This window comes from Pyrus communis, chromosome 5 (assembly GCF_041283825.1).
Source record: "Pyrus communis isolate YQ-2024b chromosome 5, ASM4128382v1, whole genome shotgun sequence".
NCBI lineage: Eukaryota > Viridiplantae > Streptophyta > Magnoliopsida > Rosales > Rosaceae > Pyrus > Pyrus communis.
This window is the reverse complement of record NC_142569.1, coordinates 3,436,270-3,545,000: the sequence shown is the minus strand read 5'-3', so window position 1 is coordinate 3,545,000 and position 108,731 is coordinate 3,436,270. Positions and strand designations below refer to the sequence as shown.

The 108,731-nt window shown below is 37.6% G+C and overlaps 18 protein-coding genes and 2 pseudogenes across 22 annotated transcripts in view; 8 read left to right on the top strand and 12 right to left on the bottom strand.

The window, feature by feature from the left end:
- The window catches only part of LOC137726401 (cyclic nucleotide-gated ion channel 1-like), a 7,610-nt pseudogene extending 6,759 nt beyond the window's left edge, over positions 1–851 (top strand). The window contains exon 7 of the transcript XR_015962283.1: positions 157–851. The product of XR_015962283.1 is annotated as a cyclic nucleotide-gated ion channel 1-like (transcript). The remainder of the gene's footprint in view (positions 1–156) is intronic.
- Positions 852–4,704: 3,853 nt separating this feature from the next.
- Positions 4,705–8,156, bottom strand: LOC137724819 (low-temperature-induced cysteine proteinase). Its single transcript, XM_068463501.2, has 6 exons — positions 7,997–8,156; positions 7,246–7,852; positions 6,119–6,351; positions 5,889–6,026; positions 5,265–5,789; positions 4,705–5,090 (listed from the first exon to the last, which is right to left on the bottom strand). Exons 2-6 carry the CDS (start codon positions 7,751–7,753, stop codon positions 4,950–4,952), a joined length of 1,545 nt encoding a protein of 514 aa, XP_068319602.2. The 5' UTR covers positions 7,754–7,852; positions 7,997–8,156; the 3' UTR covers positions 4,705–4,949.
- Positions 8,157–10,114: 1,958 nt separating this feature from the next.
- LOC137722287 (abscisic acid receptor PYL12-like) lies at positions 10,115–10,878 on the bottom strand. The gene has a single exon (XM_068461257.2). It carries the CDS (start codon positions 10,767–10,769, stop codon positions 10,209–10,211), a length of 561 nt encoding a protein of 186 aa, XP_068317358.2. The 5' UTR covers positions 10,770–10,878; the 3' UTR covers positions 10,115–10,208.
- A 1,744-nt stretch (positions 10,879–12,622) lies between these two features.
- LOC137726238 (peroxisomal targeting signal type 2 receptor) lies at positions 12,623–14,550 on the bottom strand. The gene is made up of 2 exons (XM_068465129.2): positions 13,463–14,550; positions 12,623–13,309 (listed from the first exon to the last, which is right to left on the bottom strand). Exon 1 carries the CDS (start codon positions 14,439–14,441, stop codon positions 13,467–13,469), a length of 975 nt encoding a protein of 324 aa, XP_068321230.1. The 5' UTR covers positions 14,442–14,550; the 3' UTR covers positions 12,623–13,309; positions 13,463–13,466.
- A 10,248-nt stretch (positions 14,551–24,798) lies between these two features.
- LOC137726656 (uncharacterized) lies at positions 24,799–25,770 on the top strand. Its single transcript, XM_068465595.2, has one exon. The coding sequence runs from the start codon at positions 25,030–25,032 to the stop codon at positions 25,546–25,548; it is 519 nt and encodes a 172-aa protein (XP_068321696.2). The 5' UTR covers positions 24,799–25,029; the 3' UTR covers positions 25,549–25,770.
- Positions 25,771–28,230: 2,460 nt separating this feature from the next.
- On the bottom strand, positions 28,231–28,398 carry LOC148696571 (SEED MATURATION PROTEIN 1-like). The gene has a single exon (XM_088693241.1). It carries the CDS (start codon positions 28,396–28,398, stop codon positions 28,231–28,233), a length of 168 nt encoding a protein of 55 aa, XP_088549367.1.
- Positions 28,399–33,280: 4,882 nt separating this feature from the next.
- Positions 33,281–37,611, top strand: LOC148696569 (glycolipid transfer protein 1-like). Its single transcript, XM_088693229.1, has 9 exons — positions 33,281–33,673; positions 34,158–34,282; positions 34,397–34,520; positions 34,990–35,121; positions 35,337–35,532; positions 35,738–35,793; positions 36,057–36,452; positions 37,046–37,177; positions 37,357–37,611. Exons 2-7 carry the CDS (start codon positions 34,161–34,163, stop codon positions 36,204–36,206), a joined length of 780 nt encoding a protein of 259 aa, XP_088549355.1. The 5' UTR covers positions 33,281–33,673; positions 34,158–34,160; the 3' UTR covers positions 36,207–36,452; positions 37,046–37,177; positions 37,357–37,611.
- On the top strand, positions 36,306–37,413 carry LOC148696570 (glycolipid transfer protein 1 pseudogene; annotated as a pseudogene).
- An 814-nt stretch (positions 37,612–38,425) lies between the features above and the next one.
- On the top strand, positions 38,426–41,382 carry LOC137725835 (trihelix transcription factor ENAP1-like). Its single transcript, XM_088693801.1, has 2 exons — positions 38,426–39,477; positions 41,045–41,382. The coding sequence occupies exons 1-2, from the start codon at positions 38,562–38,564 to the stop codon at positions 41,056–41,058; spliced, it is 930 nt and encodes a 309-aa protein (XP_088549927.1). The 5' UTR covers positions 38,426–38,561; the 3' UTR covers positions 41,059–41,382.
- A 2,560-nt stretch (positions 41,383–43,942) lies between these two features.
- LOC137725836 (protein LIGHT-DEPENDENT SHORT HYPOCOTYLS 10) lies at positions 43,943–47,381 on the bottom strand. 2 transcript variants are annotated; one of them, XM_068464638.2, is made up of 2 exons: positions 46,567–47,381; positions 43,943–44,213 (listed from the first exon to the last, which is right to left on the bottom strand). In XM_068464638.2, the coding sequence occupies exon 1, from the start codon at positions 47,364–47,366 to the stop codon at positions 46,605–46,607; it is 762 nt and encodes a 253-aa protein (XP_068320739.2). In that variant the 5' UTR covers positions 47,367–47,381; the 3' UTR covers positions 43,943–44,213; positions 46,567–46,604. The 2 variants fall into 2 exon arrangements, with proteins under 2 accessions (XP_068320739.2, XP_068320740.2); XM_068464639.2 differs by having other exon boundaries at positions 43,943–44,201.
- An 11,519-nt stretch (positions 47,382–58,900) lies between these two features.
- LOC137725457 (protein SCAR3) lies at positions 58,901–66,762 on the top strand. Its single transcript, XM_068464144.2, has 9 exons — positions 58,901–59,567; positions 60,342–60,505; positions 61,130–61,253; positions 61,394–61,523; positions 62,015–62,082; positions 62,225–65,546; positions 65,664–65,759; positions 66,065–66,172; positions 66,274–66,762. The coding sequence occupies exons 1-9, from the start codon at positions 59,413–59,415 to the stop codon at positions 66,322–66,324; spliced, it is 4,218 nt and encodes a 1,405-aa protein (XP_068320245.2). The 5' UTR covers positions 58,901–59,412; the 3' UTR covers positions 66,325–66,762.
- Positions 66,763–70,123: 3,361 nt separating this feature from the next.
- LOC137722997 (dof zinc finger protein DOF1.5) lies at positions 70,124–70,827 on the top strand. Its single transcript, XM_068462148.2, has one exon. The coding sequence runs from the start codon at positions 70,200–70,202 to the stop codon at positions 70,689–70,691; it is 492 nt and encodes a 163-aa protein (XP_068318249.1). The 5' UTR covers positions 70,124–70,199; the 3' UTR covers positions 70,692–70,827.
- A 1,643-nt stretch (positions 70,828–72,470) lies between these two features.
- LOC137726235 (dihydroorotate dehydrogenase (quinone), mitochondrial-like) lies at positions 72,471–77,458 on the bottom strand. 2 transcript variants are annotated; one of them, XM_088693800.1, is made up of 13 exons: positions 77,302–77,458; positions 77,044–77,181; positions 76,713–76,795; positions 75,541–75,864; positions 75,095–75,347; positions 74,375–74,455; positions 74,180–74,287; positions 74,069–74,098; positions 73,657–73,794; positions 73,120–73,157; positions 72,892–72,991; positions 72,716–72,802; positions 72,471–72,605 (listed from the first exon to the last, which is right to left on the bottom strand). In XM_088693800.1, the coding sequence occupies exons 2-12, from the start codon at positions 77,176–77,178 to the stop codon at positions 72,728–72,730; spliced, it is 1,365 nt and encodes a 454-aa protein (XP_088549926.1). In that variant the 5' UTR covers positions 77,179–77,181; positions 77,302–77,458; the 3' UTR covers positions 72,471–72,605; positions 72,716–72,727. The 2 variants fall into 2 exon arrangements, with proteins under 2 accessions (XP_088549926.1, XP_068321228.2); XM_068465127.2 differs by having other exon boundaries at positions 72,471–72,802.
- A 2,186-nt stretch (positions 77,459–79,644) lies between these two features.
- Positions 79,645–80,625, bottom strand: LOC137726989 (olee1-like protein). The gene is made up of 2 exons (XM_068465941.2): positions 80,415–80,625; positions 79,645–80,253 (listed from the first exon to the last, which is right to left on the bottom strand). Exons 1-2 carry the CDS (start codon positions 80,569–80,571, stop codon positions 79,892–79,894), a joined length of 519 nt encoding a protein of 172 aa, XP_068322042.1. The 5' UTR covers positions 80,572–80,625; the 3' UTR covers positions 79,645–79,891.
- A 660-nt stretch (positions 80,626–81,285) lies between these two features.
- On the bottom strand, positions 81,286–84,222 carry LOC137726988 (14-3-3-like protein D). 2 transcript variants are annotated; one of them, XM_068465940.2, is made up of 7 exons: positions 84,039–84,222; positions 83,369–83,675; positions 83,196–83,283; positions 82,386–82,495; positions 82,125–82,273; positions 81,651–81,706; positions 81,286–81,531 (listed from the first exon to the last, which is right to left on the bottom strand). In XM_068465940.2, exons 1-7 carry the CDS (start codon positions 84,109–84,111, stop codon positions 81,529–81,531), a joined length of 786 nt encoding a protein of 261 aa, XP_068322041.1. In that variant the 5' UTR covers positions 84,112–84,222; the 3' UTR covers positions 81,286–81,528. The 2 variants fall into 2 exon arrangements, with proteins under 2 accessions (XP_068322041.1, XP_068322040.1); XM_068465939.2 differs by lacking the exon at positions 81,286–81,531 and having other exon boundaries at positions 81,645–81,706.
- Positions 84,223–85,307: 1,085 nt separating this feature from the next.
- Positions 85,308–89,377, bottom strand: LOC137726987 (uncharacterized). Its single transcript, XM_068465938.2, has 11 exons — positions 88,913–89,377; positions 88,623–88,764; positions 88,122–88,189; positions 87,788–87,858; positions 87,440–87,682; positions 86,982–87,145; positions 86,845–86,900; positions 86,687–86,739; positions 85,957–86,125; positions 85,783–85,880; positions 85,308–85,696 (listed from the first exon to the last, which is right to left on the bottom strand). The coding sequence occupies exons 1-11, from the start codon at positions 89,061–89,063 to the stop codon at positions 85,589–85,591; spliced, it is 1,323 nt and encodes a 440-aa protein (XP_068322039.2). The 5' UTR covers positions 89,064–89,377; the 3' UTR covers positions 85,308–85,588.
- Positions 89,378–93,596: 4,219 nt separating this feature from the next.
- Positions 93,597–95,493, bottom strand: LOC137722951 (heavy metal-associated isoprenylated plant protein 29-like). The gene is made up of 3 exons (XM_068462088.2): positions 95,368–95,493; positions 94,824–94,899; positions 93,597–94,480 (listed from the first exon to the last, which is right to left on the bottom strand). The coding sequence occupies exons 1-3, from the start codon at positions 95,491–95,493 to the stop codon at positions 94,056–94,058; spliced, it is 627 nt and encodes a 208-aa protein (XP_068318189.2). The 3' UTR covers positions 93,597–94,055.
- Positions 95,494–97,314: 1,821 nt separating this feature from the next.
- Positions 97,315–97,972, bottom strand: LOC137722930 (uncharacterized protein At5g01610-like; the record flags this gene model as incomplete). The annotated part of the gene is made up of 1 exon (XM_068462061.2): positions 97,315–97,972. A coding segment is annotated over one exon (480 nt), but the record flags the coding sequence as incomplete, so codon positions are not given.
- Positions 97,973–98,403: 431 nt separating this feature from the next.
- Positions 98,404–98,811, top strand: LOC137722913 (uncharacterized protein At5g01610-like). Its single transcript, XM_068462036.2, has one exon. It carries the CDS (start codon positions 98,404–98,406, stop codon positions 98,809–98,811), a length of 408 nt encoding a protein of 135 aa, XP_068318137.1.
- An 878-nt stretch (positions 98,812–99,689) lies between these two features.
- LOC137726224 (POLLEN-EXPRESSED TRANSCRIPTION FACTOR 2) lies at positions 99,690–101,627 on the bottom strand. Its single transcript, XM_068465116.2, has one exon. The coding sequence runs from the start codon at positions 101,513–101,515 to the stop codon at positions 99,890–99,892; it is 1,626 nt and encodes a 541-aa protein (XP_068321217.2). The 5' UTR covers positions 101,516–101,627; the 3' UTR covers positions 99,690–99,889.
- Positions 101,628–108,731: the final 7,104 nt, after the last annotated feature.

Below are 108,731 nucleotides of genomic sequence, written 5' to 3'. Positions count from 1 at the left end.
GGAAGCATCACTTTAGTAACCTCGTGTCGTTAACTAGTACTCTACTAATACCCTTCAATGTTTTCAAGGGGTACCGTACAAATTCCCTTGTGTTCCTTAGTAGCTATTTTGTCGTATTTATTCGCTTCATTTTTTTCTTAATATATCTTACTGTAGGTGCCAATGTTTCAAACCCTGGATGAAAAATTGCTGAAAGAAATTTGTCGAAGCCTTGAGCCAGTGATGTTTACTGAGGATACCTACATTGTTAAAGAGGGGAAACCGCTTGATAAGATGTTATTCATCACGCAAGGCTTTGTATGGAGCTACGGATCTAGTAATAATTATAACACTAATAATACTGAAAGCATTCGTTGTCTTAAGAAAGGTGATTTCTACGGAGAACTTCTAAACTGGGTATCGAAAGTTAGCTACTTCACTGCCTTACCGATCTCGACCAGGTCTGTCAAGTCCCACACAAATGTTGAAGCCTTTGTTCTAAGGGCTTACGACTTGAAAACTATAGTCTCCAAAAACTGGTTGCATTTTTTCAAGTTCACTCCGCCCTCTCAGAAGCAGCATCTTGCAGCTTCTTCGCTTCAAAAAAGTTGGCTTCGCCATCTTGAAAAGAAGGCACGGGCTGTGCATCTTGCCCAGCTGAGAGAAATGGGGAATAAAAAGATAACGGATGAAGTACCTCTTCTAGGTCAGTTCAAGTAGTTCGATCAATACTTGTGTACTTAAATTGATGCAAATTATTTCAGCACATATGGTGTGTCATATTATCTACTTATATTTGTAACTAAGCAGAATTCACGTTCAGAAATCTGTTCAGAACTCTAGAATATTCCTTACTAATTTAAGAAGGGAGAGGATTAACTAAATCATTTGTTTCCATCCGACGGAAGACAAGGTCCATATAAGTAACAAATTAGAATTTCAAGAGCACACAATATTCATCCTCTCACAGGTTCGTTGTGTTATTTTCTGCCGAGCATTAGCAAAAAGGTTCTTGTGGGGTTGGTTTGGGAGGTGTATGCCGAAGGTTTTTGAAAAATATTTCGGTAGTAGCTGCCGAACTTGCCAGACAATTCGCGGATACGAACCTGTAAGAGGATGAAGTTGGTGTTATTTTTTAGGGGTTGGAGAGAGTGAATGAGTGTAGAAAGAAGAGAGTTTCGTATGAGGATGGACGGGAAGAATTATTTTGTGTTTTTTTGGGTAAACAATTTTCAGTTTCTGAAAAGAGAGATGTTAGTGGCAAGTGTCTTGTAGCTCATTTTGTCACGTCCCGATCTCGACATACATTCATGATCAAGACGTGACATCATTAAATATCCATATCTTTAACATACCCCGCCCCCGGGATATGTACAAAGCATAATTCAATATTCGAATTGCGTTGTAATTTTCGTGTATTTTATGGTTGCATCTAACCTCCTCGTTAGACTACTGCATACGTACCCTCAACAGGGATCAAGTCATTCGTAGTTCGTCAATTCACTACACTTGAATATTCATCACATAAATTGGTATATCTCAACAATATACTACAATGCATATCATGCAATATTTCAAAGAACAAACGACGAAGCACAATCATATTCTTTAGCCATATTGATCAACAAATCTACTCATAGTGCCCACAATCACAATCAACATAATTCCACATTCACATCATCAATAAAACACAATACACCAAAATGCAGGGCTAGTGGAACACAGTTCGGCCGAAACCTACAACTTTGAAGCTGACTCGAATCCAAGGAACCAACAAGTCAAATGATGCGATTTCGAATCACTCAACGAAATCCATCAACATCAGGTTTCGGACCATTCAACGGAACCAAAACACCAAGTAAGAGGAATTTCGGACCATCACTCAACGGAATCCAAACCAGGATACGATTCTGGACCATCACTCAACGGAATCGCGTAGTGGAGTATGAGGGATTATGGACCATCACTCAACGGAACCCAAACCAGGATACGATTTCGGACCATCACTCAATGGAATCGTGGAGTAGAGTATAAGAGATTCCAGACCATCACTCAACAGAATCCAAACTAGGATATGATTCCGGACCATCACTCAACGAAATCATGGAGTAGAGTAAGAAGGATTTCGGACCATCACTCAACGAAATCCAAACCAAGATACGATTCTGGACCACCACTCAACGGAATCACGGGGTGGAGTAGGAAGGATTCCGGACCATCACTCAACGGAATCCAAACTAGGATACAATTCTGGACCATCACTCAACGGAATTGTGGAGTACAACGCATAACAACCAATCAATGAAACAACACATGAATCAAGTTACTCAAGTTATAAAGGCTCAACGAAACAAGAAATGAAATAATGAAACGAGGGGTGAAACATGTTTTGAAGCAACAAGCAATAAACCCCATAACAATGGGTTAACGGTTCACCACTAGCCCTCACCTTTCATCACATCAAGCCAATCATACAAAACAAACCATATTTCCAATATGCACGTCAAATCCCACTTCATAAAACTACATCGATGGCTAAATATAAAAATTAATAATTTATAGGAAACATAATTATAAAACCATTTCATATTCACATATATTAAAGTCACTCACATTTCATCTTATCATACCATCTATACAAATCAACCACCTTTCAAATATGCACGTCAAATCACATATCACGATCATCATCAGTACACAAGCCAAATCATATTTAATAAACATAGGTCTATGGCTAAATATATATCTATATATATATATATATATATATATATATATATATATATATATAATCACATTTCTATAGAAATCACATTATAAAACCAAGTCATATTCACAGATGATACCAACATAAGAAATCAAGGTGATAACCATATCACATATGTTCAAGTCACTCTTTAACCAATGCAGGCCCACTAGACTTCACTTAAGTCTCTCGTAGTACTAATTTTAGTATTCAGAACGTTTCGAGACATGTTGACCAAAAGTCAACACTCGGTCAAAGGTAGGGTCCACAATTCTACATAATTCGACCTAGAAAATCCGCATATTGGATTTCGGATCTGTAACTTTTTAAAGTCCACATTATGCTTCTAAAACAACCTACTAAAATTTCATCGTGATCCAACGGTCAGATCTCCGCTAATTACAAATTCAAGTGACGGCCAACGTTTGATTTTACAAACTTAGAAATTCAATTCAGGAAGATCCATATGTCGGATCCCTAATCCGTAAGTTTCTATGGTCCTCAAATATTATGTATTATAAGGTATTAAATTTTGGTAACGATCCAACAGTCGAATCATCGATTCATATTTTAATCAAGTAATGTATCAAAGTGAAATTAGGTTCAAACGATCAATCCACGTCATACGAATATCAAATACAAAATCAGGACATCTAATTGAAATTAGAAAGGCATTGTCGGCCCACTGGCCACCCGTCGCCGCGTGTGGCGGTTTCCGACAAACGGAAACCCAATTTTTCAACTAACTCCAAAAATTACCAAATTTCATAGAAATGTAGATCTTGATGAGTAGAGCTTTCATACATGTGGCCAAGTCCAATCTGGCCGGGGAAAGCCCCAAATTCACTCAAACCAACCGGAAACCCTAAGATGGGTGCTCTTCGATTCAACTTCCTCGATGTTCCAACGCCCCTACAACTGATTGGGTCTTGTTCCTGGGTCCAAGGGGAGTTGATTAAGGGTGGTGGTAGGTGGTTTAACTTACCGGAACAGCGGAATCGCTGTCGAGCACCTCCGGTACTCATGTGAAGTTCTACACGAAATTGGACCTTAAACATTTCAAAATGGAAGATAGGAAGTTACTGAGAGTTTTGCAGGTGTTTGATGGTGGTGATTCAACGAGAAAAATGGCGGAATCGCGGGAATTAAGCCGGGTGGAAACTGGGTTACATGAGTCACGGGAATGGAGGGGAGAATTCCCTTCCATCCATTTGTCTGATTGGATCCAATTTTAAGTCATACCTCGTAGGGCCAAATTCCCACAAAGTGGGAGTTTATTTAATTTAACATCTAAAGTTTTGTAAAATGACTTCAGAGGTTCGTAACTATACCGTTACAATCCAGATTCGCAAATAGTTTTCGCCTATGCGATGATGCTTTCAAGATCTATTCAAAAATAAAAATCATGACCTCGAATGGTCTACAGATTTTAGATAATTAATTTCCAAAATTCAAGCTTCGTAACTAGTTTGATTAAATCTAAATTCAAATAAATTAATATAATTTCTTGAAAAACAATATAAAATCTCAATAATACAAATACGTAAATTATCCTATCTTTTGTAAGGAAAAAAAAGATGTCATTAACATTTCAAAAATGTCTGTATTACGAGGTCTATTGTAACATGCACTTTCATCCTAATTTGACCCCAAAAAAAAGCAAGTACAAATAAAAAATAAAAAAAGCAACAAAAAAACAAAAGAAAATAGTCAAATTATTTTCGTGTTTTTAATTTTGTTTAAAATAAAAACTAAAACGGTTAATTTGAAAACCAGTCAACAAAGAATGGTCATGTTTCCAGAGTGAGAACATAGGAGGGCAAAGCCTGTCTGCCGCTGAGTTCTTTTCAGCCGTACTCTGTTTTTCATTGAAGTGTTTTCGACCTAATTTAAAGAAGATATAGTCCAAAGCCAGGACAACAACTTTGTTCAATCTGCCTTCAACCTTGTTCTACAAGATTGGGGGAGAAAAAAACACATTTCAAACATTAACTGTAATCAATCAATTTATTGTGTCCATTGCATCAAGCAGAGAAAAATCACTTTCCTCCTAAATGTTTACGTTTCTGGTTTTCCTTACAGCATATGTTCCACGGAATCAATGTTCATCAGAGAACATACTCAGAAAAACAGGATGAACAAATTCCTGTTTAACATAAATATAAATAGCAGTAGTAACAGCAAACTTCAAACTTCACAGAAACAATAACTTCTCTTCCCGCTCTTAGCGCATTGCAGCGAACCGGTTCATCTTCCACTGCAGAGGTTGGTATGTCTTCTCTGTTTGCTCCTTTTTAGTCCATGGGAACTTGTGATGGGCCATTTTTCTCTTCTTTGCAGATACTCCCAAGTAATCTCCGTGACTCTGCGTATAGAAAATACGAGAGACATCAGTCACTTATTGTTTCTTTTTTAATACGCTTCACAACTTGCTACATTAGTTAAGTAGTAGTTTGCAACTTCTTACGACTACTATAATGTTGGTTTTCAGTGTCGAACGAGGAGTTATTGAAATAAAAGATGAGGAGAATTTCTGTACCTTGAGACAGAGGCCCTCAGAGACATCACAAATGGGGTAATCACTCGGGCAGCAGTATTCAGTTCCAGTGCAGCAAACCGCATTCTGATAGTCGCAGCAACCATAGATGAAGCAGAAGCCATAAAATTCATAGAGGCAACAGCATGTTTGATCAGATGGACAATAGGAGAAGTCCCCACAATCACTTGGTGAAGGAGATGGTGGTGGTGGTGGCGGTGATGGTGGTGGAGGTGGTGGTGATGGTGGTGGCGGTGGTGACGGCGGCGTAGGAGGTGGTGGTGGAGAGGCCGGGGAAGGTGCAGATGACTCTTTGGTAGGATATGAAGCCATGGCGTTGATTGCACAAACCCCATATGGTAAACTAGTGTTCCTTCTAATGTAAATGTATCCGTCTACCCCCCAACTAGTCCCCCATGAATTCTTTACAATCCAGTAATCTTCATCACCTTCAGAACCATACCCCACTATAAGAACTGCATGGTCAATGTCGTTTGGATCAGAGGAGCACTCACCGTCGTAGATACCCTGAGTGGATGGTGAATCACATTACATTTTTATCTATTGTGTCTTGCTAACGTTTCAGACATCCAAGCAACAAGTAAAGCAAACACAAATTCAACTTACTCCGGTGTAAAGTTGGAAATCCCAAGCAGAACCGTCCATACCAACACTAACGGGCTGCTGAACAGCAGCACATAAAAGATCAGCGTCTGTTTCTCCCACATCTTCATATCCGTCAATGGAGACGGCTTTGGTTTCCTCCTGTGTAAGGCAGCACACAAATTAGAACAAATGAAGAGTGGATAAAATTTGTTCCAGACAGAAGCATTATAAGCTATAGTGAGGAACCAGACCTTGGTGATGCTGCATGTACCATCCACACCGCTGTATGGGTAATCAGTTTCCGTATCAATACCACCATTGCTAATAACCCATTCAAAAGCGTAGTCCATGTAGCCTCCCTCACATCCTTCGTTACTGCTGTCACAATCCACAAGCTCTTGCTCTGAAAGGCTAATGAGGTCTCCAGTGACTATTGCGTTGACTCCTTCAATAGCTCCAGTGCTAGAGAATGCCCAACAACTTCCTGTGAACACAAAAACCAGAAGTGTATAAGAGATCGATAAAACTTAGCATGAATGTCAATTTAGGCAGGGTGCGACGTTTACAATTTGGCAGCACCGCGGATGATATGTCATTTCATATGAACACTATAAACGTTCTTTTCCAAAGTTGAAGAAGAGAAAAAGATTATATATTATCATTTCCCCAAGAAACTTGTTTATTCAGTAAAACAGCAGAAGCCAGCTCTGCAAGACATTTGCAAACTTATATCCCAACTCCTAAGGAGTGAAAGTTATCTTATTATATTTTATTACCATGTATTACTACAACCAAACTCCTTTTTAACCATCTAAAGCGTCTTTAGTATTTTGACCATGTGACTTTTGATAGCATCATTGATAGTAGAAACTGTGAGAAACCAAAAAGTCAATGAATGATGACCACTAAAGATGGCCTTCTTTAGAAACATTGTTCATCAATTCAACTGGTTGAATCCAAGATCTCCCCTTTTAACCAATTATGTTATCATGAACTTTAAGTGTGAAGCCTCTTTAGAATTAAAGATGTATGTCAACAAGCTTATAGTTAGTAAACTATGCATATATGTGCAATCAAAAGCCAGATAGAAGAACCAATGCTCATCTAGTGCATCTATCCTAAAATGATATCTGATCCCTTTTTCACAACTAATTTACGGGAAGGAGATTCGAACTTGAGTGTAAAGGATGACAGTATGACACTGCGCTGACCAACGCACCTAACCCAGATATCGCACTACTAGTCCAACCCACATCTGCAATATCTGACCTCTAAAAGTCCAAACTTTTACCACAAAATATTCAGAACTATTCATATAAACTTGTAAATAATCGAAATGCACTCAGTACCTAATGAAATAAATGAATTCGAAACATACCACAACTGCCTTGGTCCTTGACAGCAGTCACAACTCCCTTCTTCCTCCAATCGAAAGAAGAAGGAGCATCACATGACTTCACTGGTTTGCCCCCCATTTTCTTCACCAGGTTAAGATTCTCCCTTTTGAGAAGGGGCATTTGCACCTTCTTGGACAAGTAAGTCTTCCTGAACTCCTCATTACTCATGTCAGCAAACCCATTCAACCCAACCCTCTGACTACGATGGGCATTTTTTGCATCCCTCTTCCTTGCATTCTTCTCCAACACAAACTTGAGATTCTTCTTGAAATGCTCAAACCTCCTCTCATGCTCTCCAGCATGCCTATACACCTTCCTGTGCTTCTGCTTCCACAGCCTGAAAAGCTCCACAACTCTCTCCTCTGCAGGAAAGTGTTCCACTATTTCTTGCCCAACAATGGAGTATTCACTTGGGAGACTAGAAGAAAGGCACGCCAGTGATGCCCAGATGAAAAGAGCCAAACCCAATTGAATTTTGTGGGAACCCATGACTTCCTCAACTGGGTTTCCACTAAAGATGCTTGATTTTCATCCACATCCATGGAGACGTATATATGGTGAGAGCAGCTGAGCTGCTGAAGACGCAACCTACCAGTCAATTCACACACACTATTACTTCTGCTTTAATTCTAGGGATGACAAGAAATCGAATTATTGAGATATTTTCTTGATATTTTTTTAATTTGTTGAAGTACCAAATTTTGTTGGTGGTCTGGGAGTTGAAATATTTACCCGTCTACTGTTCAGCTCCCTTGACTTGAGAGTGGCTGACTGGAAGGAAGAGAGAGACCCACCATTCAACTGTCTGCAACACCCGACTGGAAGCTGAAGGTTGAAACTTTCTATCAACCAGATATTTGGGAAGGTGTAGTGTACCGTACCAAAATAGGAGGGTAATATCCATGCTGGACGTTGGAATGGCCTCGATGTGGTCCTGTGACCCCATATTGAAAAGGACTCAAATATAGGTTGGAGTACAATGAGGGGAACATTTAGGCCCATACATAATAGATGTAGGGCTCAATCTCATTTTGTGATTTTGAAGAAGGATCGTGCTCTCTTAAGGTCCTCATTTTGAGGACATGTGAGTATCGAATGTCAAATATTTAAAGGCTTACGGTATTGACAACTTAATAATGTAATCTTGCGACAACAACACAAGAAAAAGAGTTTTCTACTAGTTCTTGGATTTTAAGTTGGTTTTGTTTTATTAAGTTATCAAATATTTTTAGCCTTTGGATCTAAACTAATGCAAACTTGTGGCTAATATGCATTTGGTCATCAAAATAAGAAACTTGGGAGAGCAAGACTGTTTTGGAGAAAGTTTTGGGTTAGGTTGTCTCACAATGTTATCATGAGATCACTCTGACATAATGAATGTTATACTCATTTTTTAGTGTGATGAGAATACGGAGTGGTATATCACGTGTCATTATACAAATGGAGAGATATGTGTGTTAAAAAGTTAATAACTTAAAAAATAAAGTTTTCCAATACTTGTATAAAAACACGTGGTGTATCACCTGTGTTCTGATCACAATGAAAAAAATTTCATTCTTTTGAGACTATTTCTAAATAGTTTAAAAGCACTTCTTAATAACCGAAGTGTCTAAATTAGGTCTTCTTAAGTTTGAACGATGAGTAGAAATCTCAAACGCTACGTAAAATTACACTCATTCCCCAAAATATCGTCGCCCCACGATGAGTGCCTCTGCACACGTAAAGCGACAAGGCTCTAGAACTACAAATTTCCAACGCTGATGCAAAGCTAGTCATAACAAAATGCCCAAATGGCACTTGCTCACCCTGAGAGCAAGGATATCGAAGGTCTTCTACCTAACGAAAAAATCATAAGAGGACTCAGACTCGAGATCCTTCAACTATCTCAACAAATTAACAAGTGATTTCTTAATCAAATTTCCTCTACTACGAAGCATCCTAGAATCCGAAACTAAGCAAATAAACCTCATATTTTTGATAAATTTATTTAATCTGACGGTCTAAAAAAGCAGAAAGATGAGGCAAGAAACTAAAAAAAGGTACATGAAAATAGCTTTTAAAAAGCGACGAATAGCAGAGTAGTAGCGGTTCAATTGAGCAATCGAAGCTCTCTACTGTCAGTGTCATGACATCTGCTAGTCTTTAACTAACTTGCAAGCAACTGTTAGGTTGGCTTTGCGTAACGCCGTGTATGGCTTTGTGTAACGCCGTGTACGGATTTGCCTCGTAATTTTAATCAACCATTATCTAGCTAGCTGGAGTCAAGTATATCCAACGCATTAGTTTTAGTTATATCCATTTTTATGTTATTATTTCATTTTCATCCAACGTCAAGTGGCGAACAAATGGTGAAACGTTCAGGTTCTCTTTAATTAACTGTGTCTCGAGTTTAAATATTAAAAAAAAGTCATCATTCGCTTCAAGTATATATGTGTGTGTCTATATATATAAAATAAAAAATACACTTAGAGAGGAGAGGAGTGCAATATCTGTTTTTATGATTTTTTGGCACATGAAAAGGTTATTCTTTTGTGACCAAAAAGTTACGGTTTCAAGTTGTGAAAGTTTTTTTACATTTGATTTTGGGTTCCAAAGCACTAGATATATGCTTATTGCAGGAAACAATTAAAGTGTTTTTCAAGAATTCACTTGAATTTCTATTAAGGATTGGCTTAAAAAATATTTTTACTAAAAGCGCTTTTAAATTATTTTAAAATCACTTCTAAACGAGCTTTGGTAGACAGTGCTTTTCGTTTTAACCTGCTTCCCTTCGAATTCAAACTCTTATTCTTCTCTAAATCTAAGTTAGATTTAGTATTAAAAAAGATGGAATACTTAGCACATAGGAGCTGGAAAGTCGGACATTAATTATTGATTAGTTTATTACAACATAAAGAAAAATAAAGAAAAACACAACTAATTAAGCTAATTAACTAGTTAATGATCAGCACGTAGCAGCCATCTTTTCTGAAACTTTGGCTAATGACTTGAGATTACAGCCTATAATCGTATTAGCAAACAAACAAGTATCCTCCTTGCTACTTCCGGCGGGAATATCCACCACGTACGACTGAATCACAACCGTCTTATTCTTCTTTCCATTTTCTTCTTCCACTTTATGCACCGTAGTGGTAGAACTGTAATTTGCAAGCCTGTGATCCCCACCGATAACGCTATAATGCATGACGTGCATGTTGTCGTCGAGCTCGTCCAGCCTCTCCGTGCTGGTTTTAGCCGGCAACCCAGACGTAATCACGACTTCCCGAATGCTCCCTATGCCTCCGTTCCCCGCCCGCATGCTGCAACTCTTAACGAACAGCTTGTAAGCCTGCGGATTGTCGAACTGGCGGATGAAGGACCATACTAGGGTTAGCGGTGCGTCGACGGTTTGGACGAGTACCGAGCCGCATTGGTTCGGCAAAAGATCGTGGATATGGTAGGTGTCGATCATACCATGACTTTCGCTTAGAGGGCTTGTATTTTGGGACGTTGGGTAGTACGACATTTCTTGGTTATTTATCTCGTTTTTATCAAGTGCTGGGAGTTTGGGGACTGTTGTTTAGGGTTACCCTTTATATACAGGGGTGGTGGAATTTTTCGCTAGGGTTGTACTTTAAAATACCAAAAAAGGAATGGATTAAAAATATACCAAAAAAGGTATGCATCTTGATTAGGCCTTGGGAATGGTTGCCGTTGGAGGGCAGTGATTTGGTCATGTGCTCTTTCAGTGGATGGTCTCTTGCTTGTATTGTTGGAGTGTCCTTATGTGAATGGTTTGCTCCAAAATATCTTCTTTTAACGTTTTGTGTACATGTGGATGTGGACCATATCTTGACATGTCAGCAAAAATGACATTTGTGCCCACGTGGACCATATCAGAACATTACAGCTATCTGCATATTTCCCCTATACTATTGATGCTATCGATGCTTGAAAGTACCCATGTGCTGGATAATGAGAAGCAAATGAGGCTGATCAGATCGCGAACATAACACGTGGTGACGTGGGCTGACCTAAAATTTTAGTGCAAAGAGCTCCCTGGATTTTGTTTATAGGCATCGTTCTAGCGGTTGAGAGTTGTCGCATATTGGTGAGTGACAAAGTTTGTTATGTACTGCCTTTAGCTGTTGAGAGTTATCGCATATTTGTGAGTGACAAAGTTTGCTATGTACTTATATGGTCTTGAACTATTACTCATACTGTCAATTGGTTTTATGGTGAAACCCTAATTTTATCATGTTATCAGAACGGGTTGTCCCACATGTGAAAGCCCAAGGGCCACACGTGCTCACGTGTCACCCAGTTGTTGCCCACGTGTTAGCTTGAAAATCGACCACACGTGCGGGGACATGTTGAGAGTTGTCGCACATCGGTGAGGGACAAGGTTTGCTATGTGCTTATATGGTATTGGGTTATTCCCCATATTGCCAATTAGTTTTATGGTGAAACCCTAATTTCGTCACTAGCTTCACGAGATGTGTAACAATTTTCATTATGAGAAATACAAAGGAGATTCTCTTAAAGTGGATAGACTATTTCCCACCTCACAGTTTTTTTTTTTTTTTTTTGGAAATAGAAGAGAGGAAGATAGTGATAGAGAATGTGGGAGCAAGAAGTTTTTTTTTTAATTTTTTTATTTAGAAATATGTTAGGATTACATGTAGGTGAGACTTTGAAAATAAAAAATAAAAAAAACAAAATTTGGTTGTGTAAAATTACATTTTGCCCCATATTTCTTATTAATGTTCTATTTTAATTAGAAGGTTAAACTGGTAATTTCATATGATTTTAGTTGACAATGAGTTTTATTAATTAATAGAGATTACGCAAAAATATAAAGTAACAAAGAATCCATAAAGAATCTCGCTTTTGAAAGTCTCCTTCGCATTCCTCTTTCATTATTATTTATTCTTAATTTTTTTTCTATTAATTTTCATTTGGGGAAAATCAAATGCTCTTGATGACAAATTTTTTTTGCAATCCAGTTTGACCCGATCTGGGCCTGAACGAACAAGCAGGCATGTTAACAAACAATAGCCCAACTTCTGAGCCCAAATCAAACAGTCTTGGACCAGATAGGAAAACAGCCTACTCAAACAAAATGCAGGTTCAAGCAAAAAGACGCAATAACAGGGGCGCGGCGCAAAGGAAGTTAATCGACTCTCTCAAAAGTGAGATTCTTTATAAACTCTCTGCTACCTCATAATTTAACGTCAATTTCTATGCTTAACATTATAAAACATTGTGTCAAAAACACGAGGCAGCAGAAAATCCATGAAGAGCCCCACTTTTTAGACAACAAGCATACCCACATGTTGTCCCGTTTTGTGTCTAGGACTGAAGAAAGAAACGAAAAAATTGTGCCCAACTTTTATCCATTCCAATCCCCAAAACTGTAACGATAACAAGGGATAAATTTCCTTCATTTCTAATCCCCTTCTAAATCCTTTTGAATGAAAATCTTTCACCTCTACCTTCAATTACTCGAACTTTATGAGTTATCCAATCCATTCCAATTCTAAACAACAAACGAGTTCGAGTTAAAGGGGAAAAAAGCAGAATTGAAACCCTATTCAATACATAACTGCAAGTCTAAAACTTTTACCCTGCGTCTATCGCACACGCACGAACACAGTTAGCTAGTTTGTTTCCACCGAGGAGGCCCTTAAAGGCTTACGAATCCTTCACATGCCTCAACATTTCTAGTGAGTAATGAACATCTTCAACTTCAAGCAACAAACAAACTCTAAGCAGATAGTGTCAACCATGTACATTCATACCAAATCGGAAACATCAAATCATTAAAAAGCACGGAGGCCGATTATCATCGAGAGGCAGATGGAAAAATAAGGAATTGGTATAATCGGACAGCAAAGTTAAATCTAACCTGCAATCCGCCGTGAATACCAATGGCAATGTCTATCAATTGCATCTTGCACAACAAAACCACATAATTATATCACGAACACTAAAGCACAACAGGCGATTATCCGAGAATAGCAATAACCGCAATCAAGAATGCAATGCAGCTAAGGATGGATGGGTCTGCAATGTATCAAGCAAACATAAAGCTTCTTGTTTATTAAATCTTCTATACAAGTTCAAGTGATGATTCAGTAACAGAATTGCAGCAACCACAAAATTCACAATTTCGAAAACTATCAAAGCCAAAATCGAAAATCAGAAATCGAAAACTACCCTGTTACGGCGCTCTGGGATCGGTCCCGTGCTGCCAAACATACACAAGCTCATCCCAACCAGTACTGGCCAGCAGCCCCTCCACCAACACGCTCATATCCACACCCACCGCGAACTCCGTGTGGTGGTCGTACCGTGCCACCAGTGCATCCTCCACCATGTAATCCCACAAGCAAACCGACATGTCGTACGAGCATGACATGATCAAGCTTTGCCTGTGCGGCGAGAATTTCACCTTCCTCACCGCGTAGCCGTGGCCGTTGAGCACCGAGATCGGAACCGTCATGCTCCTCACGTCCCAGACTTTAATCGACTTGTCGACGGAGGCGGTGGCGATGCAGCAGTCGTCGTACTTGTTCCAATCGCACGCCAGGATCTCGAGCTCGTGCGCGGGGATGATCATGGTGGACCCGGGCTCGCGCACGTCCCAAACGCGCAGAGTGCAGTCGCCCGAGGCGGAGGCGAATACATCGGCATGGCGGGGGTTCCAGACGGCGGAGTAGACGCAGTAGGCGTGTTCCTTGAAAGTTCGAACAGATGCGGGGCGGTCAACGGTCCATAGCTTGACGGTGTCGTCCCATGAGGAGGTGAGAAAGGAGTCACGACGGGTGGGGTTGTAATCAGCGGAGCTGACCTCGCGGGTGTGCTCGTGGAGGGAGCGGAGGGGGTTGGAGGCCGGGGGCAGAGCGGTGTCGTAGATCTTAACGGAGCCATCGGCGATGGCGGCGACTAGTAGGGAGTCGTGGGACTCGGACCATGCGACGTCGTATACGCCGTCGGCGGTGTCGTAGGAGACGAGCTCGGTGATTGGTTGGCGGGGTGCGCCGGGGCCCACAGGGGCGGGGGAGATGTCGATGACGTGGAGGCGGCCGTTGCCGAGGATGCCGAAGTTTTGGGAGGTGGCGACGGCGAGTCGGGACTCGTAGAAGGGGCTGAACTTGACGGAGTAACCGTTGAACGGAGCTTTGAAAACTGGCATTGTTTAGTCCAATCCAGTGAGATGCTGTCTCCGCCGTTGGCTTTGGATTTTGGGGGGTTTCAGAGGCTGACGAGCGCTTCGGATTATTTGGCGGTCAATTTTATTTTTAATCATCTTTTTTATCTTGTCATCTTCTTGGAAGATGGAAAGTTGGTCAAAAATAAAATATCGACGATTTAACGAAAAGTTTCTAGTACTATTTATTTTAATGAAAAATCACATTTTTACATTAAAAAGTTAATTTTGATAGTGTTTACTTTACTTTTTATTTTGTCGTTATTGTTAAAATTCAAATTATTTTTATTAAGTTTTTTTTTTTAAATTACGCAAATGCTCTGGCCCACTTCTATTGTGGTCTCTTGGCCCACTTAGCCCACTGGGCCCAATTTGTGTCTTCCAATCTCATGAACCAAAAGCATGAGGACTTGCCACCATTAAATTAGCTCCTCGTTTCTTGTATATTTATTGGAGATGATCAGGGCATGTAAATTGGCCCAGGCCCTAAATCTTTCAAGCCTAAGCCCACGAAGTTAATTTTGGTCGGCCTAATGATGGAAGCTCGCCATGGATGTGCTTAAGCCTTACCCTAACCTATCATATTGATCTTGAGTGTATGAACGGTTGTTAACTGTAAATGCATATGAATGTTGTAACACATGTTTTGTACATGCATTAACTAGAATTTTATGAGCAACTATGTAGAGAGAAAGTTTAACCAAGTTTCGGAAATTAGCTTAAATAGTGAGAGCGAGCAAATAAATGGGTACAATTAAGTTTTGAGATAAAAAAAAAGAATTCATTAAGAGTGGTACGATAATTTACATAAGATAAACATGTCCATCGTGGTCCTTAGAGCGAATCAAGAAGCCACACAAGTCAAACGAAACATCAAAACTCCACAATTACAAACTCATAAAAAGAACAATACAATTTCCCAATCACAGAGGATCCAAAATTCAACCAATAAGAAAATAACACCCAATTACTAAACCTTAAAAGTTGGAGAATTACCGTAAAACTATTAGGTAAATATTTCACATTAACTCACTTGATAACAGTTACACTGTGGGTATTTATACACAACTATTACAGCTAGCAAATAAAGATTACTTAATCTCTAAGTATTTCCTCTTTCTGATGTAATTACATTTGTATCCTTAACATCCCCCCTCAAACGAAACGGGGAAAATCTCAGTTGAAGTTTGGAACGGAGAAACAGGAAACGGGGCTTGGACAGAGCCTTGGTGCAAATATCAGCAATCTGATCCTGGGAAGCCACAAAATGCACAGAGACGTGATTGGCCAGAACCTGTTCCCGAATGTAATGGTAATCAAGCTCGACATGTTTGGTACGAGCATGAAAAATGGGATTTTTTGCTAAGGAGAGAGCTGAGAGATTATCACACCATAACTGGGGACAGTGAGGGAGAGGATAAGTAAGATCAGCAAGGAGTTTGCAGAGCCAAGTGAGTTCGGCAGCAGTGTTAGCAAGAGAGCGATACTCTGCTTCAGTGGAGGAGCGAGCAACAGTAGGTTGCTTCTTTGCACTCCAACTGACGAGAGAATTGCCAAAGTAGATGCAATAACCGCCTGTGGAGCGTCTGTCTAAGGAGCAGCCTGCCCAATCTGCATCGGAGAAGGCATGGAGAGATGGAGCCTGGGAACACTTAGAGAACCATAAGCCCAGGTCGAGAGAACCTTTGAGATAACGCAGAATGCGCTTCACAGCTTGCATATGGGAGATCCGTGGAGTGTGCATGAACTGGCAAACCAAATTAACAGCAAAACTGAGATCAGGTCGAGTCCAGGTGAGGTACTGGAGAGCACCAACGAGAGACCGATATTCAGAAGCATTGTCAAGGAGAGGAGAAGAGTGATCAAGCTTAGTGGTGCTGAGAGGGGTGGTGCAGGGCTTGGCACCCTCCATGTGCGCCTTGGTCAGAAGATCTAAGATATACTTAGTCTGATTGAGAAAGATACCTGAAGAGGACCGTTTAACTTCGATGCCAAGGAAGTAGTGAAGAGCACCAAGGTCCTTGATGGGAAAGAGAGCACTAAGATGTGATATAACCTGTTGACAGGCTGCAGAGGAAGGGCCAGTCACTAAAATATCATCCACATAGACAAGGATGAACACCAAAGTGGGAGAGTGCTTGATAAACAACGAATGATCACTCTGAGAGCCTTGGAACCCAAGAGAAGATAAAGCCGTATGAAGTTTAGCATACCAGGCGCGAGGGGCCTGTTTGAGACCATAAAGAGATCGGTGAAGATGACAAACATGATGTGGTTTAGATGGATCTTCAAAGCCAGGTGGCTGCTGCATGAACACAGATTCAGTGAGAGTGCCATGGAGAAAAGCATTGCTTACATCGAGCTGATTGAGGAACCAGTCATATTGAGCAGCAAGAGTGAGAAGAAGACGAATGGTGACAGGCTTAGCTACAGGGCTGAAGGTTTCAGTGTAATCCAAGCCTTCTTGCTGGTGAAATCCTTTAGCCACTAAACGGGCTTTATACCGATCAATAGAGCCATCGGGTTTTCGTTTGATCCGAAAAACCCATTTACAACCCACAAGATTGGGAGAAGAAGAAGATGGGACAAGGGACCAGGTACCTGTGTTGGTAAGGGCAGTAAATTCTTCCTGCATGGCCTTTCGCCAATGGGAGTATTTGGAGGCTTGGGAGTAGGTGGTAGGGATATAGTCAACAGCAAGATGGGGAGGAATAGGATGATTAGTGGCAGTGAGAGCTTTAGGTTTAAAGATGCCGGATTTGGATCGTGTTTGCATAGGGTGAAGGTTGGTGGGTGCTGGAGACGGGGAGGAATGAGAAGAAGAGGGATCGGCAAGGGGAGATAAGGGGGCAGGGTGGGAGGATAGAAATATGGAAGGGGAGAGAGGGGCAGTGTTCACAGGAGCAGAGGAAGATGAAGGTGAGGAAAGAGCAGGAGGTGGGGGGTGATAGGAAAAGGTAAGAGAAGAGGGAATAGAAGAAGGGGAGGAGGAAGAAGAAAGAACAGGAGGTGAGGAAGAGGAAGGCAAGGAATGAAATGGAAAAAGGGATTCATCAAAGATAACATGGCGGGAAATATAGATTCTGTGAGAGGAAGGATGAAGGCAGAGATAGCCTTTATGATTGAGGCTATACCCCAAGAAGACACAAGGTTTGCTTTTTGGGTCGAGTTTGGAGGATGTGTAGGGCTTCAACCAAGGAAAGCAACGACAGCCAAAGACCTTGAGAAATGTATAATCTGGGGTTTTCTTGAAGAGAGACTGCCAGGGAGAAGGTCGGGAGATAGTAGGAAGCCTGTTGATTAGATAGACAGATGTAGCAAAGACCTCAACCCAGTAAGTGTGGGGCACTTTAGATGCTGCCAAGAGAGTGCGAGCAGTCTCAACGATGTGCCTGTGCTTACGCTCAGCACACCCATTCTGCTCAGGAGTGTGAGGACAGGTAAGTTGATGTTGAATGCCAGAGCTAGATAAGAACTGAGAAAAGGCAGTACTGACAAACTCTCCACCAGAATCTGAGCGTAAGGCAATAACCTTGGAACACAGATAGTTTTCAACAAGTAATTTCCATTGCTTAAACACAGTAAGTACATCAGATTTACACTTCAAAGGATAGAACCAGCAATAACGAGTGTAGTCATCTAGAAAAATGACATAGTAGCGAAAACCTTGATGAGAAACAGATGGTGAGGGTCCCCAAACATCCGTGTGAATGAGTTCTAGAGGCTTGCTGGAGGTACAAGTAGTTCGTGAAAAAGGAAGTCTGGAACATTTCCCTAGTGCACAATCTGAGCAAAAAGCCAACTTATTTAAACTATCAACAACAGCAATACAGGATTGAGAGGCCAACTTATTTACAATCTTCACAGAAGGGTGGCCCAATCTTTGATGCCAGAGGTGTCTCGGAGCTTTGACAGAAGCAACTAAAGCATGAGAAGAAGGAGCAGGTAATGATGCTGCAGAGAGTGGATAGAAGCCATGTTGAACTGGACCTTTAAAAAGCATCCTCCCCGAAGAAAGATCTTTCACAGTGAAGTGAGAGGGATAAAGATGCATAGAACAGGAGTTGTCAAGTAGAAATTGATTCGCAGAGAGAAGATTATGCTTTAAGGCAGGGACATGTAAAACATTCTTTAACAAAAAAGAATGAGTAGAAGTATGTAAAGATGATGCACCAGAGTGGAGAATGGGCAAACCTTTGCCATCTCCAATATACACTTGTTTTGGACCAGTATATGGTTCTGAATTCTGAAGATGAGCAGTCGAATTCGTCATGTACGAGCTAGCACCAGAATCGACGATCCAGGTAGGATTAGGAGGGGAAGTATTAGCAATCATGGCAGAATGAGAAGTTTTGCCAGTGTAGTGAGGATCCATGCGATGGGGACAGTCACAAGCTTCATGGTCTGGTTGGCGACAGATCTGACAGAATAACTTGCGAGGAGAAGAGTAATGTGGACGAGAACCACGAGAGAATCGTTGAGTGGGATTCCGAGAGTAGTTATTCCGGCCAGTGTTGTATCTGGAGTTGCCACGAGAGTGAAAATTACCCCGATTTGGACGGCCTTGATTTGTAAACCCTTGAGAGGTATGCGAAGCCACAAAACCTTGAGGAGGAGAATTTGTAGGCAAAGGAAGAAGACCAGCAGAGGAATGATACGCCTGAAACGGAGCAGTGGAAACAGGTTTCTTCCGATTATTGAGCTGAATTTCCTTACTAAGAAGTAGGCCATGCAACTCATCAATAGTAGTAGAGCCAATACGGAACTGAATAGCGTCCACAAATGAGTCAAATTCGGGAGGTAAGCCATGAAGTGTGATTGAGATGAGTTCTGAATCTTCCACGGGAGCACCAGCACTGGCAAGGGCATCCGCAATTTCTTCAATTTGTTGAAGATATTGAGCAGCAGTCAAATCACCTTTGACAAGACTGCGAAGACGAGAACGAAGCTCGTGAATGTGCGACTGAGAGGCAGTGGCGAGGCGCGATTCCAGTTTCGCCCAGAGTTCTCGAGCAGAGGTCACGCCAACTGTGTAAGGAATTAAAGACTCAGAGAGAGTGGAATTAATCCAAATGAGGATGTTCTGATCATTCTCAAACCAGGTAACATAGTTCGGATTGAGAGTTGCAGTGCGATTGCCAGAAGAATCAAGAAGATATTTGGGCGGCGCTACCAGAGATCCGTCAATGAGACCGGTAAGATTATAACGGCGGAAGATCGGAGCAAACAAAGCACTCCAGGTGAGATAGTTGGTAGTTGTGAGCCTGATTGGAACCATAGATCCAATGTTTTGGATCGTGATGGAAGAAATTGCAGAGTTAGGGTTGAGAAGTGCATCTGGAATCGGATGAACAGGAGAGGCCGATTCGGAAGATGGAGAGGCAGTAGTCGCCATAGCTAAGGTTGAAGAAGAGATCGCGATGAGGAGCAAGAATCGCAAGGAAGAAGCACGATCAAGATCAAGAACCGATCGAAGAAGAATCGATCGAAGAAGAAGAGGAAGCGACGCAGAGAGAAGCGGGAAAAAGGATCGAAAAAGGGGTCGTGAGACTGGAGGCGAGTGATACCATATTAGGTAAATATTTCACATTAACTCACTTGATAACAGTTACACTGTGGGTATTTATACACAACTATTACAGCTAGCAAATAAAGATTACTTAATCTCTAAGTATTTCCTCTTTCTGATGTAATTACATTTGTATCCTTAACAAAAACATCAAGATGAATTCATCGCACCAACCTTTCATGATCATGCAATTGCCGATAAAAAAAGTTAAAAAAAATTATTTGAACCCATGTAACCTCTTTCTACACCCAACTTATTATCACATCCCCACCCGGGCCCCCACCACATCTCGAGTTTGACTCCACCGTAGCACGATATTGTTCACTTTTGGCCCCGACCACACCCTCACGGTTTTGTTTCTGGGAACTCACACGAATAGAACTTCCCAGTGGGTCACCCATTCTGAGAATGCTCTTACCCCTTTCTCACTTAACTTCGAGGTTCGGTAGACTTCAGAGTTCCTACGAAACCCAAAGCCAATGAGCTCCCAAAAGGCCTCATGCTAGGTAGAGATGAGAATATACATATAAGACTTATATGATCCACTCCCATGGACGATATGGGATGTAACAATCCACCTCCCTGTAGCATGATATTGTTCACTTTGGGCCCCAACCACACCCTCACGGTTTTGTTTCTGGGAACTCACACGAATAGAACTTCCCAGTGGGTCACCCATCCTGAGAATGCTCTTACCCCCTTTCTCGCTTAACTTCGGGGTTCCGTAGACTTCGGAGTTCCTACGGAACCCAAAGTCAATGAGCTCCCAAAAGACATTGTGCTAGGTAGAGATGAGAATATACATATAAGGCTTACATGATCCACTCCCCTGAGCAATATGGGATGTAACAATCCACCCCCTTAAGGGCCCAACGTCCTTGTCGGCACACATCCGGCTAGGGATTAGCTCTGATACCAAATTCTCACATCCCGGCCCGGGCCCCCACCACATCCCGAGCTTGACTCCATCGTAACACGATATTATCCACTTTGGGTCCCGACCACGCCCTCACGGTTTTGCTTTTGGGAACTCACACAAGCAAAACTTTCCAGTGAGTCACCTATCTTGGGAATGCTGTGGCCCTTTCTCGATTAACTTCGAAGTTCTTACGGAACCCGAAGTCAGTGAGCTCTCAAAAGACCTCGTGCTAGATAGAAATGAGAATATACATATAAGGCTTATATGATTCACTCTCCTGGGCGATGTGGGATGTAACACTTACTCTCTACACCCATATTATTTTTTATTAAAGAATTAATATCTCAACCCAAATTTATTACCTAAACTAGCCTCTTAAACCTAATTCAAAATGTAAAGTTATCTTTATACCCATTTATAAAATAAAATCTCTAATTTAATAGTTTGTTTTCAAAGAGACTAGAAAATAAAAAACATTACGCGTCCTTTGCCGCTCCCTCTCTTCCTTCTCTAGCATTTCCTAGGGCTGCTGTTTTTTTCTACTACAAAACCAATATATTTGCTCTCTCCCTCAACCAAACCAGTTACTTGGTTTGCTATCAACACTGCCACAATAAATAACCCCCATCACTTTCTCTTATCAAACCAACTTTCCTCCATGCAAATTTTTATTCTTTCGAAAAAGAACAACTCTACTTTTAATGTAAGTTGTCATTGTTTGTCTGATCAATTGTTTTCTCAAAAAATTGAAGACTCCTAGTTTTGGAACTAATTATATGGGATTAAGCAATTCATCTTTTCCTTACTTTCTGATCAATTTGTTTCTACAGTTTGTTGGATTATAACCAACGAGTAAATATCGTTTAAATGGCTGAAGAAGTTAATGTAAATTCTGATGAGAAGCTGCAAAACCAAATGCTTATAGATGCAAGTATAAGAAGAGCCATAAGACCAACCAAACCAGCATGGCAACTAATTGACAAACAAGCACGACAAAAATTTGACAAACAAGCATGGCAACAAATCGAGTCATACCTTAGTTGGAGAAATCAAAACCTCGAAATCATCATCCATCGATAAAAAAAACTTGTTTTTCTTTATAAGGGCTATTAGGATTTTAGCTTGAATGAACGTAGGATAAACAAGGAGTAATGTAGGGTTTAATTATAGTGGGTGGTTTATTGATAAATTTTAGTTTTATTTTTAATTCATCTTGTATTTGATGGTAATTATACAATAGGGTAAAAATGACAATTAACGTTTAAAATTTAAATTAGATGTAGAAAGAGATTACATAAGTTTAAATAAAATTTCTCAAAAAATCTTGTTACGAGCCACCTCCAATAACCATTGAGTTTCTTTCTCATAGTTATTTACCAAGTGCACAAACCGCTACAAAAGCCCTCTCCAACAAAATAGAAGGTTGCTTGACCTTGACACAAAGAATGAATTCTCCAACAGCTTGATTTTTGTCAGTGGGGCATCAAACAGGTTCCCGTAATTTTAGAATAGGGTTGAATTTTCGGGTGGCCGGATTTGGATTCTTCCCGAACGACTGAATAATAATGTTTGGATTTGTTTGGCCTCCATTATAATATAGGTAATACTAGAGAAATTAAATGTCTAGATTAAATTTTGTAAATAAAATGATATAAAAGTTGATGATTGAATTATTACTTAAGTGTTGATTAACGTTCTTATTTTTTATTTGTGACGCATCATTTAGTTTAAAATTTTAGTTTACACATTTAGTCTTCCTAGCATTACATTTGTAATATATCCGCATATATAACCTTACTGCAATTTATAAATATTGGTAAAAATGGTAAACAAAGATTTATGAACACTTTGAAAAAGGCTCTAAGAAAGATACGTAGTACTTGAAGTTAGCGGAAGACAGAGCGCATTAACGTTTTAGGATTCATACAATCGCTCATACCTAATGAGATAAATCTTGATTATTGTTGTTGTTGTTCCAAAATTTTCAGGGAACAAGATTATTTATTAATTTCATTTTGCAAATTTCCGGTAGACTTTGTGGGCTGCAGATTTGAAATTTACCTAATCCACTATTTGAACACCTTCACGTGCAAAAGAAATGGAGCTTATTATATTCGCTTCTCCCTTAATACAGTGGATATGCAATTTTTGGGTTCTCAACCCTAATTTACAAATATTCAAGAAACATAGACGCTAAAGTGTACGTTTTAAATTGATCATGTAATATTGTGTAAAACATTGAAATATGTAACGTCATGTTATTACTCTGAAATAGAAGATGGTGTCCCAAAATAAAACTTTAAGTTAAGACTGCGTACAATAAACGTTCTCATGTTAACTCTCTCAAAGCAAAAAGGTTGGCTTGAGGTCGCCTTTAGTTTCCAAATACAAAAATTAAAACCTCCTGCATATGGCCCCTCCTATCCAAACCACACCACAGGCTCACATGTTGCCCACTTTAATGGGCGGGACATGTTGTGGATGGGACATAATTAACTGGCACTAATCAAGCATTTTCGACAGTTTAACTATAGCTTACATTATTTTCTCATGTCAAATCTATAGGTCGGTTCCAAGGAGACGTTATAATTCCAATTGGTCAATCCATGATAATATTGTACATATCAAATCAATCTTGGAAATTCTGATAGTGTCATGATCTTATCTTTGGACTTTTCGATTTACTTCGGTGGCATCTCTGAAGTCGGGTTAACTAAGACAAGAGAGAGAGCATCTCTCTCATCACATCTACCTAATTTAGAATCAAAACTTAAACTCAATTTGTAGTGATTTCTAATCATAAACTTAATTGTTTGCGTTTGCTCTAAAAAGTTAATATAAAAGTATCGATCATACTTTCCACATCAACATATCTGAGACTATATTAGAAACCATTTTTATCAACCAGAAGTTTGTGATCAATTTGGTACAATAATATGAACAACACGAACGATTGTTAATTGTTGATTGATGTGAGATTCAGTGATAGTAGATCTACAATGTCAAGATGATGCAAGCAAAATCTTTTTACAAAATAGGCAAATACATTCACACTTGAGCCAAACCACTTTGCAAGCCTAAAACCACAAAGAGATGCAGTTAAAAAGAAGTGATGTATCACACCTCACTTTCCAATGAAAACCACAACCCACATGATGTTGCTTGGGATATTGAAACTTTGAAAGATCACAAATCCCCTCTCTCAAAAGAAGATTTTCCCTATGCCCCATTTCCCACCCCCTCCATTCCCAATTCACTCCCAACAAAGCCGATCGGTTTCACTCCCTCTTCATCAACCCCACACATACATACAAATAGCCTCCACACACTAAATTAGAAAATAGCAAAGTAGGTATTCAATCTTGTTGTCACACGTGTCAGTCCTGGACTGAAACACTTGAGCTAGGGCACCCCTTTGCTGGCAATCCCAATTCGAACATGTGCCATCCATAAGGACCCTCAACCCTTTAAACCCAACCCCAAATTATTGTACTTGGTGAACGAGAAGGAAAGAGAGGGATGGGGGGCCTAAATGATGGATACCAAAAGGGCAAAGTACAGAGTGAGGTGCAATTATTCCTGCCATGGATTTCATCCTAAGCAAGTCATAGGCAGAAAATTCCCTCATCATCTAGCTACCTCATCCCACAGATCAAAAGGTTTAAAGAAAATGAGAAAAGAAACAAAAAAAATGAAATTATTTGGATACGCAAATTTGACACATTTATAATACAGATATGTAGACTTTGCTTAATTATATTAGAAAATGTAACAGTAAGGATATTAATTTTGTGTGTCTAAATAAATCATCCGAAAGAAAAAGCAAGTACTATATAATAATACCTCATTTGATACAATCTTTTAGGGTGACAGATATTCCTACTCTCATATAGCTAGAGCTATCTACCCAGGCAAAAATAGAAAAGGGTTTTTAATTAAAGAGACTTCTGTATTCTCTCTTTCTTATTCTCTTTCCTTCACTACTTCTTTCTCCTCCTCCCTCTCTCTCTCTCTCTATGAGAGAGACTTTTGGAGGGAGAGACAAAAGATCATAGCTAGCTAGAAAGCAGAAGCAGCAGCTAGCCATGAAAAACACCATCAGGTGCTGCATCTCTTGCATTCTACCATGTGGAGCTTTGGACGTGATTCGAGTTGTACACTCTAACGGCAGAGTCGAGGAAATCAGCGGCACAATCCGAGCCAGCGAGATCATGAAGGCGTACCCTAAGCACGTCCTCAAGAAGCCCTCCTCGTCGGCGTCCGATCACGACGGGGTCGTCCCCAAGATCGTGATCGTTCCTCCAGACGCGGAACTCCAACGCGGCAAGATTTACTTCCTCATGCCTATGCCCGCTTCTTCGAACACGTCTGAAAAGGCGGGGAGGACAAGATCGTCGTCGGCAAAGAAGAAGCGGATTAAAGACGCCGAAAACAACAACATCACAAACAACAGCGTCGCCATGACCAGCCTGCTGATAAATGATCGGTACTTGAGCGAAATACTGTTGGAAAAGCATTCGTCGCAGCGGGATCGGCGGCGAGGACGTGTTGGGGTTTGGAGGCCGCACTTAGAGAGCATTTGTGAGTCACCAAGTGATGTGTAATATTGGCGGATTTTCATTTTTTCGATCTTCTTCTTCTTCTCAGTTTTATCATTTGTCTTAAAGGTTCATATATTTTAGTAGGGTTTGTGCCCATTCTTTCTTTTTGCTGCCTCTTTTAATTTCCTTTATTTTCTGCCTTTTTCTTTGTTTTGTGTTTCTTGTTTTGTATATATATGAAAAAATAGGGAAAGAAGAAATAATATACAAACAAGTTCTATGAGAGGGTCGATCTCTGTTATTGTGGTGGGTTCTCACCCGACTAGATAATATATATTTGAAGGCCATCGGCTCATGGCAATTAATTACTCCGTTGACATCTGTGTGTGGTTCTTGTTCAATTATTTCATGCAGTGGATATGATTTAATCTTGTAATTTTGGAGAGGGGTGAAGATCAAGAAACTAAATTGTTATGGGTTTTGATTAATTATTTTGCTTCTTTTGTTTGGAAGGAGGAGTTTATCTGGGGAAAGAGACTACTATTTTGAGAGAAACCAGTCCTGCTACTATGCCATTGGAAAATATGATTTGCTTTATTTCTTAATTTTCGTCGAGAAAAATGAAAGAATAAATCTACACTTTCTAATTACACAAATAATTTTTCATGCGTATTTCATATATATGGATATTATTTATCGAAATTTAGTATGATAATAATTTCTCATACGCTTTTGACGGGGAAGACGTCATCCACACTCATTTTGGGTTTTTTTCCCCCAAAAAATATATAAAATTATCATATACATTGTTTGATATGACGATGAGATGATCAAAGACACATTGAGGTGGATGGAAATGATAGTCCCCACATACTTTTTTTTCCACCACATATAGGATAATGCAAATGTAACTTTGCACACTAGCTAACAAGTGGGTATATGGCATTTCTTTAAGCATGTTGTTCTCTTTGAGAATGATTAATTAGATATAGAGATGCTGCCAATAGCATCCTGTAAAGGTAATCACAGTAGGGTTTGACCCTTTTTTCTTCACATTGGCCGGTGGCAGAGACAGATGGTTTAGCCTTTGATGAGCAACCCCATGTTCCGATCGATCCCGATATATGAATTCTTCCTGTCCCTGGCAGTCCCACCATCAGGGGCCAACCAAAAAAAGGCGTCACAGAGTTCAGATATGTGATTGAAATCCTTTTGGTACATGTGAGATTCATATATATATATATATATATATATATATATATATGTGTGTGTGTATTTATATATAGCAATGGTTATGGAATACACTAAAGTCATTACCCTTAGTGTTTCCATCCAACTATCTCTTTAGTCATAATATAAAGAGATATCCAGTAATGGATTTGATTTTAGATTCATAATCTAAATTAGTTTTACGCTTCCATTCGGTACTTTGAATTTCCTCATTCTTAAGGAATCCATCCTTTAGTATTTCCCAAACACTTAAGGACTTACTTGACATTTGTCATAATTCTGATGACTTGCACTAATATCTTTTGCACTTTTTCTTAGTAAAACTCTTATTAGTGTTTTTCATACAATATGAAATACATAAAATCACCTTTTGCGAATTCATAAAGGATTCCATTCACGCGTTTATTTCTCTTTGAGAGTCTTAGGAGAGCAACTTCCGAGTCTCTCTATCTATTAATAGAGATTGAGATAATCCAATTAACTTTTGAAATCCATCATAATAGATTCCATTCCCCAGTATATAGAATATGTCTCCCAATATATATATCCTAACATTATAGAATAATTTTATTGAAGCAATCTATTTTCATTTCCAAAATTAATATATCTCATGTATATACAAATTTAGGGATATGACTAACTACCACTAATCTTTTGTAAAATTAGTAAACAAAAGATTCATTTACATCTTTATGAGAAATCAAACAATTTGACCTTTTCTCATGAGATGCTAATAGCTCCCACTATTTTGCTTAGATTCATGGTGGATGGATCTCTATAACTTATACACATTGTGATTCCAAGTTTTAGACATAAATAATTAGGACTATCCTTATAATGGTTTTGAAAAACTTACATTATCTCCATACTTTGAATCATTATGTAGTTGTGGCAAGCAATCTCCGAATGAATTGAAACCAAGACTACGTCAAAGAAGGTTTCTTCCAAGTCGACCTATCTCTTAGCTACCAATTAACTTTGTAGGTTTCTTTATTCGAGTTAAATGGTAACATACCATTTATTTGAGTCGATGTCATACATAGGCTCAATGTAGTCTCGAGGATCTTCTCTTGAATTCATTTGAATTAAGGAGGTGTAACTCTATGACTTAGTCATAAAGTTCAAACCATTCTTCTTGAACGATTTGTTGATCCTTTAGATCTACTTGGAGCTCGTAATGTAGGAACTTGGTTGTTAAGCTTGTTGAGTATCATCTTGTACCTCAAAGAACATGTTCCTTGAGTTCTATCTCTTGTTCATTTGCTCTATCTAAGGCAAATCTTATTTAAGATTATAATGAACAACCCAACAAACAACCTTTGTTAATTGGTTTATAGAAGTGATATCCAAAGGTTTATTTAAGGATATCCCACAAGTGTACTTCTAACATACATTACTTTAGCACATATGCAAGTCTATTGACATATGTTTAACAACCCCAAATCTTAACTTGATTAAGACTTGACTTTCTTTCCAACTACATCTCATGAAGTTTGAAATAATTTAGAAAAAACTCTAATTAACAATTATATTGCCTTGGAAGAAATCAACAGGCTCAGACTTGGCAATCTTGCCTCCTTCAAGAGGAGTTCCATGCTTGTACGCAGTAGTCCTCACAACTTCGTCTTCATCAGGCCTCGCCTGTGAAGTCGCATACTTTATATCGTCCCAACTCTTTGCCATTGTCTCTCTGTCCTCTCTCTCTCTCTCTCTCTCTCTCTCTCTCTCTCTCTCGGGTTTAGACTGAACCGCATGAGACATGAGTCGGTTCTGATGATCTGCTTCCATTTATATATAAGCTGTATTTTGTATCATTACGTGGCAGATTGGTTTAAGATGAGAGCTCGCTCTAGCTATGTTTCGGTTAAAGATTATTATGACACGAGATATTGTGTTCTGTACAAAATGAATAACTTCTTCTCTACATGCATGACATTGATGGAAGTTGTCCTTGTTTGCTCTTTTCATTTCACACAGTGGTTTGACGCTTAACATGTTTACTTTTGAAATATGAAAATATGAGTTATTTTGATTCTTTATAAGTGTTGTAATTTGAGTGGACACTTGTTTTGTTACTTTTTTTATTTTTAGGAAATATGGTTAATAATCCGAGTGGACAAAAGTAAAGAGAGGATTTGAACTCTAAATGCAGTAAAAGTATTTTAAGTTGAAGAGTCAAAGACCAAATCTTTGTCATTAATTATTATCTAATCAGTAACAACATAATTACATAGACTTAGCTATGTGTTGTGCTCTTTCATTTGTAAGCTTCTGGTGTAATTTTAGGTCGCTTAAGACGGAAGATTTTTCTTACGTACATGTAAACACAAAGTGTCGACATTTTTAAACCGTTGGATCAAATCTAACTGTCACCCGTCACCAATTTTAAACATCCGATGATCAATTGTGCGATGAGGGAGAGATTAAACTTGATGATCTTGGTCATGATTTGTTTTCACCCTTTTCAGTAAATATCAAAAAACGTAAAAGAGTCATTCACAATGCTCAAAAGGAACATCATTCCATATCATAAAAGATACAAACCTACAAAATATCCTCATAAAACTCAGAATGCTCCTTATCTTTCTTCTTGAAAGCAAAGCTTAATTCAAATCGACAAGCACGCTAACCCCCGTCTAATCGATTCTCGGGAATCATTTGCTCATTATCAGCATCGCCTTCTGTCTCAACTTGAGGCTTTGAAGGAGCTTTGGAACCAGGAGGCTGTTCCGTCTATGCCAATCCATGCATTTTCACCATTCACATGCTATGGAAAGAAATAGTAATTAAGATTAAAATAAAATGCATCAGGATTCAGAACAGATAGATAACTGATAGTAATAGCAAACAGAACAGAGCCATACGGTAAAGATTCAAACCTTTACTTGCAGCGCTGTCGTAGTTCTAACCACATTAACACCGCAATTCTGAGCCAATATTCATGGTATAGCCTCAGAAGCTATACCATCAGCTTCATACGGCCACTGTTTTACAATCAAAACACAACTGTAAAGCCACAGCTAAACATAAATCTCCAATAAGTCAAAAGTGAAGCAACAGACGGTTCTTAGTCTAAGCGTTAATCTTTCCATTTTCATGAGGAGTTCTCCAGATTCTTGAACAAGTTTTACACAACAAATACAAAACTTTCGGATGAGGAAAAGTGCGTTTACCTAGATGAAGAATCATAAGACCTGGAAACCAATAAACAAGAATAAATAGCTAAATGCAAAGCCCTTATTTATACAAGTACTTACAGCAATTAAATCCCCAAACTGCCTAGTGAACTCTGTGCTGATACAACTCTTGAACAGCCCCAACATTGTTGCACCTGCCATGTAAAGCATACACAATTAGCATGCCAAAACTGCTAGCTTAGCATTTCAAGTTCGGTACTCAAGGTAAATTATTATTACAAAGGATATTTAGTGACTGACAGGTTTGCAATCATAGCAGCGAGTGTTTTCATCGGCAAGAACTGCCACTGAAAATTCTGCCGTTCCACACCAGAAAAATCTGAGGCCGCACCATGAAACCCATGAACCTGATTGAGCACAAGGAATAGTGCCCTGAGTTCCATTCTTGTGCATGCCATCAAATTCTCACAAAAGTTAGATTAAATGAGAGCTTGAGAAGCAATACAAAAATAATAGGTACATAATTTGATGAATTGTTGAAAGAAACCAAAGCAACCTACGATGCTTCACATCAATGTCCATTGCTATGCTGTCAAGATTAGCAATACCATCCTCCAGAGCTTTGTTGTAGGCTACAACCAGAAAACAGAAAGTTTAAAAACATTGAAGCAAAATCATTCGGAAAAGAATAAAGCGTAAACCAAAATCAAATCCGAAACTGTACATGAAAGAAAAATCACAAGGAAAAATGTAATCTTAATTTCTTTCAACTCACCTCGGCAAATAACAGTAGGATGATAGCGCTTGTCAATAAATGCTTCTGCAATATTGAGCATCTCACCAGCTACACCAAATTTCATTCCAAATGTAAGACACATAGCAAACTTCATGTACACACATAATAATGTCGTAACCTGTCCAGTAAATAGAAAAATACATAACCTTCCTCAAGCTTACTAAATTCCATGATATATATTATGTGCAAGTTAATCCCATCATTTCTGTATAATCTACTTATAAGCCAACATTTTTTGTGTTGATTAGTCCTCAATTTAGGCTCTAAATTTTAACAATTAGCCCTTTAAAGGCTAAGGAAAACAAGAACTGTAAGGGGTTTTCTCTAAAACTTCAAGAAGTTAGAGGGTTTTTAACAAGGAAAAGGCTAGCAACCTTTACATTTGAACCTTTTCATTTCTTCACATGACACGTGTCATTTTTTACACAAAAAGCAAGATTAAATAGATAATAGTAGTTTCTGATGTCGTTAATTGTTTTAGGGATACCATTACCACCTAGGCTTAGACCTAAGCCAGGTCCCTAAAAGTGGTTGGATTAACAACCGGTTCACAACAGGGAAAATAAGAGTTTAACTAAGAACTTTGATCTAATTAAAGTAGGAAAACTGAGAGTCGAACCTATAACTCTGTTGCACCACCACCAGAAGCAAGTTTTGGATTTTTGAGCATGTTTCTTCCCACTGACAATTCACGATTTTAAAGTTGTAGAGGTAAGGTGTGCTAGTTCCTTTACCGCTTGCAGAGCAAGGAATTAGGTATAGCGTTGATATAGACATTCCTATTCAAAATGATATTTTATCTGTACATCTACTCCAGCTTTTGCATGAATGGATTATTGTTGAATTTGAAGAAAACGTGGGAGTAACAATCAGAGACAAGATGCTTCTTCCATGCGGAGGCTCTCAATATTGGCCCATCATGATCCACCCCTAACAATCTAGGTCGGACAATCAAGTTATGTGGACCGGGGTAGAACTTGATCGTCCGGATCTGGACTGTTGGGGGTGGACGTGGCCAATATTGGAAGCCTCCGCGGTGAAGAAGCATCATCTGCTTGTCTCCTACGTTTTATCCAAATTCACCAATAATCCAGTAGATGTACAAATAAAATATCATTTTGAATAGGAATGTCTATATCTACGCTACACCAAATTCTTTGCTCTGACGGTAAAAGAAATGGCGTAAGGTCTGATAGAGCAACCCTACGTCTACAACTTGAAAATGATCCTTCTTGTATCGGGATTGCAGGTTGGACACCACATTTGGGATTTGGTCCTAACAAAACACAATTTCATATAAATTATATAGATTTAGGAGAGTGTATTCAATTGGGATTTTGAGGGATTTTAATTCTTTTAATGAATCTAGGGGTATTCAATCAGGATTTGGTGTATTCAATTAGAAATTGATTTTAAAGAATTTGATAAAGTTGAGGAATTAGAGGGAATTGAAGCGATTTCGTAGTATATTTTAAGCATCCACAAATCTCAACTCTTCCCATGAGATTTCGAGGGAATTGAATCAAAATTTTATGTGGAATCTCCGCAAATCAATTAAACTCTATAAAAATCTACTAAAGTCTCTCAAATTCTCAATTGAATACACCCCCTTAAAGTAATGCTAAATGGCCTGCATTTCTTATAATTACCCCCTTAAAGTAATGCTAAATGGCCTGCATTTCTTATAATTCTAATCTTGATGACAAGGAACGAATCACTAAGGGAACCCTGATTTCACTTCAGGAACAATAGAGCAATAATTAAAGGCAACCACAGTGCTCGAATTTCCGGACACAAACAAGCAATCGTCGATCATTACACAGAAAAACTACAATGCAAAAGTTTGGTCCTTTCAATTCACACCCTTGCTTACGATAAATCAGATTGCCTATTGACCAAAACGTCGCGCATATGTGGCATCTAGGTCAGCAAACATGTGGAGCCTACCTTTGCAACGTCATCACCACTTTAACAGATTTGACTAACACATGTATGATAATATTGTAACTAAACATAATTTTATGTATGAGATTGAAATATTTTAAAGATGTTGTATAAGATTGCAATTGCAACCAAACTTGAGGATGCAAACTGTAATTTATCAATTTTAAAAAATTGAGGAATTAGAGAGAACTGAATCAAAATTTTACATAAAATTTATACAAAACAATTAACTCGATCAAAATCTATAAATTTATTAAAATTTCTAAAATTTCCAATGAATACACCTCCATGAAAATATTTTTCCATTTGCTGGCTTCAGGTGGATGAACTCATAATTTTCAGTGAGGAAGGAATAGAGAGAAATTGAATATTACATTAATACATTTTTTTTTCTCTAGTTTTTTGGTGCTTTTGACGAAGGATAAGGATTCCATCCGGATCTAAATGGTGGGGATCTTAGGTTTCTAACTGGTCATTGTATATCGTGTGATCAGTTTTCATCAGATACTATCTGTGTTTAATTTTAAATAAAAAATTCAAATAATTTCTGATCGCATGATGTACGATAAATAGTTAGGATGCGAGGATCTCCACCATTTGGAACCGGATGGGATCCAAATCCTTTCACGAACCACTAAAATATTATTGGATGCACTCTCTCTCTCTCGTTCGTAGTCTCACGGTTTATATTCTTTGAAACCCTAGCCACAATTTGCTTCTTCCCTTGAAAAAAAAGCCAGATCTCATCGTCATCATAGAGAGACCGCCTTCACAGATCGACACTTGGGTTTACAGACAACCAAATGTCAAAGAGAAAAGTGGCAGCGGCAGGGCCAATAAAAGAAAGTTCGCAGACAACCAAAGTAAAAGAAACAGACGTTTCCCTTTCGGCATGGAAAATGAAACAGGAATCCATTGTGGCAAATTATGTTATTGTCTGGCCGTTGTACGGTCCTGCTCCGGATCGGGAGTGCTTGTTCGCTCCTGTTTTGGAAATGTTGGAGTTTGTCAGGTCCCCAAGTGGAGAGATTCGGACCGTCCCTTTTCTTGGTAGCTTGCAGGCATACTGCACCAATTACAAGTACATTCGTTATTCATTGTTTTTATTCATTTGAAAGATTGATCGCACCAATTTTTAGTGTGTGTGTGTGTGTCTATATAACTTTCATTTGAAGTGTTGAACCTTGTTGCTTGCTGCTTGCACATGGTTTTTTGAGCTTAATGCATGCTACATACCCATGTGATTTTTTGTATGTATAACATCGATCAACTTCCTGATTTTTGGTTCTCGCCATGATCCAGTTCAATTTGGTGACCCTTTGAATCGTGTTAGGACGGCCATCTTTGCTTGTGCAGTGGTGAGATGCTATTTTCATTTATTTTCTCCTTTTATTTTCGCTGCAAGTTTTTACTACCTTCTGCTTGCTTTTGTCATTATGGAGAAAATCGACTCGTCTTTGTCTTTGTCTTGTGGGTATAATCTATATACATATGATATATATCTTGTTTCTTGAGTTTGAATGCATGTTATTATACTCACTCTCTGCACTTTTTCCTGTGTGTAGCCAATGGAAAGAATATATCAATCCAATCCTTCCAAGTTCGAATACTTGTACAGTTTGGTAAACTTTGATGTCAAAACAAATACTCTTTTCAAGAGTACCTCCGCTTCTCTTGTTTGGCTCACAAGGTACACGATAGAATCATAAACTCATATTATTTTCTTTTGGCTTTGGAATCACCTTTGCACTTTGTCAAAATGCGATACATCACATTTTTCATACTACTCTTGATTTATTTTCAGATACATGGATTTTTTGGTAGAGCTGTTTCGGAACTTACGGGAGCATCCTCCAGATTGGGTTACGATTCAGGCTGTTTATAATGCCTATGCCAAGACCCTGATAAAATGGCATGATGAAAAAATTGTACTGACTTTGATTCCCCTTCATTTATTTGCTGACCTAGCATTATTCGTACTAATCTTTCCCTTTGAATGTCCTATTTCTATGCTTCACTAGTGACAATTATATTCTGCAAGTTGCCGGCTTTGCCTAGTTGCTTTTTAATTACTTGGCCTGGCAACACTTTAATGTATTTCCATGTTCTCCATATACTCGAACTAGTTTTCTTTCTTTGTAGTATATAGTACAGAACTCATATGAAAGCATGAAGCTATTACATTTATTAAACACGAAAGCATTTCTGCGTTTTCCCATGTTCGAGAAACGCCTTTCTTACTTCTTAGTATAGTCTTACTGCTTCAATAGAGGAAATTTCGGAAAACTCCCAGCAACTTATCATTAGCTGTACTCTATGATTTATTGTTTTACTATTCTTTTTAAGTGAAATTTTATTGGTTAGAAAATTTAACTTAATTGTTCACTGGAATGATAGCTTGGAAGCAAATATGCTCCCGAAAAAGACTTGTTGTTGAAGGTGATCGGAGGCAATGGTGATGTCATGGGAGACATGGAGAAATTTTGCACTTCCTTTACTCCTCTACTTAAACAGAATCACGAGTTTTTGGTAAGTTATTTTTTCCAGTTGCATAATTTACTAGGCTCCTTACTCTTAATAATCCTTTCTCAGCTGGTAGGAGCCAATAAATCCTCCCTTCCGTGTCGAGGTTCTCTGAAGAAAAGGGAAGTTTAAAATAGAAAAAGGAGGCAATGAATCGTTAAATCATTTGTTACTGTAAAATGTTAAAATATTTGCTCATGAACTTTACACTTTTGAGACAGGCTGGAATGGATGATTTGAAGTTATATGGTGCTAGCCTTGTAGCAAAGGTACCAAGTACAAACCCAAAAAAAAGAAAGATGGGGAAGACTATGTTTGCTCCTGCTTTGGAAGAATTGGAGAGTGTCAAGTCTGAATCAAAAGAGATTCTGACGAAGCATTTCTTGGAATCGTGCAATAAGATTTTGCCTGTTATAGGTTCATTCATTTCTCTCATTTATTTCATCCCGTGAATAGTGGCTTTAATTTGTTTGATTCCAAGCCTTGAACCATTTTTAAGTTTTCAAGAAGGCACACACCTGACACTTGCGTTTAGAACGATTGTTAAGCATACAGCTACATGACCATTTGTTATTTATTTGTACAATATGAGCTTTATGATTTGGTTCTGGGCTTGATGCAGCTGAATTTGGAAATGCTGTGTATCCTGTTACGCATGACATCCGTAATTGTGTAGTGGTAAGATTTATTTTCATGTATTTTCCCCTTTCCCTTTCATTTTCTGCTTTGAGTCTCATACTTTCTACTTTTGTAATTTTGCCTTAATTAGAACACTATGCATTGTCCAGCTTGGACATGGCAATGCTAATCTAAACTCTTTGCATCCGTATGCTCAGAACATCTTATGGTTATTATGCATGTGAAGTCAGGTCGTATGTTTTGTTTATTAAGTTTGAATGCATGCTAGTGTTCTTACTCTATCCAATCTTGGCTTTTCATAGAGATTGCAGTATAGATATTCATCAGATCCTTCCAAGTTCAACTACTTGTACAGTTTTGTGCAATTTGAGACCTTTCCTTCCAAGTTCAAGTACAGTTGGGATCAATTTGACACCTTTTCTCTTAATTTGCTGACAAGATACTCGATATAATCATAACCTCGTATGTTTTTTTGTTTTTGTTTTATGCCTTTGCACTTGGTTGAAATGTGATCTATGCACGATACTATTTCTTGATGTATTATCAGAAACATGGATTTTGTGGTAGAACTGTTTCGTAACTTGCTGGAGCGTCCAGAGTGGTTTGCAATTGAGGCTTGTAAAGATTCCCACGGCAAGACCCTGAAAATATGGCTTGAACGACAGAAATGGTTTAATCCAAATCTTCCAATGAAAAGAGTAATGTCTTTGATGCCCTTAAAACTATTTGGTGCTCGATCATTGTTCGTACTTAACTGGTCGTTTGAATGTCTATGCTGGACTTAAATTTCTATGCCCGACTTAAATAGAATTATGACAATTATATTCTGCAAGTTGCCTCTGCTGCCTAGTTGCATATATTTTTTTTAACTACTGGGGCTGACCTCATTTTTAATGTTTTTTCATGTTCTCCATCCATTGAAAGCACCACTTCTTCTATGCAAGTTTCTCTCTTGTTCAAGAATTTAAGCATTGTCGAAATTACAGAACTCATCTGATCAAGCTTGAAGCTATTACACTTATTAAATCTGAAAGCATTTGTGTTTTTCCCATGTTAACAGAAAAGTCCTCCTTAATATATCGTTACTGTATTGAATGATAGAGGAAAATTGTCAAAACTTGCGGCAAAAGTCTGCTTAACTTATCCACTGGTTTTATCATTGGTTGTTCTTTATGATTTAATTATTATACTTGATTGTTTTAGTATTCTCACATTTTTCCTCGCTGAAAGAAATGACAAATGAGAACTCTTTATGGTGATCAAATCTAACTATTAATCACTATAATGACAGGTCATACCGGCGCTTTCTATGGACAGAGAGAAGTTCATGGAGAAGATCGAAGGCAATGGCGATGTGATGGGTGATATAAAGAAATTTTGCTCTATCTTTACTCCTCTAATTAAAGAGATTGACAAGTTTTTGGTAAGAGATTTTCTTATGTTGCAGAATTTAGTGAGGTTGTCATTGATTAGCTTAAAACATTCTTGTGAGTTTTGTTAAAAGTTGTAATGCTCGAGTTTGAGGTTTCTCCCCGACTGTCGTTCTTGACCTACTCCATTGTAATGCAAAGTAACACGCGGATGTTCATTGTTTTGACACAGGCTAGTTGGGGCTCGGATAAATCTAAGCTGCTTATTGATGGGGAGGAGGCTTCTTGATTCAGTTGCATTGCCTGCCATTTGCCTCCCTCAACTTGTTTGCTATTTTTATTTATGTATTAAGTGTTGCTGTTCGGAATCCAAATTTTCACTCCTTTGAACTCAAATTATATATGTAGCTACATATATAATGGTCTTTGATCATGTTAGAGGGGAATTTGAAGTTCAGTGACTGTTATCACAAAATGTTTAATAGTTGTTTATCTTCAATCTGTGTTTGTTTTGTTAAAATTTTCAGTTTTTGGAGAAAGCGCTAAATTATGCATGTGGAAAATGGTAGTTTGATTGTTAGAACTAAGAGAGGAGGAGCATCTAGTCTAATGGAATTCATCATAAAATGTTATGGATGGAATGAGCTTTATATATGTTTTTTATGGATATTGGTAACTTATTGCGATCGTAGTCGCGCCGAGGAGAAAGAGAGATAGAGAAAAGGTAGAGTCGTCCTCGAAGCCCACCCATCAATTTTGAGACTTTCTGCCGACCCAATCGCAGCCACAAGCGGTGCCAAATTCGAGAAAAAATTGTCCCTTACGTACAATATAATATAGCCATATTTTAATTTCTTGACTTTTCTCAAAATTTTGTCTCATATTTTAATTTATTTGATAACCTTCTCCATTCCAAAACAAGTACAGACTCGTTTGGAAATAAGTGTTTTTAGACTGAAAACGGGTTTTAGTGTTTGCCAAATGTACATATCCAACATTTTTTTCAAAAACATTTAAAGTGTTTTTTAAAATCAAAATTAATCTCATCAAAAGCATTTTTAGTTATTTGAAAATAGAATAAGCATTCTTTTCGAGCTTATAATTAGCCCTGACCAAATTCGTATTAAGTTGTCATGAATTAAAGAGAGATGGTGTTATTGTCTAGTGGGACGGTAAAAATAATAATCCGTTAAGGCGGAGAGTAATGCGATGGGAAACGGACCGAGCCGAGCCGGTAAATCCATCGAAGCCGCTAAAGCCTTAATGATATCGACAACAAAGCCTCACGCGCCCGTCCCGGCGACCTCCCTCCTACACTCGCGGCTCATGCGGCCGGCGCTTTCCTCCCACCGACGCGACCCCTTTACTCCCTAACAACACGCACCCTCTCTTTCTCTATTCCCACCCACACCCCATTTTTTCAACGCACCGTTCCCGATGGGCGACCTAACGGACCTCCAAACGACGCCGTCCAATGCCACCTCCACCCCTCCCTCCTCCAACCCTCGCCCCATGCCCGTCCGCGAAGACTGCTGGAGCGAGGACGCCACCTCCACTCTCGTCGACGCCTGGGGCCGCCGCTACCTCGAGCTCAACCGCGGGAACCTCCGCCAGAAGGACTGGCAGGAGGTCGCTGACGCCGTCAACGCCCTCCACGGCCACACCAAGAAGACCCACCGGACGGACGTTCAGTGCAAGAACCGAATCGATACAATTAAGAAGAAGTACAAGGTGGAGAAGGCTAGGGTTTCGTCCTCCAACGGAACCCTAACCTCGTCGTGGCCTTTCTTCGAGAGGCTCGACTCCCTCATCGGATCTAATGTCAAGAAGCCGTCTCCCTCGCCTCTCTCGCCTTCGCCGCCGGTCGCCGTTCCGTTGCCTTTGGGGTACCGGAAGACGCCGTCCTCGGCTCCGGTGGTGACGGCTGTGGCGCTTCCGCAGAAGCGGTCGGCGTCGACTGCGGCGCTCGACGAGGGTTTCTTTAGGATGAATTACTCGGCTGTGGCTGCGGCTGCAGCCGCGGGGGCTGAGGACGATGACGACGAGGATGAGGATGAGGAGGATGAGGATAACGATGAGGTCGATGAGGAGGTTGAGGTGGAGAGGGAGAGGGAGAGCGGAGGCGAGATTGGAGGCGGGGGAGGAGAAGGGTTGAAGAGATTGGCGAGAGCGATTGAGAGGTTCGGAGAGGTGTATCAGAGAGTCGAGGCCGAGAAGTTGAGGCAGATGGTGGAGTTGGAGAAGCAGAGGATCCAATTCGCCAATGAATTGGAGGTAGAGAGGATGAGGATGATCATGGACACGCAGGTCCAGCTCGAACGAATTAAGCACGGCAAGCGATCGGGCTCTAATGGTTAGACAAATCTCTCATCTTTCTTGTGTTTGTATTATCTTTTGAGTTAAATTGATTGAATTGCTGTGCTTTGTTCGATGGTTTAATGCATGAATAGCTGTAGTGACAAAGGTTCTTCCTTGAGTTTGAAGCATCTGTTAATTTGAAAGATCCAAACTTTACCCTGATTGGGAAATTTAACTTAGGGGTTTTACTTGGAACTTTGAATTGGCTTTGGCAATGTGGTAAAAGCAGTGATTGGCGATTGATTGTTTTGTCGCGTATATGACCGCAAACTATATGCTTGTTCTGCCCCTCTGTATTGGTTATAACATGGATGTTGCTGCTGTTGTTTGATTTTGAGAATTTTACACTTCGCCTATATGGCCAGGTATTCTTAATGCGATTACAAGGGATACTTTTTGTTAAATGGCTTTGATAGGCTTCATGTATGGGAGGCAAGGATGATGTTTCAGAGATGTTGAGAACTCTGAATTGTTTGGTGGAATTTCAAAACTTTGTTCCGAGCTTAACTGAACTTGAACTAAGTTGTTTTGATATCAGTTTTGATTTTGTTTAAAATGAAAATCGATGATAGCAAACATATTATCAAATGGAGGCCAGGATGGATTGGCTAGGGATGGGGAGTTGGTTGAGCTTGTTCATAGTTGTCCGGTCGAGTGCGCTGATCTTTAATGTCTCTGTTGCATACTTTTCTGAGTCAGTAAAATCCTGTTCTTGCATCTCTTGTCCTTTGGTATGATTCTCTCTTTGAAGTGTTCTGGTGTTCATCACCAACATGCTTGATAAATGATATTGCATGCTTCTGTTACATCCTCATAAAGTTACAATATAATATCTCATGATGCCAACAAACACTTCTTTTCACCCTGATACGTTATCAACATTCGTTCATGAATGTGAAAGTTTGTAAAGCTGACCATGAGAGTTTTATGTAGTGTTCTTTCAATTTTTTTCATCCCTCGCACCCCCTCCGTCTATGTGTGAGTGTACTTTTGCCATCTTATTTCTGTGGTCGTAACCTCAGGGGGATGTTTTCTATGACATCTGAGTGACTTCCATGTGAAACTTGACATCTAATTAAATTGACACTGAAAGATGGATCTCCCTGAGTCCTAGTATCATGCGGGAATCTTTCTGTTTGTTATGTTGCCACCACTGCACGTTTTTTAGAGTGGGTCTATGAGATTCATATGGAAATTACATAATCTCTCGGTTAGCTCCTCTGCTTTTTGTCCAATAGAGGCAATAGTCCACGTGAGATGTATACTCTTGAATTCTTATACAATCATGGGAAATCTCACTTCATAGGATCTTAAAGTTTGTCATCACCTAAGTAATTTGAAGGTATCTACTTGGCATATCCATTTATTTGGATGATTTTGCCTTTGTTTTCGATTTGTTGCCGGAAAATCATAGAACTTATAAGACATAGGCTTTAAAAGTAAATTTCATGCCGCTTTGGGTTTTGGTATTGACCTGGGTTTCGCTCAGCTTGTGTTGAATTCCAGTCTGCATTTGCGTCTCTTGATTTCTAATAGCGTCTTTCGGTTTCTCCTTTTTACAGATATCTTTAGCTAGCTAGCCCAGTGCCGGAGAAGCTTTAACGTTAAACTTACATGGGGGAAGCGTTATGTAACATCTCCTTGATTATCCTAGAAAGTACATATTGTTGCAGCTGATGATACTGGACCTGAGAGAAACTGCTGTCACCAACAAACCCGAGTTTTCTTTTCGGCTCTTTTTATCTTTTTTTTTTTTTTTTTTTTTTCTTTCGAAATTACTATTATTGTCAACTATTATTTTCGGAACAATATAATTGTCTTGTTAGCTTTTTATTAGTTTGAACTCCACAATTCTAGTTGTCTTGCAATATATAAAATTAGCAGTTAACTTCTTTTTGAATGTGTTTTCTTTTGCTTCTTTGGCTCACTATTATTTCTATGACACCTGAGTTTTAAAATCGGTCAATTTGATCCCAAACTTTCACTTCCGCACAACAATTTGGTCCCTCCAGAATGAGGAGTTGCGTCTCTGTCGATCAGGAACCATTTGAGATAAAAAAATCAATAACAAATTTGAATAATAAATGACTACCTAAGGATGAGTAGGTGCTCTAACTTAAAATTCTTTGTTTCTGATTCACAGACCTTCGTGTCTATGATCAAAACCGTGTATATTATAAATTACTCTATAAAGATCTTGTCTGCAAAAAATCAATTAAAACTAAGGTCATTTAGTCATCGAATTATATGAGAACAAGTGAATGGAATAGAAGCATTATGAACCGTCTATCTATTTGCTACAGTTGGTTGATTTAATGACCTTAGTTTCAATTCATTTTTTGCAGAGATGATGTGATTTATATTGTGAACGGTTCCGATTATAAACACAAAATTTTATAAATCAGACAAATTTTTTTGAGTATGAGCTCCTACTCATTTTAAGCAGCCAAACATTACTCAATAAATTTTTACCGTCATATTTTTTTCCTTCCGCAATTTTGGGTTTAAGTCAGAAAATCATTCCAGGCACGTACGTAGATCTAGTCATGAAAAGGACAAGCTTAAAAGTCTCTACAAAATTCCAGATGCACATTAAAGTTTTGCATCCAATTAGCAAAAGATAAATATACCATTAACTATTCGTTCCCATTATTCCATGGCTCTCAAAACCTACCTCTTCTCAGCCTTTCTTTTAACATCGGCCATGCCATTTGCTCCACCCAAACATTTTCCCGCCAACTTGAAGACCAACCATGCTGAAGAGACACAGAACTGGATGGCCCGATTCCGACACGTTTATAAGGATGCGGAAAAGTAGGAAGGGCGATACGTGATATTCAAAGATACATGTGGAGTTCAGTGAGGATTTTACAAACTCTTGAACCAAAACTACACACTAAGCATACAAGAATTTGCATACGTAACCAATGAGGAATTTCGCAACATTTGTAATGGTTACAAAGCAAAAATCCTCCAAAGTGATCGTGTCCAAAGGTGCAGGTTTTAGATATGAAAGTGTGACTGATCTGCCATGTACCTTCTGCGGATTGGAGACAAAAAGGCACGGTGACACCTATCAAGGACCAAGGAAAATCAACAAAATGCGACTTAGAAGAGAAGAAGGCGCCATTGATGACTTATGTTGTTTCAGTGGTACATGAATTGTTGGCCAGAGGGAGCAAGAGCTTGTGGATTGTGACACCTAGAAGGTGAAAATTATGCCTGTGAAGGAGGTCTAATTGGACAGTGATTTCCAAACAGTCTCCATAAACGGGTACATATGTGCCTAAAACAACGAAAATGTTTTGTTGCAACTGTAGGCCATTGCGAGCCAGCCAATTTATGTAGCCATTGATGAAAGAGGATCTGCGCATTTTTATTCGAGTAGTGTGTTTTGTTAGAAAATAGAATTTCACATTGGTCATATATATGACAAAGTAATGTATAATTAATATATATATGATAGTTTCCATCCTTAATATCAACGATACCTTTTGCAATAAAACTCAACACCTAACAATAGGTGATTAAGTTGAACCAATATTAGTAATGTTGGTGGTGGACCTGCATCAAAGTTTATCAGGTGTTACCGCAGTTGGATACAAGACTAGTAGTGATGGACTAAGTATTTGTCTAATTCTTGCCCCTACAAAATGGGGAGAAAGTGGATGCTAGGGAATTCATGCCAAAGGAAGGATTCTGTGGCATTGCTATATAGAGGCTTCTTATCTAAGGCCACATGGGTTAGCTCCAGTGGCGGGGGTGGGTAAAGTGATGGGTAAGGGTATGCTCCTTTAACGTAACATAAAAAAGAAGAAAAGAAAATGATAATGTTATCATATAGTTTGTGTCGAGCAAGTAAACTACCTTCTTGTTCATCAAATATTGGAAAACAAGACAAACCTTGAATAATAACAACATACCACCTATATATGTATGCTTTCTGCTGCATTCGGCAATTGATCTAATATGTACCAAATATCAATATACAGAAGAATTTGGTTTGCATATGTTTAAGGTTCTATACTGAACATGTTAATTAATTGATTTGTCATGCTCTGAATGTTCTATATTCATTGGGAGCGATGTGATTATTTTATAAGGCAATCGAATTATAAAATTATCACAAGCCATTTCTGAATGTTCTAAAATAATCTAGTCTGATAAATTAATTCGGCTCTATAACTGACTTATAAAATAATCACAAGACAATTCTGAACGTTCTACATTTTGCAGAATATTTCAACTACAAATCACAAGCCATGATTTATAATTGGACACTTGGAGGAATTCTCGGGCAGATTATGAACTGAAAAATTCGGACTAGATAATTAACCCGAGGCTAATTAACAAAGAAATCACTAATCATTAGAAATTAATGACTAATGTGATATTTGCCACCTGAAGATCAGCAAAATACTCTTGTACCTGTTTATTTTATGGGAGCTGTAACGACGTACTTGATATGAAAATGTCCGGGATAACTAGAATTTAGAAATTAAAGTGTCGATTGCTACAACTTAAAATACAAACCATTGAGCTAGCTTTACGTACGCAGTGAACATTATTTAACGTAAACTAGCTAGCTAGAATTATATTTTTCAGAGAGGGAGAATTAATACATTATATATGATGAAGAGATGAGTCTTCTATAAATATTGCACCATTTCGATATCCATCGTGCATATATATGCATCCAATTGAGATCTTGTAGTGATCCTGCAGAGAAAACTAATGAAACAATCGTTAAATTTCAAAACGAATTAGTTAGTAGTTAAACATGATCAATGACATCAAATTTAATTACAGAAATTTCACATCTTAATCAAAGATAAATTGTTGTTACTACTTCTGTAACTTTTGCTTCCAACAAGTATGTATAACGTATTATACATATGCATGTACAAATTTCTTGAAACCATTGTCATTGTGAAGCTAACATGCATCCATCAAGTAAAGAGACGGAGAAAGAGGTAAAATATCAGGATATATAATGAACAGAATTAAAATGTACAAGAGTACCTATGAAGAACGATTAAACTCTATGAGAATATATTATACCCATCAAATCATGTAGTCGTATGAACCGTCCCATATCTGATCATATATTAAGACTCCTAATCATAATATCCCAAAATAAACAAGGGGGGAGCGTTATTGTCAGCGGATTTCATCGTATTTTTGGTGAAAATTTTTCATGTCACGGTATCAGAGTCTTTTCTCTCAATAACTCTCTCCTCATGTGATTTAGGAGAATTAACTTTTTTTTGTCATGGTGAGTATCCCCCTTTCTATCTCTTTTCTCGCATGACTAAGACCGTGACAAGAAATGTATTATTTATCCCTAATTTTTTTGGTCTATTGCGTTTACTTTCTCATTGAAATAAAACTGTGTTAATATGTTAAGCAAGAAATGAAATAAGATATATATATATACATGTAGAGCCTCCATACCAAAATATAGGTTGCTCTAGTTCTATGAATTACAACCTCCTGATATGGTACTCTCTCAACATCGATCAATTGGATCTAAGAAAAATGTTCATGCATGGCTAGCTACTTACCTATTAGTGCACATCAATGTTTAACTTCTCAAAGGTAGAAACTTATAAATTCAACCAAGATAAGAGACCTAAATACATCTCAATGCCTTTGAATTCATATGACTATTATCACTTGAATTTAAATATCTGGATAACAAACTAGAGTTTGACGTTGGCTGAGTTTCCTGTTTAACACAACAAGTCGTTAGTCTGGTTAGTGAACACTTTTTGCCACTTAAACAACGTTTAATTTTAGATACTAGCAAGCTAATTTAACCTTGCCAATCGATGTCATTTAGCTGTTCATGTGAACTTCAACTGGCCGTACAACCAAAGCTTGGAAAATTGGAGTTCATCATTTTTGTCGACTCCAAATTCCATTTTTCAATTCTCATTGTCTCAAGATCAGTCAATTATTTAGGAAGATAAGAAACAATACTAGATAATAGCTTGGAACATTCTTAAGTTATAATGCATAGGCAACAAGGTTGATTAATTACTTGAGTTTATAGTGGCATAGAATCCTAATTCTGTGGAATTAAGATAATACAAAATACGTGAAGATCTCATGTATAGACATACAAATCGATGCACAGCACACCAAGATCTTTAGTTTACAAACTAAACAAATCGTATGTCAACAAATATATACACATAAATATACATATATATGTGTATAAATATATCTGTGTGTGTGTGTGTGTATCTATGGTTTTGGATCCACCGCAAGAAATAATATATTGTTGCATGCATCCATACATACATATATATATAACGATTTGATTGGAGAGAATCATATATACTATTTTATATAATGAATATATACATATATACATATATACATATATCACTGTCAGCAATACTAGAACGTTAGTTCTTACGTCCAAAGCATACGACTCATGCAAGGACGTATGTTTGTATGGTATTATCACATATATGTGGTGCACCATGGGGAGCACTAAATCGCACAGAATCATAAGAGACCCCAAAACAAATGAAAAGAGAGAGTATATATACACACACACACTAGCAAGACACATATTTAATATTTAGGACAAAACAGAAACAGAGTTATGTCTGATTGATTGAGAGAAAGAGAGAGAAAGTAATTAATATATAGAGAGGGATCATAGATGTGATCAAGTAAAATTACCCACCTCTACCAATTTAATTAAGTTCTTCATCGATATCACTCAGTGCACTATTATGTATAGGCTATAGCTTGCAATAACTAAATCTAGATCTTGCAAATTAGGGTTTTTTGGGATTAGGGTTTTATGATGAAATTGAGATCTCAGTCTCAAATTTTAGTCAGAATTTTGAATCTTATAAATTTCAAATTAATTAACCTACCTCCTCCATTTTCCTTTCAGTTTAGACTCCCTTTTCGGGAATTGATGAAAACCCTTTTAACATGAAGCTGATCATGAATTACTATAACTAGGTAAATATCTACAGGTTACAGCAGCACGGGGTAGCTACCATATGTATACATAGTACTTGATGATTGGGTAACAAATTAAAAGAAAAAGAAAAATTACCGTTTAATAATCTCCATCAGAATGCCAAAGGAACTGATTCAAGACGTGATCTGCTTCAGAGGACCCTCGTTAATTGCCTTAAGCTGACCGTTCCTCTTCTTCTTCTTCTTGTACGGAATCCCTCTTGCTTTAGCCTGACACTCCTTCACTTCACGTAAGTAAACCCGAATAGCTCCATTCCCAAAAGGGTTTGTCTCCGGGGACCCTCCATGCTCCTCGTAGGCAGCACGGAGGCGTCCGATCAGCGCATCCAGACTACCCCATGCCTGCCTGAGAGGGCAGGTGCACGGGGCAGGCGGGTCAGGCTGCCCAAAGAAGATGCAACCGTGTAAGTGAACCTTAGTCTTTCCGAACTGATCCAAGTAGCGGAGGAAATCGAGGACGTGGTTGCAATTGCAATGAGAGAGTGACACTGGGGGTGATTGGTTCTTCAAGTACTGTCCGAAAGTGTTCCAGTCGCGGCGTTTCTGGGACTCGTATCGGCTGAGGGGTTGAGGTGCTTGCTGTTGTTGAGAAGTGGATCGTGATGAGGAGGAGGAGGCGCCCTCGATGGGAGTGGAGTCTTTTCTTCGATGACTGTGATCATGATGGGGTGCAGACATGATATTATCGTGGTGATGGATGTGGAGGAATTCCTGTGTATTTTTTGCAAGAAATGGAGAAATGACAAGGGGAAAAAGAAGGAAGCAAATAGAGAGAGAGAGAGAGAGGTGTGTGGAAGAAAGAATGAATAGGTTATAGTGCAATGAAAGAAAGATGAAAATCACATCTTGATGAAGTCTATAGAGAGGACTTGTCATGGGCCCTATGAAGGTGCTTTGTGTTCCTCTTTTTCTATCCCCTTCTCCATGACTCTCTCTCAGAGGTTGATTTTGACACTATTAGCACTAACTATATTTTATTTATGCTAATGTAACCTGTAGTGACATAGGGTACTACTCATCCAAAAGAATTAAGTCACACAACCATTTTTACTTCTCATACACCTCTTTTAATTTCGACTATCCGATCGAATAAATTGAAGAAAATCAATGACAAAAATTTAACAAGAATCTATTGAAGGTAAAAATAGGTGTGTAAATAATATCATCCTATAGTAATGCTAACGCAAACACAAAATATTTAATTGTTATATGACTTCACATTGTAATCACTAATCACATAGCATATTTATGGACTCCGGTTAATTACATAGAATAATCATTCATGTTAGTACTGTAGATATAATGTTCTCTTTTTTCATTTTATATAATCTAGCACAGTAATGATAAAAAAAATCAGGCAAGTAGAACTACACATAAGAACTAAGTCATTTAAATGCTACAACAATCTACCCTTCCCTCACTTTGGGCAATAGAATGTCCCTCCAGTCCATTAGACACCCATACTTACCAAAAGATGAAAATTAGTTACCGTCATATCACATATAGTTAATACTAATTAGAATTGAGTAATATTCGACACAAACACTAGATAACATGATTTAGACACGACATGACATAATATGACTAGATTTACCATCTTTAATGAGCAGTAAATGCACTAAGCAAACACAAGTAAAAGTTTATAGAATTATTAAAGAGCTAGAGATAGAGATAGTTTAGTATTGTGAAAAATTATTACCAACGTGGTCCATGATTTATATATTCACCCCCACTAATAAAGTTATCCTATTGTGACCAATAATGTACGTACGTATCCTTATTTTATTTTGGACACTGTTTTTTTTACCTTGAAGAATATACAAATGGAGTGTGGCCTTAGTATACTTAAATCTAGGGTTTGAAACTCTAGATTTTGGAGACATCTTTGAGAGATGGGTAAGGTAATGTATATGAGTAAATTAGAGGTCAATGATTCAAAACCCTCCTTTATATAAATAAATTAAGAAAAAAAGGTATACCTTAAATCTAAGTTAATTCTTTCAGGAAAATTATGGGAAAGAGAAAAGAAGAATTCTTTTACAATGATTATATGCATATCAAGAGTAAAGAATACGAGACACTAAAAAGAGGGGATGAAGCAAAGACATCTTTGAGAGATGGGTCCAACCCTAAGTTTATGTTCCGAATAAATAGTGTTGCTTGGAGTATGGACACCGGCTTTATAGATACAACTTGTTTGGCATTCTAGGTTTTATACACAGAAGCTGCTATTGACATTTTAAAAACGTTATTTTACATTCCTTATTATAGATCACAGGCCCTAGCTAGGGGACGAGCCAATTAAGTTAGGGTTGGAGTGAGAGCTAGAGTTAAGCTGTTTCATATAATTTCTCTTCTATTTTTAGATCGGCTGACTGGTTTGGTAAAGGGAGTGAGTTAGGATCAGAGTGAGCTAGGGTTTAAGTTGTTTATTAGACGACTCAAGAATACATATGATCATCGGCTACCTCGATCTGTGTCTGCCTCTACTCATCTCATTTCAATTAGCTTGAGTATTAATCTAAGCTCTAGGTAAAAACTATCTAATTGAATATTAATTTAATCGATCAGCTACCTTCGATCTGCGGTTACCTTTGATCGATCAGCTACCTATGACATAACAGCATATTTACCATATCAATTGTATCACGAGCACGTAAAGCTCATGGTAAAAACTATTCAATTACTACCGTCTGGTTTAACTCGTGGTAAATAGCATTAAACAATCAAATTTTGATCCGTTGTTAAAAGTGACTAAGTTACAACAGGCATATAAACCCGTGATGGAATATCAAAACCACCAATCGAGGATGAACTCCAGACCTAAAAATAATTTGTGACACTTATCAATCGATTGACGTAAAAAAATTATTTTCTGGTGACTACGAAGAACAAATTTGGGAGCCTGTGGATATATTCTATTCGATCAAACAATATTTGGGAGCCTGTGTGACTTATTGATCAAAACCTTTATGCTGCTTTCAGCTTTTTTCTGCCAAAGATGATGGTGTAGTACTAAAGGCAAACAAAATTTTCTCGGCAACCAAAATTTTACGTGTACATGCAAATACTATTTATCCTGTGGATTTACATCTTTAGGGATTTTGGTGTGCCCTTTGCTGGTCCCCTTGACACTTGACAGGTTACATACTCGATCTTCCTATATTTTTCTAACAAAAATATCCGGTGACTACTTCAGCAGTGCGCTTTACAGAGATCCACTGAGACAATCATTCTATATAATATATATCCTATGATACTAAATAAGAAGTCGCTAATTGGTGCAGTTGGTAAAGTTTTTCTTTTAAATTTGAGGAAGAAACTGGACGATCTATCATTTTTTTAGTTTATTATTCATGGACGTTCATAAGATCCTTTTCCTTTTTTTAGTTTATTATTCATGGACGTTCATATATAAGATCCTTTCACTTAGTAGCACTTTAAAGGATGGCATAGTCTTAATAAAGTTAAGGACGAGATTTAAATGAGAAAAGACTTACGATGAATACGTAGGCACCCAAAGATGAGGAAAGGTTGTGTCCAATATAACTTTATTTACAGATGATCTGCTGTAAAAACATCAAATTTGATTCTTTCATGCAAATCTTCATTTTTTTTTAATGAATAATTGTTCGCACTTTTGTCTTGTCTGGGCAAAGTAATTTATCTGAAAATGAAGATTTTATTGCATCTCTCTCTTGTAGATTGAACCAAACAAAACAAGTTTTGTCATATATATTCTGACCAGTGACCAAACGTATAAAGGTTGAATAGTCAAGTTTCTAGGCTTTTAGCAACGGAGAAATGCTATGGGACTCTCTCTCAAAGGGAGATTTTTATGGATTTTTTATCATCTTACAGTTTAAAGTTAATTTTCATCATAGTTTAATGTCAATTTATGTGTCAATATAATAAAATACCGTGCCACAAACATTAGGTGGTAGAAAGTCCATAGAGAATTTCACTTTTGAAAGAATCACTTTAGCAACATTATATATGGAAAGTGAAGGATGTTAAGGTACCTTACCAATGGATTGGCAATAAGTAGTCGCAAGATCTCTTAAATCTCTCATGTGTAACTTTCAACATCCTCACTTGCACCTTCTTTGGTGATAAGCATGGTAGATACCTAAATAATATATATATCAAGTGACGTGGTACCATGTGATGGTTTCACACACGTGAGTGAAGTTACTGTATTACTACAAAGAACTTTGTTAATTAAGGTTTTTATTCACAAACCAACTAACAATCAATGTAGCGAGATATCCAACTTTTTATAAGATTATTGAAATTTTTTTCAGTCCGCCGATCCACATCCTCACACGGATTATCAATTCAAAAGTAACACATGAAAAATAAAAACACATAATTATTATAACCTGATGCAGAGGCTCATTTTATAAATATGTATATATGTGTGTGTTCCAACTTCCAAACAAGCTATAACTATATTTTAAAGGTTTTTTAGTTAAATGGTTTTTGAGATTAGCTTAATTCTTTATTTTGGTATCTGACATTGAAAATCGATAGATGTGGTCTTTGAGTTTGTCCACCGTAAATCATTTTGATAATTCCATGAAAAATTTGTTAATATCCTCATTAAGTAGAGGTGGTTGGTGTGACAAAAATACCCTTAAAAGGTGGTTACATGGTCATTCACATGACAATTTAACAAGGATATTGACAGATTTTTCATGGGTTGACCAAAATAATTTACGATGGACTAATTCAAAGACCACTTCTATCGATTTCATTCCCTATAACCAAAATAAAGAGTCATGCAAAATATCATTTTGACTTAAAAACCATTACAGTGACTATTTAAGTTCTTCGGAAATAATTGAATGAAAGACATTACACACAAACTATCTAGCTATGATATCTGAGATACGAGAAGATCTTTGTGTGGGACAGCGTAGTATAACTTTTGTCGTTTATTATTCCGTCACTCAACGTGGACAATGGGACCAAGTGTTTGCCTATCAATGAATTATATTACCACTATTGTAAATTTCAATATAGTCACCACAAAATAATTAAATTTCGTTTAGCAACCATTTTATTTTTAATATTCGGTCTTTTAACTAAATATGAGATAAATTTACATAGAGAAAATAATAAGAGGAAAGATAATGGAGTAAAAAGCAATTGTAATGAAATATTATACATAATAAAAATTATAAACTATTCAAAAACATTGTTGGTGAACAATATTTTTGACGGAATTGACCTTCAATTACTGGCCATGCCCAACTTCTTTTTTGTGTTGCATAGTGGATTTACAATTTCACCCTTGGTGTACGCGTGTTGGTGATGGTGGACGCGTGATGGTGATGGTGGGCGCGTGTTCTCTCTCTCAGATCTATCAAGCTCTATCTCAATTAAAAACTAAAAGCAACTTGAAATGATTTTTACTTTAAGTTTTTGTTTCATGCATCTTCCGGGTTTGTCTATCCTCCATTCTCTTCTTTTAGTTCTTTCTCTCTCATTTCTTCAAAATGTTTTTACTTTAGCTAGCTAAAAAATGAAAACTAAAAACTAAAAATGAGATTGGTACAAAACGAACCCTAAGTTAACTTATGCTTGGTACAATACTTCTCCCTCTAATATGAGGATTGGTTACACTAATTAAGGCCACGCTATTAACCATTATAGTAAGTCCCTCTCGACTGAGAGTGTGAATTTTACATCGAATAACTAAAGCCTGCTTGCCTAATAGTTTAAACAATTTTGCACCTCTCCACCCACTATTATTTAGTTTTGAGTTGAATGCTCGCCTTTTAATACACTTTCGACTTTTGAGTCTTGATCGACTTCATACAAAGTAAACTTGATGAGCTTAATACGAAGTTTGGATGAAGAACTTCAAAGTACTGAAGAACTTCAAAGTACTGAAGAACTTCAAAGTACCGAGGAACTTTAGATTCAATTGTTAAAAATGCAGTAAATACTCAAGCATTACAAAGTTACTACTCAACACTACTAATGCACTAAACAAATAACTTTTAAATGATAGATTCTGTAAAAATATATAATGCGTCTTGTTTTCAAACTTCTCTATCTAATTTGTGTAGTCCCTTATCTGAAGATTTTGAACACACCACAAGCGTATGTTTGGTTGAAGAACTTCCAAATTCCAAGGGATTTAGACAAAGTGATGAAAAAATGGATCGCAATTAGTTAGATAGGAAAGAATAGAAATGCATCTACATGAGCATTCAAAGGTTATAAAAGGGATGTGTACATGACACTTTTTAGATAGTCATTTGCAAATCTCGCTCACATGTCCTGTAATGATAAGCATATTAGTATTGGAAGGGAATGTCAAAATGAGAACAACCCTTTACCTTACCTTACATTTGGTAGAATCAAACCTTTCTATGTTTCTTCTCTATTTTTTTAGAATTAGTTGTACAATCAAACTTGTGTGATGCATAGTGAATTGCAGCGCAGGAGGGTCACTTTAAATGGAAAGAAGGAAAGTGGGTTATGCTCGTATTGCATTTGCACTGAATCTCAGTTGCTTTATAAGACAAGCAAAATCAACTTAGGGGTAGGTAGATGCTTGCTTGCTTATATTACCAATTTTTTATTTTTTTTTTCCAAATGCTTACATTACTAGTTAAAAGTCACTGTAATGTTTATCATCTAATTTATTATTGTTAAATAAGTTTAAATTTTAAAATTTATATAGTTGGCATACACAAATTTTAAATTTTAAACTCATCTAATAATAATAAATAATGTAACGAACAAAAATGTGGCTTTTGGTTGCTACCAAACGAATTATTACCATTTTTTCGCTTTTTATTTCCTTACAGCATGGACACGTGGTTGGCCCCATTTCCTTGTCCAATTTCTCTATGATTGTACTTCCTGGTCAAAACCCTAAAAATTTGAGTTTGACTTTAGCCTGTCAGTTTATTTACCCGATTGTTTGCCACCCGATCCAAAATATTTTGGGCCGACCCTAAGATTGAGAGCAGGCTCGGTATTGGAGGCCCATTAATAACCTTGTTTTCTTAGTCACACTTGTTGGTCTCTCAATCCCAAGGAGGCACAGGATACACACGAGGAGGCTCTCTGCAAGGATCTCACATAGGGCCGGGCTCGAAAAATAAAAAAATTGAAAAAAAATCGAACCAAATATTTAAGTGTAGTGTTATTCACACATCTTGTTAATTTTTATTTTTTGATATTCTTCAATTCATTCGATTTGATAACCGACAATTGAGAGGGATTTTTAGGAGATAAAAATGAGTGTGGAGATAGCACCGTCCTAAAAATCCCGAACCAATCGAAAATCAAAATGAAACTAAATAACCCAAACTGAATAAAAAATTATTGGTTCAGTTTTTAGTTTTGGTGGTTCATAAACCGAATTGAACTGAATGAGATTTAACAATTTTCAAGCCCAATTCCAAGTCAAACATTTGGGTAATTCAACCAAAGATTAGGTAAACCCAACTTCAGGCTCAAATATGTTGAAAACATTATTCCATATATTATTTTCTTCATTCCCTCCAATTTCTACGTTAACAAAATAAATAAAATAAAAACTGAAAAAAAAAAGAAAAAAAAAAGGGAAACGAACTAGACTGAACCAAAAAAATGGAACCGAATAATTCAGTTTCCCTTAGTAAATTTTAAAAACTAAACCGAATAGTAATTTTGATTTGGTTTTCGATTTTGGCTAAAAACCGAATCGAATGGAACCAAACTCAACCCTAATCTCAAGTTGGGTCCATTTTGGTGGCTCAAATTTAATTTTTTTATGTCTTAAGTAGATAAGTAATGTGACACAACGATCGTACGTAGGAATTTTCCATTAGAAATGACTCTATTGGAATCGGTTTTAGAGCTTAAATCGATCATGTCGGTAATGATTTTGTCAAACCGGAAACTTACCACATTAACACGGTTTGGCTCGGTTTCAGTTAAGTTTCACAGTAAAAAAGGCAATGTGGTTTTGTGTCCCCGATACATATGGAGCCACCAAACTTCCTAAATTGATCATAAAACAAAGGAAGGAGAGTACTTGCCGCCCCAATTCTGAAATGGATAGCCACACATAGCACTGTGTGTGCCCAGACATATCTGTTTCAAAGTTAATTCTATTTTTATCCTATAAATTTGTCGCACCAAATAAATTTCAAAATATATTCACTCCCACCTCTTCTTTGAATGCCTTTTTACCGAAGGCCTATGGCAGCATGTGTTGATGAGGTTTGGGGTTCATTGGCTTCATCCTCCATGGCCTTCTTTTGTGGACTCTGTGGCAGCCATTGGCGGGGGAAATTCCTTCCCGTGGTGGTTAGAAAGCTCTCTTTTGCAGTAATTGTCTATTGCATATGGTGTGAATGAAAGAAATAACCGCATGTTCAATAATTGTAGAAAAACTCTTGCTGCTCTTCTTCAGTCGATCACTAATATGATCCGATGTTAGCTGTGTACTTTGCATGTTAAGCCCTCCACCATTAACATGATGGTCCTCCATAACTAGAATGTTGCTGCTCCTTATGCTTTCTTGTCGTCTTCCTGCGTGGGTTAGGCTTTGTTTTGGGTTTCTTGTCCCTTTCGTTTGTGGGTGCTTTGGGAGTTTCTTTCTGCCTGCTTTTTGTCCCATGTTCTCTTTGGGCTTTGCCATGTTAATATCACTCTTTATTTAAAAGTATATATATTCTAGCTTTTCTCAACATCTAAGAGAAAAATGTCACTTAGTACTGCGGTGTCGTGATATTTATCCTTACTTGTAAGTGAGAGGCAATGTCGGATTCAAGATTTGAACCTTGGGGGTCCCAATGTTAAGGTCCAAGTTTTTTTTATAGAAACATAGCGAAGTGCGCAAACAAATTTTAGTTTATTCACGGAAGCATTTCAACGAATACTTAGTAGGTTTGTCGTCGTTAGTCTAACCGTGTTGCACATATGTCAACAAATATTGACATTTGGCGAATCAATTTGATGAGTGCTATCAAAAGCATTTGTCGAGTGTTGTCAATGCAACCTGCTGCGTGCTTCCCGTATATGCTTAGCATACATTCAGAGGGTCCTCAAAGGACCTTCACATGCTTGTTTCTCGGGCTCCGAGCGGTCCTGATTCCAAAAGTTCGAATTTTATGTTTGACAAATTCAATACTAATTTATTCCATATCTTTTCATGTACAAGTATCGATTGTTAAAAAAATTAAACAACTTTGAAACTTTGAGTTTAGAACTTTAGAGTAAAAAACTTGTTCATTGACGATGACCATGATTCATGCATGTGAGCAGGGCATCTTTAGACTGGTCATAAACGTGTGTACATACACGTGTGACGGATAGAGGACCCAGAACCCTTAATTGCAAATATTTATACCACCAACTCTGCAATCTGCAGTCCATACAAAGCTGAATGCTGACAAGATGAACTTATTGAAACAAAGATGGGATCGGCACCAGGCTGTCCCAGTACAAACCTTTGCTACCTACCTCAATATATTACAAACACTACTGGATCCGTTCTTGAATTATACCTTGAGTTGCATTTTTTTAAACGATTAGGAAAGATCAATACTATAACTCGAAGTTAAATTGAAAGACGGGAGTAACTATTAGAAGAGTTCACGAGCTAAAAATTAGAAGGATATTGTTATCAACATGTGAACAAGAACAATTTGCACTTGTCGAAAGACAACATTTTCTTGTTAGCTTAAAACCACTCCGTGTTTCAAATACATTGAAAAATCTCTATGATTCATGGTGGGGTTGGCAAGTTCTAGGTCCATATGAAGTATGGACCATCAAATTTAAAATTTCACTCCCTTGGGTATGCAGCAGACCTCATACAGTCCTGCATGTAGTCCCATATGGTCATCATATACAAACAAAACAGTCCACTTCCTTCCTCTGTTTTTCCTTTTTGTAAAAGGAGTCACCTGCAAATCACCATAAATTGTTTTTGGGCATCCGGAGGAAATTATATCAATTGTCTCTCAATTAAAAATTCATGATCATTGATCTCTTAACTCATCAAAACATACAGTTATAATTTTTTTCGATAACTCTGTTAGAACTTACGTCAAAATGAGTCATCTATCACGCACGTAAGGTTGAATCGAGGGACAAATATAGAAAACCGAATAAGAAATTTGTAGCAATGGTCTCTCAACTTTAACCCAATTAGAGAAATGGTTCCTCAACTTTAACCTAATTGGAGCAATAGTCCTACAACTTTAACACAATTGTAGCAATGGTTTTTCCAATATGACTCATTTTGACGGAGTTGACAAAAATAATCATAAGTGCATGTATTGATGAGTTAACATAACATAGTCACGGATTTTTAGTCAATAAATCATTGCTCCGATTAAATTAGAATTAAAGAATCATTATTACAAATTTCTCCTTAATATAATTGAATTATCAACCTTATTTTATCATTTGTAATAAGAAAATAATTCTCTCTTAGCAACGGCTCTAATCATGCAGTATATCCGGCTTTTACTTTTTCTTTTTTATTCCTAATTAATTATTATGCAAATACTTGCCTAAAGTACTACATCATAGCAAGCATGTTTTGGAATCAATGATCTACTCGGTCTGCCACGCTGCTCATCCTATAAGCATTGCACTAAAACGGCGACCGATGTTGGTGGTGGTTATTCACGGCGGTAGCGTGGAAGCCCCGCCACGAAGCTGCTACTATCTTTGGTGACAGTGCCGTAGTAGTAATCTGTATTTATTTCACTTCAAATATAATATAACTCTCGTGATCTCATTTATATTTTAGGTTAGGTATGACCAGATGTACTAGGACTCGGTATCATAACTTCATATTAAAATACTCATAAAAATATAAATATAAAATGGTTTTTGAATAATAAAATCTGCATTTTGTTACATTATTTTTTGGGGGGTGGAGTGTAAGCTAACTAAGATTCTGGGTTGCTGGTTGAAGGTCAATCCCGCACCAAATTTGAGGTGATGAGATAATATAGATTACACCAAATTCTCTCTCTCTCTCTCTCTCTCTCTCTTCCGTTTTATAATTCTTCGGTTAAATAAGCCTACAATTCGTTACATTATTTTGGGGGTGGAGTGGAAGCTAACTAAGATTCTGGGGTTGCTGGCTGAAGGTCAATACCACACCAAATTTGAGAGGAGGCGAGTCAACGCCACTGACTGAAAGAAGATGGGGACCTAAATGTTTGTTCATATATTATTTGGATGAGAATCTTAGGTCATCTCATCACTTGTTAAAGGGAACATGAAAAAAAGGAAAATATAAACTTTGATCAGCAATTATTAAAGGCACAAATAATTTCTAGGGTACCAAGGACAAAGAGTTAGGTCGATTATAAGCATAAAAACAAGGAGAAACAAAAAATCTAGTTGGTGTAGCGATTTGGAGAGAGAATCAGATTCTTTTTGTGAGGATTTCGGAAATCTTCCAATCACCTATGTTCATCATATATAGTGTGGTAAGTTTTTATCAAGTACTGTTTATATTCAATTTTTAAATAAAACAATTTACAATGATTTCTGATGCACAATGTACGATAAATGGATGTGATTGAAGGATTCTCGCAGAATTAAGTTAGTGTGTTTTTCTCTTTGTATAGAAATTCTAAATCCTACTAATTGTAATAGATTAGATTAGAATATCACTGAACGTAAAAAAATATACCCTATGTTTTTTTAGCCACTGTAAAGTTGCAAAGAGAGTGTTTAGTGACAGATTGGCAGTTGTCACATGCATAACTGCCTTAGGGTGATTGGGCGACTGTTGTTGCTAACAAACTCGAAAATTAGTGAGAAGGTTCTAGAGGACATCAATGTAAGAAATACATTACTGTATTTAACCACCAAATTTGTTGGAAACTTTAAAGAAAAACTATTGGTACTGTTTACTTTAACGAAAAATCATATTTTTACACTAAAAAGTTAATTATGATATTATTCACTTTACTTTTTATTTTGTTCTTATCGTTAAAACTCAAAGTTTTCAAACCATTTTCATTAGTTTTCTTTTTGTAATAATCTTTTGTAACGAGTGAATTTGAATCCCTTGAAACACAGTGTATACTATACGTTGATCTATAACTCATGAACTCATGTTAATGTTTATTTTCTTAAAATGGATTAGCTGATGGCTTCGTCGCAACAATCCACTCTTTTAGAGGTCGGAAAGAGTAACAGAGATATTTCAACCATCTTTTAACCACCATCGTGTGATTTACTAATGTCAAAAATCGAATTAAAAAAATGATGAAACCTAGAATTTGACCACCCTGTGGTTCATATTAATGACTCAATAGTATGAATATGGCAAGTGCAGCAGTCCATTTCATCATTAATTTTGTGGACAGTACAACTTATAATTGAGATAATTAGCATTTAATCCTAATTTGCCGCCCATTCAATCCACATTTGGAAATATCACGTTCATATCCCCAGCCACCCTCCCATCACACAATTTTTTTGTAGCCAGAATTGAAAATGATACAAAACCAGAAAAACCCAATCGAAATTCCACTTTTACCCTTATTCTTTTGAAACGCATCCGAGTTCTCAAAGGTCAAGTCACCGCCTAATTATATAAAGATATAAGGGCAGTTTAGGTAGTTCGACCCTCTGCGAACACAATGATTTGTCCGTTGTGCCCAAAGAATGGCTTGCAGGGTTGGCAATGTCGCCTCTCCCTTTCTCATTTCCGAACGACACAAAAACACTCGCACACTCACAAATCACAGTCTCTCTCTCTCTCTCTCGGCAGTTAAGCTGCTCCAATCTCTCCACCTACTCTCTCTCTCCATTACATTCCTTCATTCATTGCAAATTGTTCTTTGTAAAGCTTGAAGCTTGTTTTGTCGCTATGAAACCATTTGGTCGGATTTTCTGAGGAGAAAGAGAAAATCAGCTCAGAAAGAAGTAAAAGATGCCGCTGGTGAGGTTTCAGGTGCGGAACGAGTACAGCTTGGGGCAGCCTCAGCTGTACAAGGAGGTGAACAGAGAAGATCCCAAAGCTGTGCTCGACGGCGTCGCCGTCTCTGGCCTCGTCGGGATCTTGCGCCAATTGGGGGATCTTGCCGAGTAAGTGTGCCTTCCAATTTTACTCAGGCAGTTCATTTCTTGCTACCCTTTTGCATTTTCTTCCGTTTTCTGCCTGTTTCTCCATCTGGGTTCAGCTCATTCACTCTAAAGTTTACATCTTTTGGGGTTGAAGTGAATGCAATTTGGTAACTTTTGTAATTTGGCAAATTGGGTTTTGCTTAATGGTTATTATTTTTTGAAATTAGCTGACAAATCATTGGTAATTGCATTTTCTTTTAGATTAAACGTTGTGGGATTATAAGTTGAATGTTTGTTGTTTTTCCTTGCTGTTTAAGTATTATGCCTCACTGCGCTATATGGGGATTGGGGTGCATGAGTTATCACTTTCCTAAGGCACTTGACTGTTTCTGGAAAGGCTCTGGATCCTGAATCTTTGTAGTTTTCTGGGGTTATGGTGTTTAAATCATTGCAAAATATGGTAGCTTTGTGTTGCAGCTACTTTCAGCATAATGTCATTTTGGGGTGCTACTAGATTTCGTGGTAGCTCCTGTTGGTAAAATGTAACAATTTATCATGGTCAAAGAAACTTAGTTGCCAGTTGCCAATGAACTTTACTTTGTGGCCTGTTTGGGGACATTTAGATGTTCATATTTTTAGAGTAGTGGACCCGTATTTCAGTTCCTGTGAAGCAAAAATTTGGACCTTTGATATAGGTGATCAAGTTGGAAATGTATAACGCAATAGGTTGAAGATAGTGATTATTGTTTTATAACAACTGTTGTTAACAGTACTAAAGTAACTTAAAATATGTAGGTTTGCAGCAGAGGTCTTTCATGGCTTGCAAGAGCAAGTGATGACAACATCTTCTAGAAGCCATAAACTGATGGTTCGTGTGCAACACATTGAAGCTGCACTTCCTTCCCTCGAGAAGGCTGTACTTGCTCAAACAAGTCACATACATTTTGCTTACACCGGTGGTACGGCTTTTGTTTCTACCTCTATGTCTGTATATCATATGCCAGCTATTAACATCAACAGATGTCGTTCTCTCTTGTGCAAACTGCTCTTCTCATAAAGTTCTATACTGGTGATTTTATGATGTAAAAAGGAAATTGTCTATGGTTAGTTTTAGCTACCATTTACCATTTACATTCATTACAAATTTTATTGTAAGTTTGTTTTGACAACCATTAAAGGACCAGATATCGAAACCTAAAATCATCCTTAAGGGAAAGTCTAGGAAGATAGAATTATGTCGATTCATATTTAGTGCAAGTATTCTTTTATGGTTTTGTAAACAAGAGAACTGCAATTTTCTCAGAAGTGGGTTATTTTTTCCATATACAATCTTGCATTTAAATTATCTTGGAAACCTTGGAGAACACTACTGACCATAGCGGCAAATTTACACGTGGGACAGCATTACATAGACTGTTAATTTTGAGGGGATTACTTCTGTACAAACCTTTCGTGATTGACCTTGTTTCATCTATTCTTTATTGTGGATATAGTTTTGTTATATACTCTATAATGCTTATTCCATGGATGTGACGTCATTAACCTGATAATTGAATCATTAATAGAAAGCGGTTGCTTTGCAGGTATAGAGTGGCATCCTCGTATTCGAAATGAGAAAAATCATTTGATCTACAATGACTTGCCACGTTTTATCATGGATTCATATGAAGAATGTAGGGATCCTCCACGTTTGGATTTACTGGACAAGTATGATTGAAATCTTTTCTTTACCTATCTTTACCTCAATTGGCTTACATTTCATGGATAATTTTTTTTATTTAGCTTAATTAGCATACAAGTAGTGTAAGTAACTGTCACATGATGGAATCCTTTCCTTTACCGTTCAGATTTGATACTGGTGGCCCAGGATCTTGTTTGAAGAGATATTCAGATCCAACCTTTTTCAAAAAAGCATCAGCTATCCTTGATGAAGAAAATGTTAAAGTCCGAAGATCTAGGAAAGCTCAAAGAAGCAAGGTATGCACCTACGTTTTGAGGAAACACAATAAGCAACTGTTAACCATTATCAGAAGTGGCTATTTGATAGTGAATCAAAGAATGCCCAAATAAGCATAAGTTGCAACCTAGTTATTGCCAACCCATGTTAGGTTTGGTTTTGGGTTTGAAAAGCCTCGACCTGGTCAGTTCTGACTGGAGAGCAACCTAAACCATCCCAAATCTTTGCCCACTCTTAGACATTAGTGCTCCATTCCAAGCGGAGAATTTGTATTTCATATTTCAACGTACTTTGCTTATGCTTTCATATGCAATATTTTGGATGAGTAGGGCTCCAAAGTTTTCTTAAGAGAGATAGATGCAGGCATATTTTATCATTGTTAACAATTTCTTCTTGAGAGAGCTTGTTTTTCTGCTATCTGTATGCAATGCTTTATTGGATCATTCTCTCTTAAGTACCTTGATGGTTCTGCCAGTTGGGATTTGTCTAATTAAAATGTTGAAATGGACAGAAGAAAAGAGGATCACAACGTAATGGAGATGTATTGCGTGGTGCATCAGCATCTAATCGCAGTAGCAGGTATCCTATATGTTTACAAAGACACACACACACACACACACATACTTAGAGGAATTCTCTAATTAATTCATAATGTTTAAGTGACTTATGGCTCTCATCTTTGACTGAATGGAATTAAAATACTAGATGTCTGACTATGCAGAATGCAACATATTTCTCCCATTGTAAATGGGCGAAGCTCATCTTCTCAAACTGGCTCCACAGCAGACATGGCATTAAAATCTGACCTGGGAGACAATTCCATTTCTTTTGATTCAAGAACTGAGTCGGGATATATTGAGTATGCTGCCCATCCAAGTTCCTCCATGCAAGCCGAAGAACATGAATCCAAGGAATCACCTGCTTCTAAGTTGGTGCAACATGATGATACTATTGATTCTGTTTCGCCTGCTGATCAAACTGGATTGGTCGGTGATAACTCTCCTGGAAGTTCATTACAGGATCAAGTTACCTCTGGTTCATCTTGTGTTAACTGGGATGTGAAAACAGAGATAGTGGATCCAAAATGTCAACAAAATGGTATAGATGAAACTACAGAGATACATCCAACAAAAGATGACTTGGATGCACATGAAGCTGGAGCTGGTAACTTTAGAATTGTTGAGCGAATGGATGCCCTCTTTGTTGATGAAAACATTGTGGAATCAATTTCGATCAGGAACCAGACTGATGAAATTGAAAGTGAACCAGACAATTTCATGGATGCTCTTAACACCATTGAATCAGAATCTGAAACCGATTTAGATTGTCTAACAAAACGAGAAGTTGAACATTTCGCCTCTGTTGTCAGTAACGAAGAACCATACAGGGTGCATGACATTAGCCTTGATTGTTCAGGCCTTCAAACTCCAACTTTTGAATTTCATACTTCAACATCTTACATTTCCTTCGAAGCAGAAGTGCCGACAGATCTGCCAAACTCAGCCTTGTCAGAGAGTCCTACACATAAGCAGATGCCTCAGATAGACATCGAACCTTCTAATCCAAACCACACTGTAGGCACCAATAGTGCTGACTTTTTTTATGGTTTAAGGTTAGAATCTGTTAGTGGTGATTCAACATCCTCTGGCTCCGGAACTACTAATTTGGAGGATAAGACCATAAGCAGTTTATATATTCCTAAAGAATCTCCTGCTGACATTTCCAGGAGCAATTCAACATCTTCCAGGAGCAATTCAACATCTCCTTCCTCTGGAACTACTAACGAGCAGGACAAGACCATAAGCAGTTTATGTGAGGCTCAAGAATCTCCTGCTGACGATTCCAGGAATAATTCAACACCCTCTGGCTCTGGAACTACGAATGTGAAGGATGAGATCACAAGCCCTTTATGCGAGTCTCAAGAATCCCCTGCTGATGATTCCAGGAATAATTCAACACCCTCTGGCTCTGGAACTGCAAATGTGAAGGATGAGATCACAAGCCCTTTATGCGAGTCTCAAGAATCCCCTGCTGACATTTCCAGGAATAATTCAACACCCTCTGGCTCTGGAACTACGAATGTGAGGGATGAGATCACAAGCCGTATATGTGAGTCTCAAGAATCCCCTGCTGACATTTCCGGGAATAATTCAACACCCTCTGGCTCTGGAACTACGAATGTGAAGGATGAGACCATAAGCCGTTTATGTGAGTCTAAAGAATCCCCTGCTGACATTTCCGGGAATAATTCAACACCCTCTGGCTCTGAAACTACAAATGTGAAGGATGAGATCATAAGCCGTTTATGTGAGTCTCAAGAATCCCCTGCTGATATTTCCAGTAATAATTCAACACCCTCTGGCTCTGGAACTACGAATGTGAAGGATGAGATCACAAGCCGTTTATGTGAGTCTCAAGAATCCCCTGCTGACATTTCCAGGAATAATTCAACACCCTCTGGCTCTGGAACTACGAATGTGAAGGATGAGATCACAAGCCATTTATACGAGTCTCAAGAATCCCCTGCTGACATTTCCAGGAATAATTCAACACCCTCTGGCTCTGGAACTACAATTGTGAAGGATGAGATCACAAGCCGTTCATACGAGTCTCAAGCATCCCCTGCTGACATTTCCAGGAATAATTCCATAAATTTCTGGACTAATGGTGGCCTATTAGGACTTGAGCCATCAAAACCTCCTGATTTCACCATGCCAAGTCCTATAAGTCAAGATTCTGCTAACAGAAGTCACACTGAGACAGTTGGTCTCTCAAATCATGCTTACAAGCTTATAGTTGATGAGCACGAATGCGAACATAGTCCATTGGTTGAGAATGCTGGTGGTAATGATAAGGATTTGAGTTCTAAATGTTCCATATCATGCTCGGAGAATCAAGATGATGGCATCACTTTCAAGAAAATACCTAACGGATTTTCACCCACTGAGTTGTATCCAAAGCTTCGTAATCTTGGTGATACGATGGAACCTGGGACTGTGTTGCCAGTTGCTCCATATGGAAAATCCACTTCCAATGAAGCGAATCAGGAGAATGAGGAAAGCTCTTCTCGGGTTTTTGGGCTTGGCCGTAGGTTACTTGTGAATGGTTTTGGTAGAAAAGCTGCACAGGCTCACGATGACGGATCTGAGCCTGCTAGTTATTTAAATGCTGGTGTACTGGACCAGAAAAATGAGCAGCACAGAGTAGAGTACCAAGCATTTCCGGAGACATCCTTCAGAGATCAGTTTGAGCATGGAACTGGTATTGGTTCATCTCCTTCGTCACCACCGCTTGAACATATGAAAATATCTTTCCATCCCGTAGATGGCATTGAAACTTCCATACTCAAACTGAAATTATCTGATGGCAATCAAAGCCATGAAAGCATAAGAGACATGTTTCAGTCATTTCAGTTGATCCCAGAACCTGCTATTCCTTTGCATGAATTTGGTTCTGATTCCGATGATGACACATTCTGTAGATCATCTCCATATATATCAGATGATTGTCATAGCCAACTCTCGGAGTCGAATTCTGAACAATGGGAATCTAGTGAAACTCTAGAAAGAAATAAACATGGACTGTATGATGGTTTATGTGGATTCTCATCAGAGGAACGTATATCCACCTCCCCAGAACTGGGCGGAATATCCCATAATGCCACTTATGGTGACGGTGGAAGTAAAAGTGTGCACACCGAGAATGGTCTGGAACATTCTCTCTCTGATCCTGTACTTGAGCTTCCAAGTTTCGATGCTTTGGGACCTGTACTTCAGCAAGAAACAAAAGATGATTCAGATCCAAAGGATCTCCCTGGTTTGAGATGTTCAGTGGATTATACACCAGGACCACCACCTCTTCCTCCAGTGGAATGGCGTGCTTCAAAACCTCCCTCGAATGTTACAGAAGAAAAACAAGATGCATTCGAAGGTTTTCGACATGCATTAAATGCAGAACTTTTGGGGTCTATCACCCTCCAGCAACCTAAGCCACCAGTAGAGCAACAACAAATGAATGAGGATTTCATTAACCCGAAACGCAAGGTATCATTTTGTTTAATTAAATCCTATTATTTTAAGGCATGAAAGGTATTCAAATAGAAATAGTGGGGAGTGAAAACTGCTAAAGGACAGATTATCAAATTCTTCTAACTGCAACAGGACCAGCACTTGAATGGGCAGAAAGAAGCTGATCAGGCTCTAAATGGCAAAGGGATAGACGAAAAAGAAGATTTCCTACAACAAATCAGAACAAAGGTGAGTCACCATTTTTTCTTGTCATTTGGCTGCTTTCCAAGTACAAGTCACTTTGTGTTTGTACTGGAGCGTTTCATACTCATATGTAAAACGTGCCAAATCGAGGTTTTTCTCATCTCTTCTACTGCTGCGGATCCATATAAGCTCTATTACTTGGAGCAGGCCTGGTTGTACTAAATCTTGATAGATTGATTTTATCTTGTAGTAAGGCTTTGCTAACTTTGTGACCTTGCGAACCACATTAGAGTAGACTAACAAAGAAAGTATTGCTAACTTTGTGCTCATTTCTTCTTACGTCCTTCCAGTCATTCAACCTGAGACGCACAGTACCAGCTAAGGCAGCCGACACACCAGTACCCACCACCAATGTCAAAGTCACTGCAATTTTAGAGAAAGCAAACGCCATTCGCCAGGTTCCCCATTTCCCGCTGTCTCTTTACTTTCCGTTGCCTTTTGTCCATTCTCATTATTTGCATCACAGCAACCAAATTGACAATTTATCAAAACTTATCAGGCTGTTGGGAGCGATGAAGGTGACGATGACGATACCTGGAGTGACACTTGATTCAACCGTGGCTATGCCATCCCGGGAAAAGCAACCCGCTTGTTGGTTGGAGTTCACAAACTTGGCCGAGGGCCGAGGCTGTGTTATATATATGTGAATAACTTCAGTTTCTTTTGTAATTAAGTGTAGGTGCTAATCTTGTATCCATCCAGTGCAGTAATTTTGATTGATCCCTTTACATATTTGAGGCAACCATTTATGTAAAGGGTGGTCCTATCCACACACACATTTTTACCTGTCACAAACTTCATATTAATTTTTGTCCTTTGATCATCTTCGTTTCATTCGATCCGACGACCGAAAATTGAGAGAAGTGTGTAGAAGGTAAAAAAAGATGCGTGGATAGTACCACCCTATATAAAATGCCTGAATATATAAATTGTTGCTGTCTGATTATATTTCGGGAAATTGCTTTCTTAGTCACGTTTAAGTAAACCATTTTTTCTTGTGAGTGCCAAATTTAGAACACAACTTTAAAACGACATTGGCCATAATTGTGTTTGCGTCATAATTTTTGACCTGTTTAGCACGATTAATAAACTGTTTATGTAATCGTGTAACCTGCTAATCCGTATTTGATCCACAGAAACTGTATAATATGATAAAACCTATTTAAATTGAAAACGAAATGACATGTTGATGTAAAATTTATACCTATGCTTGTTAAACTGGTAAATCGTGTCCTTACCATGTATTATGTTTAATAATCGTATTGTACGTGTTTGGGTTTGGGAAAAAATACCTCATTAATAACTGTCATGTTTAGGTTGACCCAACTGTTTTTCTCTTAACGATCCACCTTGAACACAAATTAACATGACATCGTAAAAGACTTGTCACTCAACTGATTATCACATTATATGAACAAAGAATGTCTAATATATTCGGCCAAGAACCCAAAGCCCTGATTTTTAGAAGTATTATTTCACAATTGATTATTTCTACAGATAAAAACCAGTTTTTTTAAAAGTACAGGAATACCAAACTAACGCTACGTGTGCAGCTAAACTACTACCAACCAGACTAATAAAAATGAAACAGAAACAGAAACGTGAAAAGTACCGAGTATTTTATACAAAATAAGAAAGAGTACATGCATGCAGATGGGGTAGTAGTCTGAGATCAACTTTCTGTAAATTTCCTGTCGGATTCAGAATTTTAAAAACACATATAACTGCGTTTCCAATTCATCAGACTTTTAAAAGACGACTTCTTCTTTCTTTTGTCCCCCATTCTTTTCCCTTTTTCTTTTTACCTTCTTTCTTTTCTTCTAGAACCTATCTGTATGATATCTCTACAGTTTCCTTAATATATATATAATATGTATGTATATTTTATGTAAGATATATATACATATATATGTTATATAAAATATCTGTAGAACACGATTTATTAATTAATCTGGTGTTGGGCTGGCACTGCAGCCAACCGGCACACTGAATTCAGTATTTAGTATATTATAGGTGAAACACGAAAAGAAGACTTTCTTTTTCATTTGATTAAAGCCACTTGGCCACGGATTAAAAAACCCTAACAGCAAAGCAACGAGCATTGCTTAATACTAATCTTTCCAACTCACCCTAGATTGGCTTTATTTAAAAAAGATATAACAAGAAGTGATATGCGATTAGATATTAGAGGACATATCACTTCTCCTCTCTTAAAAAGTGAGAGATGTGATATTACAAATTAACAACCGTAAGCGTGATTTGATGGGAAGTATAGAACAGAAACTCCAGTAGAATTGTTTGATTAAGTTATCTCTTAAATTGGGAGAACTACTTTTAAATTGTGTTGGACACAAAACACACTTGATATTTTATATTTTTGTGAGAAGTGTTCTACGTATAACGTGGTCAGTCAATTCTATCTAAGTTTTTCTCGGATTGCCAGAGGGAAGCAAGTTATATACGTTCATCTGCCACCTAGGATTAACCTTCCAACCTTGTTTAGTTCCAAAGTAAATGCCCGTCAAATGAAAATTACCTTGAACTAATTAAGGGAATAATTTGAACATTTCAACTTCAAAATTGGCTATGAGAAAGGAAATGCCAATATTATTCTTGTGATGTTTTTTTATTCTCTTTACAGGCACACTAGAAAGGCATTTTCACCCCTAAAAAGAGGTACCCCAAACCATCAAAAAGATGCTCCCAATTAAATCACTTTGTTCTTTACATATCCTTTAATCTTTTGACTAAAAGGGACTTTTGAATTGTGCTACTTTGTCTGTCTGCGTTATGCAGGTTATGAAAAGTGTTGGAAATGAGGTTCCTTGTTTGCATAATTTAAATTGAATGAAGATTCCTTTATTAAAGAAAAAGGGCATGCTAAGGGACTCTCGACACTTCTCAATTTAACGTCAATTTTTCGTGTCAAAATTATAAAATATTGTGTAAAAAACATGAGGCGACAAAAAGTAAATGAAAAGTTCCACTTTTGAGAAAGTCTTGTTAACATTTCTTAGAAAGAAATCCCATTATTTTCACATTGCTTTTTATTATTATTATTATTGCAAACTGAAAGGTGCCCAGGACCACAAACACTACAATGTCAAGCGTCAAAGTGTGATCAAAAGGAAGCAACAAAGTTAATCATCAAATCTATTGGAACCTGAAAAGATGGCTTTGAAACAAAGTGTTTAGCAATAACATTATATTAGTAGCACAAGTGATATCCCACTTGAATGACCCATTAACATGCCTTAAACATCGCCTAATTGCTATAAAACATAGTTCAAGTAATATATATGTAAGACATGCATCCCCTCCTAGGAGGCATATATGCTGGCTCACTGCTGGCAGAATCTGATAGGACAACAAAAATCATTTAAGGCATGTATAGATGCGTATAGTTTTTCTTTTTTCACCCTTCTTTTTTAGATTGAATAATCTTGCCTTGGTCAACTAAATAGAAATTTCAGTAACTTCGTTTAATTAGAGCAGCTCTCACACTAAATAAGATAAGCGCTAGATCAAATGAGACTAAATTACAAAGAATCTGATGCTTTTGTAAAAGATACATATACATACGAATAGCGTGATTGAATAACCATACAAAAGTGTTTTCTCATTTATTGGATCTTTACTATCGATTCTTTATCCATTAAATAATCCCATTATAGATCTTTAAAGTGATTACTGATATCTGGATGAAACATACTGTAATTGGCACCTTTGAAATCATGCTAGCACCATATGCTAGCACCATATCGAAACCCCCTTGTTCTCCATCCATGCTTTCTGAAAAAGCTCTAGCTTTAAGACCACCTAACTAAAATCTTTCATTTTTCTCTTTTCTTAGAAAGTATATATAAAGTTTTCCAGGTACAAAGCTTCTGCTTCACCAGTACTGCTTAAAGTCGCTAATTAGATATCGCATTGGCTTTGTTTAATCAACCAAAAGCAAAAACCCTAATGCATCGAGATTTCTCAAAGCAAGCACTTTTACTTTATTGCTTTTTATTTTTCCACAACTTTTGATTTTAGGGTATAATATGCACACAACGACAACTTTCATTAGCAAAACATGCTTTAATCGGTCTCTTTATGCTTCCCATCCATCAACCACTAACACTTTGTACGCGACCTACCTGGACTGGGATCGACTTTTAGACTTCATGATGATGGCGTGGAGTAATGATGTGGACAAAAAGCTCACCGTCAACTTTTGCAAACCACCTGCCCTAGCTCTTGGCGGCTGTCATATGGATTTTACACATACAATACTGCTTTTAATTTAAGCACTTTTATCCTCTCACTTCCTCTATAAATACATAAGCACTCGCAGTAGCGCAACACCTTTCCTTAAACCATACAAAGTGTATGTTTCTCAAAACATAAACCATCTCTCTCTCTCTCTCTCAAACAAATCCCATGGCTCAGGTCCAAAACGGCCAAGATGTTCATGGAATTAAGCTTTTCGGGAAAATGATTACACTGCAGAACAGATCATCACAAGTAAAAGAAGAACCCATAAAAGATGATCAAATGGTGGAGAAGCGGCCAGATAGGATCATACCATGCCCAAGATGCAAAAGCATGGAGACTAAATTTTGTTACTTCAATAACTACAATGTTAACCAGCCTAGACACTTCTGCAAGGGCTGCCAGAGGTACTGGACGGCCGGCGGGGCCCTACGGAACGTGCCTGTGGGGGCTGGGCGACGGAAAACCAAGCCGCCTTGTCAGGGGATGGCCGGGTTCCCGGAGGGTTGTGTATATGAGGGTTCAGATGTGGTGCACCAGTTTGAGTTGGATGGGGTGGTGGAAGAGTGGCATGTGGCCGCAGAACAAGGCGGGTTTCACCAAGTTTTCCCGGTGCTGAAGAGGCGGAGGAGCGGCTCAGGTGGTCAACCATGCAGCTGAATCATCATATTGTCCTAATTTATTCTTCCACAATATTCCATATATATTAGTAACTTCAAGAAATTGAAAATTGTGTATTGTGAATTAGCCTAATGGTAATTATTGGTGTGTATTTATATACACACACACACACAAATTGGTATTGCAATCTTTCATCCCTATATAATTAATATGTGGATGGAATTAATATCGGTCGGAAAAGAAAAAAAAATCACGGAAATTTATGTGGAATCGAACTCAATCATGCAAATGAGCACATAAATAAATATTTTATGCGGCCTGAAACAGTTGACCATGTAACAAGTGGATGGATAGATTGGCTGAGTGAGCACAAAACTTAAATTAAAGACGAGAAATTTTTTAATGTGTCAGGCATATGATTTGGTACACTAAAAAAATATCTCATCAAGAAGGACATATGAGAGAATATGAGAAACTATGAATGGAGACTCAGAGACAGGAAGGCTGGTTTCTTCTTCCCCTTCTTCTACTGAATTCTTCTTTTAAATGGACCAGATCGTCATTGATTGAAAAAAACAAGAGAATTTCAATCTTTGAAATTCAAAGAGAATTTTAGTTTTCATAAGCTTTGGCAATATATATTACTGTTCACAAGTCGGGTGTTTTGATGTCTTGTTGGAAAACACCCTACTTGTCACCATTTTTGTGCAGCAAAATCCTAAATTCTCAAATTTTAATTACTTGCCATTATAATAGTCCTAGCAAGTCATCCGGCCATTCATTTTCAACCGCACGATCGAATCCAACGGCCATGGACGAAAATTCAATTAGTTTATGACTATGAACCATCTGATTCATAGGGCACTACTCGTAAAAATATGAGACTTAATAAAATTTAATCTGATATGATGTCATACTAGTCTCACTTAGTGTAAGAATTGGCCTAATAAAAAAAATCCTACCAAGATTTCTCTCTAATAAAAAATGTGGAACATGAAGGGAAAAGCGGTTGGAATTAGAATTTCGAGAATAAATGATCTGCTTCAAAGTGATTGAGTGCGGTGGAAATACTAGTAATAGGGGAAAAGCATTATTTGTGTTTAAAAGGTTTTTCCAAATAAGAGATAGTGTTTCAGGTACAATACATTAACCCCGCTCAAATCCCGCAGCATTTCTACAAGATTTATCCGTCAATGAAGAACTTCGTTGTATTTAGGTCCATTTTGGTTGATGAAAAATCAAAAATTAAATTTTGTATTTCCCCTTTTCTTTGGTAGAATTAGGTCAAATTAAATAAACAAAGGGTTATCTCTCGGTAAAGAATAAATAAATAAATAAACTGTGGTCCAAGGACATTCAAATGATTGCAAGTCTTTTTCCTTTACACCTTGTACATCGTACAGCCATTTTGTTTAAAATTAGAGAAATGCTAAGCAAGCTCTTAAAAATAGAACCCTCCATAACTTTACCTTATGTTTTTAGCAAAATATTTTACAATGTTGCTACGAAATTTGACGAGAAACTGTGAGAGTCCATTGAATCTCAATTTAAGAGAGCCTCCGTAGCATTTTCTCTTAAGATTAAAATGAGGCTGCTTATGCAAGGTAGGAGCACGCAGAAATATAAGAATTGAAAGAGCGTTTTTTAGGTCAGTTTATTAAGAGCATTTATCCATGCATCCAAAGTTTTGAGTTCAAAAACTTCTTATTCTTTTGTTCACAAAAAAAAAAAAAAAAACCTTCACACTCTTCTGTGGATGTGTTAACTTGCAATAACTTAATAATAAAAACACACAGGTTTTGAATTTGTACATATAAATTCTAAGGCAACAGATTTTTCTTTTCCATTTTGCTACAATTAAATTTAGCATTCACAGTTCAAAGGTTACCGTACAAACTGCAAATAATGCCTCTTTCCAAAATTTCTCGCACTTTACGGGTCCTCTCCGACCCCCTCTCAAAAAATAAAATAAAATAAAATCGGTTAAAAAAACCAAAATTTACACCATGCAACGTAGAAATTTGCTCCGCAAATAAGTGCACTGCATATATATTTTGTTATACCTGGGCCAAAACTCATCTGCAATCTGCACCAACTGCTTCACTGATGGACTTGTAACCATCCCTTTCTAAGCACTCGGACAATTCAGCCTAAGAAGAATAAAAAGAGGATCATATGCACGTCTTTGACGTTAGGCGAAAAAAAAAGGTTTATGCAGAACGAACGCATCAGAAAATACCTTTATCTGGGGGATGAGAGCAGGTCCCCCGTAAGCAAATGCTGTATAAAGCTGAACAAGACTCGCACCAGCTCGTACTTTCTTGTAAGCATCCTCACCACTAATTTAATGGCATGAACAAGATCAAGTTTGACAAAATAATAATCAAGATTTGAAAATAAGAGAATCTCTAATTCTGAATAAATAGATGTCAACGAAGACAAGATCAAAGGACGATTCTGATCTTACCTGCTAACGCCTCCACACCCAATTAAAGGAATCTTTCCCTGAATGATATTACATTAACACGGTCAAGCTCTGATATATAACGTACAAATGAAACCAAAAGGGAGGAACATTGAATGTAAACAAATAGTTCACATAGATCCGAAAGAGGACTACATGTTTCAAACCAAAAAACTTCCTTCCATAGCAAGTAAATAAAAGAAAATCAGTTTGGCGCAGTTGAATTACAGTGCATGTCACATGGTCATCAGACCCGAAAACAATGACAAGCTAGTCTGCATGATACTAAGATACGATCCATTTTAAGTCATTTACTTTCATAATTCTATACTTTGTAATGTAAGAGACAGAAGAATTATCAATAGTCCAACTTTTCTTGTAGTCAAGCCACAGCAGGATGAAAGATCAGTACAGAAATGACATATCCGAACAAAATTCTTCATGCAGCTTCAAACATTTAAGTAATCAAACATAATAAGGAAGTGCAATCTGTAAATATTGTGGATAACAGGTTATATGAGTTACGAAGAGACAACATACCCTCGTCAAAATGTACATCTCCTTTAAGACATTGGTAGACATATCGAAAAGTGGCTTCCCACTCAAGCCACCAGCTTCAGAAGCCACCAGGTGTTTACGAACAGATTCTGGTCTTGAAACAGTTGTATTTGATATAATCTAGAAGAAAAATAAATAAACATCATAAAGAGTAGAAGAAATTGCAGTCAATTTAAGTATAGACCAATATACTGAAAGATATATATGTTATGTATAATCATAACCTCATCAACATATCAACATGCAGAACACCACACCCAGCGGGAACTGACTAAGGTTAACTTTCTCCATTTTCTTTAGGAACAAAAGGGACTAAGTAGAGGTTCTTCTTATTAAGCAATATGAAATGCTAATCTAGTATAATAGGTAAGTCTGTGATTGGAAGAAAACATACCAATCCGTCCAAGCGAAGGGCAAGGGCAACCTATATCCATAAACAAAGAACCATGAGAAAACCAAGTTAATGGGGTGAATAAGAAAATCAATTACGAGCACGGATACATACTGCAGCAATATCTTCAAGGTCCTCTTTAGACAAATCTGGAGCAATTTTCACAAGCAATGGAGGAGGACCCTCCTCACCCCATTGCATTTCGTCACGAGCACCTTGAACCTTGATAGGAAGAAAGTGTTACAGGAGGTAACATTTGCAGACATTGTGATTAATAAAAATAGAAAATTCATGCTTTGAGCTCCATACCTGCTTCACAAGGTCCCTTAACTGCTTTCTTCCCTGAAGCATACGCAACCCAGGGGTGTTTGGTGATGAAACATTTATCACCTGCAGGCAGATAAGCATAAGTTTGGTCGAATTGATGCAACAGGAATTGAACTCGACACATATACACAGAAACTAAAACCTCATTGCTTTTAGTTTGGAAATTATTACCAACAACTTAACTTCTGAGGATTAATATAAAGAATCATGGACGATTATGTATGATGATATGGAATTGGATGTTCAGCAATCACAGATTCCAACCAACTACGAATTCAGCTTTCACCGCTGAAGTTGAACAACTTTTACTTTTTTATAACATTTAATCTGAATCATTTCCAGATACAAGTTCGATTGTTGATATCCTATTCAAGTAAATAAAATTGGACTTCCTGAATATTGCTGCCCACCTGACCAATTCTGTTGTATAATTTGTGAGATCTGAAAGGCTAGCCTAAAGATGGTATGAAACTTGCAACTTTTAAATGAATGAATCAACTAAAAGACCACAAGAAGGAGGCCTATTCAAAATTCATCTCTCCTTGCTTTTCCGCATGGATAACCAACACAATAACAACATATCTTATTAGATGTTGGCCACTAAACTAATACAGGCATCACAATGAAGTTGATGCATTTGTGAGTACCGAGGAAAAAAGTGAATTCTTGTTATACAAATTGGGTTGGTAGAGAAAAACCTACCAAGTAATCAGCATACTGCGACAATGTATGAACCCCTTGTCTATAATCAGCAGAAGCATCTTCACTTGTCTTATTCTTCCCAAGATTCACACCTAGTAGGCCGGGGCCAGCTTTACCTCCAGGTTTGACTTCTTCACCTGAAGAAGATGAACTTGTAGTCTCATCCAACTTCCTCTTACCGTGTTGAGCACCCAATCGCTTTGCAACAACAACAATTCCTTCACTATTAAAGCCACATCGATTGATGATAGCTCTGAACACATAATCAGGTAGATTGATAACACATAAGTTAGAAAAATAAATGGAACCAGGCCAACTTATCAGAAAGAAAACTTTCAGGAGCCAAAGTACCTACACCACCTTTAAAAGTGACTCAACACAACATACTCGAGGAAATTCATGCCTTAATCAGAACAACATAATAAGAATATAAAATATACTCTTACCCTTCCTCACGCAATCTGAAGATACGAGGCTTTGGATTGCCCTCTTGTGGAACAGGGGTTACAGAGCCAATCTCTACAAATCCAAACCCTAAACTAAGTAAACCATCAACTGCCTCGGCATTTTTATCAAAGCCAGCAGCAAGACCTATAGGGTTGGAGAACTTCCTTCCCCAAACTTCTAGCCCTAAATTTGATGGATCTGGTCTCTTCTCTCTAGGAACCCAACCACGTGCTGCAGCTGAGACAGCCAATCTGTGAGCAGCCTCAGCATCCAGAAGAGCGAAGAATGGATTCACAATTTTTGTAGCTGAGAATAGCCAGCCACTTCAAAAAGTTGATATCCAAAAATTAGCAATAAATGTAACTAATTTTTTAGTTCAATATTTCACAAAAACTTAAGCCATTCAACAAACTGATAAATGAATTGGCTTACGTGGTTTCTACTTCATACACAGAAATAAGTACAAACTAGAAAAAACATACTGCCATGACAAGAATGATGCAGAACATAACGAGATGGCAATTCATAATTTATTACCTAATGAGTACCATCGAATTACCAATGAGTTAAGAAATTCCAATTTCAGTCTTTAGTGCATCCACCAAGACCCAGACATCATGATGGGGTCGAATACCATCTTGGCAAAAGAAAATACGAAGATAACTGAATTGAGAATTAAGTGCTCATGCTTTTAACTGATCCTTTAGGTGCCTCGTTAAACCCGTAAAGAAACAGATACAAGTATCTTGTGAAAGGCTTCACCCTTACACTCTGACCAATAAGTAATGTGCATCACAGGAAACAGAAGGTTTATTCTTTAATGCCTCAAGACGCCTATAAACTTAGCAAGAGAAATTTATGATTTCACAGTTAAAGAGTATTAATTCCAAACTTTTTAGGTGACCACGAGAAATCTACAGAAATTCGCCCTCCTCCAAAACAAAACTCACACAGGTTGAAACAATGCAGCACTAGAATATACAAAATCCAAGCATCCAAGATTGCCTTGAAAGAGTTCTACCTCTGTTACGATTATAATCTTCTCATTGATAGAATGCTTGGTTAAGATAACAGTCATTGGAAATAAACATAAACACGGCAACTGGTAAACCGAAAGAAAGTTCAAATGCAAACAGAGCAAAACTTCGACTCGAAAAATGAAATTCGGTACCAGAAAGTTGCTTCATCCACAGTGCTCACATAAGCTCCGCCACCGATAACTAAGCCTAAGGTGGCTGCCGTCAACAACCTCCCCTACAGTTCAAAACAGGTACACACCCCACTTCAGAAAATCAAACAAATTTTTCTTAAAACATGAAAGATGTTGAACAAAAATCGACTAAAAATTAAATTGTAAGTAAGGAAAAGTGAAAAACACCAATTTGGCGAGATGGGTTTGAAAATTTACTGGAAAAAAAAATCAACACTTTAAGTTTCATAGTTCTTCCTCTGTGATTATTTGCAACGCGAGAGAGAGAGAGAGAGAGAGAGAGAGAGCGTACTTTCTTCGAAAAATGAGGAATCTTTGGAACAGTTTGAGCAGCAGAAGAACAATGTCTGGCACATGCAACAGGAGCTGCGCATGCCCTTTTGAATAAAAAGTCTCTCAGCAATTTTCTGGAAGCCCTTGCCGCCATGGCCTTCAATGGTGAAATTAAAAACTCAAAAGAAATTTAAAAAAAATTGAAACTTTTACAATAGTTTAAATTTCGACGAACAAGAAAACTAAAGGAAATTTGAATAGCAGAAAAGGAACGTACTTGTTAGCAGTGAGCGGTGGAAGGCAAAGAGAACCACACTGACGGCGGGTTGCGGCGGCTAATTGAAGGAGCGGGCCAAAATCGGTAGAAAAACGACACAAGTGGGTTTGGCTTCTTCTCTCGTATGCGGGTGATATAATTTGGGAAGCGGGCACCCGGTTTCTTAGATTAATCGGGTTATTTTTCGTTTATGGGTCATTTAGTGGACTGTCCACTTCAAGAAGTATACACTTTATATATTAGACTACAGTCACGTCGTTACATGATATTAATTTATTTATACATGTGTACGTTTTTATTAATATTATACTTTAGATTATAGCATATCAACTAAATGGTCGAAGAATTTTGAATTTACTTATAACATTAGGTGGTGTTATTATTTTACTTAAATTATAACAAACGTGTTTTTGTTTTTATATTTAATTAATATCCTCTAAAAAGAAGACATCGACCTGATCGTTTATGTATATTCATTTATATTATAGCACATAGATTAATAACATGACATGAGAATATTATGGTCACTCACAACTTCTCAAATTCTTTGGATTTGTGATGTAATGGGGAAAAATGTAATCATATTAATAGAACACAGCCTTCGTGTTGAAGAGTATTCAAGTTATATAAATATATATATATATACACACACACACACATTGTTATTATTTTTAAGGAGATAGGGATGGTTCAAAACTGTTACAACAATTTAGAAAAATGAGAAGTTTTGAATCCAAAAAGCATGAGTAGATACCTAATATTTTATTCATTAAGATATTGAACCGTATGCAAGAGTATTCAAGCTTACTTCAAATTATAATAGAGTGAGGAAAAATAAAATGGTTGTGATAGCAAATGATTGTTCAGTTACTATCCTTATATTTCAGATAACAAACAATCCTTTATATTTCAGAAATTTTTTTTTTTGGTGAATAGAGGGGTGAAGACATTTCAGACAAACTAATACATATCATTAATAACAATAGATCGGCTCATAAGGGCACCTACAATATCATCCGTTAGATGTTGTATAAGTCATTAGAGAGGAAATTGAAAACAACACAATCCAAGGTCTAGATTGTAGCTTCATTTGGTTAGTTGATCCACAACATTGTTCACTTATTATTCAGTTGAGTTGGGGGAGAAAGTAGAATGGTTGTGATAGATAAAGTTTATGGTAAATGGTTATTTAGTTACCATATTACCTTTCTGTTTGACTAGCATGAGAATTCTCTTTATACATATCTATTTGTCCTATTCTTCACTTGTAATTATAACTAATAAAGATGACGAGTTTAAAAACAATTTATTCCTCCATCTTTTATGATTTGGCGGAAGTTTAGCTTTAGGGATTACGAACCTCAGTTACTCTTGGAAAGAATTTCTGGAATACTATAAGTTGTGAAAGAAATTCTCGTTTTCTAAATTTTTATTGAATGAAAGATGCCCAATACGAGGCCTAAGAACATATTATAAAAGCTCGCTTGAGAAAACTAAAAGACAAGCAATAAAACCCCTTCAAACCCCAAAAGACAAATAATAAACAACCCTCATTTTAAAGTAAATTGTAGATTTCTATGAAAAATGGCTCAAACCACTTTTGTGGGAGAAAGGAGAGCATTTTTCTGCAAAAGTTGCATTTTCTTCGAATTCATATATTACGGGCCCAAACTTACACGCCAAATGATGAAAGTGGTGTTCTTCCGAACAACCTGAAAAGTCCAAAACATCCACTTTCGAGACATAACCGCAGTAAATAATTTTTTAACCCCTGAATTACCAATTCTCCAATCACTTTTCTTAATTAAATGACGATTCCTTCTTTTAACTCTCCTACATCTAAAATAACACAAACTCTGTCCTCCGTCATCTTAAGTTCGATACACATAGTATCATATTCAGATTCATATATAAAGAAAAAGAATAACATTGCTGTGAATGGCCAAGGAATCATATACTTTTTTTTTCATGGCTAGAAATCATAGATTAATAGAATTTGCTTTATTGTTTATACGCACTTTATGATCACAAACTCTTTTTGTATAAGCTACCAATTGAGGAGGAGAAACTTGGGTAATATATATCACAAACTCAATTTTTATGGTTAGGCCTTGCAAAGAACATGAACAAGATTCATTAAGGTCTTTGATCAAAGGGTTTAACCTCTATTATGTCAAGAAGAAAAACTCAAGCAGATAATTAATTAAGGAGACTGCGTGAAACCTTGTCGTGATTAAAAGGAAAAAAAATGAATATGTACTGAAACCAATAATTCAAGCAAATGATCCAAACCAGACCAAGTGTGTGTGTGTGTGTGTGTGTGTAGAAAAAAGGAGTAGCAGCTGATCACAAGCAACTTAATTAATCAAGATTTGAAGAATATTGCAGCTAACCCTAACAAAAATATACCCCCAATTAAGTACTACTACCGCAGATCGATAGATCGATCGATGTATACTTTACATCTCTCATACATCACGTTGGATTAGTAGGGGAAATTAATAAAACCCATTTATTGATTACACATGATCGAAAAATGAAGGCCGGGATATCGATTCCTACTGTTTAAGTATGTAAAATTATTGATGGCTTATTCAGCACCGCCATCATCAATGTCGCCATCGGGGGTGAGTCCGAGCTCCTTGAGGACCTCAGCGCACTTAGGATCAACCTCCTTCTTCATGAAACCGAGAGGGTTCGCCATGCGATGAGGCCCGGTGATGCCGTTGTGGTTCGTGAGACTGATCCTCGCGCTGAGCTTCACATGAAGCTCGTTGCTGATCTCGCTGCAGTCCTCCTTGGGACTCTTCACCAAGATCACCTCGCAAACCTCCTCTTCATGGTCTCCTTCCACCGGAATGGAGTAAGTTCCTAAGTCGTCGGTGTCTGCCTCTTTGCTTAGAGTTATTTTCCCCCCTTCATTCTCTCTGCATTCCAATCTCACCTTTGCACCTGCACATACGTACCATTCCATGCATGCAATGCAATGTCAGGGAAGAGAAAAGAAATTGTCTGATATCGAGTATCAATCTAGTTTGTTTTATATTTAGTAACTCTTAAGTTTTAACTATATATAGATAATGCATCAGGTACTGTAGGTTGAACATACGTACCTTTGAGGGTCTCGCTGATTCTGGTTACGAATTGGATGCGGCAGTTGTCGCAGTAAACAATGCCGTGCACATTGAGGGTCTCGCCGCAGTAGGCGACGCCGACGAGCGACAAGAAGCAAAGGGCAGAGACAAGAACGATACTATTAGAATTAGCCATCGTCAGGTTAAATTTCGCGTTTTTTTTTTTGTTCTTGCTTGGATATCAGAGGAGGACTATATATGTGCAGATTAGAGGGGGGATGGCTTTTCTATACAGAAAATAGGACGGGATTTGTTTGATTTTCTTGTTAGCAGTTATTTTTCTGAGGTTGTCATTTCTTATCTTGTTTACTTGTGGTTAAGACAATTATTTTGACTCGCTCTTTGCCCCTTGAAACTCTCTCCGTCTAGTTACTACTTACCAATAAAAGAGACATGCCAGAGCAGAATTCCTTCATCTTGAGCATTTTTAAATAACTTTACGCGAAGCTTGTGATGCACCGAGGGTTACATGAAAATATATTTTATGATGATTTTTGTACCATTTCACGAAACCAACTAAAAGCAGTGAGTTTTCGTAAAATATTTTACTAGTTCAATAATAAAATAAGTATTAGAAGTAATTTAGAAACAGTCTTTTATCATTTATTGGGAGTAGGGACCTTCTCTCTTTTCCTTTCTATAAAAAATTAATATAAGATGTTGATACGTCTTAACTGTGACCGTTCAAATAGACGGAGAGGGAAGGGGAGGGAAAAAAAGAAAGGAAAGATTCCTACTCCCATTTATTGATGCATACGTAGGCTAAACAAAGTTCCGTTGGTTAAAACATATCTATAACGTTTCTAATTTTAGGAAGAAAACAAATTAAACATTCAGCAAATAAATCACATTCTCCACAAACAGAGGATTGAAATTTAGATACGTAGAAGAAAGCTTTTACATTAAGTCACAGAGAGATGAATTCTGCGTTTCAGGGTTGCGGGAACTACAACCGCAACAATAACAGAACAACAGCATTTAACTAGAATCTCACCGGAGAAAAATTAACAACACCATAAGAAAAGAGACCCTGCATCCACTTTCTCCATCCGTAAAATTACACAAGCCCTGGACAGCCATAGGCCGCTTCCATTCACTAAGAAAAGGAAAACAAGGATGTTGAAGACCCGGAAACCAAATAATTATAACGCTTGCTAGATATGGCCGAAAAATGAAAGAACAAAATGATGGGTGGGATGACCAAATAAGCTATACCTCTGCATCTTCACCTCCAGGTTTAGCAGCACCATCCGCCTTCTGGATATCCTCGGCTGTAGCAAAGAATTATATTAATACCCGATATCTCTGGATTGTTCACAAAATGCAATTTAAAACGGAAAGGCGATTGAACATCTAACCAGACTCGAGATGGGAAACAAAAGGGAAACAGATACATAATTTACATCATTGACACATAACAACACACTACTTTCACTAGTCTGTTCTGCTTTTACTTATAATATTTCTCATTGTGTTGATGATTGTAATATACTAATAGCGAGACAAACATCTCACAATCACAATTTCATATACTGATTCCTCAAAAGACAACCCAAAAGTTAACTAGTCAAGAACAAGCATCGCATGACTTTGATGAAACTACATAACAAGTCGGGAACAATTAAACCGCATAAACTAACATTATCCAGAAAGCCACAATCCACAAGGAAACAAAGATACAATCATTACCTCCATCCTCTGGAATGTCAGAGGTCCACAAAGTAAGGTTGTCCCTTAAAAGCTGCATGATCAAGGTGCTATCCTTGTACGATTCCTCGCTCAAAGTATCTAATTCTGAGATAGCTTCATCAAAAGCTTGCTTTGCAAGGTGACAAGCCCTGGAGCAAGGCACCAATGTGCAATTAATAAGATTTATTTCCTTCAAATTTTGCTTTTGCCACCGAAGAAAAAAAGTGATATCATGAATCTTGGTCACATAAGCACGCATACCTTTCCGGAGAGTTCAATATTTCATAGTAAAAGACAGAGAAGTTCAAGGCCAAACCCAGTCTGATGGGGTGTGTGGGGGGTAAGTCACTCTCTGCCTTACTAGAAGCTGCCTGCAAATTTGATAAACATAACAAACCAGCCAAAGTGACAAATCAATTATTTGTACACGTATACAATCATCTTAATATTCTACAGAACAGTAATAACAGTTTATTACAGGAGCCCGGTGAACAAAATCAGTATAACCATTTCAAGCGTCCTCTGCACAATCCTCATTACTCATAGATCACACATATTAATGTTAAGTGTCAGATATAAAATCCTAATTAGAACAGCCAGAAGCAATAGTTTAAAGAGAGAAAATGGACATAGCCACCTCATTTCAATAATAGGCTGTTCAGAAAAAAAAGGGAGTAGCTTCAAAATTTGAACAAGTACGATAAGCGTACATCTTGATAATCTAACGAAAAAGAACTTAACCTAATACTTAGATATAGCCCGACACACCATAAATCACGTAGTTCAATGCAAGGATCAGCATTGCTGCCGTGTCTGAAACACAATTTCAGCTAATGCAAATGAATCATACCATTACTAGTCGTTTTCAACACAAGAAGATACCAGTTTAGTTAGTACCAATATTAACAGCAGATAAAAGGTTTACTTTTTGCTTGTTTGAGTAACAAAAAGTTCATAAAGCCGATTTCTTTTCTCTTCGAGTCCCCCATACTTCGCAAACAAACGCCGCATACGCCAAAAGCTATCATTGACTGATTAGAGTTCTAAATTAAAGACCATCTCTTACTATACCTGATAAGCTTTCATTGACTGATCAGCAACCTCTTTCCTGTCATCACCAGTCTTAAATTCCGCCAAGTAGCGATAATAATCTCCTTTCCTGCAATTACACAGAATAAACCATTCAAAAGCCAAACACTTTAATCCACTCCGAAACACTCAATCAAAAGCTTAAAACCACTCACATTTTGTAGAAAAACACAGTGGACTCGAAAGCGGTGCACGAGGGAATGAGATGCTCATCGATAACCCTCATGATGTCGCTGCAAATGCTGGAGAGCTCGGACTCAACCTTTTGCCTGTACTCCTTGATACGGCTCACATTCTGATCGTTCCCTTTCCCCTCCTCCTTCTGCTCAATCGAGGACAGAATTCTCCACGAAGCCCTGCGAGCTCCGATCACGTTCTTGTACCCAACCGAAAGCAGATTCCGCTCCTCTACGGTGAGCTCCACGTCAAGCTTCGCTACTTTCGCCATCGCCTCCACCATTTCTGCAAAGAACAAAAGTGCAGAAGGCAAAGTAAATGCAAGTCAAAACCCTAATTCCATGAAAAATAAAGAAATCAACGCTCAGATCTCATTCTTTTTACTAAAACAAAATCAATTCTGCGAGAAGTTCTTCCTAACAGTGTCCAAGTTAAGAACTTCAGATTCTCAGAATTAAATAAAATTACAAAAAAAAAAAAAAAAAAAAGAGGGAAAGACAATTGAAAGTGAATTTTCTTTTCTGGTCTCTTTGATTTTCTGAGTAGCCAAACAGATTATAAGGCTTTGATTACACGAACTCTGAAGCGAAAAAATCATCCAAAAATAAAAAATAAAATAGTGAGAGAATGAGGGAAATAAGATGGTACCGTCGTAACGCTCGGCTTGCTCGGCGAGCTTAGCAGTGTAGACGTAGTTCTCTCTCTCCTTGGGGGAAGCCATAGCGGATCTCACTCTCTCACTTCCTCTCTCTCTCTCTCTCTCTGGTCTCTGTGAACTCTCAAGTTCTCTCTTCTTTCTCTCTCTAGAATGACTGTTTTATGAAAAAGGCATCGGGCATCATTTGGTGTGGTTGGGTGGGTGAGGACCGGTTTGGGGGTGGGGCCCGGATACGCCCCCGGATTCGGCCGACTCAAAATCCGACATACAATATCCACGCGCTGATCGAAACGTTGGGCGCACGCACTGCTTGGCTATTGGCTTCACGTGAGAATATCAAGTTGCGGTTTAGGCAGGGTGCGTGGATTAGACGGGCTTGGGAAAATAATTGTGGCGGGGGAAAGCAGTTGAACGTGGGATGCAAGATGAACGATGCACCTTTTTTTCTTGAGAGTTTTAACGAAAATGTACTGTTTATTTTAACGAAAAATCATATTTTTACATTGAAAAATTAATTATGATATTATTTACTTTACCCTTTATTTTGTCCTTATCATTAAAACTCAAAGTTTTCAAGTTCTTTTCATTATTTTTCCTTTGAGAAGTCGCATTTCTCTTTCTCCGTCGATCACAATTTGATATTTGTGCAGAAAAATTTATTCTGTGTTTTTAATAAGTTATATTTGCATACGTCAATTTGTGATTTGCATACTCATTATACGAGAGTTACTTAACAACCAATAACAATTTGACATATATGCACAAAATAAAAACATAATGACTCACGAGGAAGCCAAGATAGATCCAAACGAAACAATGATGTTGGTTATTTAATAGGCATTTTAGCAAAAATGGTCTTTAAGATTGACATAACTCTTCAATTTGGTCCCTGAGATTTGAAATCGATAGAAGTGCTTGTGAAATTTGTCCAACGCCAATCATTTTGGTCATTCTGTAAAAAAATATCTGTTAAACAAAGGCCAAAACGACCAAAATACCCTCAATTTAATAAACAATGGACCAAAATGATTTGACAAAAATTAAGGATATTTTTGTCATTTTATCCTAATTTACCGGAGATTTTCACAAAATAATCAAAATGATTGACGGTAAACAGACTCAAGGACCAGTTCTATTGATTTTAAATCTAAGGAACCAAAGTAAGGAATTAAGCTAATCTCAAGGACTATTTTGACTAAAAAGCCTAATTAAAGAGAGAAAAAATAGTATCCAATGTAAATTGCAATTTGCAACTGAGGTTTTGTATGTAATTTGTTGCTAATTTTCATTGCAAGTCACTTTATATAAATTTCTTTTTTTCGCAATAGCGAAGCTAACGGACTACATTTATCGATCACATTGCAGATTACATGTACAAATGTGAAATGTACATCCCATACATCTTTGGACATGTTAAAGCTTATACGAGGGCAACAAAGAGGCGAAGGCGATCTACACTAATTGACCAATAAATGGTGAGGTTAACTTATTCTACAAGTTTTCAACTACACTGCACTTAATATTCCATACAGATTTGAAGCTATAAGCTGGCAGTGATGAATGAGGAGGTGGATTCTTGTTGCTTCAGGCTGTCGGCAACGTGAGCAACCACCCCGACGCCGGCATTGTGAAGCCATTCATTCTTCACCTGGATTCACGAATAGCAATCGATTTAGAAAACCAAACAACAGAGAAGGAAAATCTCGTTAAAAGAAAGATCGATTGATGGGGTACATGGATGTTATTGTGGGCAAAGAAGGGCCAAAACGCCGAGTGAAAGCTGACATCAACTTTTCTCCATCCTAGCTGCTGTAATCCCCGTATCATTTCATCTGTTCACGGGAAAGGCTAGACTTCATCAGCAATCATCCTATTCTGGATTTCTGTTAGCAATTATCGTTTTTGTACCTTCAACAATTTCGTGATATTCTAATGTGTTCTGTATGTTAGGTTCGCTTTGTGCTGCTTCTTTTGCTTTAGCTGCTTTGGGAGGAAAATGGGGACCATCAGAGGAAACTGGAGGACAATACTCCACGTCTACAACATGTTTGTACCCGTCCAAAGACCTGCGAGGAGGCTGCCAATAAAGTTACATATAACCACTGATTAGTGAACAATTTTACATCACAATATCATAGCAGCTACAAAAAAATATACTGTATTTACATAGGCAAGCTTCTTTCCCATATATAATTAGTAATGAAATCCGAAAATGTGCCAAAAAGAATGACCCTTTTTATCTGATTACACCCTCTCATTCGTGCATCCCGCCCACAGCACAATATTGACACTTCCAAGCATCATCATAACTTATCATAATTTCCTTGACCCTGTCAACTTATGACTAATTATCACCAATATATAGTTGTAGTTAGGAAAAAAAGAACATTCAGTCGTAAAAAAACTGGCTTTGCCCCTGGCTAAAAAACGCTCCGCTACTTTAAGCCAAGTCAAATAGTAACAACATTATTTGGCATCTTTTGAGATAGAATTGCGTGTGTATTGCATACAGCATATACAAACAACAGGCGCTTACAAGTTTTGTGAGATTTAAATTGCAAACGCAAACAACTTTTTAAATTGCTCAACAGTAAAATAATTAATTATGGCATGGGTTAAGCAGAGAATGATCTGTCACCTTAAATATTTCCGTCTCCCTCCTAATGGATGATGTACGCCAGCCAACCATATCTGTTTATTGTTAAGGAAATTGATGTGTGGAGAGAGGACAAATGAATTGAAAGTTAATAAGGGCATCTAAATACAGAACAAAATGGATTATATGAAGTAGGATACGATCATAAGACACATTGGCATAAATAATCCGAGATTTGAAGGAGCCCAAAGAAGATCTGCAAAATGAAACATGTTTGAACCACTATACAACTTGGCGAAAAATAAATTCAGCAAAGCAACATAAAACCTCTACTTACATAAACTTTCCATCTTCGCAATCAGATGCCATTCTCAAAAGAAGTGGTGGTCTTTCGGGCTTACCATCAGTGAGAAACAGCTGACTACCAGTTCGACCAACAATAATAGGAGCAATTGGAGCAGCCAGCTTTTCTAAAAAAGGTACTCCCAATAAAAATGGAAGCTGCAGAAAAAGAAAATCAAAGGAATTTAAAATTTTCTAATTCAAGGTAAGGTTTGAGTAGATCCATATACTGGATATCAGTCTGTTACAGCCATCTTAATTCATCATACAACAGCAAAGCATCGAACACACATAGTCAACAATTCACTTCGGTCATTGTTACAATTTACCATTCTCGCATTCAAAGTATCAGTATAAGGACTATCTTTACAGTAAACCTTGACTTTGTAAAGAAGTAAGAGTCCAAAATGGCATCAATTCACAGATACAATGAAATCAAGTTGATAGACAGACCTGCTTTTTCCCTCGCACCCCAAGATGTGGAGTTGCCAATGTTACAAAATTGATAGGCTCTAACCCAGCTATCTTTCCTTGTCTCAAAGAGTTTGCCGTTCGTGTATTTGCAGTAGTTGACCTGGCACTATCATTGGGTGTGTAAAGGACAGAAATTGCGTATCTTGCAAATAAGCCCCCAAGAGAATGGGCTAAAAATGAGATCTTCTTCAGGCTCTCTGTCTTTTGTACAAGTTGCATAACCTGTTTATCATGAATGCCAAGGTTATGCAACTATAATCTGCTATTTCAAAACAAAACTTAAAGCATAAAACTTTTAAACAGTGGCTCATAAATGTCAGAACTCACTTCATCTGCTAATCGTTTCCCAGCTCCACCAATACCAGAAAAAGTTTTGGTGTACGTGTTACATGAACTTGCTGCACATTCATTAACCTTGATGTTAACAACTCACAGACCAACAGCCTATATCAAATTCATGCATTTCAAAGACATGGAAACTGCAAAAAGCAATCTGATGTCGAGTCACCATCTGTCACATCTTAATGACCGTAATATCTGTTCTTCCCAGTAGATGCATAAGATTTAGGTCATTTCAGTTGAGGTTTCTGATTGTCCTTCCTAGTCTAAAAGCCGTCAACATAGTAAGCTGAAAGCCTGAAAGTAAATAAGATAAATTTACCATAGATTAAGAAATTTCTTCCTAGACGCCTTTTTAACTCCGCTTCCACGTATGTCCAGTCACTTGGGCTGCATTACTAAGAATCAGTCAACTCGATATCAATTTGGGGAAAAAAGTAGCCAAAGATATGCACCAAGGAGACAAAAGTTTGTAAGCAATGAACCACAGAAAGCGCTATTGTAAGCGTCAAACATGTGGAACCCAAAAATTGTAGTAAGTAGCACTAAAAAGACTCAAAGATATCCAACAACACCACCCAAGCCTTACTCCACCAAGTGGGATCCGGGGTCGGCTGTATGAATCCTAGAACGTCACTGCGCTCGGTTTTGCACCAAGTAAACAAAATCAAGCACATTACATAACCCTCTACCTAATTTTCCTTTACCATTTACACTTGCTTCAATGAAAAGTAAAAAATTTCCGTAAAGGAGTAAACTTTACAGAAACAAGAACAAATTACAATCACAGGCAGAGCTCCATGAGACTAGGAACAAGATATACCTTGCCATGATGCCATGAACAAGGACGAGAAGATGATCGGGTTTCTCCTCCGCATTTGCAACACCCCTCGAGGGTCCGAAATTTCCCTGACTAGTCATAGCTTGAGCTCTAAGACCTTGATTTCTCCAACTACTATATATGCCTGCAACAAAAAATGTCGACTAGAAATTAATTCAAATATCATCGAATACCGTTAAATTGACGAAACTTAAGCAAATATTAGACCTTTGAGCCAAAAATCTCAAAACTTTCCCGGGAAAATTGGATGAGACAGAGAGAGAATTGATTACCGGAACCGAAGCTGAAAGACGAAGAGGAGGAGGACGAACTGGAGGACGAGGAGGACGAAGAGCCGAGAGGTCCCTGGGAGTCGTTCCGCCGATTGCCGCTGAAACTCGGTAAGTACCCAAAGCGCGCGTGAATCAGAGAAGCGGACGCCATGTATGTGTATATATATAGAGAGGGAGAGCGGAGGGGAGAGAGAGAGAGAGAGAGAGAGGGAGGGATCCTAATTTCTCGGTTGAATCAAAGGGATGGAAGTCGGCATCGACGCAATAATGTGGTGATGTTTCTTGTTATCCTTCTGAGAGTTGCTCTGACAAATACGATGCACCCATGTCTCTTTCTTCCTCGCTCCGGCGCTCCGATCTTTATTTTTTGGGTAATAATTACCAACTTTAACTAATTAATTAACAACCAAACTAAACATACTTTTGTTCAAGGATTGATACCCACCTTAACACTTTAATTGTTCCAGTAATTTACATTTTTTTTTTCTTTAAATGGGAAGATGTGCGCAAAAAAATAAACGGAAAAATCAACTTAATTGACAAAATAAATGAACGCCAAAACAAATTGAAAGTATAGAGATTAAATGCAAGTAAAAACACCAAAGGAAAGAAAACTGAAAATACAAGAAAATTACAAGATTATTATTTGCAATGTGGCCTATTAATAGGAAAATCACATTTCTTTTTTACGTAAAATATACAAAATTGTAATTGACACTTCTGTTTCTTAACGAAAAGAAAATAAGTGGTAAAGAAGTAGAATAATCTGGTCTAAACAAAATATTGGTATTATTGCTAAACATAATCTAAGAAAATCGTGTTAGTTTATTACAAATAGCTTTTCTTGATCAGTGATTTTGGGAGATTCATTGACCCGAGCAGCCAGTGGTCCTGCCGAGTAGACGATTGCAATGAGTGTATAACTATGCATTTGAAATGTGCAATGTTGGTGTCTCAACGTTGGTTTGGTTGGCAAGTTCTTTATTTTGTATGTCGTCTCATCAAAATTTGAGTTTCGCTATAAGTCTCATTTGTATGCAATTTGTAAATTCTTACGTAAGTTCATATCAGCTATAGTTAGCAGTTAGATGTCATGCGTAAATTATTCCAACTTGAGTTTGTAGATAGATTTTGCCTCTGATAGTTAGAGTAACCAATATCCTCTTAAACCTTTTGTTATCCGAGAAAATAGAAGACAAAAAGGGATATAAAATACGTTCATTACAATAGTTGTATAATTTTGTGTCTGAAATGCGTAAGTTTACTGTTCTGTGTTCGAATTTTCTCCTCCCGTCTGTAATGATAAATAAACACACACAATAATATGCTAACAGACGAGATGAAGATATGTATTAAACGGCAGGAAATGGGAGATGATGTCAAATTTGGTGAGCTGCTCAATGTCTAATGGCGCCAAACGGAGGCAATTATTTGGGGGGCGAGTGCCTAGTGTGGTAGTGGCCAACTGCTATGTGGATGCATGCAGTGCCCATCCTTGATGATTGCCAAAAAAAATTATTGTGATGAGAATATGAGTGGTACATCACGTGTTTTTATATAAACGATTAAAAGTTTTATTTTTTAAGTTATTAAATTTTTAACACATATATCTTATTATTTATATAGTGACATATGTTGTATTACCTCGTGTACCAGTCAAAATGAAAAATCTTTTGAAGATTGCTAACCATTTTGTTCCTTGCTTTCTCCACTCCCAATATGCCTATTTTGAGGATTGTAGACTTGGGGGGCGTTTGTTGCGCCGGACTATCTCGGACTGGATTAGCTTCAAGGACTAAGCTGGACTGGCTTAGACTAGACTAAATTGGACTAACTTAGTGAAGCGTTTGGTGCAGTATTGGACTAAGAAGCTGGATAATAACAAATTCTAATATTATATTATTTAATATATAAATTATTAATATTTTATTATGATCTTATCTTTTTCTTCATCTTTTCCTACCATTTCCGTCCCACTTTTTTCCTCTTCTCTCATCGTCCCACCCTCTCCCTCTTTTTTTCCTCTTAGACCTCTCAATTCATGTCTCTTTCTCATTCCTGGTCAAACTCCTTATTGATTCCAATCTCTATTTCTCTGTCCTCCCTCCCTCTCTAGCAATGCGTTGTTCGAATGGAACCTCATGGCTCCAATTTTCCTGACGAGTTGCAGGTTTCCCGATGTGTTTTCCGGCCAACTCTCGTTAAATTGAATGAAGTTAGCACCGCCAAAAAATTCATCACCATCCCTAGATCGAGATCTTAGCTTTGAATGCTCGAATCTGTCATGGATTTGAAGAAGCCCAAACAGGCCGAGACTTCCAGGCCATTTTCTGGCCACATTCAACCACATTTTGGCCTCAATTCAGGTAAAATCGTAATCTTGTCACTCCCAGCTTCAATTTGGTATATTTTATATGAAAGTTGGTTGTGAAATGGATCTAAAAGAGAGTCGGAAAGTTAATGATTGATCTAGGTGACCGGAGATGATGAGGAGTCTGTCGGGAGTGGTCGTTGAGCATGACGAGGACGAGAAAGAGAGGATAGTCTTAGCTAGTCCCATGGTTATTGGGGGGTCTCGCTAAGACCTCTTAGTGAAGGGTTTTGTCCATGCTAGTCCCCTTTAGTCTCATTAATGTTAGTCCCAGCATGGAACAAACACAGTATTGGACTAATAGCTAGTCCAGTCCAGTCCAGTCCAACTTAGTGAGGGCAAACAAACGCCCCCTTGTAGTCATTGGCAAAGTTATCATTTAAACCTTCTCAGTTCTTTCTTTTCGGTTTTTCTTTCGATTCTGCAATGTTGCACGGTAAAATTAAACTAGAGTTTAAGTCGAAGAACCTTTGGCTCCGAGAACTCCAAGATTAGGCTGAGTCTCATTTCAAGATAGAATTATCTCACCAATTTTTTAAGTCATTATATCAGCAAAACTACAACTTCAGGGATATGATTTTTAAAGAATGACTTGGAAAATAGATGTTTTATTTATTTTAAGTAGGGGTGGGCAAATGGGCCCTAGGCCTGTGGGTAGGGGCGGGTATTAGCGGTTCAGGGCAGGGCGGGCCTTTGAAATTTTAGGTTCGGGCTGGTTCCAAAATTATAGAAAAACGGGTACCCGGATCGGCCTGTTTGCAAAAATACCCCCGTGTTGGGTACTGTTACTGTCTCCCAGGCCCACTTCTTTTTGTTCCTCCTCGTGGGCTATGACATTTCTCACTCTCCAGAACACTCCACACACACACACACACACACATCCCACTTCCCCGTGTTTCCCCCTCCCCCAATCTCTCGAACCTTCTCCCTTATTCCTTTTCTTTGTTTCTTCTCCCTCATTCCTTTGCTTTGTTTCTTCTCCCCCCATCTTTACAACTCTCATTCCCAGAGCATAGACACACCACACCACACCCCACCGAGAAATGATATGATGCCACCACCCTCCTCCCCCACCAACTCCTCCTTCTCCTCCTCCGATCTCAACACCGAGGTAACTCATTTCCCTCATTTCTTCCAATTTCGTCAATTTCTTAATTTTGATTTACAAAATTTGTGAAAAGTTGTGAAATTTTCAATCAGATCTCCCAATTTGAGTCGTCTAGCTACAGTGGGGAGTGGTGGAGAGAACTGAGAATGCGCACAACGTGGTCAACTCAAGCTTTCTCTCTCCGGCGAGGAAGTTGGATTTGTGAAGCCTGTGCTCCGGCGGCGCTTTCTTCGTTTTTCTTTTGTTGCCAGACGCTCAGATGGGGTTTCTATTAGAACACCTGGTTTCTGTAATGTATTACAATATGACCCATGCTTTGATTTTGTCTGTTTCTTTATCATATTTGCAATGTTATTCTGATACATTTTTTCACAGTTATTGTTTGTTTGTTATTTTGCAGAAAATTAAGCCAGAGAAGTTGGAGCAAATACTGAAAATTAGAAGGAAAAAACAAAACAGGGTACTCATAGGATCCAGCCCATTTTATACAGGCCGGGTTAGGTCTGGTTCTCAGTTTGAAAATAGTATAATCTGCCCCGGCCTTGCCCGTTGTATTTTCAACCAGGTCCGATCTGGTCCTTTCAATTTTGGGCCCGGCCTAGCCCGTGCCCACCCCTAATTTTACGAATAAGATTTTCGCACTTTTTTTTTACGTGCACCGCTTTATTTATTTTTGTCTTTTATTTCTTCTTTAATTAGTTGAATTCAAAGTCCAAAATAAACAAAAATAGAGGAAAGAAGTGTGTATGATCATTTGAGAGACAATAAATAAATGAGAAAAAATGTGAACAACTTTTTCCTAATATGAGACTTTTTCCCAGATATCTTTTCCTTCAAGGAGAAGGTAAAAATAGGGTTAGGGTTTACCCTGATGCTTTCATAGTCGATCATGTTAATTTTTTGTTTTTATTTCAAGTATTTTTTCTTATAAATTAGTTTTGATAAGAATTTTGTAGTGCTTCTAATAAACGTGGTTATATATTGTTTTAGAGAATAACATTTTATGAGGAAAAGTGTTTTACTTGTTCCGAGCCAGCCAATTTATGCTTCAACAATTTCTCCTTTATTTACAGAATTCATATATTAAGTGGTTCTATCCTGAAGTCTTCTACGGCGTATCAAGCGAAATCCATGTTTACAAATCGGAGACCGATTATACTCTTGGTGTACCTAGATTTTTATTATATATAATGTAGAACAATGAATTTGACACTTGTCTTATAAACCAGATAATTTAGCACTGTATACTGACTATGCTAAAGATAATTTCTTGACTCACAAAATAGAGCACGTGAGGCTAAAAGAGTGGTGTTAGTTAGAACCACTAGCCTTTTTATATTACAACATATCAATCATCTAAGGAAACGAGGAACCAAATAATACACAACGCTAATATGATATACATGATTCTATCCGATTTACAAAGGCAGTGAAGAAAACTTTCAAATTAAATCCAAACATCGTTGCCCCCGTCATGAACTGTAGATTAAGATGGGTTGCATCACACATACGAAAGCTGCGCAATAATAACTCTGCAGAGTGAACAAGCGCGTAGCATCGCATATGTATATTTATGCATGTATTCTTCAAACTAAACGTGCCGCAAAAAAGGTTCACGGGACAACCAGAATTGTACATATTTTAAGTTACACCGTCACATTGATTCACATTATGGAACAAGCATGAGGATTGTCATCACTGAACACATCAATGTCCTGCTCATTAAACATGGTGGAATACGGAGGGGGTTGATAGTAGCCATGTTCCTGATTAGTGGAGCCATGTTTATAGTAGTTGTAGGAATATGATGAGGAGGAGGATTTAGGTACTGAAATGTAGGTAGTGATGGGCAGATGGTGGGTGGTAATCTGACGGTTATGATGATGCTTATGATGATGATCCAGATCAAGCGGCTGATGTTGTTGATAGTAGTCAAGGCCAAAGTTGTGGTACTCAGGGTTGTAAGGGTAAGGCCAAAGCTCGGCTCTTTTTCCAGTCTTCCTCACTGCCCTCAGAACTTTCTCTTGATCAACCCATCCCATTACAGTCACCTTTTGCATGTTGAAGTCCACATCAACAGCATCTACTCCTGGTACATATATAGAATAATGTCAGAATCACAATAGTAATCAAAATTAATATCGTTAATTATTTTATTTATAATTAACCATACTGGCAGTCTGGTTATCTGGGACCTTAACTATGGGGAAAAGCCTTGGTCTTGGTCTTGGTTTTTGTAATTAGTTTTAGTTAATTTTATACGGCAACCCCAGTACTTCGATTTATAATCGAGCCATAATTAGATAATTAAACTTCCGATGTGAGACATTTCTTCATATCCTTACCATCTAGATATTTATTAGAAAAAGTTTCAATCAAACGGGATATTTAGAACGCAAAAAAAGTAAAAGGATCAATAACTTGCACCATACCTTTCAGCTTTTTTAGAGAACTCCTAATCTTATTCTCGCAGCCAGCACAATCCATGGTCACTATCATCTCTACTATCTGCACAAAATCAATAGATAACTTTAAAAATTACAGTTCATGCATGGACACAAGACCAGAGTGAAACACATATATGTTGCTTTGGCTAATTAAAATGCGCGACCAATCGGTGGAGAAGATTGCATATGTTGAAGCATTCACTAGAAAAAAAATACATGGCATGCATATTGGAAGGCCATATAATAATATATGTGGATGCTGTTAACTATAACCCTAATCATGCTTGCAGCTGTATGTGAAACTTCAAAAACAGGCACATGTACGCACACACACATATAGGGCAACAGAGGGATGAGAGTGGACGTTTTGCGTTCTGCATTAAACTCCAAGGAGCTAAGATCGCCTAGTCTTCTATTTTATTAAAGAAAAAAGGCTATAGCAGTATATGTCACCATGCATGATAATAACTTAGACGTGCAAACAGAAATGAAGGAGTGAGGGTAAGGCTAAGCTATGTGGTTTTCTCACCGTCATGTTAGAATATTGAGATATATAGATCTTTGAGCCTCTCTCTCTCTCTCGAACTCTTTTGGAATGAGAAACTAAACTGCAATTGCACTCAATATATATAGCAAAAGATTGCAGAGAAGTCATATAGATATTTGATGAGTTCTTCAACGCTGCCATGGCAAGATAAGTGAGAATATTTTTAAAAAGTGAGTAGTCCCCACAACCATCTTTTCTTTTTTATCTTTCGTTTTCTTAATCTTGTTGCTTTGAATGAAAGTGCACAGCAAATGCACAGAAGTTGAATTGCAGCCTGGCTCGTCTGCTGATCTATTTAATTTCTATATTAATCTCTTAATTATCTATTATTTGTCAAGGACTCAAACGTGTAGTTAAGTGTGGAAATGAAGTAACAACAGTTTTATTAAATTTTCATTGCAATTATTGAGCCTTTTGGTCGTCTGAATAGTTATCAACGCCATTTACCGTCGTCATCAGCACTGAAATGTTCTTAAACTATCGTCATCATCTGTATATATAGTCGTTGTATGCATGGATATACCATAATACATCACCTTCTGTATAACTTATGTGCAAGGTGGTCTACTAGTTAAGGTTCATCCAACTGTATCGGAGGTATATGCTAGTGAACACCCAAGCTACATGGAATATGGATATATATGTGCGACTGTGAACCATCGATGCATATGCATTTCACAAAATATAACAATCACCCATGCCACGCATCGGAGTCTTATGCTAGCATAATTCTGACAACTGTTGATTACATCTGTAATATATTCCATTTTTATTTTTCCATGATACTTTATCATAATACATTAGCACATAAAGTCATTAAAACAATGCATTCGCGTCATGTAAATGATTCTCCAATACAAAAAGCGTAAACATCACTTTCTAACTACCAAAAGAAAAGAACTGAAATCATATCATATCATATCACAATTGGCGTACTTGGATTCGAAAAGGAAAAAAGGGGGTGCAATTGACTTGGTCTCCCGATTCATACATCAAGGTTTCTTCTCCCAGAAAAATGCACGGAGATATTAATATAGTTGGCCTAGTTGCTTCCTGCAGGACCATAGGTGATTCCAAAATCATGTGCACCGTGATCTCTATATGATTCGGGGACTTTCAAGTAGACGATTTTTGTATTTAATTGGTGAAGATAATAACGTCCTACGTGTGAAAGTTACACAATGATACCATAGGTTGCAAGCACGTTTTGAGCAAGAAAGAGAGATTATTTAAGGTCTTGTTTGGAGTTTAGTATTGGTTTGCATATATAACTCACTACATATGATGAATGACGATTGGAGAAATATACGTCAACTTGTACTATTGAATAGAATGTTGAGTTTCTATTCATGCATACGTTCCAAGTTCGAAACTCTCATATTCTCTAAATTATTTTAATAGTTTCGAACTCCCTCCCTCCCTTTACTAATAATAAAAATTAAATAAAAAACTTGTATATTCTCTAATTGAACATATTAGATCGATGAATTAGTCTAACTAAAATTTATCCCTTCCCAGTCCAACCCTTTATCTGTAGCTAATCGATCTTCTACCTACATTTTAATGCAACTAAAGAACATTCATCCTTTCATGCAACATTCATTAAATCTACGAGTTATCCAAGTCAAGTCTAGCATAAACATCAAATGATGTCGAAGTCTCTAAAATGTTATGCCGTATTGGTGGCATGTATAATTTTAGTGGCTAAATAAAAATATATACCTTCACTCGTTATGCATGATTCTTTTCAAATCATGTTAGCTTTGCATTAGGATTCATCCCAAAGATTATGTTCTAATTGGTCACTAGAGAATGTGTACCCTTACACCATGTTTGCTCTTCACTGCAATTTCTCTAACGATTGGGTTGGAGAACCTTTTGCTTTTCTTTTTTTGGTCCAAAACCTCTTGCTTTTCTAAGTTGGATTGCTTGAGCATAATAATTATTTTCGTTTCAATAATATTACATAACTTGTCTGACAGTCTTTAAATTTTAAATACCATCAACTGAATTTTTATTTCTCTAGTGGGAGACCACAATCAGAAGCCATGTCAAAAATAGTAACTGATGAAATGGAGGCACCTACTGAATCTTAGTAGTCCATGCATTACTGCCCGGCAGCAAATGCCTCGACCAGGAAAGTCTTGGTGATACCGGCAAGGCACTTGAAGTTGATTTTTCCGGCAGGCTGATCAACGTTTATTTCACTCACTGGAAGCCATAGCATGAGCTCCTTAGCCTTCACTCCCTTGAGCTTCTTAATCTTCTGCTTCTCAATATAGCCTTTGATTTCAGTGTCATAACTCACAAGCTTACTGATCAACTTGAAGTTGTGTTCGACCTTCTTCTTCTGGACGATCCACATGTAGCCGGTGGCTCTCACAAAGCCAACTTCGATCACATCAGCAAGAGGCAAAAGCCCTAGCGGAAGTCCGAACTCTTGGAGCAAGGCGGTCGCCAATGCCAGCCCCTCGTCGTGGCCCTTCTTCACGATTCCTCCTTCTCCGCCATGATAAAAAAAAATTATTTCCTTAAAAGTTTTCGAATGAAGCAGTGAAGTTATTAGTATTTTGGGGTAAAGAGGGTTAATTTATCCAAGTATGAATTAACATAAACAGGTGGAATTGTAATCGTCCTTTTGGTTTTAAGTACAAAGCTCACTAACATAAACAGGTGGAATTGTACTTTCCAAGCTGCACATAATACTCAATGGTAAGTTGTAATTGTCTTCAACGAACAAGAAGAATAGGACACAACAAGAGCAGCAAAATGGGTGATGACCACAACACACATGGTAGCTTCGGCGGTTTTGACAGTTGCTCGTAGAATACGGATAAATTTTACGCCGGATTAGAGAGAAATTTTGGTGATTAAAACAAAGAAAAACACCTTGGTTTCTCCATTCTGTTTGTCCTATGCATGTAGTAACTTGATATAAATTAATCCCATTCACCCCAAAGTGCCTACAACTTCACAAAACTACTTTGGAACTTTAATAAAGATATACAATAGTTTACCATGGCGGAGAAGGAAGGAGGAATCGTGAAGAAAGGCCACGAGGAGGGACTGAGATTGGCTACCGCCTTGCTCCAAGAGTTTGAACTTCCGCTAGGGCTTTTGCCTCTTGCTGATGTGATCGAAGTTGGCTTTGTGAGAGCCACCGGCTACATGTGGATCGTCCAGAAGAAGAAGGTCGAACACAGCTTCAAGTTGATCAGTAAGCTTGTGAGTTATGACACTGAAATCAAAGGCTATGTTGAGAAGCAGAAGATTAAGAAGCTCAAGGGAGTGAAGGCTAAGGAGCTTATGCTATGGCCTCCGGTTAGTGAAATAATCGTTGATCAGCCTGCTGGAAAAATCAACTTCAAGAGTCTTGCTGGTATCACCAAGACTTTCCCCGTTGAGGCATTTGCTGCTGGGCAGTAAGCTCATGTTGACCACCAAGCAGGACAAGATCCAGTAGGTGCCTAGATTTCATCAGCTTACAACTTTGGTTCCTATTTGGGGAAGCCGATCTTTCTCTCTTTTCTCTCCATTGCTGTCCAAGAATGGCTTTATTTTGATAACGTTTCGGATTGTGGTATCCTACTACAAAAATAAACATTAAGACAATGATAATCAATACTATATGAAGTGGATTTAAGAATTTCATGCTTTCTCTTCATGCCAGTTTCACACCATAAAAAATGACTATAGCGGTACAGAATTTTCGAAATACTAAATTTCAAAACAGACAATTTCTTTTCCTGTTCTCTGGTAAGCAAGATATGTAAGCAATAAAATGAGCATCAATCATCAAACGGGTCATCAAAAACAGTTTAAAGCACCAGCAAAAATGTAACAAAAGAGGGGACTGGAAGAAATACAGATTTTACTGTATTTATTTAAGAGTTAAAGCATAATGAATTACTTAAACGATCAGCCTTACTCGTACAGAGGAACCTGCATTCCACTGCTTCCATGGTTTCATTCAACCATCTCTAGTTTTCTCGGCTGTTTAGCCTACTCATACCGGAAATGCAGAAACTAATACACTTCACTGCAGCAGAAAACAAAATATGAGGAAAAAGCAAGCAGCGTTAAATTGTCCAGAAAAAAAAGGAAACAGCTTTATATCTATCACTCCAGATGGTATACACTATTTTCATTCTCTGAAGAATGGCCCATGCGGTATCGATTCTATCCTTTATGACTGAAAAACGCTAATCTATGAGCCAGGCAACATAAAAACCACTACATGTATAGAAAAGATAAACCTTTTGAGACAATTTCCTTACTTAATAATTAATAATTGAGACAAAGAATTAGGCCAAATGTATATCAATATAATTGCCAATCTTCTGTTCAAAAAGAGGAAACAAAACTTTCGTAACTCGTATGATTGTATCAGTTGTAAGATCTACAAAATCTAGCAAATTCAGTTAAAAAGAAGTCGCTTCGATCATGGAGTTGCAAAGGCGTGCAGGCACATTCCTCACATTTCAGTTCCAAAGTGCAGAAGCTCTCACACAACCCCAGAGTTAAATACATATAATTCCAGTAATACATTGTACCACCCCTTCTCGATTTCCTCCTCTTTTACTTTATGAAGGAGGAGGGTTTCAATAATTAAATCTTCCCAATCAATGCCACGTCCTCTCTTTCTCTTCTTCCTAGTATGTACCTCTTCAGAAATGCAAATGTCGCTGCTGTCACCTGAACGAGCATTTGATGGACACATAATTCTATCAATTCGCTGCTTGGCAGCATTTATCTTTTCTTTCCTCCTCTTAACAGCTACACAACCATTAACAAAAGACGGAGGTATAGCATCCAATCCTACATCTTTCTCCAATATCTCCTTAAGCAGAAGCCTCTTGCTCATTTCCGACTGTCCATTCCACCACTCAGCACAAGCATGGAGCGCAAAACCTTGCCTCTTTTTTGTTCCACGAACTTCTTCAAATCCCTTAGAGGACTTAACATTGTCAACCTCATCTGAAAACTTTGAGTAAATCATTGATAAGCATTCATGTGAAAGCTTCAACGAATCCATATCCTCAACACCCAATTTGCACCCACCATCTTCCACCTCAAAGTACCGAGACTCATGTGAAAGCTTTAAATTATCCATTTCTGTATCAAAATCGTCTTCAAAACAGAAGTCACTTGCGTATCCACTATCATTCCTCAAATATTCTCTAACATTTCCCAAATCAAAACAAATGCCGCCCACCAAATCCTTTTTCCCACTCGGCTCTGACATCGACTTCCTCTCCATATACTGAATGACAAACGGTGCATTCTTAATCACATTCTTAACTGTAATATCCTTCCCCCAAGGCAAGGCCTGCGCAACCTTCACAAGCGCCTCTAAAAGCTCCCTATATCGCAATTTACAAGTGTGGACAACAGCATGAATTTCCTTAGCCAAATCCTCAATCCTAACCCCAACGCCATTCAACTCCGCCACAAGAGCCAACACTGCCGCCACCATCGGAAGCGGCCTACGCCCGGTTGTCAAAAACCACTTCTTTGCACAATTTAGCAGAAATATCCCCTGTTTTCTCATTCTCTCCCTCTTATCTCCTTCAATTCCCTCGAAACTACAAAAATTCCTAAGCATCCGCTCGAACAAATTGACAATATCGAATTCCGGAAACTCAGGTTTTTTCAAATCCAAAAAATTAACTACACGCATTATCATCCTACCCAATTCATAAACATCCGTGCCGCCGATCACCGAAACGACCTCGGCGATCGGCAAGGGCTTGTTGTCCCTTCTCATGGCAACATACGCGCAAGCACCAACGAAAATATTGAACCAATTACCTTGGCCGTACTCACCTACCGTGACTTCCCTAGCCATGGCTTTGACGGCATCGGCCTCGGCGGTGGAGAGGCCGAGGCGGAGCGACATGGATTCGATAAATTTTAGGGCTTCGTAAACTTTGGTCTCTTTGTAGCTGTAAACGTTGCCCGAGCCGGTGGTGCCGACGGAGACGAAGGTGCCGGTGGGGCCGGAGAGGCCGCCGTATTGGTGGACGTAGTTGTCGTACTCTTGGAGCTTGCCGCAGGTGGAGCAGGAGAGGTTTTCGGTGACGTCATCGCGGATGAAGGTTTTGCCGCGGCAATTGCTGCAGACGGGCATGTTTTGGGGTCGGCGATTGAGGTGGTGGTGGAGGCTCTCAGTGTTTCGTCAGCCAATTTATACAGAGATTTTTTTATTTTTTATTTTTTATTTTTCGGAATTTTAGAGTCTAAAACCCTAATAAAGCGTTTTGAGAATTTGTAATAGCATATGGCACGCTGGAAGAAATTTTTATTTTTGTTTTTGAAATATAATGAGAGAGGAAGAGAGTATGAAGTTTTTTTTATTTTTATATTTTTATTTTTATAATTAGAGATATATTAGAATTACATGTAAGTGAAGTTTTGGAAAAATAAAATAAAATTTGGCTGTGTAAAATTACATTTCTGCCTCATATTTCTTATTCATATTCTGTTTTAATTAGAAGGTTAAACTTGTAATTTCATAAAATTTTGGTTGACAATGAATATTTTATTAATTAGTAGAGTACATATATTAACATAAATTATATATATGACCGTAAGATGATGGTTTATTATATACTTTCAAATTGTACGCACCCCTACCACTACGGGCCTGCTTGAGAGAGGTTAGGATAAATTTATTTTAATTTTAATTTTTGAATAAGATCTAGTTGTTTACATGGCGGTGAGGTGGCGTAAAAAACAGTGAAATTCATGATGCATATAATTACTAAATTGCTTATAATTTTTTTTTTTTTGTTGAGCTTTTGTGAGAGAGGTAGAATGATAATTTTACCAAATTTTAGTTGATAAATAATGTTTTGTTAATAAATAGTATAGAGTATAGATAAGTATTGTAGTCAATTCACGATTTTTTTTTTTTTTCCTCTTCTAGGAATACCCACATTAGGTACAGCGAAAAATTACTTACCAGCCAACACAACATCATCAATTAAAATTCCTTAATTCCTTGAGTGGGTAAGTTAGATAGCAAGCATTCATTAGATGAGTGATTGCCACTGACTATGCACCCATTGCAAAAGAGAATCTCTCGTTCAAGAGATGATAATTCGAGCCTTGATTAACGAATCAATATTCTTTTGAATTTCAAGAAACGCTTGAGCGTGAATTCATCGTTATGTTTTGTTTATTGATGAATGTGGAACTTAGATTGGAATGCTTTATATTGTTATTTTCTTCTTTGATTACTCTTGAGACAAATCAATAACCAAAGCCCAATGACGAAAAATAAGGAAAACTCTTTTAAGATTACAATTGCCTGTTGTAGTTCAAAATGTTACAAATAGATGACGACCTACAATTGTTCGTATCAAAATATTATATTTTTGCACCAAGCTATTATTTTCTGACGAGGAAATAAAGAAACCGCACGTTGCTGGAAAGTAACATTTTTTGGCTTAAATGCAATTTTTGGAGCCCAAAATGACATCAGATGGGTTCGTGGCCTTCTGAAGAAATGTTTAGAATAGTCCAAGCTTTAAATCCAGCTATTTTGGGCCAGTTTTGGAGCTGATATGGGTCCAAAATGTGACCCAAAATAGCTGAATTTAAAGCTTGGACTATCCTGAACACTTATCCAGAAGGCCACAAACTCATCTGAGGTCATATTGGGCTCCAAAAATTGCATTTAAGCCCAAAAACGTCACTTTCTAGCAAGTTTTTTTATTTCCTCGCCAAAAAATAACCGCTTGGTGGAGAAATCTGATATTTTGATACAAACAAGCTAAGGAAAACACGAACGCCCTCCAATTTGAATCACTCCAAAATTCGTTTGTTTGAATCTGTTTCGCTCCAGAAGAAATCGAATGTCTTATGTTGAAAATATAAAGCAAAGTATGAAAATTTTCCCAAAATAATTACCAAACTATAGTACTAAAAATATGGTAAAATATATAATATAATATTGACTCATCAAAATACCCCCAAACTTAACTTTTTGCTTGTCCTCAAGCAAAACAAAACTAGAAAATAAAAATAACTAACAAACTACGAACTTAACTAAGCCAAAATTTCCATCCGCAAGTTGCAAGCCATAGAAAATGTTAAAAATTAGAACATCTTTTCAAAAGTTCCAACTAATCCCACTACAAAGTTTAAGCCATTTAGAATCAATTCGAAAAAAAATTCATGAACTTCTTTGGTGTAGAGTGAAGCAATATGGTTAAAAAGACTAGACTAAAACCCTTACCTCTTGTCCTTTTTATTCCACACATACTAACTTTATATACTTTTTTCTCTTTTTGAAATTCCTTTTTTTTTTTTAATAGTAATAGTAGTCGTCGTACAATGTCAGTTCACTTAAGCTTTCAATCCAACCCATGTAACGAGCTTTAGGTTAATGACTCCCAATCCACTAAGGTTTTAGGGAACTAGGTGTAGAGCACCCCTAAGGACTTACTAACTAAAGCTAAAAAGGCTACGAAACCAACTATCCACCCTGTCTCATGCCAAAACTCTACCGTTTGACGCGATAATCATTACTGATTAGGCAGGACTGGTCCGGTTACTAAGCAAAGCCTCGGATGGAATAATTATTACTTTATTTGTAACAAGAACTAAACTCTACTTTATTTATAACAAAAATTAAAAATTAACCCAGACTAAAAGTAAGTGTTTCAATTTCACTCCCCACAAACCATGTTGATGTGAATGTGCAAATCTTCAAAGTATAACTCATGAAGTAGTGTCTAAGAAATGATAAATAGAAAAGACTTTACTATGAGATTAATCTTCACCATGTCCATTTATTCTAACGTTTAAAATAAATTATGGATATTAACTTAAAAAGAATGAATTTTTTTTTTTTAAACTGACCCAAAAATTAAAATCCTAAAATTTTACTCTCCCATCCCCAAACTTATGTCACACTTTGTCCTCAAGGGGTGAAAAGTAAATAAAATATAAAAGATAACAAAAATAAAAGGAAATACTAAAACGAAACCTAATTGAAACATATCAAATAATAAAAAAAACACAAGAGAAAAATAAAACAGCAAAAACAAAAGGAAAGAAAACAAAACAAATAAATAAATAAAGAAAGAAAAGAAAAGAATGCACCTGGTGTTTAAATGTGGGGGTCGGGGGTGTCGGATAGGACGACGTTCTCGGTGCAGAAGGCATGAGAGGACGCTGAAATGTAAGGTTTGCATCATGTAAGGAGTGCTATTTGGAGCAAGAATTGGTATCTTTGATTGATTGATCGAGAATTTACAGAAGCCTCTAGCGTTTTTCTGGGAGCTTTAATAAAAAAGGTTTAGGCAAATAATATTTTAACAAAAAACCACCCTATAATTTTATTTAACTAAAGAATCCTCAAAATTAACCATAAGTACAGGCCTCAAAATTCTACACGAGCTGGACTACGAAGCCGAAACCACTCAAAATTAAGTTTCCAAATTGCCCCTAACGGGGACAAAACCCAGCTTGTTAACAATTTCAAGCTAATTACACTACACCAACCGTCATTCATGAAACCAAAGAGCAAGGATAAAAGGAGCTGAGCTCCGATATATGTTTTTTGGTGTTTGTATTTCTTTTGTAAAATTTTGATCTGATTATGAACCAAAGAGCAATCGCATTTATACACGAAGAGTGACTACTGCCTGGCACTTCTACTAACAAGTAAAACCCTTTAAAAGTGAGAGGATGAAGAGAAAGAGATGGTGGAGATCACAAAAGTTAGATGGGAGTGGGGCTGTGAGGCAATGAGTTTCTTCTTTTTTTTTTTTTTGGGTAATCTGATTTGTTTTAGAAGAAGATATTTTTCTTTTGTTTTTTTTTTTTAAATACTAAGAAGATAGCATTTCGAAAATTATTTTAGAATTTTAAAGAATTTAAACTTTATATTTATTTTATTTCCACATGGCGCATATGTGGCATATAGGCCAGCAAACATGTGGAGCCTATATTTGCAATGTCATCACTTAACGGTCATTTTAACGGATTTGACTAACAAATGTATGATATTGCAACTTAACATAATTTAGTGTATGAGATTGAAATGTTTTTAAAGATGTTTTATGAGGTTGCAATTGCACCAAAACTTGAGAATGCAAACTATAATTTAGCAATTTTAATAGGTTGAAGAATTTGAGAAAATTCAAAATTTTAGACAGAGTTTCTACAAAATAATTAAACTTGATCAAAATCCATAAATTTTGAAAATTTAACAAAAATTTCAAAAATCTCAACTGAATGCACGTCGGTAAAAATATTTTTCCATTTGGTGGCTTCAGGGTGGATGAGCTCATAAATATCAGTGAGGAAGGAACAGAAAGAAATTGAATATTACATTAATACATTTTTTTTTTCTCTAGTTTTTTGGTGCTTTCACGAGCCACTAAAATAGTATTGGGTGCACACACACACACTCTCTCTCCTAGTCTCACGGTTTTCTTCATATTCGTTGAAACCCTAGCCACAATTTGCTTCTCCTTGATTTTCCCTTAAAAAAAAAGGCCAGATCTCATTGTCATCATAGAGAGACCGCCTTCACAGATCGACACTCGGGTTTACGGACAACCAAATGTCAAAGAGAAAGCGGCAGCGGCAGGGCCAATAGAAGAGAGTTCGCAGACAACCAAAGTAAAAGAAAAAGGCGTTTCCCTTTCGGCATGGAAAAGGAAACAGAAATCCAAAGTGGCAAATTATGTTATTATCGGCCGTTGGGCGGTCCTGCTCCGGATCGGGAGTGCCTTTTCGCTCCTGTTTTGGAAACGTTGGAGTTTGTCAGGTCCCCAAGTGGAGAGATTCGGACCGTCCCTTTCTTGGTAGCGTGCAGGCATACTGCACCAATTACAAGTACATTCATTATTCATTTGAAATATTGATCGCACCAATTTTTAGTGTGTGTGTCTATATATATAGCTTTCATTTGAAGTGTTGAACTTTGTTGCTTGCTGCTTGCACATGGTTGTTTTGAGCTTAATGCATGCTACATACCCATGTGATTTTTTATATGTATAACATCGATCAACTTCCTGATTTTGGTTCTCGCCTTGATCCAGTTCAATTTGGAGACCCTTTGAATCGTGTTAGGACGACCATCTTTTCTTGTGCAGTGGTGAGATCAAACAGTGATGACACACTCGACGACCCCATCAGCCTATAGGTAGAGGCAGCCGATTAGGTTCGTGGGTTTCATGTTGCAGCCTCAGATTTTTCTTAGGTAAAAATGGGAAGGAGGCAGAGCTTAATTTTCGTTTAACAATTGTAGCTGTAACCATTTGCCACACAACTATTAACAAAAGACAGGCATAACATCCAATCCTACATCTTTCTCCAATATCCCCTTAAGCAAAAACTTGCTCAATTCGGACTGTCCATTCCACCACTTAGTAAAAGCATGGAGCGCAAAACCTCGCTTTTTATATTCCACAAATTTTTTCAAACGCCATAGAGGACTTAACATTGTCAACCTCATTCGAAAACTTTTGAGTAAATCATTGATAAGCATTCGTGGGAAAGCTTCAGCGCATCCGTATCCTCAACACCCAATTTGCATCCATCATGTGAAAGCTTTAACTTATCCATTTCTATGTCAAAATCATCTTCAAAATAGAAATCACTTCCGTATCCACTCTTATTCCTCAAACATTCTCTAACATCTCCCAAATCCAAGCAAATGTCGCCCACCAAATCCTTTTTCCCACTCGACTTCCTCTCCATATACTGAATGAAAAATGGCGTATTCTTAACAGTAACATCCTTCCCCCAAGGCAAGGCTTGCGCCTTCACTTTGAAACCCCGAATTAAAGATGAAGCCTCAATATTTTTACACCCATAATTTGAACTAAGATAATCCAAACTAACCGTATCTTGTGCTACTTCATTGTAAAATGCTGAACAAAAATCTCCTTCTTTAGTTGACTCAAGCCACATAGCGTTGTCGTGAAAAAAAGTCAACACAATGCAAACAAATGCCTCCCTCCCCTTCGGAAACCACAACGCCTCGTCGTCGATTTTCGATGCGAGAAATTTTATTGGTGAGATGTTGATGCATCCTCTTAATCTCTTCCATGTTGTCATCAACATACTTGTCATAAACTAGTGGAGAATTCCAATCAACCAAACCAATCTCTTCAACCATTTGATGTTCAAACGGATGAAAAATATCAGCCATGATCTTCTAATGCAGCGGAAAACCTGCTCTGATGCCACTTGGCGCAGGAAAAACAAAGGGAGTCTCGGGGAGACGAGGGATGATAACCTGAGATTCGCTCAACCAGGGGCAACGGAGCTCGCTCACGTCGCTAATCGTGGATTCGCTCACACGACCAAGCCAAATGCTTGATTTTAGAAGGAGAAATCACTCTCTTCAAATGCATGAGGCAAATACAATTTTAATTCATTCCCATATGTCCAAAGGCTTTTGATACTTCAATATTTAAAGGCACTCAAGATAAAGGAACATAAATATACTACAACTTCCTAAGAAACTCTTTAAAAATGACTTAACAAGTTCCTATATCATTAAAATACACGACCGTATTATTCCAATGCATACTAATGGTCTTCAAATTGTTTTCTTTAAGGTCTGCCCCCCGCATCAATAACAGTAAATCAAATTTTTTTTTACCGTCGCCAATTATGCAATTACAAAACTCTTTGAGAAAAACCCAGAAGTTGCATTTACCCTTCTGATATGTAATCAAGGGTTTTCTTCCTTCTTTCTTTCCCTCTAAGACACAAGTACGAAAAACTACTCAAGTGTAAATTATCACTATGGAGTATAAACTACACTACTGATTTATTTAATTCAGAAGACCAAATCTCCGGCTAATTTGGGGTTTATTTAATTGAATTCAAATGTACCGATGCTGAGGTGCTACTGATTTTTGACATTTTTCATGTCAAGAGGAACTAAACCGGTTTTATTCAATTCTCTTGTTAGGAATGACGATGAAGCTTCTTCGAATTCCCTCATCAACACGGTAAGGAGAAACTTCCTTATGGTTTAATTAATTCTTTTTTATATTCAAACTGATTGTTATATTCAAAATTCTAACATCCATTTGTTAAAGAGTACCAACCAAACATCGGGGAAAGAAGGACCATATATGTGCTTAGAAGTAGTTGGACTATTTTACATATTACCAATTGGTTTTATAATGGAACCTCAACTTTCTTCATCACGGGAGTAAGAAACAAGTACAAACAAACTACTTATAAAAAGCATCATTTGAGTATAGAATATAAACTACACCATTGATTAATTATATTTAGATATTTAGATGACCAAGTCTCCTGTTTTTGTTTAGAAGAGGGTTCATTGACTTTATACAACTTCACTG

Bases quoted from the DNA above. Each gene is read 5' to 3' on its own strand.
- LOC137724819 (XM_068463501.2), bottom strand. From the start codon at position 7,753: ATGGGTTCCCACAAAATTCAATTGGGTTTGGCTCTTTTCATCTGGGCA. The intron at 6,352-7,245 runs GTATGTTTCGAA...TTGTGTTCACAG, and splicing joins CAAGGACCAAGGCAGTTGTG to GAAGTTGTTGGGCATTCTCT. The intron at 5,790-5,888 runs GTAAGTTGAATT...CCATCCACTCAG, and splicing joins ATTTCCAACTTTACACCGGA to GGTATCTACGACGGTGAGTG.
- LOC137722287 (XM_068461257.2), bottom strand. From the start codon at position 10,769: ATGTCGTACTACCCAACGTCCCAAAATACAAGCCCTCTAAGCGAAAGT.
- LOC137726238 (XM_068465129.2), bottom strand. From the start codon at position 14,441: ATGCCAGTTTTCAAAGCTCCGTTCAACGGTTACTCCGTCAAGTTCAGC.
- LOC137726656 (XM_068465595.2), top strand. From the start codon at position 25,030: ATGAAAAACACCATCAGGTGCTGCATCTCTTGCATTCTACCATGTGGA.
- LOC148696571 (XM_088693241.1), bottom strand. From the start codon at position 28,398: ATGGCAAAGAGTTGGGACGATATAAAGTATGCGACTTCACAGGCGAGG.
- LOC148696569 (XM_088693229.1), top strand. From the start codon at position 34,161: ATGGAAAGAATATATCAATCCAATCCTTCCAAGTTCGAATACTTGTAC. The intron at 34,521-34,989 runs GTACTGACTTTG...CTGGAATGATAG, and splicing joins AATGGCATGATGAAAAAATT to CTTGGAAGCAAATATGCTCC. The intron at 35,122-35,336 runs GTAAGTTATTTT...CTTTTGAGACAG, and splicing joins AACAGAATCACGAGTTTTTG to GCTGGAATGGATGATTTGAA.
- LOC137725835 (XM_088693801.1), top strand. From the start codon at position 38,562: ATGGGCGACCTAACGGACCTCCAAACGACGCCGTCCAATGCCACCTCC.
- LOC137725836 (XM_068464638.2), bottom strand. From the start codon at position 47,366: ATGACAAGTCCTCTCTATAGACTTCATCAAGATGTGATTTTCATCTTT.
- LOC137725457 (XM_068464144.2), top strand. From the start codon at position 59,413: ATGCCGCTGGTGAGGTTTCAGGTGCGGAACGAGTACAGCTTGGGGCAG. The intron at 65,760-66,064 runs GTGAGTCACCAT...ACGTCCTTCCAG, and splicing joins TACAACAAATCAGAACAAAG to TCATTCAACCTGAGACGCAC. The intron at 66,173-66,273 runs GTTCCCCATTTC...AAAACTTATCAG, and splicing joins AAGCAAACGCCATTCGCCAG to GCTGTTGGGAGCGATGAAGG.
- LOC137722997 (XM_068462148.2), top strand. From the start codon at position 70,200: ATGGCTCAGGTCCAAAACGGCCAAGATGTTCATGGAATTAAGCTTTTC.
- LOC137726235 (XM_068465127.2), bottom strand. From the start codon at position 77,178: ATGGCGGCAAGGGCTTCCAGAAAATTGCTGAGAGACTTTTTATTCAAA. The intron at 75,348-75,540 runs GTAAGAGTATAT...TTATGTGTTCAG, and splicing joins TTCAGATTGCGTGAGGAAGG to AGCTATCATCAATCGATGTG. The intron at 74,456-75,094 runs GTAGGTTTTTCT...ATCTGCCTGCAG, and splicing joins CGCAGTATGCTGATTACTTG to GTGATAAATGTTTCATCACC.
- LOC137726989 (XM_068465941.2), bottom strand. From the start codon at position 80,571: ATGGCTAATTCTAATAGTATCGTTCTTGTCTCTGCCCTTTGCTTCTTG. The intron at 80,254-80,414 runs GTACGTATGTTC...ACGTATGTGCAG, and splicing joins AATCAGCGAGACCCTCAAAG to GTGCAAAGGTGAGATTGGAA.
- LOC137726988 (XM_068465939.2), bottom strand. From the start codon at position 84,111: ATGGCTTCCCCCAAGGAGAGAGAGAACTACGTCTACACTGCTAAGCTC. The intron at 83,284-83,368 runs GTGAGTGGTTTT...GTGTAATTGCAG, and splicing joins ACTGTGTTTTTCTACAAAAT to GAAAGGAGATTATTATCGCT. The intron at 82,274-82,385 runs GTATGCGTGCTT...GCCTTGCTCCAG, and splicing joins ATATTGAACTCTCCGGAAAG to GGCTTGTCACCTTGCAAAGC.
- LOC137726987 (XM_068465938.2), bottom strand. From the start codon at position 89,063: ATGGCGTCCGCTTCTCTGATTCACGCGCGCTTTGGGTACTTACCGAGT. The intron at 88,765-88,912 runs GTAATCAATTCT...TTTTTGTTGCAG, and splicing joins GTCTTTCAGCTTCGGTTCCG to GCATATATAGTAGTTGGAGA. The intron at 88,190-88,622 runs GTATATCTTGTT...TTAGTAATGCAG, and splicing joins GTTCATGGCATCATGGCAAG to CCCAAGTGACTGGACATACG.
- LOC137722951 (XM_068462088.2), bottom strand. From the start codon at position 95,493: ATGACTTCTCTGCAATCTTTTGCTATATATATTGAGTGCAATTGCAGT. The intron at 94,900-95,367 runs GTGAGAAAACCA...GATTTTGTGCAG, and splicing joins CTCAATATTCTAACATGACG to ATAGTAGAGATGATAGTGAC. The intron at 94,481-94,823 runs GTATGGTGCAAG...TATATGTACCAG, and splicing joins TTCTCTAAAAAAGCTGAAAG to GAGTAGATGCTGTTGATGTG.
- LOC137722913 (XM_068462036.2), top strand. From the start codon at position 98,404: ATGGCGGAGAAGGAAGGAGGAATCGTGAAGAAAGGCCACGAGGAGGGA.
- LOC137726224 (XM_068465116.2), bottom strand. From the start codon at position 101,515: ATGCCCGTCTGCAGCAATTGCCGCGGCAAAACCTTCATCCGCGATGAC.